Source organism: Dama dama, chromosome 11, assembly GCF_033118175.1.
Source record: "Dama dama isolate Ldn47 chromosome 11, ASM3311817v1, whole genome shotgun sequence".
NCBI lineage: Eukaryota > Metazoa > Chordata > Mammalia > Artiodactyla > Cervidae > Dama > Dama dama.
In genome coordinates, this window is record NC_083691.1 from 74,844,525 (window position 1) to 74,988,703 (window position 144,179).

At 41.7% G+C, this 144,179-nt stretch overlaps 5 protein-coding genes across 7 annotated transcripts in view; 2 read left to right on the forward strand and 3 right to left on the reverse strand.

The window, feature by feature from the left end:
- Positions 1-15,803: 15,803 nt before the first annotated feature.
- On the reverse strand, positions 15,804-28,143 carry CRIPT (CXXC repeat containing interactor of PDZ3 domain). Of its 2 annotated transcripts, XM_061155483.1 has the most exons (6): positions 28,013-28,143; positions 25,732-25,797; positions 21,960-22,014; positions 18,612-18,715; positions 18,230-18,294; positions 15,804-17,910 (listed from the first exon to the last, which is right to left on the reverse strand). In XM_061155483.1, exons 1-5 carry the CDS (start codon positions 28,026-28,028, stop codon positions 18,230-18,232), a joined length of 306 nt encoding a protein of 101 aa, XP_061011466.1. In that variant the 5' UTR covers positions 28,029-28,143; the 3' UTR covers positions 15,804-17,910. The 2 variants fall into 2 exon arrangements, with proteins under 2 accessions (XP_061011466.1, XP_061011465.1); XM_061155482.1 differs by having other exon boundaries at positions 15,804-18,294.
- Positions 28,144-28,269: 126 nt separating this feature from the next.
- On the forward strand, positions 28,270-58,562 carry PIGF (phosphatidylinositol glycan anchor biosynthesis class F). The gene is made up of 6 exons (XM_061155479.1): positions 28,270-28,365; positions 30,504-30,752; positions 31,892-31,983; positions 33,506-33,622; positions 47,283-47,391; positions 58,348-58,562. The coding sequence occupies exons 2-6, from the start codon at positions 30,525-30,527 to the stop codon at positions 58,459-58,461; spliced, it is 660 nt and encodes a 219-aa protein (XP_061011462.1). The 5' UTR covers positions 28,270-28,365; positions 30,504-30,524; the 3' UTR covers positions 58,462-58,562.
- On the reverse strand, positions 55,745-96,046 carry RHOQ (ras homolog family member Q). Of its 2 annotated transcripts, none has more exons than XM_061155481.1 (5): positions 95,845-96,046; positions 95,224-95,282; positions 63,658-63,822; positions 63,255-63,350; positions 55,745-59,010 (listed from the first exon to the last, which is right to left on the reverse strand). In XM_061155481.1, the coding sequence occupies exons 1-5, from the start codon at positions 95,984-95,986 to the stop codon at positions 58,978-58,980; spliced, it is 495 nt and encodes a 164-aa protein (XP_061011464.1). In that variant the 5' UTR covers positions 95,987-96,046; the 3' UTR covers positions 55,745-58,977. The 2 variants fall into 2 exon arrangements, with proteins under 2 accessions (XP_061011464.1, XP_061011463.1); XM_061155480.1 differs by having other exon boundaries at positions 55,745-59,014; positions 95,845-96,037.
- A 484-nt stretch (positions 96,047-96,530) lies between these two features.
- On the forward strand, positions 96,531-120,533 carry ATP6V1E2 (ATPase H+ transporting V1 subunit E2). The gene is made up of 2 exons (XM_061156298.1): positions 96,531-96,624; positions 119,684-120,533. The coding sequence occupies exon 2, from the start codon at positions 119,692-119,694 to the stop codon at positions 120,370-120,372; it is 681 nt and encodes a 226-aa protein (XP_061012281.1). The 5' UTR covers positions 96,531-96,624; positions 119,684-119,691; the 3' UTR covers positions 120,373-120,533.
- A 22,834-nt stretch (positions 120,534-143,367) lies between these two features.
- TMEM247 (transmembrane protein 247) overlaps positions 143,368-144,179 on the reverse strand; it is a 12,263-nt gene continuing 11,451 nt past the window's right edge. The window contains exon 4 of the mRNA XM_061156120.1: positions 143,368-143,389. Coding sequence (XP_061012103.1) covers positions 143,368-143,389 — 22 coding nt within the window. The remainder of the gene's footprint in view (positions 143,390-144,179) is intronic.

A 144,179-nucleotide genomic window follows, 5' to 3' on the forward strand; every position in this document is an offset into this window, starting at 1 on the left:
TATGATAGAACCATAACACTGGATCATCTCCTCAGGTCACACCCTACCTCTCCACACTATGTCTTCCCCTAGTACCTTTGATGACCCAACATATGCCATGAAAGTAGAGCCAATAACTGGGGGAAATGTTCTCTCCTAATAGTAAAGTGTACAACTTCCCTGACCCAATAATATCAAGTCAAATGATCTGATTAAGTGTGAAGCCTACATTTTAACATTAAAAAAAATATTTTTGCTTAAACTTAAGCGTGATATTAACTCTACTCATATCAGCTGGATAAATGAAAATTGTTGGAATATGAAATCTGTGATAACTCTGGAGAAAGTTAAGACCCAGCATATCCATAACATTTGCTTTGACCTCTCAGTAAGAAGTGATGGTGGCCTTAGGTCTAACAGTGGTCCCATTCCTCTTATCCACTCACGGAAGCTGGGTGAGTCCATTCAGAAGGCAGCATGGTAAAAGGAAAAGAGCACTAGAAAACTAATGAGGAAACAAGGGATCAATTCTGAGACATGTTAGCTCTATATCTTCACTTCTCTGAGTGTCAGTTCCTCATCTATCAACCTGGGATGTGAGCTAGATACTTGCTAAGGTCCCTCCCTGGTTTAGCATTGTATAAGCCTAGTTAAGCAGGAGTTAGAGCATGGTGGTCATTCATTGAAACCAGACTATATACTCCCAAATAGAGACGGTCCATATTGTCTTCACTTACAGATAGAAAAGTTGAGAAGTTTGGTTACCATAGCAATTCACCTTTATGGAGTCATTTACTGATTTCATTCTGTGAAGTGACAGTATCATGAACTGGCACCTGCACAACTCCCTAATGTTTCCTTTGCTTCCATTCTCGCCGAGGCAACAGTGCCAAGAGTAGTCCTTATCTGGAGAAGCAATCAGAGTTCTCAAGCTGCCTTTCGGTCTGCTAGAACAGAAGGTGCTGACAGGGGTGGGAGTGAAGGCAGGCTTCCTTTCAGTTTACTAATTCTGTAGCCGCCCTTCACAAACTCCAGCAAATATTTTGCGATGTTGCAAGGTGTTAGGAGAAGTGAAAAGCAAGCTGTGATTCAGCTGGTATGAAGACTTTGCAAACAAAAAAGAGTGATCTGTTTTGCAACAAACTATTATTTCTGCCAGAGTCCACAGACTGGAATACTAAAAGAGGTATTTCTGCAAGACAGCGCCATCACAGATATTGGAGTTGCCAAATAAGACTTAATTTTAAATGAATTGGCCCAGCAGGTTCCCACTTGTGGACCTCAGACCCCTGGGAGCGGAGGAGTTACCTGAGGGGATCTGTAAACCCACATGCATGTTCTGTCTGTAGACTAAGTGAAAAATGTGCACATCCATATGGATTCCTTCTCAAACATGCATAAATGTTTTTATGATGAGTGAAATGATCTTACAATGTTGCCGAATATATCTCAGCTTTTTGTTATGTATTTTCTTAATCAGGTAGATACTAAAAAAAGTAGAGTTAATATCATGCTTGAATTTAAGCAAAAACATTTTTTTCATCGTTGACATGCAGTCTTTATACTTGGATCATTTGACTTTGTTATTGGGTCAGGGAATTTGGACACTTTACCATTAGGAGAGAACCTTTCCCTCCAGTTATTGGCTCCACTTTCATGGCATATGTTGGGTAGTACACTCACCATTTGGTTTCTAGAAACTTAAAACCTAAGAAGACATTTTAATGGCTACTTGAACACAGCTGCTCTGTGGGAAATGTCACCCCTAAATATAAGGTATGAATAGTGGATACATGTCTTAATCCACAAATTTATTTAAGAAGTAGAACCTAAATTTTATTCCAGTCTTCCATTTCTTGGCATTGTCAGTAACTTAATCTCAGTGAATTTGTAGATTTCAGCCTCCCCTTTCCCCTGATTGTGTCTAGTTCCTAGGAGGGGTTTATGAGGTGTCAAGGTATGTGGTGGAGGAGGGGGAGTGGAGGGAGTGCTGAATCTGCTCCCCAAGGTTGTTCTACCACACATGCTGGTATTTACTGAGACATCCAGTACCCTGGTCGTATGACCCCTTCAGGTTCAGAAGCACCCTCCATTTCTCTGGCATCCTCTCAGGCACAAGGAGGAAAGCTTTAGGTCTCACTGGGGTATGAAAAATTCTACTAGCCTACCTAAAGCCCCTTCGTCAGGGAGCCACCAGGCACCTAGTCCTTCTCTGAGGTCTTGAAGCCTCCCTGGGGCTCTCCTGCAGGTGTAAGAAACATTTTCTCTACTCCCAGACCCCATACAACCATCTAGGATTGTGCCTCCTTTCCTGGGTGAGCCTATAGAGTAGTGCACAGGACCTGGAAACGTTTCTGCCCTTGGTCTTTTCCCAGGAATTCACTGCCCCTGCCCCACACCAGGAATAAGGAGCTCTTTTCTATGCTTATTATCTTTTCCTCCAAATATTTTGTCTATGGTGTAAGTTTTCTTCTTCTTTATCCTAAGTGCAACTTTTGAAACCAAAAGCCATTTTCTCTGACACTCATTTCTCTACTTCTAGCTATCACATCCCTCCTCTGGGTAAGAAGCACAAAGTAGGTTAGTTGCCTGAGTGAGGGGAAGAAAGAAGGCAGTTAAACACAGGGAAAGGGATAGGCTGGTACTATTCTGCCACATAGATAAATCAATACAAATTTCATGGGTCCAGGGCCTGCAAGGGAAGAAACCAGCCCCAAATGAAATCAGACACTGAGCAAAGAGTGAACTTTTAAAGAATAATTAAAATAAGACTCCCAGCAGTGGTGCAGTTTTTCTAAGGCTTTTCATGTTTTCTACAGTGTTTGTATCCAAGACTAAATGACTTTTAGACATGATGCTGAATAATAAAAGGATCTTTTCTAGGGATGAGGTGAAGGTTGAAACCTCCCTCTGTGGAATATGAAGGCTCGCCAACCAGTCAGATTGGATGTTGGGAGAGGAAGGGTAAGGATGGGAAGAAAGGGGAGGTGCTGTACACTGCCAGGGTATCACTTGTGGCTCTCTTCTCAGGCTCTCTCTGGAACTTCCTTGCCCCTAGGGCTGTTGGAAAGGCAACTGCCACTAACTCTGATATTCCTGCCCTAGGTAGATCTGAAGTGTGTTTGTTCAGTTCATTCATTCATTCATAACCACTGAATTCCTATCCTATGTTCTAGAGAACAAGCAACCCTGCTTTGGTCTTGGTGAATTTATGTAAGAGTCTTGTTGAACAGAAAAGGCATGGTCACTGGATTTCAAGACCTTACAATTCAGTTGGGGAGGGAGTGGAACCCATGGAAAGGACAGGAGAAGGAGTGATGTCAATATCATGACGGGAAAATGCAGGCTGTAGTGAAACGCTGCGTCAAGCCTGGAGGTGCCAGAGAAGGCTTCTGGGGTAGAAGAAGAAGGAACAGGTAGAACTTGAGAGAAGGAACACCAGGGCTTTGGGGGCAGGGCAAACTCGGGAGGCTCTGAAACAGCCCAAATTTCCAGTAGCCATACCTTTCAAATTTGATGATTATGAACACGCTTTTCTCATTCAAAAGGCTCTTGTTAACTGCAAGCCTAAGTTCCATTTCCATTTCTCAACTTGTGCTAAATCAAGAGCCTAGCAGAGAAGGCCATGGCACCCCACTCCAGTACTCTTGCCTGGAAAATCCCATGGATGGAGGAGCCTGATGGGCTACAGTCCACAGGGTCGCTAAGAGTCAGACACGACTGAACGACTTCACTTTCACTTTTCACTTTCATGCACTGGAGAAGGTAATGGCAACCCACTCCAGTGTTTTTGCCTGGAGAATCCCAGGGACGGGAGCCTGGTGGGCTGCTGTCTATGGGGTCGCACAGAGTTGGACACGACTGACGTGACTTAGCAGCAGCAGCAGCAGGAGAGAAGTGGGTGGGTGTGAGAGTGGGGAGGGTCCTTCATCATGCAACAGCCACAAACTCTCCCCCTGGCCTCTTGGAGACAGAATGGCAGTTGACTTAAAAGATCCTATGTTTCAGGGACTTCCCTGGTGGCCCAGTGCCTAAGACTCCATGCTCCCGATACAGAGGTCCAGGTTCTGCCCCTTGTCAGGGAACTAGATTCCACAAGCTGCAACTAACAGTTAACATGCTGCATCTAAAGATCCCACGTGCTGCAACTAAGATCTGGGGCAGTCAAATAAATAAAAATTAAAAAAAAAATTTTTTTTTAATTTAAAAAAGATCCTATATTTCAAGGGAAGAAGAATCTGTTGGCAAAACCAACAGACACCAGAGAACTTTTGTAAGCAATGTATTTTTATCATTAAAATACATTAAAATACATTGGACAAAGCTCATGTGTTCCAAATGGGCTATCTTAGCTGAGTATGCTCACCTGAGTTTGAGGAGAGAGTTTTGAAAATAGAGGTTTGTTGCAAACGATCCACAAAGAAAGCAAATTAACATCTATTTTATAGATGAAGTATAGTGTGAGAAGGCAGGAGGATCTCTGGCCCACTAAATCATGAAATAGGATGATGTTTCTCCAGCTGTGCAAAACTTAATATCCTGTTTGGGGAACCTCAATGACATCACCTGAAGGCCAACTCGGTGATGTGGAAACAAATCAAAGGACTGCATTTGGCAAGAGACCCCAACGTTCCAGATCACGCAGGAAACGATGTACTATTACTCTTGAGTGCATGTAGCAAGAAAAGAAAATCCTAGGGTAAATAATCGGAACAAACTAAACACATTTGCATTAAACTGTAAACAGTCATCTAGATTGAATTACTTAACAGTTTAATCCATCAGTACAGAATAACATGAGCTTTAGCTTAGGCCAGTAAGATAACCCTGAGAGATGTCTGAAAGACCTCTGGCCAAATGTGGCCCATAAGATGATGAAGGAATTAAGAAACAATAAAAGTAGCAGCATGGGAAAACATTGTGCCACTACTGTGTAGCCACTAACCATTTATATCTACTCCAGATTTTTCCCAAAACGCTGATCATTTCTAGAACTATCTAGAACAAGAGTCAGCAAAATTTTTCTTGTAGGGTCAGGTAGTAAATATTTTAGCTTTGCAACTCTGCTGTTGTACCACAACAGCAACCCCAGACAATCTATTAATGAATAGTCATAACTGTGTTCCAATAAAAATGTATACACAAAAGCAGGCAACTAGTCTGTGGGTCATAGTTTGCTGACTCTTGAACAACTACATAGATGTAGGAAAACTGCAAGCTCATTTGAAAGAATTACAAGTTTCCTGGAGCACCTCAGCAGATCGGTTTCTGTAGGGCTGAGAGGAGGGTGTATTGGTCCATTTGTCAGCAAACTGTGCCCTTTTTCTACAAACATTACATAAGCAAATCTGGATGAGGTGCTGTCATGAGGCTAGTTGGCTTGCAAGCAGCAGATCTGGTGCTGGATTCAGAGAGTTGTTAGTCTGAAGTGCAAACTACTTACACAGAAGGAATAAGTGCACTAAGCCAATCCCATAGTCTTTTCACATTTCCACCACTCCTGGTAGCTTTGTAAGGTAGCTTGGGGATGGTGTAGCTGACACCAACTTCAAAACGTAAAATTGTACACCAAAAAGTTTCATTTCTGTTCTAATTCAGAGTCATTAAAATAACTCTTTTGTCTGGGCAAATCAATGTACCTGCCACATTTGCAGTTGCCATTGAATGGACAGCACAACCCATCCTCTGTCACTACTGGCCACTGAGGCTCAGGCATGTGTAACGTGTACCCTGAATTGAAACGTAGAGCTGGGCCCTAATTCTCTTTCAGTAGTTTGAACTGAAACACTAGAGGGAAGAAATAGCTGGTGGTAGAGATGAAGCCAGAAAGGTCACGTGACCTCGGGAATTAGAATGGCCCTTTGTGGTCCTTGTGCCAGATGTGTTCACGATAAAAGCAGAAGCAAAAAAGAGAAAGTGTTTCTGTTTCCAGTTCCAGAGGACTGGCTGTTCTTCAGGAATCTTGATATTCCAGTGCAACCACTCTGTGAATTTATAATAGCCTCCCTTTCCCTTTTCTTGACTTGTCTTGATTGGGCCTTTTCTCAGTAAAGCATGTGGTGCTCAACCAGGCACATTTCTTGCCACAAATGACATTTTATTTGGTGTTTCAGATCTACCACCCATGAATGTAAGATTCTATACATCCGACTGTGACCTAACTTCTATACCTGCTGGAGGTAACAATCAAATTTTCCCTGTCAGTGACTTTTAGTCTGTCCTTCCCATTCCCATGTTCCCAGTGTGGCCTAGTTTATCACTCTATCTGAATTTCAGCCACAGTCCTGGAAGGCTCCTTTGCCTCTGCTCATTCCCTATTCTCCATCTGTTGTCAGAGCTCTGAGATTAATACTTATAAAATCTACTCTCATCAAATCACTTTCCAGATTAAAAAGTCCATAATGCTTTCTGACTGCCTCCTGGATTCAATATGATATCAACAAACCAGTCTTTTAGGCTTCATAATCTGATCCCACCTTATTTATTGTATTCGTATCTCCCATAACCCTTCAAGATGAGCTTCAATTTCAACCACTTAATCTCCAATAAGCTCTGTTAACATCTTTCTCTTCATTCCTACTTCCCAATTATAATATTATCTATAAGAAAGGATGGGAAGGAAAAAAAGGCTGTATTTGTTCTCTTCCACCTGATAGTCCACATTCCAAAGGGTAAGTGTCTGAATACAATTAGAAACATGACAAGTATTAAAAGTACATGAAATTGAAGCTTCTGGATAAAGACAGTGGAATGAAACACATCTAGTTTTCATCCTTCTCAATCTCCCCACATAAAAATACAATAAAGGGGTGGCATAAATCCTAAGGATAAAGAGAGTGAAAGAGGATACCAAAAGAACCAAATTTTGGAGTAGAAAACAGACAAATAGTAATGGACTTGGCAAACTTTGAGAGACCACAAGTAAGTTAGTAAGCTGACATTAAGTGAAGACAAATTGTATAAGCACCCTCAGTTCAGTTCAGTTGCTCAGTCGTGTCCGACTCTGTGACCCCATGGCCTGCAGCACGCCAGGCTTCTCCGTCCTTCACCAACTCCTGGACCTTGCTCAGACTCATGTCCGTTGAGTCGGTGATGCCGTCCAACCACCTCATCCTCTGTCGTCCTCTTCTCCTTCCACCTTCAATCTTTCCCAGCATCAGGGTCTTTTCTAATGAGTCACTTCTTTGCATCAGGCAGCCAAAGTATTGGAGCTTCAGCATCAGTCCTTCCAATGAATATTCAGGACTGATTTCCTTTAGGATTGACTGGTTTGATCTCCTTGCTGTCCAAGGGACTCTTGAGAGTCTTCTCCAAGACCACAGTTCAAAAGCATCAATTCTTTGGTGCTCAGCTTTCTTTATGGTCCAACTATCATATCCATACATGACTACTGGACTCTAGAATCCTCAAAAAACTCACGGATTAATGGCATCTCCAGAAGAGGGGTTAAATGGGGTGTTGAAACAAGGAAGACTGGTTGAATTAAGGTTGTTTGAGGATCAGGTAGCTTCCTAGATTTCTCCTCTTCCCACTCCACATCACTGGTTGATCACCCCTCCCACACTTTGGCCAAAGTCTAGAGGTTTAGGCTTCAGAGATGGGAAAACAGATGGTTTCTGGTTGGAGGAAAACCAGTCATGGTTGAGGGTGGGTAGTACTTAAAGCAAGAAAAATAAGTGGATGCATGTATATTGAATACTAAGACTTTCTGCTTCTTCTGACACTTTATCTTTCAGCCAAGAGAAACCAGAGGACTAATCTGTGCAGAATATGACCATCTCAAAAAGAAGTATCTAAATATACTGACTTTAGGAGTCCCTTTGCAAATACCTTAGATAGATCACCCCAAATCAGTGATTCTAAACTTAAGACACATATGGCAAAGTCTGGAGACATTTTTTATTTTCACAAAACTTGGTGGGGTGGGGGGTTCTAGCATCTAAAGGGTAGAGGTTAGGGATGCTGCTAAAATATCCTACAATGCACAAGAAAAGCCTCCCACAACAAATGATTACCCAATCTAAAACATCAGTAGTGTTACTGCTGATAACCTCTGCCTTACATGAAACTCATAGTCAACTTCTACCAACAGAGTTTCCAATAGTCTCCCCAAGAAAGAAAAAAAGACCAGACACTTGAGGAAAACAAAACAGAGACCTAAACAAACAGATAAAAGCAACATGGAGGAAACAGAGACTGCGGGAAGAAAAAAACTACAAAACGACACTTGCCTCCCACTTATGACCAGGGACCAAACAATTAGGAATCCAGACAAGTCTAGAAAACTGTTTTCTGACATTGGACAACAGGACTGCCTTTCACATCTAAGTCCTGGATTTGACTTTTGTTTACAAGGATCCAGTTTTAATTTACTGAAGAATTTCCCCACTGATTTATAACGCCACTTGCGTCACATGCCACCTTTCCACACATGTATTCATCTACTCGTTGTTGCTCTGTTTCTGTCTTTGTGCTGGTATAATACTGTCCTAATAATTCAGTTTTATAACAGAATTTGATATTTGGTACATCAAGTCCCTCCAATTTATTAATCATTAAAAGTGTCTTTTGGCCCTTTGCTCTTCCATATAAACTTCATTATCAGCTTGCTGAGTTCTGTCTTGTTCAATAAATTTTATAACTTTCTCCAAAAGGACTTGGACACCTTTTGTTATATTTCTTTTTATATAGTTTCTATTATATATATTTTCAAATTACATTTAGTTTTTGCTGGTATGCTTAAATGCATTCTGCTTTTGTATACTGATCTCCTTAGCAGTAAATTGCATAAATTCTTTATTCAGTGTAATAATTCATTGGGGAATCTTTGGAGAGCCACAACACACTGAAATACTGCAAACAATTAGTTTTGTTTTTCCCTTCTGACCTCTATACTTTTTTCCTCTTTGTCTTGTTTAACTGCACTGGCTAGAATCTCTAGTGCAATGTGAACAGAAATGGTGAGGGACTTCCTCGGTGGCCCAGTGGTAAAGGCTGCACTCACAACGCAGGGGGCCTGGGTTTGATCCTTGGTCAGGGAACTAGATCACATGTGGTGCAACTAAGACCCAGAACAGCCAAATAAATAAAGGCAGATTCTTCACCATCTGAGCCACCAAGGAAGCCCAAATAAAAATACTTTAAAAAAGAAGTGGTAAGAGTAGGCATTCTTGTCTTGTTATTAGTTTTAAAGGTGATACATTTAACACTTGACATGATGTTTGCTGTGGACTTTGATGTTACCTTTTAGGAGGTTAAGAATTTCCATTCTAGTTTTCATTGTTTGTTGGATTTTACCAAAAATGATCATATAGTATTTTTTTTCCCATTTATTTCTTAATGTGGGTAAATAACAGATTTTTAAAAAATATTGGCCAATCTTGCATTTCTGGGATAAACCTGTATTGGTCACAAATATTATCAACTGTTAAGAATTGAGCAATTAGTTTTCTAATATTTTCCATCTTTGCTCATGACTGATAATGCTCTGTAATTTTCTTTTCTTTACAGTACTTGCCTGATTTGGGTAACAAGGTTATACTAGCCTTATAGAGTGAGTTGAGTAGTCCCACTTTTTCTCGTTTGAAAAGGTTTGTGTAAGTCTGGAATCACTTAATAGAATTTTGGTATAATTCACCTGCAAAATTATCTCATTCTTATGTTTGATTCCTGATAAAATTTCTTTAGTGACTATAGGATCTTTCAGGTTTTAAATTTATTCTTGTCAATTTCAATCATTATTTTTATAGGAAAATATCCATTTCACCTATTTTTCAAATATACTGGCATGTCCACAGTATTCTTTTTCTTTGCTGTATCTAGAATTAAGCTCTAATATCTATTAAAATTGTCTATTTCTGATTTTTTAAAAATCAGTCTTGCTATAGGTTTTAGAGTACTGGTCTTTATAAAGAATGAACTTTTTGAGCTCTATTCATTTCCTATTGTACCTTAGTTTTACATGTGATTCATTTATAATCTTATTTTTATTAATTCCTTACCCTTACTTTCTTTGGATTTGTTTTCTAACTTCAATTCTTAGCTCACTGTCAGACTTTCTTTTCTTTCTAGATAAGCATTTAAAGCTATACACAACCCTCTGAATTCCACTTTAGTTGTATCCCACAAGTTTTGATAATTATTATTTGATCTTAAGTAAATTCTAATTCAACAATGACTGTTTGGACTCAGTTATTTAGAAGCATGTTTTATCCAAATACAGTTGTCCCTCCGTATCTGCAGGGGACTGTTTTCAGGACCACCCCCCACAATACACCACAATTTGCAGATGTTCAAGTCCCTTATATCAAATGGTGTAGTATTTCCATATAAACTATGCACAGCTTTCTTACTATATACTTTGAACCATCTCTAGATTACTTATAATGCCTATAATACTATGTAAATAGTTGTAAATACAGTGTAAAGGCTGTCTAAATAGTTGCCAGCACATGGCAAATCCAAGTTTTGCTTTTCAGACCTTTCTGGAAATTTTGGGGGGAATATTTTCAATCCGTGGTTGGTTGAATTTGTGGATGCAGAACCCAAAGGATAGAGGGCTGACTATATACACTCTAAAAAAAATTATCTTTCTGTTGTTGATTTCTAACCTGTGTTATGATTAGACTTTGGTCTTTCTGGTATCAAATCTCTGAAAATTGTTGACATACGTCTTATGGCTTAGTACATGATTTTTTGCTAATGGTTGTATGCTTAACAGTGCATATTATTCCGTTACTGAGATGATCTTTTCTGTGTCCATTAGATCAAGTTATTAATTGTACTGTTCAAATCTTACTGAATTTTTAATATTTCGGCTGTTTGATCAATTAGTGCAAGAAGTATATAAAACCTTTCACTACAACAGTTTCATCAATTCTTCCTTTATATATTTTGAAGATATCAGCAGTATACAACCAAGACTTGTTTTTATCTTCTTGGAAACTTGAACCTTTTATCAGTATGTAATGGTCTTTTTTTCCTCTAGTAATGCTTCTGACCTGAAGACTTTCTTTCTCTATATTACTATAGCCACGTCAATTTTCTTTTAATTAATGTTTGCCTGGTATACTTTCCCATCCTTTTACTATAAATGCACATTCAGCATATGGCTGGAACTTTAAAAGAAATGTGACAATTTGTTTCCTTTAACTGGAAAATTTAGTATATTCACATCATTTGTGTTAGAGATACATTTGAATTTATTTCCTCCATATTACTTTGCTCTGTTTTCTAAATGTCTTTTCCCAGCACTCTCCTTTTTTGACTTCTTTTGGATTGATATATTTTCTCTTACTCCATATACCTCGGTTTGGAAAATATGCTCTTTATTTTATTCTTTGTTAAGAAATTTTAACATGTATTGCTTTAAAATGTATTTTTTTTACTTAACCAAGTTGAAAATCTGTCAATATCTTTTTCTTCTTGAGTACTTAATCTGATCAACTATTTTATTATTTTCCAGTATTTTAGTTATTAACTCCACAAACTACATGTTAACATGTTTCATAATCAATGTTTGTCTATACTTAGCTGCATATTTATCATTTTATGGAACTGACCATTCTCTCTTGTATTTCATTAATTTTTGAGCTCATTTTCTTCTTCCTGAAATATGCCTTTTCGAATGTCCTCTACTGAGGATTTGGTTGGTTTAAACACACCTGCTTGCCTAAAAATGTCTATCTCATCCTTGTTCTTAAGGAGAGATTTTAATTTTCTTCCCCATGTCTTCCCAAGGCTAAGGCTAGGATAAAAACATATTCCCACTGCCTTTTTCTAAGAGGGGTTTTATAGTAAATACACTGAAAACACTGCCTTGTAGGGATCCATGCTTTATGCACCTATGTCTGATCTAACCTTCCCGCCTTGCTCAAGTCCAGGGCTTTGTCGTCTATGCACATGATGCTTTAAGTAGGTTTTAGACACTGACAGGTTGGAAGATAATTCTTTTAAGGCAAGCATGGGCTTTGGTACTAATGTACATTTTGGACTTCTTTTTCTTTGTTTCTGGGCTCTAAGAATCATCATTATTTCCTGCCAGTTGATAGGTACACAGAAATTTTATATACTTATATGAATATGTGTACATGTAAATAAATGGCTTCCAGTATTTTTATTGTATGACTAAGTTTCTCTGGCTATCTTTTCACAATGTTGTTGGAGACTTAAGTCCCTATATTTGTATGTTTAAAACTGCAAATCTTTTATAGCATGATGGAAAATTAAAAACCAAGAAAGAACACCATTGCCCTCTGGTGGAGGAACTTACTATTAGAACATATAAAGGAGACCCACTATAACTCAACTTCTCATTTCCTCATTTAGTCAACAAGGCAGTCAAATCTTTTAACAGGTCATTTGAATCTGTCCCTTCATTTCCATTCTCTGAGTCTCACCTTAGTCGAGTTCCTTTTTTTCTGCTAGAATTCCTGTTTTTGAAACGGTCTCTCTCTTTAGTTACTATTCTTTCAATATATTTTCTTTGTACCTTACTTTTATAATACTATATTAATTGATAGGTTGTTTATCAGTCTTGCTGATGGTTATGAGCAAAAAACTTGGAGCCAATAAAAGTAGTCTGATTAGAGATGAGAACATAGTATAGATCCAATAAACGTTAGGTGAATTGAAACAAGTATTTAGTACCAGTTATTCACTTACCAAATTTATCTGGGAGGCAGCATAAGCACAAAAATTCCCAAGCTTTTATCCTGCACTAACATACTGATGAACGACATTCACATGTATCATTCTGTTGGCTTACTTAGATTTTTAAGAAACTTTTTTTAAGAAATAATTTTTAATTGCAAAATACATGAGAAGTATTAAACAATTCAGAGTTCTGCAATAATGATGCTGGAGACCCAGGTTCTCACTGTGGAAGAAGATACAAATATCAAATGGGTAAAGGCAAGAAAGAAGCCTGTGGGGCTGGCTTGGAATTGAAGGTATTAGAGAAACTGGTGATTTCTAATAAATGTTTCTTAGTTCTTTCTGTTGAAGGGCCCTATAAGCAATGACAAGCCAGCAGGTCTAGATCTTAGTTTCTAAATACCATTGTCCACTAAAAAAAACCTAAGGATCTTTGGAGAAATGGCTGATTCCAAGGATGGGTGAAGGGAAAACAACAAGATAAACTTGGAACATTTTGTGCTGGAGAGTAAGAAATTTCTCAAAGAACGATAAAAACATGTCAAAAAGACTCAGAAGCTAGCCTAAAAGGTCTCCCACTGACCAAATACGGAACAATTTTGACATTAAAACAAATGAGAGTAACAGATGAATAAAATAGGAATTTATGAGTTCATACGAAAAGAAGTGAGAAAAGGAATCTTTTCTTTAGAGTAGAATGCCAACTAATAAATGTGGGGGAATGAGAAAACTGGAAAACTATCATTTGGCAGCTATCAGAGTTAACAATTCAACCAAGAAGCATCACTGGATGCTAAACTTAGTGTATGAAAGTTTGCTAAGAAACAGAATATTTACAGTCTCAAAGTATCTGCCCACAAAATGCTTGCTAAAAGAAAAAAATTAGAAACTTTACAGTGGAAAAATCTAGCAGACACCACCAAAAATAAGCAAAATCAAAACGAACGGCTTGTGATGGAGCCACCAATGCCGTGATTCGATGCACTGAGGACACTGTCACTTCTGTGGTACTCCTGCCAAAAAGACAGAAGCTCACTTTAATCATAAACAAACATCGGAAAATCTCAAATTAAGGGGCACTTCATATACATAAGTAGTCTATATTTTTCACGCCTTTGACATTTCTGAGAGACAGACTGAAGAACTGCTCCAGACTAAAGGAGACTAGAGACTTGACAGCTAAATGGAATGTGTTGTTCGGGATTGAATCCTGGACCAATTCACCCCTGCCCCTCTCCCCGGCCATTACTGGAACAACCAGTGAAATGTGGAAAATATTAGATACTGTATTAATGCTAGTGTTCTGATTTTGATAATTATGCTGTAGTTATATAAGAAAATATCCTTATTCTTAGAGAATACACACTTATTTGGGGTAAAGAGGAATCACTTGTAAGTAATATTCAAGTGGTCAGAAAAAAAGCATTTATTCTACACTTATGATAAATAGATAAAGGGAAACCTCTTCTTTAGAGTAGTATGACAACTAATTAATATAGAAGGAATAATGTAGGTAGAAAAATCACAATTTTGTAAACATCACAGTAAAAGTTTATTCAGACAAGAATTATCAAAAGATGCTAAATCTAGGAGAGGAAGATTTGACAAGAAATAGAACATCAATCAACCTGGGTCTCAAAGTTTCTCCTCACAAATTATCTACTAATTGCAAAAGTTAAAACAGGAACTAACTATACAGTGGAGAAACTGGACAACATCTTACTCAAGCGATAAAATTAACATCACCAATAAGAGGCAAGGGGACATTCTGAGAGCCTGGATATGACACTGAGAGGACACATCATTCACAGTATTTCAGCCCACACTGTATAATCCAATTGTAACCATAAGGAAGAATCAGAAAAACCCAAACTGAAGGATAATCTATACTTTAACTGTCCTGTATTCTCCAAATAAATACTATAAAAGACAAGGAAAGGCTGAAGAACTGGTCCAGATTAGAGTGATGATAATCTAACATATGATCCTGGGTTAGATCCTGTAGTTGTAAAAAAATTTACCAATAGGACAACAAATGGAACTGGAACAAGGACTATAGATTAGATGAAAATATTAATGTTAAATTCCTGAATTTGATAACCATACTTCACATGCTTGCTCTTATGAAGTACATATGTAGTATTAAAGGGTGTGATTTCTGCAATGTATTCATCATGTGGTCAAAAAAATGTGTAAGGAGACAGAAAATGGTAAAGCAAATAGAAACATTAACAAGCTGAAGTACAGAACAATGTATACATTTCTTCTGCCTGAAATTCTCAAAAAATAAATATGTATCTATGCATGTAAATATATATTTCTAGGATACTAAAATTATTAGTACTCTCCTGCTCCCCCAGGTAAAGGAATTAGAAGCTAAAAAGTACTAGGTAGTTGGCATGAGGCTGTAAAGGGTTAAGTCTCTCTTTTCTCAACCCTTAGTTCTATCCCACAGAGAAAACCGTATATTTGTATACATAAACTTCTGCACAAATACACAAATCTTGTATTATTTTGATGGCTGCATATTTTAATGAAAGTACTTAAGAAATTTTCTGTTGGTATTTGTTTCTGACATACATACATTAAATACAATCTGAGATTTTTTTTTAAAAATGTTATTTAACTTGATAAAGGCTATATGTGATCTTAACCTGTCATGTTATATTTTCTATTTTTTAATTTCTTAAAAAAAATTTTTTTTAAAATATTTTATGTTTTATTTTGGGACTTTCTTCCTCTTTTAATAACTTCTATTCAACTTACGGCAGTCACATTGTTATTTCAACAATATGAAGGTTTATAACACTTATACTACTCCGAGGTATAACACTGACAAATATCTTCACAGAACAACCGGAGTCTGGCCACTGGATCATTTACAGTAGAAGGCTAGTCAGGCATGAATAGGAAATATGAGTTGTGGAAATCCATATCCCAGTTGATACTTGAAAAATGTACTTTCCCAAAGTTGACCAATGCAGCTTTTAATGGATCTGGGTCACTCTCTTAATCAGGTCCTATTATGTATCCCTTGTGTTGATTTTAGCTTAAAATCCCAAATTAAAGCATGAGACGATACTTCTTGCCCTCAGAGCTATTGTTATTGTATTTTTCATTATTGCTATGATCTTTCTGGGTAAGAATAAGAATTTTTTTCCGAGGGGGAAAAAACCTTATGGATAAAATTAAACAGTTAAAACTTTAAATACTTTCCACAGTAGTTTTAAAACAAATAAAAATGTGGTATTTATACCATGTGTATCATCATTGTATCTAGTCTACCATTTTATAGTGATACATCTTTATACTGCACTTGGCAATGGGGAATACTTTTTTTGGCCTCCCACAGTAAGCTTGTTTCAAAAGCAGAAGTCCTGTACCTCTAAAGGCAGCAAAAGAAAAGGCTTTGTCTGAAACCTGAAAATGAACAGACAGCCCAGAAATAAACCCACACACGTAAAATATACAATGGAAAAAAGACAATCTCTTCAGCAAGTAGTGTTAAGGGAAAGTTGGACAGCTGCACGTGAATCAATGTAGTCAGAACACACAGAACACACCCTCTCACCACACACAAAAATAAACTCAACATGGCTTAAACACTTAATAAGACGTGATATGATACCATAAAACTCCTAAAAGAGAATGCAGGCAAAACATTCTCTGAAATAAATCGTACCAATGTTTCTTAGGTCAGTCTACCAAAGCAATAGAAACAAAAGCAAAATTAAACCAACTGGACCTAATCAAACTTATAAGCTTTTGTATAACAAAGGAAATCATATACAAAATGAAAAGAACCACCTACAGTCTTGGAGAAAATATTTACAAATGATGTGACTGACAAGTGCTTTATTTCCAAAACACACAAACAGTTCACATAATTCAACACAAAACCCAAACCACCCAACCAAAAAATGGGCAGAAGACCTAGACACGTCTCCAAAGAAGACATACAGATGGCCAACAGACACATGAGAAAGATGTTCAACGTCACTAATTATTAGAGAGAAGCAAATCAAAACTACAGTGAAGTACCACCTCACACAAGTCAGAAAGGCTATCATTATAAAGTCTACCAATAACAAATGCTAGAGAGGGTATAGAGAAGAGGGAACCCCCCTACAGTGTAAGAATATGAGTTGGTACAGTCACTATGGAAAACAGTATGAGTGTTCCTCAAAAAACTAAAAATTGAACTAACATATGATCCAGCAATCCAACTCCTGGGCTTATATTCAAACAAAACTACAATTCAAAAGACTGACACATAAAATGGAATATTACTCAGTCATAAAAAGAATGAAATAATGTCCAATTAACATGATGGCCTTAGAAATTACTGTACTAAGCGAGGTCAGAAAGACAGATACCATATGATTTCACTTAAAGGCAGAATCTAAAATATGACACAAACGAACCTATCTAAGAAACAGAAACAGACTCTCTGACAAAGAGAACAGCCTTGTGACTGCCGAGGGGGCTGTCAGGGTGAGGAGATGGATTGGGAGTTAGGGGTTAGCAGATGCACAGAATGGATAAACAACAGGGTCTTACTGCATAGCACAGGGAACTGGATTCAATATCTTGTGATATACCATAATGGCAAAGAATTTAAAAAACAATGTATATATACGTATAACTGAATCATTCTGTTGTCCACAGCAGAAATTAACACAACACTATAAATCAACTACACTATAGTTAAAAAAAAGAAACCTCAAAGCAGTCTTTTAGCAGTCTATATTAAATATATATTTAAAAAAAGAGTCAAAATGTTTGCTTTGTCTATTTATTTTTGGTGGGGGAGGGAAAAGAAGAGGTTAAAAAAATGTTTGGTGTCTGCTTCAAAGCACTTTCCCAAAGAATGGTGATTCATTCACTATACATCATTATGGATGCACAATGTTCTTCTGGCTTTCATGATGGTCTGAATTCAAGGTGATATGTGTTTTTCTGAAATCCAGTGTATTTTTTGGACATATGTGGGTTGTCCCTTGAGTTCCTGTTCTCATATGAAAGGTACTGGCACGTTGGCTTCACGAATAAAAAATAACATAAAAACAACTTTTGTTTAATTTGGGTCTGGGATAATTTATTTAAGGAACTATTAAACAACAATGGGCTCAGATATTTAAATGCCCTATGATGCTGCAATTAATTAAGGAACGGCTGATTCTAAAGTTACACAACCAACAGGGAATGAGGGAAGGATTACAAGTCCGAATGCCAAATTCAAAGCCATATATCAACAACTTCCTTCTTTTGCAATATCTATAATGTAGAGGGAAAAAGAATAAAAATTATGAGTAATGATAAATTAAAAAGTGCATACAGAACTAGGAAAATACTTTTGTTAGATTTGCTACTTACTCCAGTTAAATAAGATGTTTGTAAAGAAAATAAAAGCTTAAGGCAGAAAACTAGTTACATTGCTGCTGAACTTCTTAACAGCAAAAGAAAGAATACCAGTCTACTTCCCTGGTTTAATTGTCTTAAGACATGTTATTTTGTAACTTGAACATCTAAGTTGTGCCTTGAAAATTCAAAGCAAAAAGGAAAATCGTACAGAAAACCAGAAACTTCAATACACCTAAACAGACGTTTGCTTGTAGTTTTTGGTATCCAAAACCTTTTTTCCACACATAGCGCAGATGCCTAAAACAAACAAACAGAAAACTCATGTAAGCAATCAAATGTTAACAACAGCTAATTATATCAATCAAATATTTAACTAATACCAATGATTTGGTTTATTTAAGTCACTGCTGAAGGTAAAAAAAAAAACAGCATCAGAAAAGAGAAAACATATATATTTTTAACTATGATAAGTTCTATATATTTTGCCTTAGAAAAAAGAGCATTTATCTGACAAATAAGATTTATGAAGGGCTACTTTTTTACTGTGTTATCCAAATCAGTATCAAAAGAAGTACTTTGATATAAATATAAAAGTGGTATTAAGAGAAACTCACCCTTTTTGTAGGCACAGCCCTGGCAATAATGAGAACCCGGTTGGTGTACAGAACTTTTACAAATTCTGCAAGTGGAGAATTTATTCTTTCCATATGGATCAAATCTAGAGATTTTTTTTAAAAAAAGAAAAATGTATAATACAATAGAAATACTCTTAAATAACCTCACTTAAGCAACAAATGTGATTAATCTACGCTTTCTGGTCCCTCTATAAAACTCTACAAAATTGATAGGCATAGCACTCTTCTAACTGGCTACTCTCTTAACATACCTGCACACTTCTGCCCCTTCCATGTAAGCTGTATGCTTATAAAGAGTCATCTGTACTTAATCCCAAACCTGTTTGTAATAGTTGTATTTGTCAATCTATTCACGTGATACAAATTAAATATTACGGAAACTCATGAAATGAAGAGTACAAAAAATGTAACTGATCTATTAAAAACTAAGTGAATACTTTAGGATGACCAGGAAAGAGTGAATCATTAAAACTGCTACAGCATTAGTCATGGGTAAGAAAACTTAAAAATTGAGAAAAAATTCTAAATGGAAGGACTTGGCCCTTGAAAAGTGTCAGTTCTTGAGCTACTTTAAAGATACTGAAAATATATATTCTGGTTATGATTTGTATAAGGCAAATTATAAAGTAGACTCATATTCAAAAAGTCTTGTCTCAATGTAAAATGATTGATGAAATATATGTACAGCTATGTGCTTTGACTTAAAATAAGGTATGTGTATCTCTTCATAATTGCCTAGTTTAACTGATATTTTCAATTAACTGATGTAAACTTCTTTGTATAAAAAAGTTTCTATTAAATGAAAATGTCATCTTACTGTAACTGGAGTGCAAAATAACTTCAGAGGAAATACTTCCCATCAAATTGGCAGTAACTTTTTGTAACTGAACTCATATACCAAATACCAACACTGTCCAGACCTGGTTTCTTCTCTTGGGTACAATACGAGAGCTCATTTTCAAAGGTTAATTTTTCTAAATCCAAAAGAATGTCACTTTACTTCCCACAAGGGAAGTTAAAAGTGAACCTGATGTGAAGTAATTAGCCTCCAACTAATAAAAAAATTAAAAAAAAAAAAAAAAGTGAACCTGATTCTTCCTTTGAATAATAAGCTCAATTTGTTTGGACCTACAAGTCTACAGATTACTTTTTCTTAGAATCATATTTTTTTCTAAAATGTACATTTTAATATATCAGAAATCTTATGTATACTTCCCAAAATGAGACATTTAAAATATCCCAAAGTAATAGCTACTTATTAATGATACTGAAGTCAGTTTGGGAGCATAAAGGAACTAGAAGGACCTAAAACTGTATGTTCTATAAAAGAAACAACTGGGTCAATAATAACTGAATGATCTTAGAAGACATCAATACGTCAGTCAACAATACACAATGAGACAATGTACTGAAGTTTAAGTCTATCATGCTATTTTATACTCATTATTTAATAAACACCTCTATGTGTAAGGCACTTTATGTATTAGAAGCTTTATTATTAAAAGCCAAAGATGAACTTGACAAAGCTTCTGTCCTCATCCAGTTGACATTTGTGAGAGGAGACAGACAGTAAGTAAGGAGACAACCACACTTTTAAGATAGTAATCCCTGTTGTAGAGAAAATTCAAAGAGGATAGTGTGGTGGACAGGAGGGGAAGGAAGGAAGGAAGGAAGGAAGACATTAGTTTAGATGCTGGTTAGGGACTGTCTCTGAAGAAACGACATTTCAGCTGCAACTCAAGTAACCAGAAGGAGCCGGCTATGTGAGCTCTTAGGGATGAGTTCTAGTAAGAGAGCACAGTAAGCAAAACCTCTTCCAATGAGAGTGGGCTTGGTAAATCTGATTCAAGAGCTGGCTCAATGGGAAGTCACAGAGGTAGGAGGGGCCAGACCATAAAGGACCCTGTGAGAATGTGGCACAGGGCCTGGATTTTATTCAATGTAAAAGGAAACTCAACGGACAGTTTTGAGCAAAGGAGTTAAATATCCTTTAAGGAACCACTCTGATTATTATAAGAATGAAGTACAGGGAATCAAAGAGGAAACAGGGAGACAGAAGCTATTACAGTATTCAATAAGAAATAATAATGATGGTTTAGAAGCGGGTAATAGCAGTGAGATGAACAGAAGAAGGTGGATTCAGGTTACTTTTTGGTAGTAGAGCCATAGAACTCACTAATGGCTTTGGGAAGTGAATGAAATGAAGAAATCAACGAGGAATTTTGGTTTGTACAAGTAGGTTGAACCCCAGAGCCATGATGAGAAGACTATGATTAGACTGAAGGAAAAAGAGGATGCTTGTCAAACATCAAATTAGAAAAGTCAAGGAGGCAACTGGATATATGTCTGGAGTTCAGAAAAGTCAGGATGAGATATACATGTGGAAGTCATTAACATACAGTTTGAATTTAAAGGTGTTGGACTAAAGTCACTTGAGGAGAGATAGCAAATTTATAAATGGGGAAAAAAAGTCTAGGATTAAGTCTAGAAGCACTGGACTGAGAAGGAACAGTTAAGAGGAGTTAAGCGGAAAGGAGAATGTGTTATCTCAAAGCCAAGAGAATAAATGGTTGAAAAAAAAAAAAAAGAGAGAGAGAGAGACAGCACACTTTTGAAAGGTTAAGAAAGGTAAGAACTGAGAAGCAGCCAACAGTTTCAAAGGTCATGTGTGATCTTGACAAGAGTAGGTTTATGAGTGTGGTAGAGACGGAGGCCTGACTACAGTGGCTGAAGGCTGAATATAACTTAATGACACTGAGAAAGTACTCTCTAGATATGGCTTTTGAAAACTTCTGCTATAAAAGGAAGCAAGAAAATGGATGCCACCTGGAAGAATTTATGGAGCTTTTAAAACTGAATATAGTAGAGCATGGTGTCAAAAATTGTTTTTATGGTAGGAGACATTTTTATCCCCATTCCTTGGTAAAAAAGCAATGTCCAGGAAAGTTAAGGAACTGTTTTGACTTGCTTAAGGTTATAGAACTAGACAGTAAAAAAGTCTAGATTCAAATTTATGTCTGACTTTAGAGCTCATGATCTGTCCACATTTGTCTGCTGCCTGTGATTCATAGAAAAACTAAGAACTAGGAAAAATAAGTACTATTTTCTGGTCAAATTATAAAAATAATATATATCTTCATATATTGATACAGTGAAAAGAACAGGGTAAAACCAATAGGATGTAACAGATAGCTTGGTTATACACCCTGGGAGGTACCTAAGTCTATGCTTTATTAAAACACAATGAGGCAAAACAAGTTCATTCCAATATACTTAATATTAAAGAATGGAAATTTATGACTGCTTTACAGATGATCTTTTACTTACCTTGCTTTTTTTGAGGTCAAAGCCTTATTTTCGTTCAGCTTTCTTCCACCACTTTCTGCATTGAAATATACACACACTTTAGTGGGTTATTTCTACACATTTCACATAATAACATAGCCATGCAACATTTAACAATTAGAAAGTCATCTTTTGACTTCTAACCAATCAGTTCAGTTCAGTTGCTCAGTCGTGTCCAACTCTTTGCAACCCCAAGAACTGCAGCATGCCAGGCTTCCTTGTCTATCACCAACTCCCAGAGCCTACAGAAACTCATGTACATTGAGTCAGTGATGCCATCCAACCATCTCATCCTCTGTTGTCCCCTTCTCCTCTTGCCTTCAATCTTTCCCAGCAGCAGGATCTTTGCATAACACAGTTTTTCGCATCAGGTGGCCAAAGTAATGGAGTTTCAGCTTTAGCATCAGTCCTTTCAATGAATATTCAGGACTGATTTCCTTTAGGATGGACTGGTTGTATCTCCTTGCAGTCCAAGAGACTCTCAGAAGTCTTCTCTAACACCACAGTTCAAAAGTATCTATTCTTCTGTGCTCAGCTTTCTTTATAGTCCAACTCTCACATCCATACATGACTACTGGAAAAACCATAGCTTTGACTAGACAGACCTTTGTTGGCAAAGTAATGTCTCTGCTTTTTAATATGCTGTTTAGGTTGGTCATAACTTTTCTTCCAAAGAGTAAGCATCTTTTAACTTCATGGCTGCACTCACCATCTGCAGTGATTTTGGAGCCCCTAAAAATAAAGTCTCTCATTGTTTCCATTGTTTCCCCATCTATTTGCCATGAAGTGATGGGACCAGATGCCATGATTTTAGTTTTCTGAACGTTGAGTTTTAAGCCAACTTTTTCACTCTCCTCTTTCACTTTCATCAAGAGGCTCTCTAGTTCTTCTTCAGTTTTCGCCATAAGGGTGGTGTCATCTGCATATCTGAGGTTATTGATATTTCTCCCGCCAATCTTGATTCCACCTTGTGCTTCATCCAGCCCAGTGTTTCTCATGATGTACTCTGCATATGAGTTAAAAAAACAGGGTGACAATATGCAGCCTTGACGTACTCCTTTCCTGATTTGGAACCAGTCTGTTGTTCCACGTCCAGTTCTAACAGTTGCTTCTTGACCTGCATACAGATTTCTCAAGAGACAGGACAGGTGGTCTGGTATTTCCATGTCTTGAAGAACTTTCCAGTTTGTTGTGATCCACACAGTCAAAGGTTTTGGTGTAGTCAATAAAGCAGAAGTAGATGTTTTACTGGAACTCTCTTGCTTTTTCAATGATCCAACAGATGTTGGTAATTTGATCTCTGGTTCCTCTGCCTTTTCTAAAACCAGCTTGAACATCTAGAAGTTCATGGTTCACATACTGTTGAAGCCTGGCTTGGAGGATTTTGGGCATCACTTTGCTAGTGTGTGAGATGAGTGCAATTGTGCAGTAGTTTGAACATTCTTTGGCATTGCCTTTCTTTGGCATTGGAATGAAAACTGATCTTTTCCAGTCCTGTGGCCACTGCTGCGTTTTCCAAATTTGCTGGCATATTGAGTGCAGCACTTTCATAGCATCATCTTTTAGGATTTGAAATAGCTCAACTGGAATTCCATCACCTCCACTAGCTTTGTTCATAGTGATATAGTGATGCTTCCTAAGGCCCACTTGACTTCACATTCCAGGATGTCTGGCTCTAGGTGAGTGATCACACCATCGTGGTTATCTGAAGATCTTTTTTGTACAGTTCTGTGTATTCTTGCCACCTCTTCTTAATATCTTCTGCTTCTGTTAGGTCCATACCATTTCTGTCCTTTATTGTGCTCATCTTCGCATGAAATGTTCCCTTGGTATCTCTAATTTTCTTGAAGAGATTTCTAGTCTTTCCCATTCTATTGTTTGCCTCTATTTCTTTGCACTGATCACTGAGGAGGGCTTTCTTATCTCTCCTGGCTATTCTTTGGAATTCTGCATTCAAATGGGTATATCTCTCCTTTTCTCCTTTGCTTTTCGCTTCTCTTCTCTTCTCAGCTATTGGTAAGGCCTCCTCAGCCGTTTTGCTTTTCTGCGTTTCTTTTTCTTGGGGTGGTCTTTTCCCTGTCTCCTGTGCAATGTCACAGACCTCCGTCCACAGTCCACCAGGCGCTCTGTCTGTCTGTCAGATCTCGTCCCTTAAGTCTCTTTCTCACTTTCACTGCATAATTGTAAGGGATTTGATTTAGGTCATACCTGAATGGTCTAGTGGCTTTCCCTACTTTCTTCAATTTCAGTCTGAATTTGGCAATAAGGAGTTCATGATCTGAGCCACAGTCAGCTCCTGGTCTTGTTTTTGCTGACTGTATAGAGCTTCTCCATCTTTGGCTGCAAAGAATATAATCAATGTGATTTGAGTGTTGATCATCTGGTGATGTCCATGTGTAGAGTCTCTCTTGTGTTGTTGGAAGAGGTTGTTTGCTATGACCAGTGCATTCTCTTGGCAAAACTCTATTAGCCTTTGCCCAGCTTCATTCCGTACTCCAAGGCCAAATTTGCCTGTTACTCCAGGTGTTTCTTGACTTCCTACTTTTGCATTCCAGTCCCCTATAATGAAAAGGACATCTTTTTTGGGTGTTAGTTCTAGAAGGTCTTGTAGGTCTTCATAAAACCATTCAACTTTAGCTTCTTCAGCATTACTGGTTGGGGCACAGACCTGGATTACTGTGATACTGAACGGTTTGCCTTGCAAATGAACAAAGATCATTCTGTTGTTTTTGAGACTGCATCTAAGTACTGCATTTTGGACACTTTTTGTTGACCATGATGGCTATTCCATTTCTTGTAAGGAATTCTTGCCCACAGTAGTAGATATGATAGTCATCTGAGTTAAATTCACCCGTTCCAGTCCATTTTAGTTCACTGATTCATAAAATGTTGATGTTCACTCTTGCCATCTCCTGTTTGACCACTTCCAGTTTGCCTTAATTCATGGACCTAACCTTCCAGGTAGACTAGCCTATATCAACATTGTCAAAAATCTTCATTTAAAAGCCAAGTTTTCAAGACACTACTTAAAAATAAAAGAATTTTTTACTAAGAGAATAAAATTTGGATAAAAGGCAATCATTACAGGAACTCCCTGGCAGTCCACAGTTAAGACTCTGCGCTTTCACTGCCAAGAGGGTGGATCGATCCCTAATCAGGGAACTATGATCCTGCAAACTTCACAGCATGGTTGGGGATGGGGGACAGGGTGTGGTGGTAGAAAAAAAGCAATCATCTTATTCCTCAGACTCAATGTAGGACTTTGGGAATGGGTCTATATTTACTCTATCTAATGTAAAATCTAGACACCACTACTTTAGTGCCAATGACACTGAATAGCGAAAATATTTTTTTGTTTCCTGTGAAAAAATCCTCACTGTAATTAATGATTATAACGGTGAAAACATTTAAATAATTTGTTCAAGAATATAAAAATCAGGTGAAGAAAAGGGACTTTCAATGCTAACCCTAATTAAGCTTAATCAAATCAATTATTAATACTATGATGCACTCGTTGCTTAAAATTCATTTTTTTGCTATATCCTTTCTACCAAATCAGGAACCCTGACGTGTCACTGAAAGAACGAAATAGAAGAATATATTAAACAGTTGGGAGATCTAGTATTCTTTAATGTCTAATAAATGAACTATGCTGTACATATAACAATATTTCATTTTACAAATAATGTGAAAATGGAAACATTACTTACAGGAAGTATCTCATTCAATATCTATGTTCTAAAAAGAAAAATACCTGTGGTATTCCTTGCACCATCTTTCCATGTATCTGGAGTGATAACAGTACCAAGTTTCTTTTCACCTATTATAAAAAGACAGTAAAAACAAGGGGGATTAGTGTTTACTATCTAATAAATACAGTACATTATGCCTAAAGTTCACAATGGTATCACCAGTCACAATGTACAAGCCTGTTAATGCTGGGGTCAGGGCCACTGAACTGAGACTTAAGGTATTAACTGTGGGCAATGGATAACTGACTCTCAAGTAAAATTTGTGGATAACAGGATGGCTTATAATAGGCTTCCTCTGTACATGTATAAACAAATCTGATAAATCTATTCATTCCATAAATATTTACTAAGCATCTCTGATGTATAAGCCATTGTACAAAGCATAGAGAAAAGTAAAATGAATAAGATAAAGGTCTAGATTTCAAGGAGTTTATAGCACACTGATTTCCCTAACAGTAGTCCTTAGTCTGAGTCTCACAGGTAGGCCACAGACAATATATGAGTAAGAAGAAACCGTACAGAAACTTCTTTTATATTCATTTTTAAGTAGGCTATATTAGGTCCATAGCTTTCATCACATTCTCAAAGGGCTCAGAGAACCACCCCCAAAAGTTAAGAACTATTCAACTATAATATAAGCTGGAAAATAAACAGTATAACAATTCAGAACTGTAGTACTAGGAGAAATCTCATGGAAGAAAAAAATAACCTTGATCAGGGAAATCCAGGAAACCTTTGTGGGGAAGGCAACAGAGAGGGTTAGTGGCAATGGGACTGGTAAGAGAGAGGAGAAAAGAGGATGAAGGTAACCTGGATAAAGGACACATCCTGGGGAAAGGCATGGAAAACTCAGGGTATGTACATACAGGCATACAAAACAGTTTGGTTTGGCTGAAGTGAAGAAAATAAGGAAAATAAGGGTTAGTGGAAATGAAGTTTAAAACGTAAGCTAAGGCTTTATTGTGGAGGGTCCTTCCGAATGCCAGGCTCCAAATATAAAAACACCAAATTATTTTCTGTACTCTGAAAATTTAATAAAGAAACCATCCATGGTCATTCTTTCACCTAATACAAAAACTCTGATTCAAACTCACGGGTGTCTGTGTTCAAAGTTTTATATACTATGGGGATATAAACAAAATGGATCATGTTAATTATCAGGCTATGAGGACTTGAATCCTTTTTACAGAAGAGTCAAGACATACCTAACGGTAGGAAAAAGGTATTTGAGGATATGACAGCTCATTTTAAACCTATAAACAGTATGTGAAGTCAAAAAATCATATTTTCTAGAACTCTCAAGGGTTGGCATTAGAGTCACTGAATGGCAACTATAAGGAGGAAAGTGTTAGTTGCTCAGTCCTGTCTGACTCTTTGCAACCTCATGGACTGTAACCTGCCAAGCTGCTCTGTCCATGGAATTCTCCAGCCAAGAATACAGGAGTGGGTTGCCATTCCCTTCTCCAGGTGATCTTCTGGACCCTGGGATGGAACCCGGGTCTACCTGCACTGCAGGAAGATTCTATAGATTCTGAGCCATCAGGGAAGTCCATAAGGAGGAAAGACTTCTCTAAAAGCCAGAGAAAACTACAGAGACTTCTTTGAAGATGTAAGATCCTCCTAGCCCCATGCCTCAGTACTCTAGGCATTCATGCAAAGAGCACTTAAGCCATTGGGTGGGATCCTGATTTAGGCTTGTTAGATAAAGTACAGGACACCCAGTGAGATTTAAATTTCAGATAAACAAAGAATACATTTTCAGTAAAGAATATGGTAAAAGTGCGTGCTTTGGGACAAAGCACTTAATAGTAGTAGGAGCAGCAAACAGGGCCAAGCCTCAAATACAGCATAGGACATATTCACACTAAAAGTTATCCGTTGTTTACCTGAAATTCAAATTTAACTGGGCGTCCGGTACTTTTATTTGCTAAATCCAGCAACTCCAGATGTTGTGGAAGTGGTTTTTAAGATCCATTCCAACCCTGAGGCTCTGTGAAGCGAGGGAGCCTGTCAAGAAGCAGCACAGGATGATAGCCGGGGTCGAGGGGAAGCAACCGAAATAGACAAAACGGAGCAAAACTGGGACCACCCCGAATCCAACAGATACAGGACTATACGGTCATTGGGGAGGGGCCGGGAATGGTAAAATAGCAAGACAGAAGGACAGAGACTTAGAGTCAGAAGCCTGTGGCCGAAGGAAAAACAAAAAAAGGGCAAAGTTCCCAGGGAGTTCGAATTAGGGTCTCCCAGCCTCTTTCTCCCGGAGAAGTCTCCTTAACTCACATTTTTCGCACACCATCCTTTCGCGACGATACCCTCAGCCGCAGTACAAGCAGCAGCTGGAAGATACCAACACTACAGCCAGGAAAGAACTCCTCTTCCGGGTTACTAAAACTCACTTCCGGCCCCACCGCCCTTCGCCCCGCCTATCCTGCACCTGGAAAGCAGCGGGAGGAATAAACGCGAGAGCGAAGGCGGGGCTGCCTTCTTGGTCCGCCCCTCCACTTCTGCGATTGGCTGTGAGGCCTTGGGTCTCCGCCCCACAGGCTGCGCCTGCGCGAGGCTCAGGGCAGTGGGTGGCACCTGATGGTGGGAGGTAGTAACCCTCCCTTCCGTTCCGCGGGTGGGAGAGATAGGTAAGCCCAGCCGAACGCCCCCCGCATGCGAGCCTCCCGAGGCTGCAGGCCACTTTCGCCAACTGGCCGGAAATCTCTGTCCCCGGCCAATTGACGCCTGCCTGCCCCTCGAGCGCCGCCCTTCCGGCGTTACCCAAGGGCTGCCCTGATGGACTGACCTCTTTCGGATACGTCTTTCTGTGTCTGTACCTCCGTTTCTCTTGGTCTCCACGTCTGTGTTCTTTGATTATGCTTCTCAGCTCTTCCCTCGCTGCCCACACTCTGGTCGGCTGAGGCAGGCTTAGGCAGAGTCCGGAGCGATGCAATTTGGGATGAAGCTGCAGGTTAATGTCCCGCCAAGGCTCCTCTAGGAGTCGCTCAGAAGGGCCTTCTCTACCTCTGCAAGGCTTGAGGGCCTGGGTCAGGTCTGACTGCGGATTCCGGGTTCCTGGCCACCTGAGAGGGCACCTGACCAGAGTCGTCCTCGGCTGGCCAGGGCCTGACACAGGGCTGGTTTCTCAGAAGGGCAGCACTGGACCAACTCTTTGTTCATTCACTCATTCCGCAAGCCATCTGAGTTTGGGTGCCGCTCACTGTGTTAGGTCCAGATCTGCTCGGTCAGTTGGGATTCTGAGGGTGGCCCAGAGAAATATCTGAAGGGTTGTCTATTGAGAGAATATATTCTAGATTTCCCTCCCCGCCCCTCAGCTGAGCGTAGCACCTGTGAGAAACATTTCCTTTCTTGCCATTCATTCCCTTCTTGACCCCTTGGTGCGTATATATCAGCGAGGCTAGGTTTTGAAATGGCTTTAGCACTTGAGAGCTTGAGACCTTGGAGTATTTCTTAATCTGTTTTAGCCTGTTTCCTTATCAGTAAAGTATTAATTTGTGCATTTGAAAAGTGTAGTGTGAATTAGAATGTTGGGATAAGGTGTGGATTCGCCCTTTTGCCCTGTGGGCGCCCTGTGTGTGTGTGTGTGTGTGTTTATAAAATATATATATATATATATATATATAGGCTTCCCTGGTGTCTCAGTGGTAGGTAGAGTGCTCAGTCACTCAGTCCTGTTCGACTCTCTGTGACCCTGTGGGCTATAGCCTGTCAGGCTCCTCTATCCATGGGATTTTCTGGGCAAGAATACTGGAGTGGCTTGCCATTTCCTTCTCCACAGTGGTAAAGAATCTGCCTGCAAAGCAAGAAACTCAGGAGACCTGAGTTCGATTTTGGCTGGAACAATCCCTTGGACAGAGAAGCCTGGCAGGCTACACTGTGGAGTCGCAAAGAATCTAACATGACTGTGTGAATGAGCACATTGTCCATATCCAAATGTATGTATATATAATTTTTTCTGGACTGTTCACCACAGTGTAACCTGTGGACTGTTACTTTAATAAACTCCTTACTTAACATCAGTCCATACCATGTATAGGCTCTCTGTTAGATAATTTGTAAATATGTACATACATCAAATATGTGTTTCATAGAAAGAAAGTAAATATTTTTCTTCCTTTCATTCATACCCTGCTTTTGCTTGGAATCTGGCATCTGTAACAGACATTGCCATTTTGGTATTTTTGCAGCACTGGGATTCCTTGGTTTAGCATAATGTTCTTTGAAGGCTCTTGATCACACTGGCCACCACTTGAGTATTCCAGTGTGTACCTGGTGTTACTTGGCACTTGCTAGAAAATGTGAACTACTGTGATGTTAGCCAAAGGTCCATAATGATAAAAAATGCCAACAGTCCAGCCAAAGTGTATTATGGGGTTCCTAGAATGCATAGCTTATAATTCCAAAAGGGCAAGTTATTAACCTATGCCCTTTGTTTTCACCTCTGATTTTGGCAAAGAAAAAAAGGAAAGGAAGAATACAATGGATTGCTTAAATAGTCCTAGCACATGACCATGTTGCAGAAACTAAACACAAATGTTTAAGAAATTAGTTAATGTGTCCTTTTTTAGGCTGTGAGAACAGTTTGTATCCTATTAGTCTACATGTATATTTCCACATATGCACCTCCCTGTGTTCTAGCACTTAGACATTTTTGCCCATAGAAAACTGACTTTGGTTCATGGCTTATTTTTAGACGTCGAAGCATTTAGGACAATGCAAAAAGTCATTATTGTCTATGCTCTTTTCTTAATTTGTTTTTCATTAGATAGCCACTCAAGAAAACACCATGAAAGATACTGACATCAAGAAACTACTGTATACCCATCTTTTATGCATATTTTCAATTATCCTAAGCATCTTCATTCCATCATTCTTCTTGGAGAACTTCTCAATATTGGAGACACACTTGACATGGTTATGCATCTGTTCTATTTCTGTAACTGCCGTCAATTTAGTATTGTATTTAGTACTGAAACCAAATGTGTCTTCTAAAAGAAGTTCATTATCATACAAGGTAAGGCTTATTTCTTGATAAATGATTTTTAGATGTAGGTAATTTTCTTTTACTGGAAGGATAAAGTATTAATCAAGCACTTATTAGGCTATTTACAGTGAATAAAGAAGCTGATATTTTCCCCCCAAATCAGTAGTGTATTGCTTGCTGAAAGATTGTCCATAACGTTTGATAGATTCTTGCCATGAATTCATTGGATATCATAGCATTGTGAACCTATATAGTCATGTTTTACATCATCATAAAACATGATGAAGATAAAAACATGTAGCAATTGCACCTTTAAACCTTATAAGACATTTCAGTGTATTTTCATGTGTCTTTTGCATTTCTGAAAGACACACTGGGTTTTTTAGACATTATAAAATAAACCACCTTGGTAGCTCTTGTTTCAAACATGGCCTTCCTTGACTAAATAGTAGTTGAAGTTTCAGATATTGGAATCTATTTTCTGGAGTATTTATTACAATGTAACACGACTATTATTTGAGAAGTCCTCACTCAACATTATTCAGTACTATATACATATGCTGTTAGGTAATTTAAAACATGTTTACTGCCCTTTGATATAAGAAGCTCAATGTGTGTTTTACCATTAGATCTTCTTGAAGTCAAGTAGGTCCCACGCACTGATTTTCAAACATGCAGGTCTTTTTTATAGTAACATAAATATGATTTGGGGAATTACTTAATATTGTAATTTTTTGTCCAGTTTTTCTAGGAATTTTGTTTTAAAATGAAAAAGATTTATCATAGTTATTTTCTGTAAATATTTCACATGTAACATTATCACACAACAAGAACTGTATTTGTTTTTTTGTGTATCCTAGCACTCTTATCAGTAGATATTTCATAAATACTGCTTAACAGCATAATTCAGTACATAGCAGAGGAGCGAAAATGTTTTCTGATTCTGCTGTTGGTTAGGTGTGTGGAATATGGGGGTGGATTCTTGTCTTTTAGGCTTTTTAAAAGTGTTGTGTAAAGCATGTGTGATCTGACTTCAGGAGCAAATCCAAAGAATAGTCCCCCTGTACCACTCAATGTGGGACCAAGTTGTATTTGTAGATAAAATTCAAAGTATCTGCTGTCCTTCAGGCACTCTCTTGATTCATTATATTGTTCATTTCTTTTTTTAGGTAACCAGATTTTTGAAATGCTGTATCTACTTTCTTACATCTTGTTTCTTCTTTCATGTAATTTTTGTTCTGTATGGCGCACCACTAATAGAGTAAGTCTGAAATGTGTACCTTAAGCCAATTATATTTTATAACAGTCATTGGTAAAACCAAATGCTGATTCTGTTGGTTACTAGAGAAAAAAATGGTGTGTTCAGTTAATGGATCATGGAAGGATACTGACATCATTGCGCTTCCTTGCCAGTGTTATTTTTTTTTTTATTAAAGGCAGTGAAATAACTTAATTCACTAAATGCTCCTATTACCTAGCCTTCTGTTACCCAGTTGCCTGAGGAGGGAGGTACATGAGATATTGTCCTATAGCAGTAAGTGTATGATACTGGTAATCATAATTCCTTAGAACCTCTAAGAAAACTGATTATAATGATACATATAAATTAGTTACAAACAGCATATCAGTTCCTAGTAAATGTGATTCTAAACTGCTCAAAAAGTTTGTTTTCTTAAAAGTCAGTAGATCGCTGTATTGGAGAAGGCAATGGCAACCCACTCCAGTACTCTTGCCTGGAAAATCCCATGGACAGGGAGCCTGGTGGACTGCTGTCCATGGGGTCGCTAAGAGTCACACACGACTGAGTGACTTCACTTTCACTTTCATGTATTGGAGAAGGAAATGGCAACCCACTCCAGTGTTCTTGCCTGGAGAATCCCAGGGACAGGGGAGCCTGGTGGGCTAACATCTATGGGGTCGCACAGAGTCAGACGCAACTGAAGTGACTTAGCAGCAGCAGCAGATTGCTGTATTTAATTACATAATAAGCTAATGTTTATAGTTGAAAGGTAAAACTTGACTGAGTACCTTTTCTAAGCTGAAAAATTTTAAATTAGTGAAAGGCAGATTCATGAATATGTCTTATGCACACAGTAGTTGAAGAAAGTTCAGCTTAGCAGTGATAAATGATCATGGCGAAATGAGTGATGTAATACACACACACACAATAATACACACACACACACAGTTGTGTGTGTATATATTTGTGTGTGTGTGTGTGTGTGTGTATCTGGTTATATGTGCACACAATAAGTTAATAGGCAGTTATTTTCTAGAGCAGGGACAAGACCTTTGTAACAGGAAATGGTAGTGTTCTATCTAATCCATTTAGAGTAGTGGATGTCTGGAGCAGTGGTTCTCCAAGTGTGGTTCTAAAACCAACAGCATCAGCATTTTATCAAAATGCAAATTCTCAGGCCTTAGTCAGAAACTAGTTTACTAGTTCTTCACATGGTTCCAGTATAAGCTAAATCAAACCACTGGTTGCATAGAAAGTTCCAGAGACTATTGAGGAAAAAGTTAATGATCTAGAAGTGGGTTTTCTTGCAATGGACAGTGTCAGTATCACAGGGCATTTAACACTTATGAACTGTATAGTTAGAGCCAGATATCTGCTAGATTGTTTTTTTTATAGTTTGCATTTCATTAGTAACATTTTTTATAGTCATCATTTTGGTAGGACAATAGGTTTATATTATTAAATTTGTTTAAAAATGACACAAAATGTGTACATGCACGTTTAACACTTCTTAAAAAGTTAATGAAGGTTTTCTTTTTTCTAGGTTGGCACTGGAAACATTTTCACTTGCAGTTATTTTGTCCACTTTTACTACTGTACCTTGTTTATGTTTGTTAGGACCAAACTTCAAAGCCTGGCTAAGAATTTTCAGTAGAAATGGGTAAGTTTTAATTTTATATTCTAGAGATGTTTGAAGTATTAAAAGAAACTAGCTAGTTAGTATTAAAAAACTAACAAGGTACTTTTCTATTCAGGGCAACTGTTTCTCAGCCCTGGATGGTTCTCAGAGACGCTTTCCGGGCACACTGCAGCTGGGGACCGGGACCAGGGAAGGATTGTGTGCACTTGAAGGGGACCCAAGCAGGCAGAACTATAGGCCTCTCCCTCCACTTTAGCATGATTAGCTCTGCTTTTTTCCCCCCTGTATGGTAGAATTTCACTTAGTCTTTTGTATGAAAAAGAAAACTGCTACCGAAAGAAAACTTTGGAAACACTCCCTGGGGATACTTTTGTCACTGTGATAAAATTGCTGCAGATAAAATTGCTTCCATACATCTTTTAATGTAGAACTGGTGTTCATTCGCGAAAAATGTTTAGTGTTAACAACCATAGTTTCTTGTTCAGCCTCTTTTGTGGTGAGACATCCAAGTGCAGGTTTTACAGGATTTTATTCCCTTAGTAGCTGTATGTATTTTCAGCATCACTAAGTTAAAATTTTAGCTTCTTAAAAAGTGTTGAAATTACTTGTATCAGAAATGGTTGAGTCATAACTAAGTAAACTAAAAGTTAGTTGGTACCCATGATTTTGTCCTATTTATCATCCAGCAGCAAAAACTTCTTGAGCCTTTAACTCTGTTTAGAGTTTGTACAGAGTTTGTACAAACAGTTTGTGGAGTCTGAATCACCTGATTCTCTCCCTGAGGGGCTTGGATATTCGAGGGGCAGGGATGAGACGAGCGAAAACATAAGACTAAATTTGTGTAAAGTTTTAGGAACTCAGTAGTGGGGGAGATCCCTTAAGAGTGAGCTGGAATGGGGATCTATGAAAGACTTGGATCAGGAGTAAGCGATTTGGTGAGACTAAGGGGAAAAGGGAGACACTGCATGCTAGAGGAATGAATGAAATCATAGAAACTGAAATGAACGTGGTATTTTTGTGTGATTTGGAAGAGAACAGCCCAAGTAGAGCAAATACTTGCCATGTAGCTAGACTCCATACATTACTGACTTTTTCCTTTTGAAATGCATACTGTTTGTTCCCCTTCAGGACCATCTTCTAGTGTTCATTAAGTCTCTAGAAAACAAAAGTGTATCACCATTGAATACCTTTTCCCACATCATTACCATAGTATTCCAAATAGCATTGATTTCTTTTCACATTTTAGTTTGAAAATTTTAAACAGTGAAAATCAGTTGAAATCTTATTGGTTTGGATTGCTGATTTATCCAGCTTTGATTTTGGTTTCTGATGATAGCACTAATGGTGCATTTAGGGTGATATTGTCATCTGATTGTACAGTCAGTTCTGCTATACGATGGCATATGCATATCTAAAAATCCTTGCCTTATACAAAACTAAGCAGGAAGAAACACAGAGCTAGGGAAGAAAATGGATTTGAGGTGCAACACTCAGAAACTTCGTCAGTAACACATCATAAAAGATATTCAGTACTCAGAAGAGCATGTGCACGCATGCTCAGTTATGTCCGACTCTTTGCACCACCGTGGACTGTAGCCCACCAGGCTCCTCTGCCCATGGCGATTCTCCAGGCAAGAATACTGGAGTGGGTTGCCATATCCTCCTCCAGGGGATCCTCCCAGTCCTGGGATTGAACCCCTGTCTCTTGCATCGGCAGGTGGATTCATTAAAAAAGTAGGAACTTAATAAAAATGATAGGGCAGTTTAAGACATGTTAAATATCTAAGAAATACATAAATATTGTAATCAGTTTGTCACTTTTCCTTGGGCTAAACCTGAAATTTGCTTTTGGAAGTAGATGTGGGAGGAGTTGCCTCTTGTAAGGAGAGTTGTTGAAAAGTTAAGGCAGATGGTGGAAGGTGTGGCTCAGATACGTGAGGGGAGCTGAGACGGCTGGGAGACGGGTTTTTTTAAACAGTATGGAGATATAATTCAGACAGCATATATGTCACCTATATAGTGTCCAATTCAGTGATTTTTAATGTATTCACAGATATGTGCAACAGATATGTCAGTTTTGAATATTTTCATTACCTTAAAAAGAAACTGTATCCTTTGGCTATAACTCCCTATTCCTCTCCGCTAGCTGTAAGCACCCTGGAGAAGGAAATGGCAACCCGCTCCAGTATTCTTGCCTGGCAAATTCCGTGGACAGAGGAGCCTGGTGGGATACAGCATGGGTCACAGACACTTAGCAACTGAACAAGCCCTCAGCAACCACTAATCTATTTACTGTCTGTAGATTTGCCTGTTTTGCACATTTCATAACAATGGAATCATATAATATGTGATGTTTTGTGATTGGCTTTTTCATTTATCATGATGTTTTTGAGGTTTATCCACGTTGTGTAGCATGTTGTTAAGTCATGTCTGACTCTTTTGCTACCCCATGGATTCTAGCCTGCCAGGCTGCTCTGTCCAGGGGATTTCCCAGACAAGAATTCTGGAGTGAGATGCCATTTTCTTCTCCAGGGTATCTTCCCTACACAGGGTTCGAACCCTGTCTCCTTCTTGGCTGGCGATTCTTTACCACTGAACCGCCTGGGAAGCCAGTTGTAGCATGTGTTAGTACTGTATTCCTTTCTATTGTTGAATAATAAGGATGGATATGTACCACGTTTTGTTTATCCATTCATCAGCTGATAGACATCTGAGTTTTCACTTTTTGCTGTTCTGAATAAGTTGCTGAAGGAGTCTGTGTGCAGGTTTTTGTGTGGATATATTTTTAAATATGGAACAGTTTTTTATGTTTTTAAACTTTACTGAGGAAAAACTGATGATATAAAATTATACATATTTAAAGTGATTTGATATACATTGCAGAAATGATTCCAAGATCAAGATAAGTAACACATATGGATAAATGTTTTTATTTCACTTGAGTATATGCCGAGGAGTGGTGGTGTTGGGTCATATAGTAACTCCATGTTTAATCATTTGAACAACCGCCAGACTTTTTCAATGTGGCTGTTCCATTTTACACGTCCATAGCAGTGTGTGAGGGTGCCAATCCCCCTACATCCTCACCAACAGTTGTTAGTATTTGACTTTTTAATTATTGCTATCCTTATGGGTGTGAAGTATTATCTCTTTGTGTTTTTCATTTGTATTTCCCTTTTGACTAGTAAGGTCAAGCATCTTTTCCTGCTCCTATTGGCTGTTATATGTTTTCCTTGAAGAAATATCTCTTTAGATCGTTTGCTCATTTTTCAATTGAGTTTTTTATGTTTTTATTACTAAGTTGTTAGAGTTCTTTATGTATTCTGGATACAAGTCCTTTATCAGATGTATGGTTTGCAAATATTATTTACTCTCTTTCTGTCTGTTGTTTTCTCACTTCCATGACAGTGTTCTTTGAGACACAAAGATTTTAATTTTGATGAAATCTAATTTATTTTTTCTTTGGTTGCTTGTACTTTTAGAGTCATATCTAAGAACCCATGGCCAAATCCAAGGTGTTAAAGATTTACTCCTGTGTTTCCTTCTAAGAGCTTTCTAATTTTAATCCTTAAATTTGGGTCTTTGATCCATTTTGTGTTAGTTTTTGTGTGTGGTGTGAAGTAAGGGTCTCCCACTTTATTCCTTTGCATGTGGCTTCCCAGTCGTCCTAGCATCATTTGTTGAAAAGCTGTTTATCCCTCTGAGTGATCTTGGCACCTCTGTTAAAAATCAATTGATCATAAGCACATGATTCCATTTCTGGACTTCCAGCTCTTATCCCATTAGTGTATATCCTGATACCAGTACAACACTGTCTTGATTAGCTGCTAGATATTTGAGGGGTGTGCATGTTTTATGTATTCATATGCTGCTCAGTTCAACTGGGTGCAGTTTTTGTGTTCACTCAGTGTTCCTCACAGACCAAATCACTCCTATTGTTCTTTAATATATCAGTCAAATTGGAATAAATTCAAATTTTCAAAACAAGCATTATAGCAGAACTAAATATATAAATTCCTAATATTTTAAAATAGAAAAAAGTCAAACTTTAAAACTGAAGGGAAACAGTAACCATTCTTAGTTTCTCTTAGGAATTTATCATGAACTTATTATATAGACATTTTCTGAGCCTCTTTCTTTTGATAATTTGTTTGAAGTATAGTTGTATTATATGTTATATGTTACAAGTATATGTACAGTATAGTGATTCACAATTTTTAAAGGTTATATGCCATTTGCAGTTATTATAGAATATTGGTTGTATTCCCTCTGTTGTACAATATATCCTTGTAGCTTATTTTGTACATGATAGTTTGTACCTCTTAATTCCCTGCCCCTGTATTGCCCCTCCCACCCTGAGAGTCAAGTGAGATTATGAAATAGTAAGTGCTCAAGAAATGTTTGTCAACTGGGTTAACAGTTGTCAGGAGACATTTTTATACTTCATACTCCCAATCCTGACTGCCATTTGTCTTAGTACTTTTCTTGGTTTAGGTAACAGACCAAGGAGTGCTAAGCAGAGACAACCACAGGAAGGAGGAATGGTTTTTACAGTATATTTAATGTAAAGTTGATTTGAACTTTGTCGTGGGGAACTTAAGTCGTCATGTCTCTACCATACATTGGTGATATTTCAGTTTCCTCCTATCACTTCCCTATCACTTTTATCATACTTCAAGGATTTAGTATAAATATGTCACATGTCCAATTTTGAATGAGGGAGGAAATAATCTGATACAGTAACTTGTTTAATGTTAGAGTTAGCCTTAAATGTTCACTTTTATGCAAAAAATTTCAAAAATTCAAAGATCTGGTGATTCTGCAGTGGCTTCATATTAGTATGAAATACCTAAGAAAAACAATTACTTGTGTGTTATTTTGAAATTATTTGAATATATTGACTTTATTTATATTGAGTCACAACTTTAATTTAAAATAATGTTATTATAATTTAAGGAGGTTATATAGAACATATGAATAATACTTTTCTTTCTATCCAGAAACCATTTTCAACAGAAATTAAAGTTCTGATTTGAAGTACTTATGCTATAGTTCTAATTCACTGAAAGTGTTTAAAATACCTTAAAGTACTGATTGAAGATTTTAGAACTTTAAATTTTTATCATTCATCCTGTATTTTAGTATAGAAGACATAGTAGAGTAGTTGAGGTTTTTTCCTTTTGTTTTGCTTATTTAAAGTTGGCCCTTGTATTATTTTTGAAATATAACTAGTTCAGGTGTTCAGTACGAATAGCTCAATTTTGAATTGGGCTGCATCTTGTTCAGTATTGAATCAATATTTTGTACTATTTTTAAGTGAAATATCATTATATCCTAATTTTTAGTGTATTTATTTGCATGTTTAACACTGAGTAGATGATAATTAAATAAAGACTGAAGACACCAAAGCTCTGAATTTGAGAACTGTGTAGGAGATGCATCCCAAGAGTAAAGGGCCAGTTCTGACACTATTCAGATTGAATAGTAATTAAATGACTGTTTTAACAAGACTTTTTCTTAAAGTCATGTAAAGTTATTGTAAATTTTTTTATAAGGAATGCTATTTTAAAGAAGCTTGAAGATAGAAAAGTCATTTGGTTTCCTAAAAAATTCTAGCAACTTCTTTTTGGTATACTTTATTACTGAATATACTCAATTTGTACTAGTTTACTTCAATTTGTTGCTTTGGTGTTGTAATTATTGTGGGGCCTTTTTTTTTTTTTTTTTTCCATTTGTTGACTTCCTTATGAAGGAAAATAATAATTTGACTGTCTTCATCCTATATTTGTCATTCAAGTTTGCTTTTTCTTTTATCAGTTTATTTTATGCTTTTATTTGAATGTTTCAGAATCTGATCACTGTTCATGAAATGAAAAAATTTAATTTCTGAATACATTCCTGAATCTGTGATTATCTTGCCAAGCTAAAGACAGCCTATAAGCCCTATTTGTATAGTGAAAACAATAGGCCTCTTTTTGCCATCTTTGTGTTGAAATGGACTTTATATTGAAAAAACCACTGTGGACATTAAAAGTGAAAGGACAGTGAATGACCAGTTTTTATATGTATTAAAATTAGGTAATTTAGTCTTAATGTGGGTACAAAAATTTAGTAGCAAAGAGACATTGGTTTTAATATTTATTCAGTGGGGGAAGGGGAAGTTTATGTAAGACTTCTGTAAGTATCTTTAGCCACTAGGAGGAGTTGTTTAGTGCCTCTTTTTTAGATAGAGATCAACAGTTAAAAAGATCAACTCCATCTAAACAAGCACTGTTTTGATGACAGGCTGTCTGAGCCATAGTATTTATTGTTAACTATTTCAGATAACTGATACAGTGTCTGGAACATAGATAGTAGGTATTTGAAATGGTTTATTTATTTCAATTAAGATTTCATAAAATGAATTTCAGTGGAGTCAAATAATGTGGACATTTACTTAGAACTCACTGTCATAAAGACTGATATGTAATATTTAGTCACTTTTAGGTTTGTTTACAGAATAGTGCACTATGTATTCTGTTCTCATATATATATATAAAACTTAACTATGAAGAAATTAGCCATTAACCACTGAATTCCAATGGCTTTATGTGGAAATTTATAAAATGAAAATAAATCAATGTCAGTGCTGCTATAAATCAGTGAATAGAAAGGAATTTATGCTTTTTGTTTTTTACAAAAGAATATTATAAGACTTCAAATAATAGAAAAATATCAAAAGTTAAAGATCTTAGAATGCTATGTAAGGAACAGCTGTTACTAACAGATTTTATATGTTCCAGATTTTATCTATACAAAAATATATGTAATTTAAAAACAAAACTGGTTATACTAGTCACTGCTTTATAATTTCCTTTGCTTTTCACTTATTGGGCTGGTAGGGAAATGGCAGCAACTTCTCTTCTCTCCTTAAATCTTCCTAAACTAATCGTTGGGAAAGAATGGGATCACCATGATTTAATTAGGCTAATCATCAGAGATGAGATGAATGTTGGCAACTAATCATCATTTTAAGTATTCCATGTACCATGATTTAACTAATTTCCTATTGAGGGTTATTATCAAATTTTCATGATATAAATAATGTTGTTATGAACAATCTTTGTACAATTTTGTATACTTGTACACTGATTTCTGTATACCAGATTTCTGGAGTGGAATTCCTAGGTCAAAAGAAGTTGATAGACATCACCAAATTAAAATTCTAATTTGAAATACACACACACACACACACACACACACACACATATATATACTTTATTATTTTACATATATATAGCTTCCCAGGTGGCACAGTGGTAAAGAATTGCCTGCCAATGCAGGAGACCCAGGTTCAATACCTGGGTTGGAAAGACCCCCTGGAGTAGAAAGTGGCAACCCACTCCAGTATTCTTGCCTGGAAAATTCCATGGACAGAGGAGGCTGGCGGGCTATAGTCCATGAGGTCGCAAAGAGTTGTACAGATCATCTGAGCACATCTGACCCACATCACACAACTAGGCACACACATCATTATCAGAACTCACACACACAAACATACATACACCTCAACAGAGTGCCAGTTTCCCTGAATCCCCATCAGTGCTGTTTATACTCTTTATCAGTCTCCCAGGGCTGCTGCCTACTGGGTTTTACCCAAGAAGCAGACTGTTCTCCTATAGTTTCATCTGATTCCTAATGGGATCCATAAGCCCTGGTCAGAAAATTTTTTTTAATTTATAGAACCACCATTCATTAAATTTCAGCTGAATATTTCTGATTAAATTGCAAAGACACCATTTCCCTTGCCTTGGCTCTCTGCCTCCATTCTTTCCTTCTGCCTCATGTCACCAAAAATTTGATAGAAAAGAACATCCAGTCCTCAAAATGCAACTTCAAGACTTGAAAAATTGATGTTGGTTAAGATGGGAAGGCACCTTCAAGCAACGCATTCATTTTATCCAAGCAAATGGGTAGTTTGGGCAGCCTGACCATATGAAGTATGGGCAAGTTGAAAAGAAATGGTCTGACAACGCCTAGAAACAAGCTGTAGAAGAAGAAAAAGGCATGTAGAAGACAAGGAACTCAGCCTGGAAGAAAATACTACCCAAGGAACACAAACACAAAAGCTCCACACAGTTTACCACAGAAAAAAATGTTATTAAGGATATTAATGCAATAAAATAAGAGTTCAAAGATGAGATAATTAAAATGAGGTGGAGAAGGAAATTGAAAAATTAATGAAATAAATTGAGGATCCAGATCATAGTATTAGATCATAAATTAGAAACATAGATGAATTACAAAATCAAGTTGTAGCAGCAAGAAAGGTTTGAGCTAATCAAAATGAATGAAGGCTAACGGGGGTTGGGAAGAATAAAGCAATTAGAGAAGAAATGATAAATATAGAGAACACACAAAGGAGGTCAACTTAAGACAAGTTAGTACCTCTGAAATACAAAGCCAAAAATACTTCAACGGTATGATAGAAGAGAGTTTCCCCAGATGAAGGAATTACTGAGTGTGTATATAAGGGGGTTACTATATCAAGAAAATAGTTGAATGAATTGGAGTTCAGAACAGAATATAAATACTGCATAAATATCGTAGTAATGGAAGTTATACAGTGGGTGAAGGGAAGATGGAGAAAGATGCACCCACAGCCCCTCTGGCTACCCCCAGATCCTGAGCCTAGTTGCTACAATGTCTTCAGGAACGCTTAAAATTCTACATACTAAGCAATGAGTCTTTACCTTATGCCTAGTCCTTTTTATCTTCTGGGCCCAGAACACTGAGAGCCAGGCTTGTACCATCTAGGCAGAATACTGAAATGACTTCTCTCTGGGAAGAATGGTACCAAACACCTATAGACACTGACATTTGAGATTTCTCTTAACGGGCAGGGTTCCTACACATTTCCTGGAGCAGTGAAGCCCAGCAGTTGAATCATGCTACTCGTGTACAGTGATCATCCAGCCATCTGTTTATAGAGCTTCACTTTTTTGTTGTCTTTTTAAAAAGCACATTATTGAGATATAACTTCAAGCCATAAAACTCACCCATTTAAAGTGTACAGTTCAAGGGGACTTCCCTGGTGGTCCAGTGGTTAAGACTCCACGCTTCCACTGCAGGGGACAGAGGTTCAATTCCTGGTTGGGTAACTAAGATCCCACATAACGGCCAAAAAATAAAGCAATAAAATGTATAACTCGATAGTGTTTTTGTATAGGTACTGTTTTGTAACCATCAGCACAATCGAAGAACATTTCATCACCCCAAAAGAAATACCTGTTAACAGTCGTTCTCCATTCCCACCCTTCTCTCCCACCCACCCCCTTACTCTCCATCCCAGGCAAACACTAAAGTACTTTCTGTCTCTATAAATTTGCCTTTTCTGGACATTTCATATATAGTGTTTTACATTTAAGTAGAATGGTAACTGAAGAATCACTAGACATTTGAAGGACACCTCTAAGCTGAAAACCAGAAATGCAAACAACAAAAAAGAAACTCAGTGGAAATAAAAGCAGTGTAAGAACCAGAAAATAACTTTTAAAATATATATTTTTACATCCATAAACATGAACAGGAGGTAATCAAAAGGAATATTCAGAGAAGAAAGCTTCTTGGGAATTAAAAAATTCAACAGAAGTAGGGACAAAGTTGAAAAGATCCTTTAGTCAAACAAAAAGGCAAAGATATGGGAAATGGGTTAAAAAGTAAGAAGATTAGAGAATTAATTCATAATGATAGTATCCCCAGCAAAAGAGTAAGAAAAACAAAATTCTTAAGGGATCTGGGCATCAAAAGGCAAGTCTTTAAATAAATGAAAATTTCAAGAACTAAAAACTTGAGAGTCTAAATTAAGAAAGCCCATGTGTATTTCTGGCATAATGGATGAAAAGACCCACTCCAAGACATATTAATGTGAAATTTTAGATAACAAGAAATAAAGAGATGCTTCTAAAGGCTCCCAGAGAGGATGGTGGGAGGATGGGGCATAGAGAACATGTTACTTACAGAGAACTGGGAGCCAGATGGCCCTGAACTTTTCAAGCAGGAATCAGAAAACAGTGTAGCAATGCCTTCAACGTTCTGAGACAAAATGATTGCCAACAGTTACAGTAAAGTCACTGTCAGACTTTAAACATCTCTAAACTCTGTTTTCCCCCTACATTTTCTCAGGAATGTATTAAAGGATGTGCTTTTTAAAAGGGGGAAGTAGAAGGAAGAAGTCTTGAAATTCAGAAAAATGGAGACCCAGAAGCAGGGACAGAGGCCAAGGGAATTCACGAGATGGTGTAGGGCGCTCGCAGGAACACAGTTGCTCCTGAGGCTTAGACAGCAAGCAGGGCAGTTTAGAGCAGGTGAGGTGTCCCCCCAAGAGAGTGGGGAGATCAGAGAGGGGAAGTACCAACAAGCATTTACAGGGACATTTGGTTTCCTTGGAATATTTGAGAATGACTTAGTGACAGCTATGTAAACAAATGGAGGGTAAGAAAGAGAGGCATTCTTAATATCCAAAGAAAATGAAAATTTTACTCGAAGAAAGAGTGTAATTATGGTTAGCTGTATGCTTCAGCTGTGATGAATGTTTCCATAATCATCATAATGCAGGTACAGCTGAGAGGAGGAGATATTATCGTCAAAGAGGATGAGGAGTCAGAGAGAAATGTGTATGCGGGGATGGGAGGCTTGTGGGTGAAGAGTTCTAAATCCTCTTCTCCCACTGTAGAGAGCAGAAAGTAAGTAAATCTTGAAAAACTAAACTAAATCTTGAAAAATCTTTAAATATGAGGTACATGGAAAAAACAGTGAAGAGCTGAAACTGTCTGCTATTTAGAAGCTGAAATCAGGAGTGAGAAGGGATCAGAGAGGGGTTATACTAGTCTAATTGTGATCTTTGATTTTAAAGATATTTATATATATTTTTGATAAATATAAATTTTTAATTTTAAAAAGATAGGCTACATATTTCTTCTAATTTTTAAGCTAGGTCTTGGTTCCATTTTTTTCTGCGTTTGTTGTAAGATTGTAAATACTCTTCATACATCAAACAAACAAAATAGAGGACGATCTCTTGGATATTTGCCCTTATTTTAACAAATATAAGATGACCACAAGTGTACTTATAACAATGAAAAACAAAGTGTGAAGACATGGATCTTGCCCCTTGAAATTCAGGAACTTGGAGCTTAGATTAGACATGTACATAAATCTTATTAGACATGTACATAAATCTTATTAGACTTACCTCATATTGCTGACTGGATTTAAAGCCTTCAGAGACTTCTCTTGACTTCTTTTGACTTAAAAAATTTGACTTTAAGGCTTTTATAAAATCCTAACCCTAAATCTACCACAATGAGATACCACTTCACCACTCACTAAGATGGCTATAATCAGTAGTAGCAAGTGTTAGCGAGGATCTGGAAATTGGAACCCACAAACACTGCTGATGGGAATATAAAATAGCTCAGCTGCTTTGGATGATAGTCTGGCATTTCCTCAGAAGGTTAAGCACAGAGTTATCAGCAAGTCTATTTCTTAGTATATTCCCAAGAAAAACATATGTCCACACAAAACTTATATATGAATGTTTATAGTAGCATTAGATGTAATAGCCAAAAAGTCAAAACAACCCAGGTGTCCATCAACTAATGTGTAGAAAAAATAAAATGTGATATATCTGTATAATAAAATGTTATTTGGCAATAAAAGGGAATGACATTTTTACGTGCTACAAAACTGATGAACCTTGGCAACTATGCTAAGTGAAATAATCCACTCACAGAAGACCACACATTGATTTCATTTGCATGAAATGTTCAGAATAGGCAAATCCATAGAGACAGAAAGTGGATTAGTGATCTAGAGGGAAGGGGAAATTGGGAGTGACTGCTAATGTAAAGGGTTTTGTTTTGTGGGTGATGATTGTGCGTTTCTGTTAATATACTAAAAACATTGAGTTGTGCACTTTAAGTGAATCGTATGGCTGGAAAAGGTTTCTCTTTAGCATTTTTTTTTTTTTTACTGTATTCAATAAAGCCATTATTTTTTTAAAAATCCTACTCTAACCTACTTTTCCAGTGTTGTTACCCATTCTTCCACTTGGGCTCAACCAATTTTACTTATGTTCTTTTAACCTATAATATATCTCTTTCTCCATTTCTTCAAGACCAAATACTGCTCATTCTTCCAAATTCAGCTGAACTTCCTCTTTCATAAAAAAAGAAAAAAAGTAAAACTCTGCTTAGCAGAAAGTAAACTCTGCTCTCAACTTTTGTTTCTCTTGGCAAATCACTTTACACATTGCAATACCAAGAGTTGTATGTTTTGGTGAAAGGTAGTCAACGTTTCTCAGCAACATAAAGTAAAAAATTACCTTAGACAAACCTTTTAATTGCCTGAATCGTACAATTCTCTCTTTACATTCAACTCATCAGTTTTTTCACCTCTAAGACTGGAATAGATCCCTGTTCTGTTGAATGTTAGTTGAAGAAATTGACTTTTCTTTTTAAGTGTTACACAAAATAGAAAAGAACAATTAAGCCTAACCAGTAACACAGATGTGGATATATGGGGGTTGCTTCCGATCTTTTTCCCGCTCCAGTTTTCAACAGAAACAGGCTGAAGCTCTTAACTCATTGTAGGTGAGGGAAAGGTAGTAATGAGATGGATAGGTGATGGGACGTTGGTTTATGGACTGACTTGTCATTCTGGATGGTTTTAATTCAGTGTACTTTATGTGTATAGTAATTAACCTGTTTCTAAAGCAGTCATCTAACAAAGCAAATGTTTCCCCCCTTTACCACACTAACGGAAGAAACTGCTTTTCATAAACTTCAGAATAACTAAACACTGCATTTCAAACAGTTGAATATTTGGACTCCAGTTACTGCATTTTGGGGGAGTGGTTTACTCCACTGTAATGAGATTCTTATTCCACCCAGTTAAGTGATCACATTAGGGGCAGACTGAAGCCAAGACTTACTAAGAGACAGGCAGAATTATGTCTTTCCACCTTTACACTGTAAGATGTGCACTTAATAAATAAGAATGGTAGGCCACATCATTGGATCTTTTGTAATATTTTGTTCTCATTCTCTACTCCTTTCCCACCAAATAAGAGTTTATTTTCTTAAATGAAATGTGCCGTAAGGGACTAGTTGAATAAATGATGCTTCCTTGGGACAAAGGAATACTAGTAAAACTGTTAACAGGAAGATACACAGCAAAACCGTGTTTATGACATGGTACATTTGAGTTTTGTTTTGAAGGGTTTATATACATGTGTGCATATAAGCAAATGTGCATATATCATTTCTAAACAAAATTGTGTGGTTTTGTGTGTATAAAATATTTCTGGAAAGCTATGTACTAAGTTGGTAATAGTCATTTCTGGGAAAAGGAACCAAAGTTGATAATAAGGGTGAGAGGAGGATTTAGCATTCATTGCAAATACTCTTTTGTATTGTTTGACTTTCAGTATGTGTATATGTTACTTTTCCAACTGAAAACCACTTATATCTTCTTGCCAATTAATTGTTAATGATTCATGGCAAATATTTATGTGTCAATTTGAGATGCTTATTTGAAATGAAAACACGTACATATGTATGGTGTTAATATATGCTATTCGTTTGATTTCCCAGCAGCTGAGATCTGTTCCACCAATGATATATATATTTGTGTTTTACAGAGTTACGTCCGTTTGGGAGAATAGTCTTCAGATCACTACAATTTCTAGTTTTGTAGGAATATGGCTTGGTGCTTTTCCTATTCCACTGGATTGGGGAAGACCGTGGCAGGTTGGTTTCAACTCCTTAAAGCAGCAAAGTAAACGTTTGTACAGTGAGGGTAAAACTGATGATGCCAACGAGTGTATATATAACTTGTTTCATTGTTCAGTTAAGTAGGGATGTCGGTTCCCTCTGTCACTGTCATCCGGGTGACTTATTGGGGCCTCAGTGCTACAGGTATCCAGATTAGCCTGTTTCTGTCTTCCAGCACTATTTTAGCATATAGCAAAGTTGATTTTGAAATAATTGTTTGTGAATTAGAGGAAACAAACATCAGATTTTTCATTTTCTATCACAATAGGGTATAGCTAATAAGCTAGGTGAAGCACCGTAAGTATTCTTTTTATCCGCATTTTACAGATGAGAAAACTGATACCTAGAGGACATGTGATATTTCCAAGGTCACTGAGCTAGTGATGAATACATCTTTGTCATAATTTTTAATGGCTTTGTAGTAAATCATTGTATAGTTATTCTAAAATTTAACAAATTTGCTATTGATCATTTAAATTATTGCTAATAATTTACCATTTTTACTATTTTACTGTTATAAACAATGTTATGATAAAGATCTTTTAATCTGTATCTTAATGGATGTTTCCAATTATCAAGATAATTTCTCCCAAATCAATTTTAGTATTAAAAAATAAATATACTTTATTTTTTCAAAATGAAAATTTTTCTCTTGATTACAAAGACAGTGTACATTTATTTAGAAAACTTCAGCAGTACTAATAATTATAAAAAGTAAGTAAAAATGATCAAATATCCAGCCACCCAGAGGCAACTCCCATTTGTGTTTTGGTGACAGTTTTTGCAGCTCTCTCTTTGTGTAACTATTCATAGTACACATATTATTTTTAATCTGTTTCTTTCCCCTTCCACAGTATATTATGGAACTCATTCCATGTCAGTGAAAAGTTGCATGGGTGTAATACTGTATTATTTGGGTAAAATCATATATGAATTTCTTATGAATGGATATTTAGATTATTTACAGTTTTCACTATTATTATCATAATTATCATAAAACATACATCCTTGCAGTTTTGTCCAGTTTTCTCCTTAAATTTGTCTTAGTTTGTCCAGTTTTCTCTTTAAAATAAATTCCTAGGTAATGAATCTCTAATATGTGTCTCACTTTCCAAAGGCCATTGAGGGAGCTGGATTGTATGTCTTGCACTTAACTGCCTACTTTTTAAGGCCATTTTTTGTGGTTTCTATTAGATGTTGTGTCTCCCTAACAAATGAGTTGTTGTTTTACATTCCATAAGTCTGGTAGGTTTGCCCTTCCCTGTAATAGTTCTTCACCTACTTATATGTTAGAGAAATCCCTGGAGGTTTGGCATGCATGGTGTCACTGATACCATTCCCAAGGTTATAGTATTAATAAAGGTTTCTTTTATATTCTCTTGGCCATCTCAGTGATTGCTGGGAAATAGAGATTCATCTGTACTCAAGTTACCATCTTATGAAACTTAATTTCATTCTATAGTGTCATAATTTCTAAATTGGAGGACAGTCAAAATCACTGAAAAGTATACATAGGAAATTGTGTCTTAATCCCTTATTTCAGATATATGAAATTAAATCTAATACAAAGTATCAATATATAACGCACCATGGGCCATCAGCTTATGAGTTGGTAAGGTAACATGTAATTAGCTTGTTAGTTTGCATATAGATGGAATATTTTGGAGTGTAAAAGTTTGATATCTTGTTGTTGTTTAGTCACTAAGTCGTGTCCAAGTCTTTGTGATCCCATAGACTAGCACACCAGGCTTCCTTGTCCTTCACTATCTCCTGGCGTTTGCTCAAACTCATGTCCATCAAGTCAGTGATGCCATCCAACCATCTCATCCTCTGTTGCCCCCTTCTCCTCCTGCCCTCAATCTTTCTCAGCATCAGGGTCTTTTCCAATGAGTTGACTCTTTGCATCTTACACCTGTATAAATAAGTCTTAAGACTGTGCAGGGATATCCCTGGTGGTCCAGTGGTTAAAACTTTGCCTTCTGGTGCAGGGGGCGTGGGTTTGATCCCTGATTAGGAAACTAAGATCCCACATACTATGTGGTGCAGCCAAAGATGGGGGGAAAGACAGGCAAAAAAGACTGTGCAGAAGTAGATGTTGAATTATGAGGAGTAGATGCATCTTTCTAAAATCTGGGTTTAGGTTTGTGTAGAAAATATATATTTCAATTATTTACAATTCAATTATCCATTTTTGATTGTTTAGGCTTCTAGCTAGTGACTCTCATTTTTCTATCTCAATTCTTATTTACAGTAAGAGGTGAACTGGATCCAAATTAATGGTATCAGACTTTTAAAATTAATATAAATGTTCTATTTGAATTGTTGACTTAAAAAAAAATTCTAGCTAGCTAATTTAGTATGTAACAAATGTTGGTCTTCATTAGGAATGTTTCATTTGACTGGAATATTACTGGTTATTTAATAATCTTTACTGCTGGCTTGTTTTAAGAGTATTCCAAGTTAATGAGCCACTTATTTACTATCATCTTTCAAAATTATGATAGATATGTATTCACTATCATCTTTTAAAATTATGATAGATATGTTAGAAGTGATATATAATTAATCATCTTTTATTCAAATAATAATTACCTGCCCCTCCCCAGTTTAGCAATTATTTACTAGTTTAACAATTATAAACTAAAGAAATGATGTCTTTTTTTTTTTCACTTTTTATTTTAATCAAAGTTTTCTGTTCTGTTGTGTTTTTTTCTTTGTAAACCTAACCACACAATAAGTACTCAATGTGGCTCACGATGCTGACAGAATCTGCCAGAGAAACAATAAACCAGATAAAAGATTATGGCATTATTTCAGAATGGAGATTTTTCTAAAGTAGAATTTCAGAAGAAGAAAACTTCTGTCTATACTTTATTATTTAAACTTTAATATTAGGAAGAGATTTTAGTTCTGTATTCCTTGTAGCCCAATAAAGATTTGATATGTTTGTGGTAAAGTAAGCTTTTCTGGGTTGTGATCTGATTTTACTTATGTTTAATAAAAATAAGTAAACTTGGAGAAGCAAGAGTATCTGGTTAAGCAATTACACTTTCTTTAAAAACACATACACACAAACCAACTCACAAAAACTTCAACATATTTTAGTTCCATTTTTCTACTTTGTACTCAATCTGTGTATAAAGTGCCCAGAGGCCAAGCATAAGATTATATAGTGATGTGAGTTCTGTATTGAGCAAGTTCAAGAATATTTATAGTTTTTAAGTTGTTTCAGAATTTAGTGACTGGGAAGGCCCACTGAAAATACATAACCTTAATGAAAAGGTTTTTCACTTACTAAAATAGGAATTTTAAAAAATTTTAAGTAATGACAAATGACAAAAGATACCAGGCATCTTTATAATTGGAGGAAGCCTTCCATTTCTAGTAGGCAACAAGAGAATTTGGTGAAAGGGAATATGGTTGATGGCTGCCTGCTATGTTGTTGGTCATCTTATTGTTTTCTTTGAAAGTAATTCAAAGTCATCTTGCTTCTCTTCCCTGCCTTAATTATTACATTATAAACATTGAATTGTCCATAACCCAGACTGCCTTCTTCACCCCCAGAGAAAACTTATAGCTGCAGTAACTGACAAAATTTTTGATTATGGAAAATCTTTTTACATTATAATTTGATGTTTCCATCTGCTGTAAAAATAGCTAATCAATAAGTATTTGTTGAGTTCGTACTGTGTACAAAGTACATATTCTATATAAGTTATAACAGAAATATTACCAGGACTGGAATTTAATTGTTTGGTAATGATAATTTAGATCCAGAGTGTGAGTTAGATTCTGATTCAGATTTAATATGCTCTAAATATTTTCAGAATATATGGTTATCAGCTTTTCATCTGGAAAATGTCTTAATTCTTTACTTATCAAAAATCGGCACTTCACATTATTAAAAAAATTAGTACAAAGTTAAGAATTGATCTTGGTCATTCTAAACAAAGGAAATTTACATGAAGTTTTTAAACCCACATGTTTTATTAATAGGTAGACAGATAACAGGATTTTTAAGAGCTGAGGCATCCAATTACTGGGTTCAAACCCTGGCTCTGACACTTTCTAGTGAGGATTAAATAATATAATTCTAAATTACATAGTTCAGAACCCAACAGTTAACTGCTTAACTGATGTTATAGGCATTTATGACCTATAAAAGGAGTAGGTTAATGACTGTTTTTTCTTAGCATTCCCAAAAAACTGCCAATTCATTATTTGAATTCTCCAGAGAATGTGCATTAGCTCAGCTTGTTTTATTCATTCTGCACAACAGTCCTTAAATTGGTAGAGTGGATTGTTAACTCATCTTTTTGTTTCTCTGGTATTTGGGTATTTAGGGTATTTGGATTTCACGTAATTTTCAATCCTGTCTGACATTTCAGATGGCAGTAGAGGGAAAACACAGTATCTCTTTGTTTATGGACCAGACATGGGGCTTGGCACTGTCACACAAGTAACTTAATCCTGGTAACCATAGTGCAAGGCCGGTTTCATCCTCATTTCTACACATAAGAGAGCCAAGTGTGAGGAGAGGAGTATGCATCTTGTTCAGCATTTCTTGACTGATTAGAGGAAGACTCAGAATCTAGCGCTCCAGGACACCATGATTCTTTTTATCCCTGTTCTTTAACAATGGCCATGGCTTAGATTTTTTTGAAAAAGGTCGAGTAGTTATTATATTGTATTTCTTTCCCCACACGAGAATCTCATTTAAATGCCACAACCCCTCAGTTGGTAGTGTATGTTAGGCCAAAAAATTTAATATATTTGTAGGAGAGTATTTGAAGCTAATACATATGAGGATTTTGTACCTAGAAAACCAACAAATACCTTTAAACTCTGTGGACTTCCAGTGCTACTATCTCCAAAATGGAATTGAACACAAAATCAAATCTCTTCTGAGTGTATTTGTTTCTTATAAAGTTAAAAAGCGAAATGGATAGAGATTGTCTTTAAAACAATTTAAAATTGTTAAATATTTGTACTTATTCCCATCAGATACCAGATAAATGAGGCATTGTTAAATTTAAAAATTATTTTTTGTTTTCTCTGGTTTTATCAGATTTTAAAATTAATATCTGTGAGACATATATTCATTATTAAAAGTCACAGGTGCCACAGATAATACTTTAATAAATTGATGCTGGAGATCATTAGGAAAATTAAATGAATCACAGCAAATAATGGTAGAGAAAAGGATGAAGCCAAGATTATGGATTTAATTATTGAAAGAGTGCATATTTTTAGGTTAATTGGTGTTTCTGTTACTAAAGGTCTTACAGTGTTTTAGACAAACCAAAATAAAATATTAATTTATATGAATGTGAGTTACATACTTCAAGCATGGGAAAAATATTAGTATTTAACTGATAGAAAGTGGTTTGGGATTTAAAAGGTAGGTTCATTGTAGGGCAATGATACTGAAGATGATATGCTAGTAGGACTTTCATGTGATAGAGAAGAGTGCTGGCTAAGGTAAAACTCATTTGCATGGTCCTGGCAGGGACCTTATATCGTCACTTTGACAAGAAGTTCCAGCCTGGAGACTGTGGCCCTCTCCACAAATAGCTCTTCCTAAATCTGTGTTCTTAGTCACGGGAGAGTGGTAGATATACATGGCTCAGGGCAGAGTTACAACCAACTCTGAACCAACCAACTCTGAGCTACAACCAACCAGAGAATCGTACCCAGATGAGTAGATCCATCTGGTCATGTATTCTCACACCAGACAGTAGCATCTACTTGAAGGACATCTGGAAAAACACATCATTTAAAATGAAATTCAGAGGAAAATATAAATGATCATTTTAAACCAGTTGAAGTTTGAAAGTAAGTAGGTTTTGAAAGATCAATTCTATCAGTCATGCAAATGTAAGTCTATGGTAAGCATGATAAACAAAACATATTAAAAGGTAGTTTGTGTGAAATTTAGAATTGCCTGGGTTTTATCTTCATTTTTTATCTGAAAGAGTTGAGTTGTTCTAAGTATTTCTAGGTTTTCTGATCTGCAGATTAGTCAGTTTTCCCTTGAGATCTCTCATATCACATACCTCTCCAAAAATTATATTGCAACACATTTTTTAAAGTTTGTGTTATTAAAATTTATCTAAAAAATAATCTTAGTTTGCCCCTTAATTGCTTGGTTTATAGTAGGGGCTCTCAATACATAATTTTGAATGAATAGAGCCATTCAAATGGAGACTCTTAAAAATGATAGAAACGTCTAGTATATATAGGTAGGTGTAGTTTTTTAGAAATACTTTAAAAAATAGCTTTAGAGATGGTGTATTTGAGGAATGATAGGGTTGCAGATTGTAATTACAGCTTATTTCGTATGTGCCTATTTAAAAATATGAGCTGAAAGATTATCAATTATAACTCATTGATTGGTCACTTGTCCTATGTGCCAGACCTATGTTTTAGGTATGATTGTAAGTACCACATAGGACATTACCTCATTTGGTCATTACAGTAACCCTGTGAGGTGCATTTTACAGTGATCCTCATTTTGCAGATAAGAAACCAAGGCACAGAAAGGTTAGGCGACTTGCCTAGGGTCATAGTTTTGTTAACTTTTTTTTAAAGTATAGTTGATTTACAATGTTGTGTTACTTCCGGGTGTAAGCAAAGTTATTCAGAATATATATATACACACACATACATACACAGAGAATACTATTCTCTACTACTTAGAACATGCTTTCAAACTCTATATTAGTACATTTTCCTTTCCAAAAATGTAAAGCAGAGTTTTATAGCAGTGCCTGATCAGAAGAATGTAGTGTGGCCTTTGGGTAGAAATAAGCTTAATGTAATTTTGAAGTGTCTTTCAAGCAGCAATAATAGTCATTTTTCTAACAGAAAAACACATATCTGTATTATTTTAAAAGTTTTTTTAAAGCTTATTAGGGTGAAATTGTTTTCTTTCTAAGAGAAAAATAACCTATTGCTAGTACCATGTACTAAGATCCTATGTATCAGGCCTTTGTTAATGCTGATTATTTTAATCGAACACTGACTTTTCAAATGCTGAGACACATAAGGAATTATTTGATTTCGAGCAAGGATAATAGTAGTACTCTAAAGCAGGGTACTTTCTTCATATGATGTAGCTACTTATTTTTTTAGTTTTTCTTTTTGACAGTAACTATAGTAATTTTACCCAATTGCACTATATTATCTTTTGTTATGCAATTGAAAGTTTTCTTTTATTTAGTGATTTTTAAAAAAAATTTTATATTTATAAAAAATTGGATAAAAAGATGGTCTTTTGGTGATAAACACTTGTGACTTTTACATGAATGTCTTTGAGTTTTCTACTTTCCTTAAACAAAACAAGATAATTATATAGCTCCATCTCAGATGACCATCATTTGGAGACATGTTTATAGCAACGGAGTTGAATTGTCTGTTCAATAGATACCATGTGTGTGTGTTTTTAATCCTATTTGTAGTATGAGGAACAATAAACAGAAACATCTCCATATGTGAGATGATACTTTTAAATGGAAAACTTCAAAGTCTATTTATGAAAATACGTGACAAATCTAGGCTTGTTTGACAATTCAGTATGATCTGTTGCCACAGGATAGTTTTTAAATTGTTTTAAAGCAGTTTCAAGAAGGTTAGTAGCAAACCGTTTGAGGAAAGGTTGTTTGTTGGCAGCCTCCTGCCCCTCCCTGACCTCAACTCCCTCCAATAGTCTCTGTGCCATCCCTATCTCAGTTTATAAAAATCAGGAAAGTTTGCCCTTATATAAAGAAAATCTGTTGTTAAAAATGACTGTGTTACAGATAAGGATTACTTACTTAAGGACAATCAAGCAGGAGAGTGTGACCTGTCACTAGCAAACAGTGTCCACAGCTAGTCCAACATTCTGATTTGTTGATGGCATGGATTCCTTGAGATGTTGAATAGCAAGTGTTTCAAACTTTAACCCCTCTTTAGGCAAAACTTTTAAACTTTTTAATATTTACTTCATTTCTGGCATTCCACTGGAGGTGAGGTATAGCAGCTATTTGAAGAATGTGTGTGTAAATGTATCTTTGTGTTTGGAAACAAAGAGCCACACTGAAATTACAAAGTGATTAAAATAGAATTTAGTAACCCAAATTGGAATCTGGCTGGATTCATGAGGGATTATGATTTTCCCTACACTTTGACAATGTGCTCTTTACCAAAGTGCAGGTGCTCACAATTGGCCGATGATGCATAAGCTCACAGCAATGAGAAACACAGGAAAATCGAGTGTTAGTTCAAATGTTTACATAGAGTGTTAAATAAAAACTACTAAGGTAAGAAGTTCAATACTTTACATAGGTAGTAAACTATGCATATTATTTTATTTGTAACCCCATGTGTTGAGATGGGACACTGTTAAAGTAACAATCACTTAAAAAGCAACAACCAACAAACGAGTATTCAATTTGGTACGTAAACTGAATAATTAAAATCAAATGGAAGCAATGCCTAAAGTAACTAAGATAGTTCACAATAAAAACCATTAGTTCAGGCTCTACTTATTGGAAATATGATAATTCAACATAGGCTAACCTAAGATGTACCTTTAGAGATTGAATAAGGATATAAGCAAAATATTAAATAAGATGTCAGGAAGTCCCTAAAACTATGTTTAAGGACTTCAAACTGATTACTTACATGCAAAAAAACTTAACTAAGTTTGAGTTCATTCATACATGATCTTATTTGAAGCACTGTATTTTCATTCACTAGCAAAATTCATGTCAGTAAGATATTTTTGAAGTATTTTATTTTCCAGATATTTCACTATGTTGTTCCAGTGATTAGCCTGAATTTCTGTGGAAACCTAAATTTTAAATGAAGACATGCTTCTGAAAATAAGGCAACTTTTCTATCATCTGTTTATAAACAGAAAAAAAGAAATCTTTGGTTTTAGTTAAAGGGCTGAAAGGGTTTGCAAAAAAAAAAAGAGAGAGAGATACTAAAGAATCAAAGCAATGAAAAGGCTCTTCATAAGCAATGGGAAACTCCAAACCCCATCAAGGTCAGTAGAGTACCTAAGGCACCTCAGGTTCAGATGATACAATCATCTTTGCTTAGAGTTCTAGTAATCTATATACAGGATTTTTACCATCTTAAGAACATGAAGCCGAAAATGTAATGTCCAACAGTGATTACTGTAAGAAAGAAGAAAATCATAGCAGTTGATAGGAAGAGATATTAGAATCCATATTTAAAAGATGAGAAAAATGAGGCCCAATCAGGAAACAGATGACACTAGAGTTTGTGTTTCTAGATTCCTAGTCCATTTCTCTTAGGGCAGGGCAAATTCTAGATTTTAACTTTATTGGCTAGGAAACCAAGTGTGAAGAGTTTCAGATATGTGAACTGAGGAAGAAAAAATTCCCATCAAATCCCCAAAGGCAAGCTGGAAATAAATATATAATACTTTACTGTCTTAATTCCTTTATATCATGTGTTGGACAACTTGGCTAATATACTAATTGAGTTATACAATTCTTTCAGTTCTATCTAAAAATAGCAGACCAAAATTAAATGAGAAAGTTACATCAGATTCCATTTGAGCATACATAAGGCCATGATACTTAACACGAACCACTGCTTCTTGGGAAAAAGAAGATATCCACTGTCCAGTTCAGGAAGGAAAGCTCCTGACCAGTTATCCAGTAGATTCTCCACTCTTCAGTGGGGAAGATGATGCTTGTATTTTTAAAAAAACCTCTACAAAGCTCACATACAAGACAATACATCCTAGATTTGTGACTGCTATGAGCATTTAAGGCTGTCATTTTCAAGTATAAAAGTTTAGTGTTCCATTACCCAATCTGTGCAATAGACATAGCTATAAGCTCAAATCATGGAAATTAACAGAAGCTCACCAAAGACATAAATCATAATTTAGGCAACAGCAAGTTTAAATGTAGGAAAGACTGGGGGGGAGGAAATTATGTATTGATTATGCTTCTCTGAACTGCATCAGTTGTTCACACTGAATCTTTGCCTAACACACTGTCCATTGCATGGCATTTGGACTAAGGTAGATCAACAGCAGACCAAACAAGGAAGCTTAATTAGGTAACAGAACTATCATTAAGATGGTTCACCTCTAACACAGTTATACGGCCTGTTTCCCTAGAGAAAAATTAGAAATGGCTCCAGTATACCAAATGAGCTTCACAGATAAACATGAAAAAAATTTTTTTTAAAGCAGGACCTTTCACCTTAGGACCACCATGCACTGCTCACGGATGATCAATAAATCAATGTTATTTACTTCTGGCTAGAGGTAATATTGTGAAATGTAACATGACTGGAGAAAAATGGGTATTTGGAAGCCAGCACGTCATTTAACTTATACTGTAGATGTGTACGTTAAGTTGTAGTTCTGTAACTTCTACTGTGGTTTCAATATCTATGTCTGAAAGGTGACATCAGTTTTATTATGAAAGCAGGTGCTTTGTTATAAATTCCATGTAACATGCTTGAATTCTAGGTCATTTGTCTTTACATGATTTAAAGTTTCTTGCGGTTTGGTCAGCATACACACTTTTTGTCTCATTTGATATACAAGCCAATGTGGAAATTAAAAACCTACCAACTATTTCAGAGAGCTGAGCTGAGTCCAGGATTATGACAAAGTCTGACCCAAAGTTTTTAATCTGTAATCTCAGCATGTATCTCATGCAGTCTGGGGAGCATCAAACTAAATCTACAATTGCCAGAAGCCTTGTTACAGTTGAACGCACATTAACTAAAATGTGTACATTTTTAGTGTTCATGATAAATGCAGTTATGACCTTATTACACTTTTGGCATTCTTTAAGAAAGCACGTTAAGCTTTAATATAGAAATATTTAGGTTACACTTGTGCTCAAGTAATAATAAAACATTTGTTCTTTTTGATCTCATACATTCTTTCCTCAGGAATGGCCCATCTCCTGCACGCTTGGAGCAACCTTTGGCTACGTGGCTGGCCTTGTTATTTCACCACTCTGGATATACTGGAATAGAAAGAAACTCACATACAAGAACAATTAATTGGAGCAAAGGGAGAAGAGATTTCTTTGTGCAGATTCCGTAAAGACTGTGCAGAAATGTATATGGTCTAAGCCAGGCAGTTCCACTTAACAGCACTGTTTTTTACTGTTACATGATGTGATTGTAGCTTTTTAAACTATGAAACCCCTGAGAGATTGTACCTTCTAGTTGAAATAAAGTATTTATAATAGATTGTGGCTTCAGATGCTGTTTGCTGCTTCTTGGACCTTTAAGAAACATTCTTAATGAACTTTTATAGAATTCTGAGGACAGGGTTGGTTTTTTTTTTCCTTTCAAGCTTTAAACTGCTTCATTATAAGAGGTCTGGGTACAGCTGTAGCATTTCATATGCTTTCTGAGAGAAATGTACAGTTTCCTTGGCCACTGAAGATGTTTCTCACGTAATCAAACAACAGTTTATACATCTTGATCCTATTCTTTTTTTTACTGTGTGTTTCTTTGGAGTTAAAATGGCTATGATAGCCTCATCAAAAACAGTCTTCAATCCCTTCTGTGTTAAAGCTGAACATTCCACATAGCAGCACGCACCTATCTGGGAGGGAGAAAAAAAAAAATCACAAATATATAAAATCTTTTTTTTATAACTGGTACCACACAAACATACCATTATAAGGAAAATCATAAAATGCAAAAAGAATGAAATCATATTTATGATTCCCTAGAGATAGCTAACTGTTAAAATATTAGTGTATATCCTTTCAGACTTTCTCTGAAAAATTCTTTCAATCATCAAATGTTTACTGGATACCTATTATATGCCTCTGAGAAGGCAATGGCACCCCACTCCAGTACTCTTGCCTGGAAAATCAAATGGATGGAGGAGCCTGGTAGGCTGCAGTCCATGGGGTCTCTAAGAGTCGGACATGACTGACAACTTCACTTTCATTTTTCACTTTCATGCATTGGAGAAGGAAATGGCAACCCACTCCAGTGTTCTTGCCTGGAGAATCCCAGGGACGGAGGAGCCTGGTAGGCTGCTGTCCATGGGGTCGCACAGAGTCGGACACGACTGAAGTGACTTAGCAGCAGCAGCATTATATGCCTGGCACTGTTTTTAGGTGCTGGGAATCACCTATGAACTGAGCAAAAGAGCAAAACCCCTGCTGTGTGATGCTTACATTTGCTTAAGTTCTACTGGGGTTGGAACACATGAGGAATATAGAGGAGATGGTAGCACATGCTATGGGTTAAAAAAAAAAGGGAGGGAGAGGGTGCAGATGACAGTGGTGGTGATGGTCAGTGAAAGCTGCTCAACAAGGTAAAATCTGAGCAGTGAGGGATACCTGCTGGCAGGGTTTCCAGGCATACAGAGCCACGGATGTAAAGATCCCTGATGGAGGAACATGCTTGGAACATTCAGGGGGCAGGACAGAAGCCAGAGTGGCAGGGGAGAGGGTGAGCAGGGGCAGTGGCAAGAGATGAGGTCAGTGAGGTAGCCTCAAGATAGTGACTTCGAGTAAGGACTTTGGCTTCTACTCTGAGAGGGGCCCCATCCATCCATCCATCGTTTTCACCGAAAACTTAACAGAGCACTGATTTGCCAAATCAGAGGAAGGAATTTGTTCCTTCCTACAACAAGAACAAAATTAAGTCCCTATGCAACTTTCAATGAAATGTATTTTAGAGGAAGAAGATCATGGATTAATAAATACAGAGGTAGAAGTGGTTTGGAGAAAAATGGGGAAGGAGATAGGGAGTGGAGACAGCTCAGGCAAGATCGCATTGAGAGAGTGATATTGGAGCAGATATCTAAAAGGAAGTGCCTTCCTAGTAGCTCAGCTGGTAAAGAATCCGCCTGCGGTGTGGGAGACCTGGGTTTGATCCTTGGGTTGGGAAGATCCCCTGGAGAAGGGAACGGCTACCCACTCCAGTATTGTGGCCTGAAGAATCCCATGGACTGTATAGTCCATGGGGATAGGGAGGGGGACAGGTCAGGCAAGATCTCATTGAGAGAGTGATACTGGATCAGATATCTAAAAGGAAAGGATGAACAATGTCTACATCAAGAAGACTCCCAGGCAGAGGAAGCAGTGAAAGGGCAAAGGCCTGGAGGCCGAAAACGGGAAACAGCATGGAGGCCATGTGTCTGGAGCACAATGAATGAAGCAGAGGTGGCTGGGCCTGGATGCCACAGTGGGGCTTTTATTTATTCAAAGTCAGCTGGGGAGCCACTGGAGGGTTGTGCACAGAGCGGTGAGCTAATGCAGCTTCTATTTTTAAAGACTCAATGGCTGCTGTGTTGAGAACAGGTTGACAGACACAGACAGAAGCAGAAGGGTGAGTGAGAAGCTGTTCCAGTTAATCCAGGCAGAGAGGGAAGGAGCCTGGACCAGGCTGCCAAAGGAGGGGACAGTGAGGAACATAGGTATTCTGGATATATTCGAAAGCAAAAAAAAAAAAAACAAAAACAAAACAGGTTTTGCTGAAGGGTTCACTGTATGGTATGAGAGGAAGAACAAGGTCAAGTGTGACTTCAAGGTTTTTAACCTGAGTAATTGGGAAGACAAGCCTGGAGGATAAAATTGGGAATTCTGTATTGGACGTGTTAATTTTGAGATGCTTACCACCAGGATGGACTTGTTGGAGGAAAAGTTGGACTACCAAGTCTAGAAGTCCAGGCTGCAGATGGGAATTTGGGAAGCTCAGTAGTAGATTGTTCAAACCACAAAACTGATAGAAGCTCAACAGTCCTAAAGGACTGAGTGTGGATATAGAAAGAAAGACATCCAAGAAGCTGAGGGCTGATCCCTGGACTCTCCAACATTCAGAGACAGGGAGACGAGGAGAAGGAGAAGAGGCCAACGAGAGAGCAGAAAGCCCAAGAGAGGGCGTTTAAGGAAGCCAAGTCAAAGCATTTCAGGAAGGGACCAATTGTGCCAAATGCTGCTGACAGGTCTAAAAATGGGGTCATAGTGTTTTGCAACCATTTTTCCCCCTTAAACTATATAATAAGCATGAACATTGTAATAGGTATGTTAGTATAAAATTTTAATAGGTGCAGGATTTTTTGGTTTTTGCTGTTACAAACAATGCAGCAACTTTATGGCCATCTCTTTAAGCACATCCTATATAATTTTTTTAGGATACACTCCTACCTATGGAATTGCTTGATCAAAAGCATTCATGACTTTAAGGCTTTTGCATGTTGCTGGGGCTGCTTTTACTCAATGACCAATAAAACAACAGAGTACCTGCTTCCTTGCCCCATTGTGTGTTAGTCGTTCAGTGGTGTCCGACTCTTTGCGACCCCATGGACTGTAGCCTGCCAGGCTCCTGTTCGTGGAATTCTCTAGGCAAGAATACTGGAGTGGGTTGCCATTTCCTTCTCCAGGCGATCTTCCCAACCCATGAATTCAGCCCAGGTCTCCCTCATTACAGGCAGATTCTTTACCGTCTGAGCCACCAGGGAAGCCCTTGTCCTGCTGGGACAGTGTTTTTGCCAGTTTTATAGATGGAAATTGAACTTACAGTTGACCACTAAGGAGTATGAACGTATTTCTTATCATTGATGGCAATCTGCATTTTTTGAAGAATCTGAGTCCCTTTTCCTATTGGAGTGTATGAATATATATATATTCATACATAATATAAAATGAATATATATATATATTCACACACACACATATATATGTATATATATAATATGAATATATATCATACATATATATGTGTGTATATATATAGAATATGAATATATATATCATACACATACACACATATATATATATATAATTCCCAACATATGTATACTTGTCTTTTTCTGATTAATCCATATGCAATGGGGCTCCTGAACACTAAGGATATTAACCCATTTTTCTGCCATAAATGTCAAGTTTGTTAAATGACTTTTAAATTTTATTTCTGACATTTTGATGTATTAAGTTTTTATGTAGTTAAATCATCAGTGTTTTCATTTACGACTTTTACCTTTATGACATTTAGAAATTCCTTCTCTCCCAAGATGACAGGATTTACTACTTGGAATTTCTAAAGTGACTTGTTAGTGAAACTATTTCTCTTTTGCTTTAGGAAACACTATCCTCCAAAAAGTTTTGTTGCTTTTTTCTGCCTCTTGATAGTGTTTTTAAAAAGACCTTGTTAGATTCCATTTCCACAAAAGTCCTATTAAAGTCATAACATCTAAAAATAGAATCCAATAACGTTATGGCCAAATGGAGAAAAAAGTATGCCTTTCTTTGGGGATAGGAAGACTATAAGTTAGGAGGCATTTTGTGCATCAGAGTTATATTTTTAGAATGATAATATTTTCCACCTTTCATAAAAAGATTGCAACACATTTCCTCTCCTACCTAGCCATAATTTTTTGTTTTTTAACTGTAGATTTAAATTGCCCTCCAATTGCACTCCACTGCCTACTCCATGAGTCTTCACTGAAGACAGGGCCTGATTAAGAAGCCCTCTTTTCTGACACCTCTTTCTAGACATGACTTATTAGGAGAATATTGTTGGCAGTGTAGCACAGGTTTGAAGGCTGGAGTCAGGTCTTTACTGAACTCAACTCTGCCATTTATTACCTGCAGGACCTTACAAGCTACCTGACAAGTTATCTGACATTGCCATGCCTCTGTTTTCTCCTTCAGAGCAACTGGTCAATCGACCTCACCAAGCTGATGCAACAATTAAATGATTGAATGCATGTAAAACACTCAGCACAGTGCCTGGCATATGGTAAACGCACAATAAATATTTGCTTCTATTACTACCTTAGCTTCATTTACATTTATTTTTAAATTCCGTAAAGGTTGCATTACCTCTTTTGCTAGTTTCTGTCCTTGCTCCACACATATAGGTTTTTCCTTCATATCATTCAGTCTTGCTAAAGTTTTGGGGTCATCTCGGAGATCAATCTAGTTAAGAAAAGTTGATAACATCCCATAATAGCGTCAGTCTTTAAAGATAAAACACGTAGTACCATTTAACCCCCACATATAAAAAAAAAATTACAAAGGAACTTGATTTTTAAAATGGACTAATATAGTGATTGTTTTCTTTTGACACTACCTTTCCCAAAAGTGTGACAGAATTTATTATAACTAACAACTGAGATTAAACATGTATCTCATTTGCTAAACCTTGGGGCCATCATCTAAGAGCAACATCACGAGGCAGGCCAGAAAGGTTATTCTTGAACAGGTAAAATCAAAGCATACATACCTGAGTTCCTATTAATAAAAAGGGTACATTTGGTGCGTATTCTTTAAGTTCTGGTACCCACTCCTCTTTCACGTTTTGAAATGAGGCTGGATTCACCACAGAGAAGCATATAAGGAAGACATCAGTCATTGGGTACGATAAAGGCCTCAGACGATCATAGTCTTCCTAAGGAAGAAAGAAAAACCTCATTATTTCCATCACTGTGAATTTACTAATAAATATGTACATTAGATTAGATGGTCAAAAAAGCATGGTTGGTACTATTCCACAAATGAAACGTATGGCATTCTACATCAAACAGCATAATTCCATTCATTTTTGCTGTTCTTCTTTTAGAAGTTCTGAACACCAGGGGGGTAAAAACATGATGACATCATTAACAACTACAGGAAAACTTTGAGAAAATACATTGTTATGACCACAGTTCTCACTGGAAGCATCTTTAACTGAAAAGTTTGCACACAGAATTGATTGTGGCTAAATATCTAGGTACAGTCATGTATAATAAGTAATATTATATACTGAATGTCACTATGTAAACATACCAATATGCTCTCTCCTGTTACTTATTTAATCCTTGTAACTACATGACAACTACAACCACTCTCTCTGTGTTGCATTTGCGTAAACTGAGGCGCCCAAGTTAAATGACTTGTGTAAGGAAGCATAATAAGTAAGTAAAGGAAACGGGATTCAAACATTGGCTGCTTCACTCTAGAATCCATGCCTTAACCACTATACATCTTCACTGAGACCTTAAATCTTTGTTTTCCCTGTTAATATAGTTTTCTTAATTGTGTGTATGTTACATGTGCATGTTTGTGTGAAAAATTAAAGATAGAAACATATGGAATAAATCTACAAAATCCTTCTTACTCCCCAGTTTCCTTTCCTTTCCTGAACTGTAGATTTTTCAGATGTGTCTTTTCTGTTGTTTTTTGTGCATGTATATGCCTACAGCTGTATGTATTTAAACATCTGTACATAGAAGAGACCATGCAATCCATGTTGTTCTGCACCTTTCAGCATGTCTTGGAGCTGGTGCCGGACTAGAACACATTAGACTGCCATATGATTTTAAACTGAAGTGTAGCTGATTTACAATGTTGCGTTAGTTTCAGGTGTATAACAAAGTGATTCATATATATATAATGAGTATATATGTGTGATTATATATATATGTGCATGTGTGTGTGCTAAGTCACTTCAGTGGTGTCTGACTCTCTGTGACCCTATGGACTGTAGCCTGCCAGACTCCTCTGTCCATGGAGTTCCCCAGGCAAGAATACTGGAGTGGGTTGCCATACCCTCCTCCAGGGGATCTTCCTGACACATATATAATCTATTCTTTTGTAGATTCTTCTCCCTCATAGGTTATTACAATATATGTTGTTGCTGTTCAGTGGCTAAGTCACGTCCGACTCTTGGCAACCCCACGGACTGCAGCATGCCCGGCTCCTCTGTCCTCTACTGTCTCCTCGTGTGTGTGTGTGCTAAGTCCCTTCAGTCGCGTCCAGCTCTTTGCGACCCCATGGACTGTAGCCCACCAGGCTCCTCTGTCCATGGGATTCCCCAGGCAAGAATACTGGAGTGGGTTGCCATGCCCTCCTCCAGGGATCTTCCTAACCTAGGGATTGAACCCACATCTCTTATATCTCCTGCATTGCCAGGTGGGTTCTTTACCACTAGCGCCACCTGGGAAGCACTATTTCCTGGGTTTGCTCAAATTTATGTCCATTGAGTCAGTGATACTATCTAACCATCTCAGTCTCTGCTGCTACCTTCTCCTTTTGCCTTCAACCTTTTGACAGACATACAATTTTAAACTGCTGCTTCATATTTTACAGAAGAGCTGCACTATCAATGGCTGTTTTAACATCTCTCCATCACGAAAGGCAGTGAATATCCTGTTTGCTTAGGTTATTTCCTAGGACACAAAATTCTGCTTGCTTACATTCCAGGGAGTGAGCAGAATCAGGATTCCATTTTTGTCACGGCGAGCCTCTCATCTGGTTTCAAGGAAATTTTATTTTTGGCCTAAGCTGCCACCCCTCTTAAGTGACCCTTCACTACTAGAACTGCATGAATGTGGAACTAAAGGCGTATTAAAAATATCTTCCACTCGGAGTTTCAGTGGTAGTATTTCTCTCATGGGACAATTTTCCTTTCATGTCATCTTCTGACATTTTTCTTACTACAGTGTTACACTCAAGCATATTATTATCTCAAACTCTTGACTTTGGAGTTAACCCTTCTAGTTTTTTGCAGTGCTTTCTAAGGGCACATGTGCAGTCTGGGGCCAAGGGTATTGAAAGATTTCTCAGGTGTTGGCTCGGGACAAGACGGGAAATGCCACCCCCAGTCTTCTTGAACATTTGTTTTTAAAAGTGGAGGCTTCTAACTGGTTTCAAAAGCAGAGCTCTAGTGTTAAGAAGTTACTAATGACGAGCTCAAGTAGAATGGGTGTGAAACCTGTTGGCACCCCAAGTCAGTTACAAAAGGATGATTATAAAAAACATGTTTTAAAAATCAGTTTGAGTCCATTCACGTAGAATGGATAGCTAGTGGGAAGGTGCTATATAGGGCAAGGAGCTCAGCTCAGGGCTCTGAGATGACCGAGAGGGTGGGATGGGGGTCCAATACGGAGGGGCTATGTGTACACACACAGCTGATTCACTTTGCTGAACAGCAGAAACACATACCCCAATAAAAAAACTAGGTAAGCAAGAACAAACAAACATCAGTTTGAGTGTTAAATAGTACAATCTGTTGCATTAAGTATACTTTCTATACTCTACTCTAATTTCAAACTGCATGTTAAGAAGGAGAATTAAAGGGACAGCATCTGATCTTAGCATTCTACCTAGCAGCTGTCTGTTCCTGAGCAAACTTGCCCACAGCATGGTCAGGGAAGGAGGGTGGGGTTCTTGCTACAAATTCTTCCTCCACCATATTTTGAGATCTAGTTTTCACAGAATTAGAAATGAGGATACTGTCTCATAGGATTATGAGGAATAAATGAGATAACGCAACTAAAGCACTCAGCAGAGTGCCAGGCACATAAAAAATTCTTTCAATGCTTTAACATAAATTCTTCAATCTCACGGGAAACTGGTTCTCCTATTCTCTGCCATCCACACAGGGTCCCATCAATCCCATATCAGTTCTGGCTCTGCATCTCTCTCTCCAACCACAGGGAAGAAACTCTTCTAGTGAGAAACACAAATTTTCTAGCCTGGCATCAAAACACACAAATGAAACTGAGGTCTCTTGAGGACAGTATAATTTTCAGATTACTATAAGAGAATGGTGTATTATTACTGTACTAATTAGTCATTTGGGGACTCAAGAGCCTTAAGACTATTTATAATGTAACCCCCCAAAAGAATTATATATTTTTCAAGAAAATAAAATTAGATTTTTAAAATGAGAAATGTATCTCATCAGGGAAACAGAACGTGCACTCTTTCTTGAGGAGGGTATTGAAAGTGAAAGTGAAAGTCGCTCAGTCATGTCCGACTCTTTTTGACCCCATGGACTATACAGTCCATGCAATTCTCCAGGATTGGGTAGCCGTTTCCTTCTCCAGAGGATCTTCCCAATCCAGGGGTCGAACCCAGGTCTCCCACACTGCAGGCAGATTCTTTACCAACTGAGCTATGAGGGAAGACAAAAAGTAACTGAATGGAAAGTTCTCTAGAAATGCTAAACATTCATCCAAATATTCTATAGCACATAAGTCTACTGCAAGCATTCTTCTCATAACCTCAATGAGAGACGTGGGCACAAAGGAAGGAACCTAGACTAATCATTTCTAGATTTGCTAAATTCTAGATTTTTGTTACAAAAGTTAAAATATGAAGAACTGAGGTTGAAAAAAAAAAGACTACTGTGTTTAGAACTCCTTGGAAAGAAATGTTACTTAAGTCTGAACTATCTAATATAAACTTCTGCCTATAATCTCCAGCTAAACCATTGGTAGTGATTATCAGAATGAAATCTTTCTGCTTCCATCTAGCCTAAGTAATTAGAAGTCTAATAATAGATAACAAATTAAAAAAAAAATGATTCCCTGTGCATACTGTACCATGCATCATATAAAATTGTTTACATCCACTGTGCAGTATCTTGAGAGAACACAATGTGCAATTTTAGATTTGGGGATAAATAAATTGATGCATGTAACCCTTTCCTCCCCAGCTATATATTTAAAATTTGACAACACAAAGAAAGTTAAATGAGGAACTGCCCTTTCTTTTAAAAGTCCTAATTCCTCAAAGTCCATTCTCGTGTCCTCCTAATTCACAAGTTGATCATATTTTAGTCCAAAAAAAAATTTTTTTTAAGGTAGATATTTAAATATTGCAGCCTGGTAATTGAAATATTCTCAGTGTATTAAAGACAAGTGTCTTACGTCAAAAGCTGAAAAACAATGGTGAACTTGGTCAACAGGATTGCCGAACTGCTTAGTCAAAGCTTTAGTTTCTTAGCAGCTGGCTGAGGACCAGTGGGATCCATTTCCTCACAGTGGGTTCTGGTAGCTCAGTGATTGGTTAGACTCTCCGTGCTCATCAAGAGTGCTTGACCTGTGAGGATGACAGGCTTCACCCTTCAACAGTACCACAGCTGACGATCTGACAAGAGCCCAAGACGGTGAGACCAGTGAAACATGCTCTGAGAGGACACAAAACGCCTTCAGGTGCAACAGAGAACTGGCCACCAGTCAGAAGACGCCTTTACCGCCCAGCTCAGCCAGCAGTGTTCTTCAGGGTGCCCACTTCTGCACCACCTTGGTTCCCTTTGTGGGGACCTGGGTGCCCCCTCCCACTTTAGTGAGTTCTGTTTAAAATACAAGTTTTTAGAATGTGTACACCTACTTAAACTACATATCCAAAATATGTACTTTAAGCAAACCACTCACATCGGGTGGTGTAGCCTCTGCCATGGTTTTTGTGGTATTCTATCATATACTGGTCACTGAAAATTAGCAAAGATGTTCCAAGGACATGTACACACAAATAAAAGAAACAGTCATCCCCTCTGGAGCTCATATTTAGTTGGGACTTCAAGACATGAATACAGAAAAAGATAGATACAGCAATGGGAGAAAGAAAAGTGTAAACTGCAGCAGGTGAACATATAAATGCTTAATCAAAAAGACATTAGTAAGCACCTACATGTGTCCAGAATGTGCAACCATCAGGGAAATGAAGTAAGGACAAGAGTCAGCCATTTCTAACTTATAACACGCTTTATAAACATTTGCAAAATGCTCATAAGATATCCACATGTTGAAAATGTGGCAACGAGCTTGAATGAGCAACAACACCCATGGTGTGCCCGGGTACCTCACTAGAACTTTGCATACCTCAAAGCCATAGCCTAGAACAGAAGAAACTGTGGTGCTGATGAGAGAACATGCTAAGGTTGGCGCTGAGGAGGAAGAATTGATGGAGAAGAGACAAAAACGTTTATAACAGTTTTTGCTCTTAGGGAGTTCACAGCAAGGGAAACAAACCTATGCGGACATTATATTACAAGTCAGAAAGTGGTGAAAACCAAGGGCAGTAATTAGGAGGCGCTAAGAAAAGACTTCTTAGAAGAGGTGGCATTTGAGTTGGCCCTTATGGGTGGGGGGGAGGATTGGAACATATGTGACGTGTTAGCATGTGCCCTTCGTCAAATCATTTATTTCTTAGAGCTTTCATCTATTAGTTTGTAAAATGGGAGATTATCAATGACAAATGCTTTGAAGACTATAAAGTGCTATAAGAATATATTATGCTTCTGAATAATCCAGGATGTTACTTTGATTTAGAAAATAGTTATTTATCAAAACCTGTAAGAGTTTTCCTCTTCAACAACCTATAATGCAAAGTGGGACCACAATTGAATAATTCTTTTAACAGTCAAGTCCAAGACTTCTAAAGTCTAAAACAGCTTCTGACTACTTCAAGATATATAAAATGTAAGGCAACTGAGTAAGAATGTCCCTGACAACTGGTGGCTTGTGGTAAATGAAGGAGTAGTCATCTCCATCTGAAACATCTGTTTCTGGTGAGAAGCCCAAAATAGGTAGCAGGCATGGCTCCTGAACCACTCCAACCCCCAAAGGGTGCCATACTAAAGCCAGGAGGACACATGGACTGAAGCTAGCTTCTGAAGAGGAAAAGTATTTTGTCAGAAATCTTACAAATTATCAACATTTCTATAATTCTTGGTAATAGCAGTCTATGAAACCTCATCTTCTTTGTGTAGTTCTTTTGTCGTTTTCATTTCACTTTTTGAAATATCACTTTTCAGCCCCTTAAAAATAACTTTTTCAAGGAAGCTGGGTTGGGTTCTTTGGAGGAGTATTTTGGTAAGTTTGGTTCAGAATGCATTGACGATGAGTTTATTGGACTAGATAAAATTTAGGGAGAATTTTTTTTAAGTGCTAGAAATTCCTAAAAGGTCATTGTTTTTCAAAAACTTAAAAAAATTTTTTACTTCCTTAACATCGTTTTTCCTTCCTTTCTTCTTTTCTTCCACCCTCCCTACTTCCCTCCTTCCCTTTTTTAAAAACATCTTCTGTTCAGTTGTGAAATGGTGTTTACTTATCATAAGCCTGAGTAGTTCCTGGCGAAAGAGTTCTTGAAATTGAAGGCTCAGCTTCTAACTTTAAGCAACTGTCATCTTCATATATTTTGATTAGAATAAATCCATTTCCCAGTTAATTTACTAATTATCTAGGAGCTAGTGAACTAGATCTTTGGCTTCTTTTCCATTATTATCTTGCTTTTGGCTGCCTGACTGGTTGTAATTCCTGTTTAGGTTAGCTGGAGAGAAAAAGAGAGAAATGTAAATATGTGGTAGCAGAAAGACAACCAGCTGAAGCACGGACTGTGCCGTTATCTAACCACGTCTCATGAACCTGTACTTCCTCATCTCTAGAAGGAGAGGACTGAACTAGATTGCCACATCACATGGTGAGACACGCTCAAACTAACACTTTTTACCCTTGTGAGCAGCCCTAGTAACAGATTTCATGTGGGTGGAGGTTTAAACTACCGAATAAAAATTGAGTTTTAGGGTACTGTTTTTATCTAAGCTGACCCCCCAAGGCAGGGGATCAAGACTTAGCTAAATATGGCCCTTCGGCAAGCTTCATTTCCCCATCTGTGAGGGGAGAATAAATATAGCATACACATGTTAAGATAAATGAGAGAGCTGGTCAAGTGTTTTGAGCTCTTCAACAAGACAAGCCTGACTTTCCAAAAAAAGACAAACCACAACTTCAGAGGCAGTGCAATTTCTTTCGTGCGTGGTGAGATGACTTCCTTCATTGTAAAGGATTTAGAGCTGCAATTCTACATTGTCTGGAGCTATAATTGCAAGTCTCTTTCACTAAAACAGAGGTCAGCTGGCCTAAGGCAGGCAGAAGGATGGTCAATGTCAGGTCACACTTCTGGGCAGTGTGTTCCTTTTCTAACTTCTTTCGGTACAAATTTCACATTGATAGAATAGTCATGCATTCATCTATTCCAACAAATACTACCCACTAGGTGCTAAAACCCTGTGCTCCAACGAGAAACCGTCGTGTACCCGGCCCTCGTGGAGTTCACCGTACAGCAGAGGCAAGTGCTTCCCCACTAGGGCAGGACTCCTGCAGGTTCAGGGGACACTGGGAACATGCAGGAGTTATTTTTGATTGTCCACATGAATGTGGGAACCCTACCAGCATTTAGGGTTTGGGAGCCAGGGTGCTACCTGACCTGTGTAATGAAAACTGGTCCTGGGTCCCGCATGATTGATGAGTGCATCTTGCTAGGCACTGAGTGACTCTGGGACCTATCTCTGCTGCATGTGAGACAAAGGTAGATTTCCTTGGTGTTGTTCAAACATTACAGGAGTTGCTTACCGCTACAGAAAATTGTGCACCACTGGCAATACTACTTCTAGTACCCAAACTGCCACTAAAACACAACCCTGTTAGTGAACTTTTGGCGTTATTGCTACAGTTGTTCACCTGATGACTTCATTATGATTTCTGAAGTACTCAGCCCTGGGAACTTAGGAATTTAGTACTGACATAAATGCTTTTATTATGAATTACTTTCCTTTTATTTCTCCTTCTTACTACTGCCAGGTTGTAACACTGATTTAAAATTATGTATACAGAGAGGTTAGACTTCCCTGGTGGCTCAGACAGTAAAGCGTCTGCCTACAATGCGGGAGACCCGGGTTCGATCCCTGGGTGGGGAAGATCCTCTGGAGAAGGAAATGGCAACCCACTCCAGTATTCATTCTTACCTGGAAAATCCCATGGGAGAAGCCTGGTAGGCTACGGTCCATGGGGTCGCAGAGTCTGACACGACTGAGCGACTTTACTTACTTACAGAGTGGTTATGTTACCTATTCATTTGAAGATAAGTACAGGAGAACTCTATTTTAAAAATTGTTACCAAAAGGGGAGAAAGAGATTTCCCTGGTGGTCCAGTAGCCAAGACTGTTCTCCCAATGCAGGGGGCCCAGGTTTGATCCCTGGTCAGGAAACTATATTCCATATGCCACAACTAAAGATCCTGCATGCTGCAATGAAGATCAAAGATCCTGAGTGCTTCAATTAAGACATGGCACAGCCAAGTAAATAAATAAAAGGGTTGGGGGTGTGGATCCAATGTATCAATACCAAGGACTTCCCTGGTGGTCCAGTGGTTAAGAATCTGCCTTTCAATGCAGTGGATATGGGTTCGATCCCTGGTTGGAGAACTAAAATCCTACATGCCTTGGGGCAACTAAGCTGGCTCCCCACAACTAGAGAAAGACTGTGCACCACCAGGAAGACCCAGTGCAGCCAAAAAATTAATAAATAACCACTGGACTGGTGGTCCAGTGCTTAAGAATCCACCTTGCAATGCAGGGGATGCAGGTCTGATCCCTGGTCAGGGAACTGAGACCCCACACGCAGCCGAGCACTAAGCCCAGCACACTGCAACTAACTGAGTTCGTGCCACAATTAAACAGTCCATTCGCCGCAATGAAAGGTCCTGGATGTTGCAACTAAGACCCAAGGCAGCCAGATTATATATAAATGAGAGGCACTGAGTCAGGTATTTAACAAATTGGGACCAAAATGACTATGAATGCAAACTGGGATATGCTGAGAAGGAAAAGAGCCAGGAGAGCGGGCAAGCAGGATGACCAGCTTCAGCCTGGTTGGTGTGACCTCGTGGAGGGAGTGATGTCTAACCTGGGATCTGAGGGATGTGTTGAGGAGCCAGATACATGGTTGCAGGGGCAGAAGGCCCACGGCAGGAAAGCCCTGACAGATGCTAATGCAGGAAAGGCCAGCAAGACAAGGTGAGATTGGAGAGGGAGCCCGCCTGGATCCATGGAGCTTACTACAACGGAAAGTTATGGACTGAGTGTCTTGTAATTTGTTTTTTTTTAAAAAAGGCAATTCAGTCTGCTTTGTGGTGAATGAATGAGGTGGGCAGGAGTATAAGGAGAGACAGTATAATAGTAATTTAGGTGAGAGAAGATGGTGGTTTAGATTAAGTGGAAGCAGCTGATAGCTAGAGAAATGGTGGATTCTACATAGATTCTGGAATTAGACTCAAGTTTGGGTGATGGATGTGGAGCTAACGGTTGGGGAGGCTTCTGGAATAATCCAGGGTTCAGTGTGTGCAGCTGGATAGGTAATGACTTTTACAAACGATGAGGAAGACTGAGGGTGGAGAAGCACATTAGGGAGAAAATGCATGAGACCAATTTTGGGCCCACTAAGTTCGAGATGTTGAGTAGACAATGGAAAAGTGTATCTGGAGAAGCTCTCTGCCTCTGACTCAGCTCTGGAAGTCTCCTTTTGGCTGAACCAGATGCATCTGAAATTTCACATTTCTAAAATGAAGTCATTTCTTCTTCCTCAAATTTTCAAGTCCTCCTAGGTTCACCATCTCATGAAAAGACATCACAACTCAATCAGGATCAAACCAGAACTCTGGAAGGCCTCAGTATCAACATCAAACACAAAATAAGTCAACCACTTGCCCAGTCAGCCTGTTGTCCCCTCTCCACATCCCTCACCTGGGTACCTCACACTCACCTTTCAAACCTTGGTCTAAAAATCTCTTGGTCCAACAAACTTTCTTCAAACCCGCAATTCAGATTAAGGTCCCTCTGTAACACAATGTCATCCCATTGTCATCCCTGTTCTGTCATCCCATTTCTTACATGTAATAGATTGCCTCTTTTCTTTTTATTTTAAATCTGTATCCTTCGCAGGACTCCCTGAGGGCAGAGGACAACTCTTCAAAGTCTGGCTTATAGTAGCTGCTTTTAAAGTCTCGCTGAATGAATGAGGAAAGAATGTGGGAGGTGAAGTCAGAAGAGCCAATTGCAGCCAGATCACAGAGGCCTGCCCCTCCTTCACCAGCTACAAAGCTGGAGACAGTGGGTAAAGCATTTGAATTCTCCACTAACAGGTGAATTTTTCAAGTTGCTGTTACCACTTTCTGCCCAGAATCCAACTGCCTGTCCAACCCATCTTCCTAAACAATAAGGTGAGCTCTAAGGAGCAAAGCCTCAGACTGAGTGATTCTTCCAGTATTTTAGTTCCTGCTATTGTTTTTCACTGCCACCTTTTTTCCATTGTCTTGACACTTATTCTACTTATTCTACACTATTCTATCTATGGAGGATATCATTGACTGTCTACCCAACATCCTTTTCCTGCTTGTTCCCTCTTTCCAAAACTGGTTTAGTTCAGCACCTACTTCTCCTCTATCCAGATACACGACCCATACTTAGCTTAAAGTAAGTCCTGGTTGGATTTAAGCCAATCATGGAGTTTCACTCCTTACCCCCTGGCCAAAGTAAGTACTGAAGGATTTACCACTCATTGGCCCCATCTCCAATACTTTGGCCACCTGACGTGAAGAACTGACTCATTGGAAAAGACCCTGATGCTAGGAAAGACTGAAGGCAGGAGAAGGGGATGACAGAGGATGAGATGGCTGGATGGCATCACTGACTGGATAGACATGAGTTTGAGCAAACTCCAGGAGTCGGTGATGGACAGGGAAGCCTGGCGTGCTGCAGTCCATGAGGTCGTAGAGTCAGACATGACTGTGCGATTGAACTGAACTGAACTGGTCCCATCTCTGCAGCCCTGAAGACTGTTCAGGGACTCTGCCCAATGCTGTGGTCCCTCTATCACAGGGGACTAGTTTTTGCCCAGGGCTAACTATTTCAGTGCAGGCATGAATAATTTCAATGCAGGCCTGACACTTCCAGGGGAGCAGCCCTCCTACCCTTCCAACACCTGAGCTGCAGAGGACCCTTGGGCACTGTGGATGCAGGTCACCTGGGCTTCCTGTGGGTGAGGGTGCCAACGTAGAACTAGGGGTTATGGATGGGCTAAATCCAGAGGAAACACCATTTTCCTTGGCTGTGGACTAAGACCTACATTCTTTGCCTTTGAGGCTGAGAAAGAGGCTGCTGCTGCTGCTGCTGCTAAGTCACTTCAGTCATGTCTGACTCTGTGTGACCCCATAGATGGCAGCCCACCAGGCTCCCCCGTCCCTAGGATTCTCGAGGCAAGAATACTGGAGTGGGTTGCCATTTCCTTCTCTAATGCCTGAAAGTGAAAAGTGAAAGTGAAGTAACTCAGTCGTGTCCAACTCTTAGGGTCCCCATGGACTGCAGCCCACCAGGCTTCTCTGTCCATGGGATTTTCCAGGCAAGAGTACTGGAGTGGGGTGCCATTGCCTTCTCCGGAGGAAGAGGCTGATGATGACTAAAGTCTCTCATTGGCAGACACCTTTACATACAGACTTCTAACATACTAGGGACAAACAGCAAGAGAAGACTCAGGAACTACCCTCTAATTAAGCCTGAAACGCTGGTTTTCTCCATGCCCACCTGAGGCAGCCACATTACACAGAGGAGTTAAATCATAACTAGCAAACATATTTAGAATCTGAATACTTGAACTACACTCCCTGGCCAAACACGCAATACAGGCAGATGGGGGAAGGAGGCTTCCGGGCAGGTAGGCAAAATCAGGATGACCTAAGGCCATTCACAAATACTGTCACAGAACAGACCCTTTAGGAAGTACACACAATATCTGTTGGAACTTGACGGAGGCGGTGGTTGTGCAACATTGTAAATGTACTGAAAAGAAGTGAAGTGTAAGTGTTAGTAATGTCTGACTCTGTGCGACCCCATGGACTGTAGCCAGCCAGGCTCCTCCATCCATGGAATTCTACAGGCAAGAATACTGGAGTGGATGGCCATTCCCTTCTGCAGAGGATCTTCCCAACCTAGAGACTGAATGGGAGTCTCCTGCATTGCAGGCAAATTCTTTACCATCTGAGCCACCAGGGAAGCCCATAAAGGTACTACGTGCCACTAAATTGTACACTTAAAAATGATTAATGTTACATTGTGTGAATTTCACCTTAATTTAAGGAAAATACATGGGTTAACAAGTGTGCAAAGCCAGGTCCTTGTGGGCACCCCCACACATGTGTACACACACACACAGATTTCTATGAAATTCAGAGGGTTGCTTGCACATGGCAGAAATACTCTTCCCCGGCAGAGAGTCCCTGGCAGAAACTCCCAAGACATCCACTCCTTAGGAGGTGCGTTCATTATGTGCTCTTGTGGAGCACGACTTACCCTCCTTCGGGCACGTCTCAACCCCCTACTCTGCCTGTTCTGCATAACCTGCTTCATCTTCTCCCTCCATTTCTGGCCCTCTTGTTCTACAGGAGGCTCCCAGCAGAGCTCTTTGCCAGGCTTATTATGGAGTGACTGCACCACGCTACTTCAGCCTTATTTCACTTCACAGCAAGCACGACTTGCTTCTGCTACCACACTAGTCCAACCAGCCCACCAAACCTTTGGCTCCCAATATAGTGATGAGGAAACTGTGGCTCAGAGAAACTCATTATTTGTCCAAAGTCACAGTTGAGTTGGGCAGAAGTGAGGCAGGAAGGCAGTTTCTCCTATCAACTAGTTTAGGACCCTCATGGCCTCTTTGTTCTAAGCAAGCAGTAGATTTTAGACACAGACCTTTTAAATCTCTGAATCACAGTCTTACTGGCTATGTGGCCTCAGGCAAGTTACTTACTGTTTCCATTTCCTTCTTCTATAAAATGGACTCAACTGTTGGAAGATCAAATGACAGACACAGCCTGTGTGGCGGCTGCAAACTTATCACCCCACCCGATGGCACAACTTCTCTGCTCAGTTTCAGGAGAGTTGACGCAAAGGAATAAATTGGAGGAAATGGAGGATGGAGGGGAACATCGACTTTGTGAAAAACACACTGAGAAATTTGGCTGCTTACGAAGTGCATGTTTACCACAGCAGGCAAGAACTGAAATTGGAGGTTTTACTAAAATAACTGAAGATAGCTAAATCAATAGACCCCAAAAGTATTGTTTTAAAACAATGGTTAACGAGACCTGAGAAATGAAAAAGAGTCAAGATGCGTGTGGACTTTGATGTGGCCGCCCGGCCCTGCACACAGCACAGGCAGTTCTCAGCTGCTGCCTGTAAAAGGTTCATTGGACCCACATTTGCACCAGCATCTTTGTGCTCCCAGAAACTCAGCCAATCCAGGAGCTGGATTGCCCACTACGGAGAGCCTGTCTAGAAGAAAATGTGACACTAGCCAAAACACGCCAAGAGCCAGAGCAACGAGATCAAAAAGCAGCATTTGACGAAACAACATTTTCAAGAAAAACCTGTCACTTCTAGCGGTTTCGAATGTCCATTCTCTTTCATAGATCCTCTAAAACACTTGAAGGCAGCACTGGGACAGGAGCTGTCCCCCAGATAGGGCAGAGAGCAGCAGCCAAGCCCAGAGCAGTGGGTGAAGTGCTGGTGAGGCCGTGGCTGGAGCAGTTGGGCCAGTTAGCATGGGGGTGGAGGCGGTTTTCAACTGCAGAGGTGTGGACCCTAGAGTCTGGTCAAATCGCCAGGAACCTGTGAGGTTCCAGCTCTCAGCACCACCCTAAGTCACCCAGTAAGCTGAGTCCTGTCCAAGCTGACATGTCAACCCTTTTATGGAGTCTGTGTTATGTGCTTCCTGGAAAATCAAACAGCCTACATCTCCCTTCAGAGAGTCACTAGTTCAGTTAAGCAATCTAGTAAGTCCTTGGCAGCAGGGGAAGTCACTAATTAGAATAATGACTTACAGATCTGGAGCCTGTGGGCCTGGTCTGAGGTCCAGCATTGCTCTCCTGGGCTGTGCGTGTAACTCATACAAGTCATTTCAATGTGTCTGTTAATAGCAAAGGCAGGAGGAGGGGTAGATAATATCACCTACTTCAGAGATTGTCGTTATGATCAAATGGGATACACAGGCCCAAAGACGGCCCCCTGATGTAGGAATGAAGAGACATATATGCTAAGTGCCATGGGAATTCATATGCTATGTCTACCGCCTGAGGACTAGAGAAGGCTGCATGGAATACCTTGTCCTACCCATATTCCCTCTGAACCTCAAACACACATGCTCCTGTCACCTCCTCACCTAAGAAAACTGTCCTGACCCTCCCTGTCCCCACCCTCAAAGTGGAATTGCTCCTTCCAGCTTCCCAATGTCAGCATCTGGGGATGCAGTTAATAAATATAGGGGAACTATAGTAGGACACCCTAATAATTTGACATAACGCTACACGTTGAGAACTAAAGTCATGAAAATGAAACCATAATCGTCATTAGTCATCTGCAATATGGGTCATTACTAAGAGATCACATTACTAAGAAATCACTGACATGCTTGAAAACACCCCAATCTAATCAAGGTGAATAAAATGTAACTAAAGGAAGCTGTAACCTAATAGAATATGTTTTAGCCTGTCTGAAAAATGTTGGCTTAAAAGTCATTATCTATAGAGACTCTAAGTAGACTCTTGTTGTTGTTTATTTGCTAAGTCATATCCGCCTCTTTTGCAACCCCATGGACTGTAGCCAGCCAGGCTCCTCTGTCCATGGGATTTCCCAGGCAAGAATACTTAAGTGGGTTGCCATTTCCTTCTTCAGGGGATCTTCCCAACCCTAAGAAGAGTCTAGCAAAGGAGAAATTGCATAATCAGAAATATTCATGCCCATTCAGCTTTGCCCAACAGTAAGATGCTGGACCTGGTGGACAAACAGATCCTGGACACTAGAAAGCCAAGCTCTCACATGGAAGGGACAGTTAACCATATGGTTCCAGGATCCAGATGAAATTCATATAGCCTCTACCACCTTTTGTTCCAAACCCCGAATCCCAAGAAAGCTTCTAATGGATCCATTTCCCCTGGTACCTAAGGCTAAGGGAAGATACACTGGATAACAGGCACTGAAAAGGTATCTATCACTATAGCTTTGCTCTTCGTATGTATGTTTTCTGACTACTAAAACAAATTCGAGAAGAATTCAGTTAAATCTTACCCAACTGAACACATGCATCTACCTTTGATCTTTCCCAAATCCTCTGACATATATAGTAATTAAAAAAAAAAAAAAAGGAATAAAGCCACAGGACAAATTAAACAGTCACATAATTTTAGAACGTAGAAAGCCAAAGAACAAGTAAGAACTGATATGCAGACCCTGGGAGCCAAATCCTGGATCCTGGGCCAGCAACAAGGGGAAGTTATAAAGCACCGTGTCCTGCTCAACAGAACCCCTTAAAGGTGTGGGAGCTCGCACAGTGTGTTCTGAAAGTGGGTTGAAAGCGGAGCCACGAACAAGGGGTGGGTTGATAGTCTGCTTGTAAAGCAGTTACACCCCAGATACCGTTCTCTATCATGATAAATGCTCTCCCCAACCCTGACAAAAGGCAGAGATATTTATTCCCAGGAAAGTGTAGAACAGAGGGTTCCCTGGGTGGGAAGACAACAGGGCCCAGTTGCACATACCTAACACACAAGGCCAGAACAGCGGAGCCTAGCAGGACCATCTCAGGCAGCAGAGTGGAAGATTCTTTTCTGGGGAACATGACCAGTGCAAGAGGAAGGACCAGGTTCCCCAGGGAAAAGGCCCAGACAGCTCACCCTCCAGCAGTGGTTCTCAAATGGGGAAACGGGAAGTAAGGGGTGGTGTTGCCCCAAGGGAACACTTGGCAATGTCTGGGACATTCTTGATCATCGTGACTGGGGTGGGAAAGGCAATAGGGATGCGCTAAACATCCTACAATTCACATGACAGCATCACAGCAAGCTGACCAGCTCAAAATACGATGGTGCTAGGGTGGGAAACCCTGACCTTCAGGAAGGACCGGAGTCGTCCAGCTCCTCGTATACACACAGCATTCCACATACTCTAGTGTCACTCCCATAAATATTATTAGACACTTGAGAAACTGCCACAAAAGGCAGAGACCACAACAAAAGACTGTGGGAAAACAAAAAGTTCAAAAACCTATCATTAATACCCTCAGAGACTTCTGATGTTTGCTTTATGTAAATGTATCTTTGTTGTTAAAGTGTCTAATGGCTTATGATGTCTATCTTCTTTGGGAATTGTACCTTTTATCATTAAAAATATTCATCTTTATTTAAAATAAATAAATTTTTTAAAAAGAAAAAAAAAAAAAAAAACCTACCCTCAGAGAAATTAGAGAAGATACTCAAACCAAAAGCAAGCCAAGCCAAACTTAGAAGAAGCTAAAGAAAAAAAGAAAGGAACATCCAAAGAACAGGAAAAGGTTCTGCTAGAATGACATTAAACAAACAAACAATAGTAAGGGTAGATGATACAATTGAGGAATTCTCCCAAAATAGAGCAAAAAGACACTGAAAGGGCAAATATAAGACAATTGTGGTAAAGACTCCACTTGCAGTACAGGAGACTTGGGTTTGATCCCTGGGTTGGGAAGATCCCCTGGAGAAGGGAAAGGCTACTCACTCCAGTATTCTGGCCTAGAGAATTCCATGGACTGTATACAGCCCATGGGGTCGCAAAGAGTCAGACATGACTGAGCGACTTTCACTTTCAGAGAACCACCCCAAAGCTCCAATATCTAAAACCTGGAAGTTCTAGTGTAACAGAAGAGATTAACTGGAAGTGAAGAAATCAAAGAAATAAACCAGGAAAATTTCTCAGAAGGACACGAATCTCTCGAGTGAAAGGGCGCACAACAGTTGGCTGGACCCTAACCCAAAGACCATGAGTGTGAAATTCCAGAGAGGAAAACCAGGTTCTTGACAATGAATCCAGGTCCAGATTGGGATCAGACTTTCCGAAAGCAGAAACTGAAAGTGGAAGACAATGGAGCCATGCCTTTAAAGTTCTGAAGAAAAAATGATTTCTAATCTATTTTCAAAGCGTCAATCAGGTATGATGGAAATTAAAACACATTCAAACATACAGGCATCAAAAAATTTGCCTACGACGCACCTTTTCTCAGGAAAATAGATGCTTTACCAAAATGAGGAACTAGACTATGGAGACATAAAAATAAGGATGTAATACATAAGATAGAGTCAAAGGGAATCCCAATGATGATGAAGGAAAATCCCAGGATGACGGCTGTGCAGCCATCTAGAGGCAACTAGCCCAGTCTGAAGCAGAACAGTAGGCTCACGGCAAAAGTCTCCAAGAAGACATGGACAGAAGACTGGATACACTGGAATGCCTGGAAAGGCAAGTCCAGGATGAAACAGACATACAATGAAAACTAAGCAAGGGAAAAAGCAAAATAATTAGTAACTCCAGGGAAACAAAAAGTGGCAAGAGGAAGGAAAAGTAATTATAGTACATTACATGGCTCAGCGGCGCTAACACAGCGTGTGCGTGCGTGCTTGGTCATTTCAATCGTGTCCGACTCTCGGTGACCCCATGGACCATGGCCCACCAGACTCCTGTGTCCATGGGATTCTCCAGGCAAGAATACTGGAGTGGGTTGCCATTTCCTTCTCCAGTGATAAAGTATGAAGTGAGTGAAGTGAGAGAAGTGAGAGAAGTGAAGTCACTCAGTTGTGTCCGACTCTTTGTGACCCCATGGACTATAGCCTACCAGGCTCCTCCATCCATGGGATTTTCTAGGCAAGAGTACTGGAGTGGGTTGGTGCTAACACAGTAGTAAAGATATAACCATGGATCAATAATCAAACAAAAATTACCATATTGCTCCTGGGGATGGGTGGATGGGAAGTGGAAGATACTCTGATAAAGAGCTAAAGCCTCACCATTCACAGCGTGAAGGCAACAGGGGATTTCTTTTACCAAAATAAACTGCTAAGAATTGAAAGTGCTTGCCTTGGGGGAGTGGAAGGACTTTTCTGCAGAGAAGTCGAGAGGAATCTTTTGTTTTTTTCATAACAGGATCTTACAGAACTGTTGACTCTTTAAAACTTAAGCTATTTGCATATATAACTTCAATAAAATAAAGCAAACTTTTTTATAAATTGAAGGAAAACAGAATAAAGTATAAAGAAGTAAATTTCTAAAAATATTCACCATCACTACCTAGAGCCAACAGATTAACATTTTGACAATTCTGTACCAATTTTTTTTCTTACACATTATACATATGCATATTTTTCAAAGTTGTAATCATGCTACAGTTTTGATTCCTGCTTTTTCACACTTAACATACCACCAGCCTTTTCATATCTCTTTAAATATCTGTTGAAAGCAGTTTTTAATGGCTGTGATTACTCTAATACACCTCATGCTATCGTTTAACAAATCCCTTTTTACTATGCATTAATGTGTTTATATTTATCACTAATATAAGTATCACTATGAATAACATTTTATGTAAATCTTTGTGTACACTGAATGGCATAAATTCATAGAAATGGATCATTGAAAATGTAACCATCTTTGCCAAATTAACTTCCAAATGGACTGTATCAGTTTTTACTGAACTGTACATAAAGCATCCTCTTCCCTGACTTCTGAATATCAATTTTTCTCATGTTCAATTTGATAAGTGAAAAAAAGGTTTTATTTTCATATCTCTGCATATTGTGTGTTCATTGGCTACTGGCTTTTCTTCCTTGTGAGCTACTGGTTTATGGCTTGTGTCCATTTTTTCAGATGAGACTACATGGTAAGTAAATCCCTCCACAGTCTTGTTTATATCTGGATGTCTATGAATTAACACAAATCAGACCCATGGACCGGATGATGTGTGAATGCCTCAGTGAAATCAGGTTTCTAAGTCTCAGTGGCCCCACTGAGGGTTGAGCTCTCTGGGAGGCTTCAGGCAAGCAGCATGGCAGTCAGGCACCTCTGTGACACTCCTCACACTCCTACCCTTTCTTGGCACATTCCATTTTCTGCTTTCATTTTGATCATATGGACTTCCCTGGTGGCTCAGGTGGTAAAGAATCCGTCTGCAATGTGGGAGACCTGGGTTCCATCCCTGGGTTGGGAAGGTCCCCTGGAGAAGGGAACGGCTACCCACTCCAGTATTCTGGCCTGGAGAATGCCATGGACTGTATAGTCCGTGGGGTCACAAAGAGTGGGACATGACTGAGCAACTTTCACTTTCATAGTACACATCTTCTCTTTGCAATAGACTCTAAGCTCCTACAGAGGAAGAATCCTATCTGACGGATCTTTATGTTCCTCACGTCACCTATATTTAACAGATACTCACGTACTTGAAGGATAAAGACAGAAGGGTGTGGATGATGGGAGGTGGGGGAGGTTCATGAACACAGGCAGCAGCAGAACTGGAACACTGAAAGAATGAGGGAGACCCGGCCCCAATCCCTTCTGGAGGCTGGGGTGAAGACTGCACCAGAAATACATGACCAGCAGAACTTCAGAAAGTGGTTTCCAGGGTTCAGGCAGAATATTCATGTAATGAAGACTGACAAAAAGGGATAAAAACGACAGGCAAGGATTATTCGGCCACAAAAAGAAATGAAGTACTGGTATACTCTACAACATGAGTGAACTTTAAGAACATCATGCTAAGTGAAAGAAACCAGACACAGGGCCACATATTGTATGATTCCACTTGTATGAATGGCCAGAATAGGCAAATCCACAGGGACAAAAAGTAGATTAGTGGTTGCTAAAAGCTAGGGGGAGAGAATGGAGTGTATTAGTAGGTACAGGGTTTCTTTGGGGAATGATGAGAATGTGTTCTGGAATTAAACAGTGGTGAGGGTTATACAACTTTGTGAATATATAAAACCTGCTGAATATGAATAATACCTCAACTTTTAAAAAGGAAAGAGGAGTAAACTTATACATCAAGCAGTCTGACCCATGAAAAACTTCTGAGGAATCACTTTGCTCATAATACCAGCTTGCCTAGAGTGATGCTTCCACAATGCCTGACCCAGCAGCAGGGTGTCCGGGCTCCCCACTAACCCCCTGCTTTTAACAGAGGGATACCTAACATAAAACACACTGAAAGGATCCCAGAGATCCAGACTTGCTGGAGAACAGCACACATCCTATCCAGTATGTTATCCAAACAGACCTGGAAGCCTTTCTGCTAATGGCATCCATGAGTTAAGAAATGAGTTTTACTGTGCTTCAGTGGACAACACATTGCAACGACCACCTATAATCTGATTTTAAAGAACTTCAATAACATCCAGACAGACCAGAATCCCCTTTAAAATGAGCTGATGGAGGAGATGTAAAGCCAAGGGAAAAGTACTTTCCATGCTTATCTTTCTGACAGAGTCCCTAAATCCAACACACATCTGGCTGTGAGCTGTGCTCAGTGTATGTGCCCCCTGCAGCCCACCCCTCCCCCATTCCCAGGGCTTACAATCTGGGGGCTGAGCAAAGATTTACACAGAATAAAATGAAATGCTAGACGAGCGCCTATAGATGATTTTTTTCAGCTGAAATTCAAAGGAGTTCAATCCTTAAGAGGGCTGGAGCCTCAGAGGAGGAGCTCGTGGGATGCCTGGGCCTCAGAAGGACCTTCCCACTTTCTGCAGGCTGGATAAAGACCACAAACTCCCTGCTGCCAGACAAGGCCCCTGTCTGAAGACTGCAAGAAACCCTCTCACCTCCAGCCCTTCCCCATTCCTCCAGGGCCAGGGAGGCCACGAGAAACACCTTAATTACAAACCCTTAATCAGCTAACTAGGAAGGACAGCTCTTTGAAAATTAAGCTGGGGTAAATGGAATTTTAATCAAGCTGGACAAAAAGAATTAAATGCTTCCCCTCAGTGGCAGCTCTTACAGGGGGCATACTTGAGCCAACTCATTTATAATCCCAACCATTAGCTCATTTGAAAGAGGATGGTCTTTCTACACTGGAACAAGTTTTGAAAAAAAGAAAGAGCAAGAGAGAAAAAAAGAAGGAAGAAAGAGCGGAATGAAGGAGGAATTCAAAAGTGGGGGAAGGGAAGGGGAACACTTACACAGACAGCCATGGTCAGCCCGAAAAGTAATCACAGCTGAGAAGAGTGAGTAATGGCCTGTCCCAGTGACCTGCCTGGGGAGTTTCAATACAAAAGGATGTCATGCCCACCTGTGGCTTTGTAACTAATTTAGCACAAACCGAACCAGCCTTGTCCTCAGGGGCGGGCCTGTCACCTCCCAGAGTGCTAACCTCAGCTATGGTGAACACAGCAGGGCCTGAGCCTCAAATCTATCTGACTGCTTACAGTACAGGGGAGAACATGGCTTGACACTTGGCTTTCATCAAAGTATACTCATGGAGCCTACTGTGTGCACACCCTGCGTCAGACAGCATACCACTGGAGCCAAGGGCAGCTTAAGGAGTTCTGCTTCCGTTTTCTGCTGCTGATACTGCCTTGGCCCCATCTCTACCAGACAAGTGAGGAAGGCAGCACCACTGGCTGAATGATTCAATTCATTCCAACATATACAGAGTGTCCCAACCGCATGTAAAGAACTAGAGATGAGGGTGTGTGTAGGCGTGTTTGGATGGATAGGGGTTAAAAGATGAAGAAGTTATGTACTGCACTCTGGAGACAATGTGTAAGTATACCTGCGTAATACTTACATATACATATACACATACATATACGTGCGTGTATGTGTGTGTGTATACACACGTGTTGGGGGAAGGGAGGTGGCTTGCTGTGAGGAGATACGTGAGGTTCACAGTTATTCATTAATGGTGGCTCTGATATTTCAGTTGTATCAGAATCCCCTGGAGGGCCTGTTATACCAGAGTTGTCCCAGATTTTCTGATTCAGGAGGCCTGGGGTGAAGCCTGAAGAGTCTGGATGGCTATCAAATTCCCAGGAGACACATGTTGGCTGCAGGACCACATTTGAGAATCAGTGTAGTTTAATTCAAGGGCTTGCCAAGTGGGGCTAGTGATAAAGAACCCACCTGCCAAAGCAGGAGACATAAGAGATTCGGGTTCGATCCCTGGGTCAGAAAGATCCCCTGGAGGAGGGCATGGCAACCCACTCCAGTATTCTTGCCTGGAGAACCCCATGGGCAGAGGAGCCTAGTGGCTATAATCCCTAGGGTTGCAAAGAGTCGGACACGACCGAAGCAACTTGGCATGCACGCATGTAGCAATTCAAACCCTTGCTGAGCATCGAGTACATGTATGAATCCAACCTGGCACTTTTCTTCACCTAAAATCGACCTGGAGAATCCTAGGCAGCTTAGCTCTTGGGGCAGTTCATTGCTTGGGAAGGACAGAACCCAGCCCCCTCTGTGCCCCCTGATGAACAGGCACCTACTCCCGTGGCCCTTCTGCTGAACTGTGAGCTTCTGGCGGCAGGGCCTGACCTGTCTTGTAAGCCCCACCCCTGGCAGAGGGACTGGTGGACCAGACTGGTGCTCAAGGAATGTTTGCTGACTGAGTGAATGAATGTTTTCATCCCGTCCTGGCAGCCTCAGTGGCGGGATGCAGCCCAGGTGGTGGGCTGTGGGAGCAGACGTGGTGTCAATGGGATACTCAGGAAGGCAGGCAAAATGAGGCGCGGGTGGTGGAGGGAGCCTCTGGGTGTACATCCAGGGCATACCCGATGGACGAGGGACAAACAGGTTGAAAACAGCAATTTTTACCTAAATAAGAAAACTGCTAAAGGGAGAAAAAGAAAAGCCTGGGGCAGCCCCTATGGGATGGAACAGACACCGGCCATGTGCTGGCTGTCACGGCCCTGCCCAGTAGCCGCCGCACACACACTCCAGGCAAGTCGGGGTGGCAGGCGAGCGGGGTGACAAGACGCAGGGGCGCCGCGCACAGCCTGGTCCTCCTTCCTGGGAAGGGGCAATACAGGCCCCAGCCTCACTGGCCGTGCAGCCGCCAGTGCCACTCCGGGGACGGCGTATTTTTCAGCAAGAGTGGAAGTTAATGAACACATGGACAAAACGCCCTTAACCTCCCAGGGTGGGGGTGCGGTGGGGGTCTCTTTAAGGGCCGTTTCAGCAGCAGCGCCTGGTGTCCCAACTATAGATACCATCCCACCCACTCTTCCATCCAGAAAAGCAACAGGCCTGGAATACACTGTTAAATGAAATAGCAAGGGAGTGATGTAAAGGAGACACATAACACCATCAAGCTGATTCGTGTGAGCGATTTAACATAAAGAACCCAGGCCTTGGAGTTGGGCAGTCCGCCCTGCAACCTTCATTTTGCCTTTTATCAGCTGTTGTGGTAGGAGCAAGTTACTTAACTTCCCTGAACCTGCACAGGAGACAATGGCAACCGGTTTTCTTTACTCACAGAGCAGGGGAGAGGCCTCATGGAGGCAGGACATGAAACATGCTTTGTACCCTGTAAGAACACCATTCCATGACGAGGGTGTCATTATTGAAGCCCAGAGTCCACCCTCAGTCTGGAAAGGGCTGGCTTGTGTGGGGATGGGGATGAGAGGTGGCCAGGCCTCTACTCAGGCACTTGAAATGAAACAGTAGCCCCTTTCCCCCATGTTCTGCTCTTTCTATTAAAATCAACAAGCAAAAAAATAAATAAAAAAATAAAATAAAATCAACAAGCAACGCAGCACCAGATTAATATCTAATTACTAAGCTGTCACCTACCAGGTAAAAAACTCCATAATTTAGGACTCATCCCTACTCCACATGTTGACACTGATAGCAGGGATCTGGGGTAGCATAAAAAGACACATTTGGGACACCCCATGCCTGCACACCCCACGCTCTTCCTCTCTACCCAGAATACCAGTTCTCCATGCCCCTCTGCCTCTGTGACCTCATTTAGTCCCTTGCTTCTCAAGCTTTCACTCCTTGGGAGAGAAAAGAGATATGTGTTTAGCACACAGTGGGTCAGGTAGAGGGGCCCTGAGGTAAGTGACTGAGGTCAGGCTGATTGAGCTGGAAGGGACAACCTGAGCCCAGGGCTGTCCATCCTAGGCCCCACCCAGCTGCCTTGAGGCTGAGAAAAATCCCTTACTTGGGAGCTGGAAAGCTCTGATTTGATTTTATAATCCCCATTTTACAGATAAGGAAAATGAGGTTTTGAGAGGTCAAGACCCTTGTTGAGAAGTGGATCCTGGCAGTCCCATGTGGGGGCCCACCATAGTAACCAGCCTACTGTGCTGCCTTCTGTCTCTCCCTGCAAGCCAACAACTTCCAAAAGCTCGTCTGGACCACCTCCTCCCAGTTGGACCATGTGGCACGCGTTTCACACGCAGAGTGTTCCCTATTGCATAGGTGGACCTTTATGCCATCTGATCCCCCTTCTCTCCTCCCCCAGGAGACTGACACACAGAGTCAGCCCTGAACCAACACCAGCTGAACTGAACCGGGGTGAAACCCCCAAAGCCGGCCTGGACCATCGTCACAGACTGAGTGTCGGGCCATCTGGACCATCTCTAACCCTGATGGAACCCTGCAAGGTGCCCATTATCTCCCCACTTTATAGGGAGGGAAGAATCCGGGCTGCCTGATGCTCTCACAGAGAGAGGAGGAGCGCGATTCAAAGATGTTCCAGACAATCCAATACCCATACATTTACTGCCAAGCTGCCTTCTCCTCAGGGGATTTGAGACAGAAACCTCAGGAAAGATGCTTGAGACAGCATTGGGGGACGGACCCACAGATGATACTAAAGGCCCCCAGGGTCCAAAAGAGGGGATAACACTGTTGGCCTGATGCTTATCTACATGCCTGTCACTCCTTTGAAACTTAAGACACTCTTACTAAATTTACAAAGCTTTTTTTTTCCCCCCCAAGAAAGGGGGTGTGCCAGAAGCTCTTATTTAAGAGCAATAACCCTAGTCTTTGGTTAACCTTTTAGCAGAAATGGGTTGGCAGCCAAATGGGAATCAACTCAATTTAAGAAATATTCACTGTAGGCTTACCACGCACCAGACACTGGGCTACCAGCTGGAAACACCGTAGAGAAAAAGAAACACAGTTGCCTGTCCTCACGGAGCTTACAGCAGAATGGAGCCAGATCTGCAGGCAGTGGATCCGGAAGGACTGAACTCAGGGCTGGGAGACCCAGGAGAGGGCTTGGACGGCTCGCCACGGCCAGCCTGCCATGGCCCGCGTGCCACCGTGTGCAGCCTCCCTGGCTGGGTCTCCCCTCGCTTCCTCGTGCAAAGCATCTGTCTGCCAGAAACTAAAAGAGGAACGGCAAACTGCTGAGGGCAAGGAAAGCTGCTCCTTGACCCAAGCATGCCAAATTAGGGCAAAACCAAGCCCTCTGACTGAAAAGAAATTCAGCTGAGGCACACAAATTTTAAAGACATGTGTGGTCTCGGGCTTAGTTTCTTTGTAACAGCCTCTCTTTCCTCCTCCTTGTATATTGCTATTCTGCGTCTGAGGCCTCTCAGTAGTACCAGCTGCTGCCAACACATGTGTCAGCCCCGTGGAGAGTGGCTCCGTCTTGTGTTGTTTAATACCATTAGGGCTCGTCTCTTGAAACCCCCAATTCCACAACAAAACTGCAAACGCCCAGCTCCCCTTAAGGCCTCTGACCCATGAGCTTTAAAGCAGTGCTTCCCACCTTTTTCACATCCTGGCACACATAGAAAGGACCGCATCTGCTCCGCTCCCTGGAGGTTGCACACTCCCCCCCACCCCCGCCCAGAGCCGAGCGGATGGTATCTGGGCACACCTGTAACACCGTTCCTGATACACCCGCTGCGAAGCTTTGGTTTCCAGAGCGTAAATGTCACCAAACGTCAAGAGAATCATGACAGAAGTGAAGCCAGATGGATCAGAGGATCACATCCCAAACCTGTATCAGAGTCCCAAGACGGGGGACACAGGACCTTTGGCCACCACAAAGGCTTTGGAGCCAAAAAAGGCCATCCACCTTCCCCAGGCGGAGGAGGAAAGCAGCATTCCCTATGATGCAGTGCGGGCTAGAGATATAAATAGCTTCTAAAAAGGTTAGCAAAATGCAGAGATGACAAATCTACAGTAGGTTACTAAGGGAAACCAGGGTGCTCAGTGCCCGGATCTCACCTGTTGCGGCTGATGTCTGAAAGGAACACTGCAGCTCCTCTCAAACTCTGCTCCCCGGGTCCTTCAGGGTGAGTGAGGGGGTACAGGGACCTGGAGGCCTGGTGACGTGAGCAGGCACTTCCTGAGTCTCACTGATGTTCCCCGCAGACCCCTCCAAACTAAGGAAAACCTTTCTCTGGGTCTGGTTTTCACAAGCCCACTCCCTCAACTCCCTCAGCAGGGAAGAGTCCACCTTGGGAGGTTTCGTGAGGATGCTGGCCCGAAGGCAGGAGGTGTTCCATGAGTGGCAATTCCCTGGGCTTTCCCCTCCCCCTTCCCATGACCCTGGGCCCTTGGGTGCTGCCCAAGGAAACACAGAAGGCGGGGCATTCCAGAAGGCGGGGCATTCCCAGGCTACTGGCCCTGGAGATTCCCTTCTCGAAGGGAAGTGCTTTCCTGGGTACCCAGAGAGTTTGCAAGGGAGCCACAGCTGCTGGGCTACGACAAGTAAGAAACAGACCTTGCCAGTCCCTGAACCAACCCCCGGGGACACCTAAGCTAAGGTATTCATAGCTCTCCTGTATGCATCCTTGAACTTGTGTGTGTTCAAGTTAACATATATAGCAACAGTACACCCCAAAGCACGCATATGGATGTGTACACACTGAGGCAGTGACTAAATCTGGAACTCCTGGGAACCCAAACTCAGCCCCAACACACACCCTCTTGAGTGTGGGTATTCCGGGACCTGGGATAAACTGGGCGTCTGTCCTTCCCTCTTCAAGGTATCAAGTTCTGCCTTCCTGCCAAGGATTAAGAGATCAGCCGGGTGCTGGAGAGCAGCTTGCCAGGCAGCTCCCACCGGCTCATCTGCCAGAGCCCTTTCCACTTCCCCCAGGCTCCCTGCACAAAGGCAGGAGGGGAAAATCTCACCCTCTAGCCCCTCTGTGGGCAGACAGAGGGTCTGCAGAGCCCATCTCAGAGCCCTGAAAGCTGGGCAAGAAAGGAGAAGCACTGCAGAGGCCCAGGCCGGAAGCCAGACCCTCCAGCAGGCCCCAGGGAGCAGGAGGGAGTGTCCACAACTTCCACTCTGAAAAGCTTGGCAGTAAAATATTGGGCCTGCTTCTGGGCCACCCAGGGTCTTGGCCAAGACAGGGGGGCTTCCCTTTGGCCTAATGCTGGTGGTGGTGCGGGATGTGCCCAGGCAGACCACGTGACTGGACTAACACTGCCCATCACACTCATGTTTTCTCTCTCTCTGCCAGCAGCAGAGGTGAAGAGGGAAACTGCCTGCTCTGGAAGGCAAGAGGTCATCTGCTACAGCCACCTCTTGAATTGTTCCAATATGTTCTTTAATATATAAATTGGGCCATTGTTACATGGCTTTGAACTCGACTGGGGTCAAAGAGGGGACCCAATGGGACTTCCCTGGTGGTCCAGTGGTTAGAACTCCATGCTGCCAATGCAGGGGGCTCAGGTTCGACCCCTGGTTGGAGAATCAAGATCCCAAATGCCAAACAGGGCAGCTAAAAAATAAAAATTAATAAGTTTTTTTAAGAGGGAACCCAAGAGTAGGTGCCCAGACTAGAAGTCCCAACCAACCTGAGGAGGGTGTTGTTGCTATGAATCAAATACAGAGAGCACCCAAGTACACAAGGGAACATTGTACTTTATTTTTTAAAACTTTTTATAGTTTTTTCTGGCCTCAGGTAGGATCTTAGTTCCCCAACCAGGGATCAAACCTATGCCCCCTGCATTGGAAGTGCAGAATCCAAACCACTGAACCATCAGGGAAGTACCCACAAGTGAATATCTGAAAGTGCTATGAGTTCCTTCCCCATCCCAACCTACCTCCCAAAGTAGCATCAACTGAAACCTACATAGCCCACTTGGTTCTCAAATTCTACACTGAACTCTTCATTTTGCTAAGAGTTCTATCATTGGGGATGTAGGTTCTGATCGAGAAAGGAAAACCATCTGATACAACAGGGCATTTAGAGAAGGGAGCATTCAACTGTGTCCATGGGTAGTGATGGAGACTGTGGGAATTCTGAAGTACAAAGTTGGCACCATGACTCCACTCAAAAGGCTCTAGGATCTGGCATCCTAGTGGAATTTCTATCAACTCCAAGTATAACACACTGCCCTCTTCCACCTGCGACCCCTTCACCCCACAAAACTGCCTACAGTGGAGCACAGTAATTTCTCCAAATATTTATTACACATCTACTACTATGAATGAAGAATAGTGTCAGCTGCTTTTCCACACATTAAACAATTTAAGTTGGCCTACAACACTGCAGTGCAGATTTTAATTATCTACATTTTTTACTAGATCACAAAGAAGGTTAATAATGTGGTAAGAATCACAAGAACAATTCAGCCAAGTAGAGATCCGGGCCCAAGCTAATTTGGTTCCAAAGCCCACGGGCTTTTTTCTGTTGCCCTTTAGACTTTAACATTTCTCTACATATGTATATGTGTTTCTTGATCACTATTATTATTATAAGGTTAATCTGATATCGATTCATAAAGGCATGAGACCTTAATGCCCAAGTACAACACAAGTACCTCCTAGATAACACTCACGGCATCTAATTCAAACACTTCCACCTATGCTGTCATTGGCCATCGCAGATCCCTATCTTAAATTTATTCTTTGTAGCCCCCAGGTGCTTAGTGTAGGGCTAGGTACCACAGAGTTGCAAAGAGTCGGATATGACTGAAGCGACTTGAGCACAGACACACACAGGTACAAAGTGGGCACTCATTTAATCTCATTGAGGATTATGTTGCTAAGATTGCTTATTAGTAATAAACACTTGGATGCTGAAAGATGAATTATTGCTAAGAAAAGTCTTAGACACTGAGAGAAACACCAAGGGGGCCTAGTCCACCTCGTGGTCAACAGAATAACTGATCCACCACTGGGTAAAAAGAGTAAACTTTAATCACTAATAGATTGATCCCACTAGGTATACAGCTTACAATCGCCACTGGAAAGAGCAGTTGACTCTTTGGACCTGGGTTCTTTTCTCTGCAGGACTGGCATATAACCCCCACTCAGAATAGCTGTGAAGATTCCAGGGACCATGTCTACAGACATACAAGCAACCCAATCAACCCAGGTGTTACCTCAGCACCTCCCATGGCTTCCTGTGTATATAACCACCTCTATATTCAGACCCATGTCCTAACCCCAGCAACACCCTTCAGTAGCTGCGTGACCTTAGATCAGCGACCTAGCTTCTTTGAGCTCCTTTTCTCATCTGCAAAGATAGTGGATCACCTATCTCATGGGGTTGTTTAGTGAAGAAGATGATACAATATTTGCATGTGAATGACCCTAGCTTGATATGTACAATAGAAGAAAGTCAGCAAATATTAGTCAGATACGAATGTGCACAGAACAGCTCTGACATACACACGTCCTGTTGAATAGGGCTCGTGGTCAAAACACAGTCATGGTGACAAGTAACAAAGAAAAGGGAAGAGGCACTAGTGAGAGAAGTTAAAATTAGAGACGATTCTTAAAAACCTCTCCTTTCAACCAATAATTTCAAACTGTTGTTTACCAGCTATACTGCTTAAACATTGGTCTTATTTGATTGAATGGGTTCTGCCTCTTGCCGTCCATGACAGAAGGAGTAGCTACAAGGCAGGTAATGAAAAGTGGCCTTGGAAAGCTAAGAACTGGTTATACTGGGACTTCCCCAGTGGTCCAGAGGTTAAGATTTTGCCTTCCAATGCAGGGAGTGCAGGTTCTATCTCTGACCAGGAGCTAAGACCCCATATGCCTCCGGGCAAAAAACCAAAATATAAAACAGAGCAATATTGTAACAAATTCAATAAAGACTTTAAAAATCGTCCACATCCAAAAAAAAAAAAAAAAAAAATCTAAAAAGAACCAGTTATACTGACCTGGGTCAGTTTGGTGAGAGGGGGTGGCCTTAGTCACCTCTCTCTGACAACAGTCTCCCTTTTGAGGCTACTCTATAGAGTCTGTTCTAACAGTCTCTCTCAGAGGCTCCTCTAACTTCACAGCACAGAAACCAGAGGTCACACTGAGGCCCCCAGAAGACATTTCCCAGAATCTAACCTGATACTACAATTCTGAAACCCAGAACTAGATGAGTTACAAAGAAAACCTCCTCTTTATTGACCTACCAAGTATGTGCCAGACTCAACGCTAAGCATCTAGCATATAATACATGCCCAGGGGAATGGTCTGAAATTTTTACACCCCATCTTACACATAAGGAAACTGCACTGTTGGCCATTCCCTACAGACACTCTCTAAGGCCCTCAACTGCCCACATGTCCTCAAGAACTCGTCAGGATGACACGTAGAAACTTCCGTCTGAATTTTCAGGTCTAATCACAGGGCTGGATTTTGCAAAACTTCATCACACATCTTAGGCCCACAGCAAAAGTGGGTTTGGGAAAAGGGTGGAGCTGGTACAGAGTCAGAAAGGAGACTTCAATCCTTCAGAAGCCACCTCTAATTTGCCAATAATGCTTAGAGGCTGACAGGAGGAGGGTGCATTTTCTTTCTGCACAGTGATCTCTACTAAAGAAAACCCAGACAAAGTCACCTGGCCTTCCTAGGGAACAACAACAGAAGCTCTTCCTCCAAGGTTCAGGCTGAACTCCTACCCTTCCTTCCTCTCCCTGCCCCAGGGAGTGGCTGGATGGTTGTTGTTTCTTTTCTTTTTTTCCCTGTGGTCCTCGGTAACACCACAAATTACGTTTTCAGGGACTTGAGTCCCAGAGTGCAATGATGTTGTAATAAACATAACCAGGACCAAATGCCTTCCCATCATATTAGATGATGCCATTTCCCACCAATCAGGCTCCTCGGGCAGGCAGACCACTCACCAATGAGGGACCAGACAAAGGCTGTGAGGGGAGACCTGGTCATCTGCAACTAAAAATAAGGGCGCTTCAGGATTGGCTGCTGCCACTTTGCAACAGGAGTTGGGACCCACACACCAGGCACCACACAGAAGGCACACACAGGCAAAAACTTTCAGCCCAGGGGTTCCCGTGGGGTGGGCTGGTCTGCCTTTGTTGCTGAGGTTTTATCTTTTTCCCAATGTGCTGACTCCAAGAAATACTTGATCCAGAGGGACCCTCGCAGACACACCCTCGCTCCTAGACACCTCAGTTTCTAAAGGCTCTTCGCGATCACCGTAAATTGGGGAAAGGGAGGGGGGTGTTGGCCGGGGCCAAGACACTCACCTGTCCCGCAGTATCATAGAGTCCCAGGAGGTACTGCTTGCCCCCTACGGTGACGCTGACTGCAAGGGCAGAAGTGGGGGCGGGGAAAAAAGCTCAATTACCTAGACTCTGGGGCCAATCTGTTCCCCACCAGAACCCTCCCCTCCCAAACCAGCGCTCGCAGGCGGGAGCTCCCAGGGAGATGCCACCCCTTTTCCCAGGCTCACGGTGAAGCGGGCGTGAGGCTGGGATGAAGTGGCCCCCGGCTGCCCACTCCCTTCTCCCAAGTCCCGTAGCCACGCTTCCCCTTCGGGGTTTGAGACGGTTGGGAAGGCGACTGTAGGAAGGTCAAGGAGGTCGGCCCGGAGTACCGAGGGGGTTGGGAAGTGCCGGGCGCCGGGACGCGGGACGCGGGACTGAGCAAGGGTATTGGGGGGGGCGGGGTGGGAAGAGGGGTGGGTCCAGTTGGCAAGGGGGCTGCCCGAGGGATAGCCTGGGGGTGGGGCCCGGCGCCCCGTGGAGGGCGCGGCGGGGGAGGGGGGAGGAGCGCACGCAGGGGAGGCGGCGAGGGGGCTCATCCAAAGTTGCTCCAAAGTTCCCGGCCTGGGGAGATGCCCCTTAGTCATCACTTCCGAAGCTTACCTGCGTAGTGGTCGAAGACGGTGGGCACGTACTCCTCCGGGAAGGCGTCGTTGGCATAGCTCATGAGTAGGCACGTCTTGCCCACCGCCCCGTCACCGACCACCACGCACTTGAGCATCAGCGCGCCGGGCCCGTGAGCCATGCTGCGGCCGGCCGGCCTCCGGGCATGGTCCCCCCGGAGCCCCCGCCCCGGCCCCGGGCTTAGCCCCAGCCCGCCTGGGGGGTCCGCCGCCGCCGCCGCCGCCGCTCAGCGCAGCAGGGCCGATCCCCCGGCCCCATGCAGCGGTTCCCCCCGCCCGAGGGGAGGGGGCGACGGGCCCGGGGCGCTGCCGCCGCCTCAGTCGCTGCCCGGATCCCCGCCCGGGCCCCGGTCGCCGCGCCCGCCCGCTGCCCCCGCCGTTCGGCGCCCGCGCCCTCTCCCCGGCCCGGCCTCCCCAGGAGGATCCACTGGATCATAAGACTGGCCGGCCCCGGGGGAGACGGCAACTTTGGGGAGGGCAGTGGAGGGGCGGGGCCAGGCGGCTCACCCCGCCCCGCGCCGGGCCGGGGCCCCCTCCCCGCTGGGCCCCGGAGGAGGGCGGGCCCAGGCGCCTCCCCCGATTGCGGGCAGCCAGCCTCGCGCCCCCGCCCGCCCGCCCGCCCGCCGGCTAGCTCCAGAGCCCCGCGCCCCGCCCGCAGCCGCCGCTCTGCCCTGCCGGCTCACCCTAGCTTGGCTCCGCGCGAGGGCTGCGGGGAGGGGGCGTGGAGGAGGAGCCGAGGAGCAGCGTAGCGGGGAGGAAGGTGAGACTGGGGGAGGGGGGCCGAGAGACCCGCGCTGGGGCGGAGCCGAGGGCTCCTCGCGAAAGTGTCTGCAGCGCCCAGAAGCGTCCCAAGGCCCCGAAGCTGGGAGAAGACGTGGAGCCCTCTTGGGGGACCACGACGACTTTTATGATGACGCAATAGTCGTGCAAAATTATTCATATATATTTAAACTCCACCCGGAAGGCAGGATCCATTCTATTACCCTCTAAATGCACAATAGAACTAGAAATCGGGAAGGAAGAAGGGCCATGAGAGTTTGAAAAAAAAAAAAAATTTTTTTTTTTCAGGCGCACGGGGGGTGACGGTGAGCTGTAAAGTAGGAACTCCTACATTGAGACTTGGTTTCCACTCCTTCCCCTCCACCAACCCAACCCATGCTGTCCACATCAGAGCTTGAATCATTTGCTCTGAAACTGGTGACTAAGGGAGTTACAGCATCTTGAACCACTGACGCACTCTCCACCTCCCCCAACTAGCCAGAAAAGGTAGACTGGGAGACTCCGGATGCTGCGGGTGTACCTGTGCTCCCCCTAGAGGCGACATCTCTGAGGCCCCTTTACAGTCCCAGTATCCCTCGAAGGTGTTAGGTTGGGATCCCTGAGGAGTGATACACCCCAGAGCTCAAAGACGTGGCCAGTGAGCCAGGCGACAACCCCTGCCCTCCCGCCTGGACGAAGCTTGGAAACACCCATCTGTTCACTGGCCAAAAGTGCTACTTCTAAGTTTAGGCCTTGGAGGAGAGGGGAGGGGGGGATGATACACTCCACGTTGACACCACACCCTCCCTCCCCTTGCTGACGCGAGATAAATCGCTTCCTGTCATCAGTTCACAGGATCAGAAAACGCTGTGTTGAGAGGCACAGCAGAGGTCAAACACACGGTCTCCCTGAGATCTCTCTCAGATTGTGGGTAAGCAAATTGAGATGCAGACAGGTGAAGTGGTTATCCCAAAGGTCTCCACCTCTTTCCAGCATTCAGGTTCTGGGAACACACCGCGGGAAATGCTCAGTTAGTTATGTCCTCACACCATGCTTCCGAGGCCTCAACTCTCACATCCCAAATCTGATTTCCACTGTCCTGAAAGACATACTGGCTTTTCAGAAGTTCCCTGTGGAGTCACACCGGATGTCTCACCAGACCCCTGCGTCGTGTTTGAGTGTGCCCGCTGCTTTAGATTATGCAGGCAATCTGAAAGACACTTTGTATGTACTGAATGATGGGTTAAAGAAAGCAGTTTGGTGTCTGGAAGTCAGATCTCAGCTCTGCCACTTCTTTCTAGAGGGGAAGAAAGGAGGACTTACCTCCTTTGCCTGCAGGACCACTTCTTCAGGCAGCACTTGCTGGGACGAGAATTCTGAAAGGAGTCTATTGAGAGAGGTTAAGGAGCTACTGCATACTGTCAGCCGAGAGAGGTCGTTTGGTTCCAACTCTGACAGTAGTCAATCCTAAAGGAAATCAACCTGAATATTCACTGGAATGACTGATGCTGAAGCTGAAACTCCAATGCTTTGGCCACCCGATGTGAAGAGCTGACTCACTGGAAAAGACCCTGATGCTGAGAAAGACTGAAGGCAAGAGGAGAAGGGGACAGCAGAGGATGAGATGATTGGACTCAATGGACAGGAGTTTGAGTAAGCTCCGGGAGTTGGTGATGAACAGCGAAGCCTGGCAGGCTGCAGTCCGTGGGGTCGCAATAAGTCAGACATGACTGAGCAACTGACTGACTGACAGTGGTTAGCAGTGTGACCTTGAGCATGCCTCCCCTCTTCTCGGGACCTCAGGTTTCTCATCTATAAATGTGAGCTCATCCATAGGGTGTGATCAAGGCTCACCTTTGACAGCTCTAGAGCTCTTCACAACATGCTCTGAAAGATCCTGGTAGAGGCTTTGGGCCAGTTGCTAGAGACATGGGGAAGGCTTTTATGAGGAACAACGAGGTCTGTCCCAGGACTGGGAGGATGGACGCTTCCTCCATTCAAGACTCCAGCCTCTCAGTCCTTTTGCTGCTTTTCACAAGGGCAGATACTTACTGGCGAGCCGGGGAGCTGGATGATTAGCTCTAGAACCTTGACAGATGGAAGAGTCTCCAGGTTCTGGATCCTTTGGGAGAAGTTCTGGGAATATTTGGACATTCCAAGTGGGGAACTGAAGTCAGATGAATCATGCAATGGTGACTTCACTGATGATGGTGACCTCATCCCTTTGGCCCATAGAAAAGCCAAAACAGACTGCCAGGAGTACTTCAACCAAAGGGTTGATTCCACCAGTTGTATATGGAGTAGGAGGCAGAGGGGAGTATTATCCCAGATGCCCAGGTCAGCCCACTGATAGGTTAGCTAGAAGAACCAAACAGATCTCAACAGATAAGTACTATATAATGTGTTCAGTGCTGTGGTAGGGAATGAAGAACAGTCTTTGGGAAGTGCTGGGAGGCTGTTAGTACCTAGCTCTGGGTGTGCAGAAGGGTGTCATTGGCCTGGGGTTTAATAGGCTAATAGGAGTAAGATAAGATAAGAATGCCTGGGAAAAGCAGCAAGAAGGAACAGCACACAACTTCTTGGGAATGGTGAGCCATGTAGGGTGGACAGAATGCAGGATTAGTGGTGTGAAAGAACTGGTTTGTGTTCAATTGAGAACTGTGTGATACTACCAGGCCATGGGCCTCTGGATACCATGTTAAGGGCATGCAGGGCCAACCTGGGCTGGGCAGTCTGTGCACTGCACAAGGCAAAGAGAAATATGATACCCAGAAAGGCCCACATGATACCCGCAAAGCCATGACCCTGGCCTAAGACTGTGTACATGGGAAGAAGGGGTACTTTTTTCTTATCACAGAGGCAACTTCTGCTTATCGAACCTGTGCCTGTGGGGTGGCATCCACCCACAGAGGGACATCTTTTTCTATTTGTTATTGTTGTTTATTCACTAAGTCGTGTCAGACTCTTTGAGACCCTGTGGACTGCAGCACGCCTGGCTTCCCTGTCCTTCATTATCTCCCAGAGTTTGCTCAAACTCACGTTCATCAAGTTGGTGATGCCATCCAACCATCTCATCCCCTGTCATCCCCTTCTCCTCCTGTCTTCAGTGAGTCGGCTCAGGGTCTTTTTCCAATGAGTCATTTCTTTGCATCAGGTGGCCAAAGTATTGGAGCTTCAGCTTCAGCATCAGTCCTTCTAATGAATATTCAGGGTTGATTTCTTTTAGGATCGACTGGTTTGATCTCCTTGCTATCCAGACAAAGGAACTAGCTAGGTAAACAGTGGCTCTGGGAGTAAGGATGTGATGAAGGGAGGAAAGGAGGATTTGCTGTGAGCTGTCACTGTGTACTGTGCCCAGGCACTGTCCTGGGTGTTTGCTGCTCATTTCATAGGTCATCCTATTACACCCCCAAAATAACCATACAAGATAAAATTCATAGAGAATATCTATTGGCTTCTCTATCCAAAACAACACCCTTTGCTTGTGTTACATGCTCTTTCTATGAGCATGTGGTTTGTTTTCTTTTTCTTTTAGAAAACATTTACCTATTGATTTATTTGGCTGCTTCAGGTCTTAGTTGCGGCATGCAGGATCTTTTAGTTGTGGCATGCAATCAAACAAACCCAGGCTCCCTGCATTGGGAGCATGGAGCCTTAACCCCTGGACCACCAGGGACGTTCCAATCATATGGTTAAATGGTAGATGCCCTCTTCTTACACATCCTGTCCTTGATTAGCCCTGGGCACCTGACACAAGATGGGATGACCAGAACCCTTCTTGAGAAGTTTGAATTTGGGATTCAAAACTGGTACTAACTAAACTGGAAGATAAGAGCCTAAAGGTAGTGGGTCATTCCTGCTTCATGTTTCAGACATTTGCAAAATAGTCAACCCAAGGAAATGAAGCAACAACACACAGAGAGACAAATGGAGAGAGATGCTCTCCACCTGTCCCCCTGAAAAGTGGCAGGGATGACACAGGATATTTGTGAGTTCCTGATTCTGGGTATCCCTGAAACTCTGTTGTATACTCCTGGGCTTCAGTTGGTCACTTAATAAGTCCTCCCTTCTTTTTTGCCTAGACGGTGTAGATTGGTTTTCTGTCACTGGTAACTAAAGGAATCTTGTCTATGATAGTATTCTCACTACAGTCAAGATAGATGATGTGCAGAGAAATTAAGACATTTACTCAAAGTCATGTAGCTGCTAAGTGGCAGAGCTAGCTTTCAAAAGGATTGGTCTGAGCTCATGTTATTTCCCGTGTTCCCCAGGAAGGAGGCATTAAAAGTTTTCAGTTGGAAATGACAAGTTTAGAGCTATCTTTTGAGATGATCACTCTGGGAGTGGTGTAGAACATGGATTTAGAGGGGACCCAAGTGAAGGCAGAGAAAGTGAGGAGGAGAGAGGTCATGAAGGTCTGGATCAGGCTTGGCTGTGAAAATGAAGAGGAAGCAGGATGTTTAGATGACCAAGTTCACAGGGCTTGGTAACACAGAGAAGGGCTGGGATACTCTGAGGTGTCTATCTTATGATTCCATTGACATATCCCTTCTCTCTCTTCCTTTTAAATCTTCTCTGTTTTATCCTCTTTACTTCTTTAGGTTTCTTCCTAACTTTTCAAAATTTACCAGTCTCCTCTTGGTGACTAAACATGTGACCCACTGCCTAAATCAAGCTGAGAGGAGAACTCCAAAAGGACACCAAATTTCTAAAATGTATTCACTTTCTGTCATTTTGCTTGTGTCCCTTCACATTTACTCAGAAATGGACAACTGGATTCTAGTAGATCATTTGGTGTCATGACACTTTGGGTTTCAAGTAATAGGAAAGTCAGCCCCAAATGGTTTCAACAGCACAGGGAGTGTATGGACTTCTTTGATTGAAACAACTAGAAGTAGCTCAGGCTTCAAGTATGGCTTGATCAAGACCCTGAAACTATTTTTTTCCTGCACTTCTCTCAGTTTTTCTCTTCTCTCTGGGTCAGCATCCTACTTAGGTTGCTTTCACTCTTGAAGACAAAATGGTTATACCAGGTCCAGGCATTACCTCCCATATACCACACTGCCCAGCAGGAGAGAGAGCTTCTCTTGACTCACTTAATACACAAAACTCTTGGACTTCCTCTCATCAGATTAGCTGAGTTCATCACGGTGGCCAGCAGAATGTCAGATGCTCATTGCCTTAGGCCTGGGCTACTGGCTGTCCCGGAAACCACTGCTGGGACGGGGGCTTGGAACTATCCTTATTAGGCCTGTCAGGGCCCACCCCAAGGCCAGAGTTTTATTCCCCCTCAATTGTTTCTTGCACAGTGGACAGCAGACATAGGGATAATATATGCTGAGGAGGCAACCAATAATACCTATTACCTCCGGATTGTTGACAACAGTCAAAGTTTCAAGGTCTCCCCAAGCTATACTAGAAATAAAGAAAAAGTAAATTTCAAGGGAAGAGGGAGGTGAGAAGGATCCAAGTCATATCTATGATTTGTTTTAAATTTCAGTCAGTTGATTTGTCAGTACATGAATCCAGGCTTGGTGTGAGTCCCTAATTCTTGGCTGATAGTAGGTACTCCTTTCCCCCTTCAAACTTTCTTCTTAGAGTTATTGGCAAGGAGGTAAAATGGTAATCATTCTTTTATCTGGTCCCTTCTGCTCTTTTATTTATTTGGCTGCAGTTGGTCTTAGTTGTAGCACACTGGATCTTTGATCTTTATCACAGCCCTCAGGATCTTTAGTTGGCAGTATGTGGGATCTAGTTCCCTGACCAGGGATTGAACCTGGGCCCCCTGCATTGGAAGCCCAGAGTCTTAGCCACTGAACCACCAAGAAAGCCCCTCCTCTGCTCTTCAATTATGCTTCTTTCCTCCATACTTGCCCAGTCTCTTCAGACTGCCGCCTCTTCACTCCCCAGGGCTCTCCTGCTTCCCAGACTCTACCTGCCCACCTTTTTAGCATCACACTGTGTGCCATACCTATTCCTCTTTTTCTTCCTACCACTAAGACCTCCCATCTGCATCCTTTTCTCTTAGGGCTCAGATGTAATGTATTATACAATTTTTTTTAGCTGAGATGTTAATGACTTAAACACTGCAGCAATTTCTTAAAGGTCACTGGTTCCTGATGATCAGGATGACTTAAAAAATCCAATACATCTGGCTCACTTGGTTTCATTAGTTATGTTTCTAGAATACATCTAGATCTCTTTTTTTTTTTCCAGCTCGTTACATGCCAGAAACTCAGGAGTAAATCCCAGCCTCTGAGAATTTTAGCTCAAGCACCCTTAATAATGTTTTTCCATCTTTATTTCTAACCATCTTTTGCTGCAGCCTAGGTCAGGAGACCAGTCATTATAACAGATGGAATTGCCACCATTGTTGAATCATAGAAAAGGACACTCCTTAGAGGCTGCTGGTACGGAATACCTCTATGATCTGGGAGTGGCCACCTCCTGTAAGATCCAAAGGAGGCTGGATCATAGATCCATCTTCCAGAAATGAAATTAATGATTTTATTCTAGGCTTCAGTTCTAACAGTGCCAGAAAAAGATCCAAGGTTTGTTGATGATTGTTTTTCCATAGTGGATCCTGTGGTCACTGAGTGTTATAAGCACATTTTGAATTTTGGGAATCTTCCACTTTGTAAGTCTTGGTGGGAAGGAAAAGATCACCCTTGTGGAAGCTGTTACAGACTCTTGCTTTCCCTGTCAGACTCAAGAGATGGAGTGACTACAGTTAAATACAGAACGCACTCTTGCAGCTTTGGTGCTGGGTCCACAACTCGGTGCTGAATACAGGAAGTGGCACATAGGGTGGGTGGTGGTGTTGGTTGTGGTGTAATTGAGTTCCTAGTGCAGAAGTGACTACTGTATACACTATCTAGAATTTGTCGGCAGCAACAATACCAGAAGTGGTTTTCTCATCGGAGCAGGTCCAGAGGCATATGTTGGGTGTGGTTCCTGTAAAGATAGTCCTGAGCAGCTTTTCTAAGTTAAGTCAAGTCACTCAGTCGTGTCCGACTCTTTGCGACCCCTTGGACTGTAGCCCACCAGGCTCCTCCGTCCATGGGATTCTCCAGGCAAGAATACTGGAGTGGGTTGCCATTTCACTATCCTGTGAGCCATTCATGATCCTTAAAATTTCCTTTTCTGTTTTGTTAACCACGTCCAGCTTCTTTTCCTCACAACCACAGCCTCCTGAGAAGACATTGGAGGACTGGATTGCTGTATTCAATGTGCTTCATGCAGTGTGAGCAGAGATTCCAACTTCTACCATACCCAAATCCCTGTTTTCAGATATTGAATGTAACACAGGACTGTGATTTTTGAAAGAAAGGAACAAATGAGGGAAACTCTACTATTACCCTTTCTGCTGGAAATATTTTCTGAATCGCAGTGCACAGTTGAAACAAAGCTGACCTTAGTGGTCTTGCTGAGTTGAGGAGACTTTTCAAGACTGAGTACCAGAGAGGAGGAAGTATTCTCTTGAGTCTGTTGCTTATGCTAAGTTGCTCGTTGTTCAGTTGCTAAGTGGTGTCCGACTCTGTGAACCCATGAACTGCAGCATGCCAGGCTTCCCTGTCCTTCACTGTCTCCCAGAGTTTGCCCAAACTCTTATCCACTGAGTCGGTGATACCATCCAACGATCGCATCATCTGTTGCTCCCTTCTCCTCCCGTCCTCAATATTTCCCAGCATCAGGGTCTTTTTCCAACAAGGCAGCTCTTCGAATCAGATGGCCAAAGTATCGGACCTTCAGTTTCAGCATCAATCCTTCCAATGAATATTCAGTGTTGATTTCCTTTAGGATTGACTGGTTTGATCTCCTTGTTGTCCAGAGGACTCTCAAGAGTCTTCTCCGCACCACAGTTTGAAAGCATCACTTCTTCAGCACTCAGCCTTCTTTATGGTCCAACTCTCACATGACTACTGGAAATAGTATAGCTTTGACTATATGGGCCTTTTTCGGCCGAGTGATATCTCTGCTTTTTAGTATGCTATCTAGGTTCATCACTTTTCTTCCAAGGTGCAAGTGTCTTTTAATTTTATGGCTGCAGTCACGTGTCTCCAGTGACTTTGGACCCCAAGAAAAAAACATCTGTCACTGTTGCCACTCATGTGCAGACACAGAGTGAAACGCCACAGGGAGTTAAATTCTTATTGAGCTCTATGTTCCAAGTACGTGGGTGAAACAGGAGAAGGTCTCTCCCTGGGGCAACCACTGCAGCATCTCTTCACATTCCTCTCTCCTCCATCTGAAAAAGAGCTGCAGATCCCTAGGATTGTGACAGTCTATACAGAAGACTCTTTCCTCACTATCCATCCATTTGTCTGTGAGTCCAACAGATAATGCTTAAATGTTATGTACTGGACTCTGTTGTTGTTCAGTCACTAAGTTGTGTCCGATTCTTTGCGACCACATGAACTGCAGCACACCAGGCTTTCCTGTCCTTCACTGTCTCCTAGAGTTTGGTTAAACTCATGTTCATTGAGTCGGTGATGCCATCCAACCGTCTCTTCCTCTGTCGCCTCCTTCTCCTCCTGCCCTCAATCTTTCCTAGCATCAGAGTCTTTTCCAGTGAGTCAGCTCTTTGCATCAGGTGGCTTGGAGCTTCAGCTTCAGCATCAGCATCAATCCTTCCAGAGAATATGCAGGGTTGATTCCCGAGCACAGAGGGTGTCAGAAAGAGCATTTTTCCCAACTATGTCATATGGAAGTCCCTGTGAACGTGAGGGACACAGTTGAGTGGATACACTCTCTTCCTTGCAAGCCAGTAGCTTCCCTGCTTCTGGGCTTGAGCTGTGTCTCTTAGCAGAGGTGAAGCCTGTCAGGACCTATAGCAGCAAGCGTTAAGTCAATACTAGAAGAGCATTTGGCATCTGAATGCATCCCCTGAACTGGGGACTGGTAGCAAACATTGCTCCTAATGTTCCTAAACAAGCAAAGCATCTGCTCTTTCTAGGCTGTCCCTGACTGTGGCCCACCAGCTGGAGACTTGGCCAGCCGGCTCCCCAGGAAAAACTTGTGTCCTGGGGCTCCTGGATGACCTCAAGACCACCCTCCACTTGCCTGGAGGCTTTCTAGAGTTCTGACTGCTGACCTGTACCTACCTCAAGGCAGCTTGAGGTTCTGGGAAGGGCAGGATGATTGGGGTGGTGTTTTATGAATGAGGACACCTGTGGTTCACCTAGCATTTAACACAGCTTCGTAACTCCTCACCGCATTTGGCTTTCACAGAATTCCTCATTAACATCTTTTCTGTAAACAGATGAGGCTTTGTGTCTTTATCCAGAGGGAATTCAAACAGATTGTGAGCCTTTATTCAGATCACCCAGCCTATGAGTGGCATCAGGATTGAATCTTTTACCTCTGATACTCCATCCATAGCACTTATGACACCAGTTATGGCCCATGGGGGCATCCAGGGCAGAGAGAGGCCTCTTCAGGGGCAGCCTGGTTCCTACCCTCAGTTACCATCCCATGATGTCCTGTGACCGCCCAGCCCCTGGGGGCATGCTCAGTAGATATTAGCCATGTAAATTGCTCATGCTTCCCAGGTGGCTCAGTGATAGACTCTGCCTGCCAATGCAGGAAGACACAGGAGACGCAGGTTCAACCCCTGAGTCAGAAAGACTCCCTGGAGGAAGAAATGGCAACCCACTCCAGCATTCTTGCCTGGAAAATTCAATGGACAGAGGAGCCTGGCAGGCTACAGTACGTGGGCTCACAAAAAAATTGGATACGACCGAGTGACCATGCTCCTCATACATCATGTAGCCAGAATCTCAGACCACTTCCACCCACCCCCATCCCCACCTACAAGAGACGTGTTTTGGGGATGAATACTTTCATAAATCGATTGAGGGAGAATTTCTAGGGTCTGCTTGAGTGACACTGGTTGCTTTCTAAGGAGGTTGGATTCAATTAACTTGAGGTCAGAGTTTTTTGTTGTTGTTTTGTTTTTGAAACTAGTATTTATTTTGCTGCACCAGGTCTTAGTTGTAGTATGTGGGATCTAGTTCCCTGACCAGGAATCAAACCCAGGTCCCCTGCGTTGGGAGCACAGAGTTTAGCCACTAGACCATTAGGAAAGCCTGGAGGTCACTGTTGTTCAAATGTTTTGTATGTTAAATCACAGTTAACAAATACATTTTCATCATGCACCAGAATACGTATGTACGTATGCATCATATATATGACAAAAATTTGACAAACACACTTAAGCTCACTACCTGTAATGAATTTTGGATTTTCTATTCCTTTCGGTTTCACAGCCCACACTTTGAAAAACCCTATCTAGGAGCTTTGTTTGCTGGCTGGCTGGCTACCTGGCTGGCAGCTGGAGTGCTCAGGACCACAAAGTGATAAGAACTCCTACAACTAAACAACAAAAACAACCTGACTTTTAAAATGGGCCTGAATAGACATTAATCCAAAGAAAATACACAAATGCCCAATAAGCACATGAAAAGATGTTCAGCATCACTAATCATTAGGAAAATGCAAATCAAAACTATAATGAGTACCACCTCACAACCATTAGAAAGGCTTTTGTCAAAAACACAGAAAATAACAAATACTGGTGAAGATGTGGGGAAATTGAAACCCTTGTTGCATTGCTGGTGGGAATATAAAATGGTGGAGCCATTGTAGAAAATGGCACAGTTTCCTCTAAAGAGTAGAGCATTGCCATGTGATCTAGCAACTCCCTTTCTAGGTAAATACCTATAATAATTGAAGGCAACGACTGGAACAGATATTTGTACACCCACACTCAGAGGAATGTTATTCATAATAGCAGAAAGGTAGATGAAACCCAAATGCCACTGACGACTGAGCAAAATGTGATAGGTACATAGAATGAAATGTTATTCAGCCTTACAAAGGAAGGAAATTCTGACAAGTGCTACAACATGGATAAACCTTGAATACATTTTGCTAAGTGAAATAAGTCAGTCACAAAGGACAAATGATTCCACTTACAAGAGGTTTCAAGAGTGGTCAACTCTAGAAAAATGAGCGTCAAAGAACTGATGCTTTTGAACTGTGATGTTGAAAACTCTTGAGAGTCCCTTTGACTGCAAGGAGATCAAACCAGTCATTCTTAAAGGAAATCAGTCCTGAATATTCATTGGAATGACTGATGCTGAAGCTGAAACTCCAATACTTTGGCCACCTGATGTGAAGAACTGACTCCTTGGAAGAGATCCTGGTGCTGGGAAAGACTGAAGGCAGGAGGAGAAGGGGATGACAGAGGATGAGGTGGTTGGGTGGCATCACCGACTTGATGGACTTGAGTTTGAGCATGCTCCGGGAGTTGGTGTTGGACAGGGAAGCCTGGTGTGCTGCAGTCCACGGGGTTGCAAAGAGTCAGACATGCCTAAGCAACTGAACTGAACTGAACTGAGGGTGGCCAAATGCATAGAAACTCAAAGTAGCGTGGTCGTTGCCAGGAAATGTGGGAGGAAGGAATGAAGAGTTAGTGTTTGATGGGTACAGCATTCTGGAGATGATTGGTGATGTCTGTCACCCAACAATGTGAATGTATTTAATGCCACTGAACATTACTTAGTGGTTAAAATGACAAAGATTTGTTACGTATATTTTACCATAATAAGACAAAGAAAAAAGATAAAAGGATTTTACTTTTCAAATGGGATTTCCAGCTTCTCTAAAATATGAGAACTTGTGCCCCCAAGTCCCCATTTCCAAAAGACTCAGAAGCCTGGGCCCTTTAGGCAGGGATGAAATGGAGGGGTTTTGTTTTGGAGGTGGGGGGAGCCACCACTGAAAACCTTCAGCCATGCAACTTTGTAGCACATTGCTCTTGGGGAGAACTTGACTCCTTTGAAGTAACCTTCCTGCAGATGTGTGAAAAGGAGACACTAAGTTGTGAATTCTTAAGGTACATTATTTGGGGAAGAAATATCTCTGACCCTCCCTGGGTCTCTCCTTTATATTACCTGCCTGCCTCTTGTGGGCACTAGCTTTCTCCAGTCCCAGCCACAGCCTGCTTTGCCCCTGGGATGGAGTTCTTGGATGAAAACTGTATGTGTCCCCTTAGTTATCAGCAACTGAGGCAGAGATAAAGCTTTGTGGACACTTCTGATTTCCTCTCTGGGGGGACAGGTCTTTTAATTCCTCTCCTTTAATTCCAAACCAGATGAACTCCCTGGCTGTTGCTTTCTCTACCCCCAGCTGGCTCTGGAAGGAGCAGGGTGCTTCACACCTGCTTTTCCACATCTTCACACTGAGTTGAGCAGCTCAGCCCTGTGGGTGGAGCTTCGGCAGGTGCTGCCGGGGCCAGACCGAGTCTTCAAACCTGCCAGCTCTTGTACCACATCTCCTTCCACCCCAAGCCTCTGTTCTCATGTTCTTGTCCAAGCCCTCATCCATGCAGTCTCGACCTGGCGTTTACCTAAAGCCAGACTCTCCAGCTTTCACCACCACCAGGCTAATCTTTCTAAACCCGGGTTTGGCCAAGTTACATCCCTACTCAAAACCTTTAATGGGTCTCCTTAGCCTCATATCCCAGCCCTCAGTCTGACATTTCAAATCTTCCCCAATTGAGCTCCGACTTTCTAGACATTGCTCACTCCCACTGCCACTGGAGGCCTGTCTGCTGCTGCTGATCCAATCTGTTCTCTGCGCTCAGACCTCCTACACATTCCCAGCACAGTGCCTCTGCCCACAGCGTTCTCCCTGTCTAAGCACTCTCACTTTCTCTTCCTGCTTCTCAAAAGTATCTGTCCTTCAATGCCCATCTGTGCTTCTCCCTCCTAGGTTGACCCTTTGCCCAGAGGGCCACTCCTTCTACTGAAGTCTGCAGTCACTCAGCTTGTGTCTTCTTTCTCTTATTCCTTCCTATGTTGGGTCCAGGTACCTTTCCATGTTTCTGAGCCAGAGTCCTTCTGGAAACCCCAAGGCATTGCTTCGAGTCAGGTATCCCTAACAACTTGATTGATTCTTATCTATTTGGAAAACCCTCCTTCATGAATACTACCAACTTGCTACCTTTTCCAAGTGGTGGTGATGGTTTAGTCACTAAGTTGTGTGTGACTCTTGTGACCGCATGGACTGTAGCCTGCCATGTTCCTCTGTCCATGGGGTTCTCAAGGCAAGAATACTGGAATGGCTTCTCCAGAGCATCTTCCCGACCCAGAGATAGAACCTGGGTCTCTTACATTGCAAGTGGATTCTTTACCGATTGAGCTACCAGGGAAGTGACCTTCATCTAAAGCATTTGTTGTCACTAATGATGTGTCTCAAACCATAGTTTAATGGTTGCAGAGCAATTTATTATAAAAGAGCCCATGGTGAACTTGGGAGGGGGGCGTTTAGGCATTGGATCCCTTCATTTGCTTTGCCCTTTTTTTTTTTTTAATTTTTACTGTATATTTATTTGGCCATGTCAGGCCTTAGTTGTGGCATGTGGGATCTTTAACTGCAGTGTATGGGATCTAGTTCCCTGATCTGGGATAGAACCCTGGCCCCCTGCATTGGGAGCTTGGAGTCTTAGCCAGTGGACCACCAGCGAAGTCCTCACCTAGCTGTCTTGGAGCTGCTGATTGCTCACAGGCCACCCTGTAGTGTGACTTCTTGTTGATCTGTTGGTCCCCCCCGATGACATCATGGGCTTGGGAGGCAGGGCTGGTGTTTGCTTGTTCTCTGTCTCTAGTGCCTACGTAGTGCCTGGCATGTAGTAGATGTTCAGCAAATATTTGTCCAAAGACAGAAAAAGGGACACCCCCTTTCCACATATTAAGTATTTTAACCATCCCCCCCCCCAAGAAGTCCTTATTTTTCTAAATTTCCTCACCCACTTCCTGGGCCCTGCAAGTTGCCCCATGCACCCTCCGGTTGCTCACTCTGTCATCTCTAAGTGTCTGGAGGCCCTGATTTGATGCTGCTTGTCTTTAAACCAGGGAGCCCAGACCTGGACACATGACCCCTCAGACTTACAAATCCCAGCTGGAATGAGGAACAGTGGCATCAGGGTCTGGACAGGGCTGCAGGTTGACAGACACATTTGGCCCCCCAAGCATGCCTACCTCCCCTCCTCCCTCTCGTGATGACGAGGATTCTCCAAGGTGCACACCGGCTCCTGTAGGTGAGGACTGGCAAAGAGAGGTTTCCAAGCCCACACGTCCTCTAAGAACACCTCCCATGCCTATGAATACAAAATCATCAGTTTTGAAATGTCTTCTTGCCCAAGATCATAAGGAGGGGTTTCTGGGGTGCTGGTAATGTCCTTGTGCTTGACCTGGGTGCTGGTTACTGCATATTTGCCTCATAATAATTCATTAAGCTATATACTTTTCTGAATGTGTGTTATAATTCACGATTAAAAAAAAAGCACTCCCCCCACCCCAGCCTCAAGTCTTTAATCCAATCAATTCATGTTTAACGAGTGCCTGTCTGCATCCAACCCCTGCTAGAGAAGGAGATTTTTGTCCTCAAGGAATTTCCTGGAGGAAGCAAGGTAACTGGAGCATCAGAAGACTGTGAATTATATCTGGAAAATAGGCCATGCTGTCATTTTGAGGAGTCCAGAGGTCAAGGAGGTAGTGGGACTCACACTGGGCCGAAGATGTAGATGTGATTTAGTTAAGTTGAGAGAAGCAGAGGAAGGCTCTTTAGCGGAGGGAACTGTGTGGTCACAAGCTACATGAGTTAGGTAGGGCTGAGCCTGCTGTGTCTTGGGGGGCAGTGAAGAAACCTCGGTATTGAATAGTTTATGGGAGTAAGACTTTCTTGAGAGCTCTAGGTGATGTCCCCTACCAAGCATGGGCAGGACAGATGCCACTTACAGTGCAAGCCTGCCTCGTGGGACGGGAGAGTCCTGTGCCCTTGTGCAAGAGCAGACATGTATGTTTCATATTTCTTAGCTCCTTTTCATTGTTTTGTTTGAGCCACAGACTCATGTGAGTTCATAATCCCCATCCCAGACAGACTGGGAGTTACATCAGCCAGATGCATTATATGGGCAGCTGTGTTCCTGTGGAGACACTTGCTCAATCCCTGACTTCTAGCCTTGCCCCACCCTGCAGCTGCTTTCAAGTCCCAGCACCGAGAGACTGATTAGAAGTGGGAGTCCCAGAGGAGGTAGGAGAACTCAGGACTGCAGTTTCAGGGACTGTTACAGGCTGTGAGGTGACTCCACCTCACCCCCAGCCCAAGAGCCCTGAAATTCCGGGACTTCGCCTCCCATCATCAAGGATATGGCTGGCCACCTGAGACGAATTTTATGCTGTGAAGTGCTGGGAGGTTCTCAAGCTTCTTGCAGGGCTACTAAGTTTAATACAATGAAGCAAGACTAGGATGTGTTTCTACTTACTTTTGAGAATGGAAATCAAAGCAGTCATAAGTACTCTGTACATACACAGAGTGACGATGATGAGGCTTAAAGCAGAGGAGAATAGCTAGTTATAAAGTGGTAGCAGTAGTAAGAGTGATGCTGATGACGACGGTCACTGCCAAGCATGACGATTAACTGTGTGCTTAGCATTATGCTAAACACTCACTTCTTTCATTTAAGCCTCACAGTAATCCTATGATGTGCATGCTATTATTATTTCCATTATACAGATGAGGAAACTGAGCCTTCAAGGCAAGAGCTGTTTCCCCGAAGTCATACAAATGTTAAGTGTAGAACTAGGATCTCAATTCCAGCAATCTTACTCCAGAGCTCATACTCGGAAGCCAGTGATGCCCCCTTTAAGCCCTGTCTGGACTTGGAGAGGATGTCTTCGCTTGTGGACTGGAGCATGCCAGCGCCTGTGGCCACTGTGCCCCTCTTAGAGACGATCTGGCACATTTTGTTTGCCCTGGTTTCTCACTAGACAACTTTTGCATTTGGCTTCCCATGTGACTCACATACAGAAAAGAGGGCCATGACCTGCCAGCTTGACGGCTGTATTTTTCATTAGTAAATTAGTAAACTGGCTGCCTGGGTTCACACACGTATCTGTTTCTGATGGTTTGGTTAAGGTGAGTGCCCCCCCACCCCCCAGAGTTGAAGCCCACCGTGTGCTAACTTAATTGAGATTCTGGGCGTGCAAGCATAGCCCCCAGCCCAGGCCTGTGTGCCAGGGAAATTCCTCTTGGCCTCCTTTTGGCTGGCTTGGCTCGCCTTCTCCAGTGACAGCCTGGCTCTTCCGATCCGAGCTGCCAGGTCAGACTGAGAGGGTCGTCTGCAGAAAGAGGGAAGCAACAGTGCCAGGTTCCAGTGGGTGTTCCAAGTTCCACATTCCGCCTGCAGACGCTCGGCGCCAGAGAAAGGCTGGCCCTTGGCAGGGGGGCTGGTAAGGATTTGTCTGGTACATTTTTTCCTCTACACACTTAGCCTGCGACTTCCTGTGTCTCCCGCTCTCTGTCTTTCATTCACAGTGGCTCTCAAAGCTGGTGATCAGCAGGGTTACCCAGAGAACCTTAAAAAAAATTTAATGGACTTGTCTTATTTAGGAACAGAGAATGTTTTTCTCTGTTTACAAAAGCGCAGTTTAAGGAAAATTACATCCTAAAATAATGGAGAATGGATGGGCTAAATTATTTTCGTTTTAACTTCCGATGACAGTTTGCAAAGTTGAACCCAAAGTCTTGGTCTTTGTCACGAACATGGGTGTGTTTTTCCAACAAGCTTGGTGAGTGGTACATCTTTCTGGGACAGCATTCTTTTATTTTTTTCTTTCAATTAAAAAAAAAAAAAAACAGGTAACATAAAGTCTACCCTCTTAACAAAAAACGTAAGTGTACAGTACAGTACTAGCTATATACGCATTGTTTAGCCGATTTCTAGGACTTTTTCATCTTGCATGATTGAAACTCTATACCCATTAAACAGTAACTTCCTAATTCCCCTCCACTTAGCCCCTGGAAACCATCATTATACTTTCTGCTTCTGTGAATTCGATTACTTAAGATACCTCATTTAAGTGTAATCATGTAGTCTTTTTCCTGTGACTGACTTTTCACATTGCATATTAATGTCCTCAAGGTTCATCTATGATATAGCATAACAGAATTTCCTTGTCATATTAAGGCAAAATAATATTTCATTGAATGTATATACAACATTTCCTTTATCCATCCAATCATCAATAGACATTTAAGTTGCTTCTACCTCTTGGTTATTGTGAGTAAAGCTCCAGTGAACATGGGGATGCAAATATCTCTTTTGAGATCCTATTTTCAATTCTTTTGGGTAAATATCCAGAGGTGAAATTGTTGGATTATATGGGATTCTTTAATCCATTTTGAGTTGATTTCTGTGTAAGATAAGGGTCCAATTTAATTCTTTTGCCTGAGGATATTTAGTTTTCCTAGTACCATTTGTTAAAGAGATTGTCCTTTCCCCATTGTGTAGTCATGGCACCCTTGTTGAAGATCATTTTATTGTGCTTGTGTGGGTTTATTTCTAGGATCTGTATCCTGTTATATTGGTCTCTCTATCAGTACTATACTGTTTTGATTACTATAGGTTTGTAATATATTTTGAAGTTAGGGGTGTGAAGCCTCCAGCTTTGTTCTCTTTCAAGACTGTTTTTGCTATGAAGGATTCCTTGTGGTTTCATATTAATTTTAGGGTTGTTTTTTCTATTTCTTAAAAAAATGCCATTGGGCATTTGATAGAGATCACATTGAATCTGTAGATCAATTTGAGTAGTATGAACAGTATGAAGTCTTCTAATGAACATAGGTTATCTTTCCATTTATTTGTGTTATTAAATTCTTCCAACAGTAATTTGTAGTTTTTAGTGTTCAAGTGTTTAGCTTCTTTGGTATAATTTAGTAACGGTATTTTGTTCTTTTTGATGACATTGTAATTGGAATTGTTTTCTTAATTTTCTTTTTGGATTATTCATTTTAATATTATAGAAACAATTGATTTTTGTATGTTGATCTTATATGTTTCCAATTTTGATGTCTTTCTCTTGTCTAATTGCTGTAACTAGGACTTCCAATTCTATGTGGAATAAAAGGGGCAAGAGTGGGCATCCTTGCCTTATTCCTGATGTTAGAAAAATAGCTTTCAGTTTTTTACTGTTGAGTATGAATGATGTTGTATGTTAAGTCGATTCAGTCGTGTCCGGCTCTTTGCGACCCCATGAACCATAGCCCCCCAGGCTTCTCTGTCCATGGGATTCTGTAGGCAAGAATATTGGAATGGGTTGCCATTTCCTTCTCTAGGGGATTTTCCCGACCCAGGGATTGAACTCATGTCCGTTATGTCCCCTACATTACAGGCAGGTTCTTTACCACTAGCACCACCTGGGAAGCCAAGTGAATGATGTTAGTTGTGCACTTTTCATATATGACCTGCATTATATTGAGGTAATTTGATTCTATTCCTACTTTGCTGGTTGTTTTTTTATCATGAAAGGGTGTCTAACTTTCTCAAATGCCTTTTCTGCATCTATTGAAATGATCATATGATTTTATCTTTCATTCTATTAATGTGGTATATTGCACTGATTGATTTTTGCATGTTGAATGATCATTTGTATCATCATTGATTTTTATATGTTGAACCATCCTTGCATTCTAGGGATAAATCCCACTTGGTCATAGTGTATAATTCTTCTAACGTGCTCTTGAATTTAGTTTGCTAATATTTTGTTGAGGATTTTTACATCTGTGTTCATCAAGAATATTGGGCTTCAGTTTTCTTTTCTTGTAGTGTCTTTGGCTTTGTTATCAGGGTAATTATTGTTGTTCAGTTGCTCAGTCATGTCCAACACTTTGTGACCCCATGGACTGCAGCACACCAGGCTTCTCTGTCCTTCACCATCTCCCCAAGCTTGCTCAAACTCATGTCCCTTGAGTCAGTGATGCGATCCAACCATCTCATCCTCTGTCATCCCCTTCTCCTCCTGCCTTCAATCTTTCCCACCTTCAGGGTCTTTTCCAGTGAGTCAGTTCTTCTCATCAGGTGGCCAGAATATTGGAGCTTCAGCTTCAGTCCCTCCAATGAATATTCAGGGTTGATTTCCTTTAGGATTGACTGGTTGGATCTCCTTGCAGTCCAAGGGACTCTCAAGAGTCTTCTCTAACACCACAGTTCAAAAGCACCAATTGTTTGGTGCTCAGCTTTCTTTATGATGGTCTAGCTCTCACATCCATACATGACTACTGGAAAAGCCATAGCTTTGACTATATGGACCTTTGTTGGCAAAGTGCTTTTTAATATGCTGTCTAGGTTTGTCATAGCTTTTCTTCCTAGGAGCAACCATCTTTTAATTTCATGGTTGCAGTCACTGTCTGCAGTGATTTTTGGAGTCCAAGAAAAAATGCTGACCTCTTAAAGTGAATTTGGAGGTGCTCCCTCCTCTTCCATTTTTTGGAAGAGTTTGCAAGGAGTTGACATTAATTTTTAAATTTTTTTTGGTAGGGTTCTCCTTTGAAGTTATCTGGTCCTGGGGTTTTTTCATTGGGAGATTTTGATTACTGATTCAGTCTCCTTACTTGTTATAGCTATGTTCAGATTTTCTATTTATATTTAGTCTTGGTAGGTTGTATGTATCTCGGAATTTATCCATGTCTTTTAGATTTTCCAATTTGTTGGTATATGGTTGTTCATAGTAATCTCTTATAATCCTTTTTATTTCTGTGGCACCACTAGTAATGTTTCCTCTTTCATTTTTTATTTTACTTGAGTCTTCTCTTTTTTTCTTAGTCTAACTAAAAGTTGTCAGTTTTATCATTTCAAAAGCTCTTAGTTTTATTGATTCCACCCCCTCCCCCCATTTTTCTATTTCATTTATTTTTGCCCTAATTTTTATTATTTCCTTCTGCTAACTTTGGGCTTAGTTTTTGTTTTCCTAGTTCCTTAAATGTATAAAATTAGGCTGCTTATTTGAAATTTTTCTTCTTTTTTAAAAAAATATTCATTTTCTTTTTGGCTGTGCTGGGTCTTTGTTGCTGTGAGCAGGCTTTCTCTAGTTGCAGTGTGCAGGCTTCTCATTGTGTTGGCTTCTCTGGTTGTGGAGCACAGTCTCCAGAGAGTGCAGACTTCAGTAGTTGTGGTGCACCGGCTTAAGTCGTCATGAGGCATGTGGAATCTTCCTGAACCAGGGATTAAACCTGTGTCTCCTGCATTGACAGGCAGTTTCTTAACCATTGGACCACTAGGGCAGTCCTTTCTTCTTTTTAATTGTAGGCTTGTAACACTATAAACTTCTTTCTCAACACTTTGCTACACTTCTTTGCTACATCCCAAGTTTTGGTATGTTGTATTTCATTTTCGTTTGTCTCAATATTTTCTAATTTCCCTTTTGATGTCTTCTTTGAGCTATTGGTTGTTCAAGGGCATTTTAATTTCCACGTATTTGTGAAATGTCCATTTTTCCTTCTGCTACTGATTTCTAGTTTCATTCCATTGTGGTCAGAAAAGATGCTTGGTATGATTTCAGTCTTTTTCAGTTTGTTGAGACTTGGTTTGTGACCTAACATGTAATCTGTGCTGGAGAATGTTAAAATTGTGCTTGAGAAAAATGTGTATTTTGCTGCTGTTCGTGGAATATTTTGCTATGTCTGTTAGGTCTGTTTGATCTATATCATTGTTAAAGTCCTCTGTTTCCTTGTTGATCTTCTCTCTGGATATTTTATTCATTATTGAAAATGGGATATTGAACTCTCTTACTATTATTGTGTTTCTGTCTGTTACTCTTCAGTCCTGTCAATGTTTACTTCGTGTATTTGGGTAGTCTGATGTTGGGTACATATCTATTTATAGCTATTATATCTTCTTGTTGAATTGACCTTTATTATTATAAAATGTCTTTCTTTTACTCTTATGACAGTTTTTTACATGAAGTATATTTTATGTAACTTAAGTACGGCCATTCCTGCTCTCTTTTGGTTACCATTTGCACAGACTATCTTTCTCTGTCTTTTCACTTGAAAGTAAAAGGATATGTGTTTCACAGCCTATGTGTGTTCTTAAAGTGAGTCTCTTGTAGATAGCATATGATTGGATCCTGTTTTGTTTTTAATTTCATTTAGCCACTCTATAGCTTTTGATTATGGAGTTTAATCTATTTACATTTAAAATAATGCTTATAAAAGAAAGATGTGCTATTTCCAGTTTGTTCATTGTTTTCTGTCTGTCTTCTAGCATTTTTTGTCCCTCTCTTGCTGTCTCCGTGTTTCACTGATTTGTTTTAGGGACATGATATGGTTACTTTGTCAGTTTTGTTTGTGAGTCTGGATGTCCATTGCCTTCCTTAGACTTGGGGAGTTTGGAGTCATTCTTTCTTCAAATAATCTTTCTGCTCCTTTCTTTCTTTATCCTCACCTTCTGGGACTTCCACAGTGCGTATATTAATCCATTTGATGGTGTTCCATATGTCCCTAGACTTTCTTCACTGAAAAAAAATTTGCTTCTCCAACCATAATGGATAATTTCAAATGGCCTATCTTTGAATTTGCTGATTATTTCTTCTCCATAATCAAGTCTGTTGTTGAACACCTCTAGTGAATTTTACAATTCAGCTATTATATTCTTTAGCTTCAAATTTTCTGTTAGGTTCTTTTTAATATTTTCTGTCTCTTTATTGCTAGTCTTATTTTTTCATATGTCATTTTAAAATTTTCATGTATCATTTGCCTGGGCTCATTAAGCATCCCAGAGAGTCTTTATTTTTCTTTTCCATTATGGTTTATTACAGAATATTGAAAATAGTTGCCTATGCTATACAATAGGACCTTGTTGTTTAACCATGTTATATATAATAGTTTGCATCTGCTAGTCCCAAACTCCCAATCCAGCCCTCCCCTGCATCCCATCCACCTTAGCAGCCACAAGTTTGTTCTCTGTGTCTGTGAGTTTGTTTCTTTTTTGTAGATAAGTTCATTTGTGTCATATTTTAGAATCCACAGATAAATTATATATATGATATTTGTCTTTCTCTTTCTGACTTACTTTGTTTAGCATGATAATTTCTAAGTCCATCCATATAGCTGCAAATGGCATTATTTCATTCTTTATTATGACTAATATTCCATTGTATATATGTGTGTGTGAATATATATATATACCACATCTTTTTTCCATGCATCTGTTCATGGACATTTAGATTGTTTCCATGTCTTGGCTTTTGTGAATAATGCTGAAATGAACATAGAGTTGCAGGTATCTTTTCACATTACAGTTTTGTTTGGATGTATGCCCAGGAGTGGGATTGCTGGATCATCTGGCAACTCTAGTTTTTTTAAGAACCTCCATACTGTTCTTCACGGTGACTGCACTGCTTTACAGTCCCACCAACAGTGTAGGAGGGCCCAGAGAGACTTAAAGATATAGATTCCCACCCAGACCCTACTGGCAGAGATTCTAATTCAGTATTCTGGAGTGGGGCCTGGAAAGCTGAATTCCTGAAAGGTCCACAGGTGATTTATATGTACATCTAGGTTTGGAAACCACTTCCAGTTAAAGGATTACCATCAAGCTCTCCCACCTCCACTTCTCTCCAGGATGCCACCATCTGCCCACAAGTATTGTGTCTCTTCGTATCATTTGAGGCACTAAAGATATTTCTTTTTCTAGGGAACCTTCCTGGATTGAATCCTGTTTAACCACAAGTTTCTTATGACTGCCCCAGCCCTCACCAACCTGAAATGGGCCTACACTTTCCATTTTTGTATTAATTTGACCTTTCCATTCTCTCCACTTGTTATCTGTGATTGAGCCATTGCTGGCTAGAAATCTTTTGTCTCGATCATCTCATATTATTTGATGGCAAAAAGGTGGTGAGTGTAGTAGAAATGGACTCTGGGAACCCAAGTTTGAGTCTGATTCTACTAGGGTATGACCTTGGACAAGTTGCTTTCCCTGTCTGAACTTCAGTTTCCTCATCTGTGAAATGAGTTGTGAATAAATGGTCTCCGTGATCCTTCCCTTTGGACCCTACATCTATCCTTCCTCCCCTCGGATCCTAACTCTATCCTTCCTCCCCTCATACACTCCACAGCTCAGAAAGTGGAGCTCCGGAAACACACCTGAAATTCTGCCCAAAGTCAGAGAAACCAGTGGGTCCACCAGTTCTCCCTCTTACCTCCCTTTCCAGGAGCAGCCATGGCCCTGAGTGATTTCGATGTGCAAAAGCAGATTAAGCACATGATGGCTTTCATTGAGCAGGAAGCCAATGAGAAGGCAGAAGAAATAGATGCCAAGGCTGAGGAAGAGTTCAACATTGAGAAAGGACGCCTTGTGCAAACCCAACGACTGACGATTATAGAGTATTATGAGAAGAAAGAGAAGCAGATAGAGCAGCAGAAGAAAATCCAGATGTCTGCCTTGAGGAATCAGGCAAGGCTGAAAGTCCTGCGAGCCCGAAATGACCTCATCTCAGAGTTGCTGAATGATGCAAAGCTGAGGCTCAGCCGAATGGTGACAGACCAAAAATTTTACCAGGGGCTCCTGGATAAACTAGTGCTCCAGGGTCTGCTCCGACTGCTGGAGCCTGTGATGATTGTACGCTGCAAGCCACAGGACCACCTCCTGGTGGAGGCTGCAGTGCAGAGAGCCGTCCCCCAGTACACCACAGTCTCCCACAGATGTGTGGAAGTGCAAGTCGACAGAGAGGTGCAACTGGCTACAGACACAATTGGAGGTGTGGAGGTCTACAGTAGCGATCAGAGAATAATGGTTTCTAATACTCTGGAAAGCCGACTGGATCTCTTAGCCCAGCAAAAGATGCCAGAAATACGAAAGGCCTTGTTTGGAGCCAATGACAGCAGGAAGTTTTTTGTATAAGCCTCTGGAAAGTGAAGCTCCTGTTGAACTCCTAAGCCATAAAAGCATAACTCATTAGGGCAAAGCAAACTGGTAATATCTCCTCCTCTGTTTTGCTCTGGAATTAGTCTGTTTTTATGAAATACTCTCTGACTAGCTAAAGGCATTATACTTTGGAATAAAGCCTGACTTAATGCTTATAAATCTGATTCCATTTTATCTATACATTCTAGAGCTCCTGGTCAATTCTACAGTCTGGGCTGAAAGAAGTAGAGACATCTACATGGTCGCAAAGAGGGGGACATGACTGAAGCGACTTAGCATGCATGCCCACACAAAACTCTTTTTCTTGTGTAGAGGGTCAACTTCATGGGTGTATAATGAGTGCAGTCACACAGAGCTCCATGCTCAGAATTGCCCAGCAGTTGGGGTCTACGACAGAAGATGAGATGGTTGGATGGTGTCACCGACTCAATGGACATGAGTCTGAGTAAGCTCCAGGGGTTGGTGATGGACAGGGAGGCCTGGTGTGCTGCAGACCATGGTGTCACAAAGGGTCGGACACAACTGAGTGACCGAACTGAACTGAAGTGGGGTCTAATGCTCTGTAGCTAACCGTATTGAAGTTCTTAATTTTATCTTTGTATGTGTGATTTATAAGTGAAGTCCAGTAGGACTTCAGTGCATGTGCCAGGGGCTTGGGCCCTGGCTCATGTGTGCAAGTACTAACTCTTGAAGTCTACGCATCTCTCTGGGATGGGTTCTTGACCACCCACTTCTCAGCTCCCTGGTACTCCAAGATCCTGCCTTCCTCTCCCTCAACCAGTGAACACTAGTGCCCTCTGCCCCTGGTTAGGGCCCAGTGTATGCAGGGAAGGTCTGTATCCTTCATAGAAGCTTACGGCTGGATGTAACGGTGGCCATCTCTGCCCCAGGTTGGCAGCTCCATGGCACATCCAGCAGGCAACTTGGTGAGCATGGGTTTCTTACCCACCAGATACCGAGCACATCTCAGTGTGGAGGTAATGACCCTGGGATTCACCTGCCTACTGTGAATTGGATCAGCCAGCTTATTGGAATGGGAGATTCGTGGCCTGACTTCCCTGACACTTGGCACAACACATAGATCTGGAGACTGGTGGGAAGGAGGGCATAACATTTGTTAGGGTTGCTGGACCTGAGTCTCAGGGTGGGACTTTCAGAAGCTTATGAGGGTCTGTACTTGCCTTGTAAAGTGTCCTGTGCCTGGTGGAGTCCTCCATTAGACAACTCAGTGCACGGGGGAACTTGGGCTCATCTCATCTCTTATTGCCAGTTGGATGCATCTTCTGGGAGAAGCCAAGAAATACAGTCATTTTGGTGATTCTCCATATGGGCATTGAACAATATAAAGGTAAATTATAAGATTCATGCTAAGTATTTTGTACTGTAATTTTTATTTACCAAGACATTAAATAGCAAATAAACACCATGACAAGCTGAAAGAGAGACTGGAGAAATAAGTAAAAAGCTTTATAAGTATTTCTGTGCCTTTAACTGTACTTTGGGCTTCTCTGATAGCTCAGTTGGTAAAGAATCCGCCTGCAATGCAGGAGACCCTGGTTAAATTTCTGCATCAGGAAGATCCACTGGAGAATGAATAGGCTACCCACTCCAGTATTCTTGGGCTTCCCGTGTGGCTCAGCTGGTAAAGAATCTGCCAGCAATGCAGGAGACCTAGGTTCGATCCCTGGATTGGGAAGATTCTCTGGAGAAGGGAAAGGCTACCCACTCCAGTAGCATGGCCTGGAGAATTCCATGGACTACAGTCCATGGAGTTGCAAAGAGTCAGACACAACTGAGCGACTTTCACTCACTCAACTGTAATTTAAAATAAAAAAAAGTTTTTAACTTATTTTTTGTCTGTGGTATATCTTCATTGCTGCATTTGAGGGCTGCTTTCTAGTTGCAGTACGCAGGCTTCAGTAGTTGAAGAGCACAGGCTCAAGTGCACAGGCTCAGTAGTTGCAGCATGTGGGCTTAGTTGCCCCGTGGCATGTGAGATCTTCCCAGACCATGGATTGAACCCATGTCTCCTGCATTGCAAGGTGGATTCTTAACCACAGGACCACCAGGGAAGCCCTAATATACTTTTGAACAAAGGATCCCACAGTTTCATTTTACATTAGGCACCATAAATTATGCAGCTGGTTCTGCCTCTGTATGGTGATTTAAAGTCTAATTTATGCCTGAGTATGATTTTTGTATTAAAATAGAAGCTTTTTGAAGAAAAGAACCCTCGAGATATTCTACCAAGGGCAAAACTTGGCTTGTGTGGTCAGGAATTTGTAAGTAACAGAAATCCCATGAAGCTCAAAAACAGAATAGGAGGCAGGCTATCCATAAACAGGGTCACCTCACAGAAGCTTGGGACAGGCATCCGTCATAGTCTCAGGGGACAGCAAAACCGAGTATCAGAAAGCTTTATGAAGTCCTCTAGATGGTTACTTCATTCTCCTTTTTAAAAGAATGACATTTTACCGTCCATTTTAGGTGGTAGAGTTTGCATTCCCCATACACTTTATATCCCAGACTCTACATGATGTAGGCTTCCCTGGTGGCTCAGTGATAAAGAATCTGCCTGCAATGCAGGAGATGCAAGTTTGATCTCTGGTTCAGGAAGATCCCTGCAGAAGGGCATGGCAACCCGCTCCAGTATTCTTGCCTGGAGCACCTCCATGGACAGAGAAGCCTGGAGGGATCCACCGGGTCGCAAAAAGTCAGACACGACTCAGCAACTAAGCATGCATGCACTACATGTTGTAGTTTCAGAAACAAATTTGCTTTTCTTAGAGTCACTTCCTCTTTTCTGAGAAGGAGTCCGTTTGGCCCAGCTCAGATCAGATGTCCGTCTCCAGTCCAGTTGATGTCTGGGGTCAGTTCTATGAAAAAAGGGTGTCTTTGTTAGCTGGACAGACTCCTTAAAAGATGTCATCTTTGTGGGCCCTTTTGAATTGCAAACTCAGTCATTCATTGAAAATTTTCTGAATGCCAGGAATGAGCCAGGCACTGCGCTGGCTGCTCGGCTGCAAAGAATACCATCTGGCCCTGTTCTTTCACTAGTTACAGACACGTTCACAGATGATAACTTGGTGATGAAACAATGCAGAAGTGCCGTATACAGCATGCTGTGGAAATACGGTAGTAGGTGGAAGGAGAGGGTCACAGAAGGCTCTGGGGTGTTGGCAGTTGAACTGGGAAAAAGAACTTCAGGTAAAGGTGGGAGTGATGGGTGGGGAGAGCATTTGGAAAGTCCCTGACATGTGTAAAAGCAAATTATATTTGAGAACCTGTGTGTAGTTCAGTGTGATGGAGTGTGGGAGTGACAGGAAGTGACATGGATGAGGCTGAAAAGATGGACGGAGCCTGATTACATGGTGCTGTGTGCCCTGCTCAGGAATTAGATGAAATCAGGTAGGTGAGGCAGGGTGTAGGTGATGAGGGGTCATTGAAGGACTTTATTTATTTTAAATATTTGACAGAGCTGCGTGGCATGCGAGATCTTAGTTCCCTCACCAGGCATTGAACCCACGCCCTCTGCACTGGAAGGGTCTTAACCACTGGTCCGCCAGGGAAATCCCAGAGAGCTGGACTTCCAAAAGATTCTTCTAGTGCCACAGTATGTGGAGGACACACTGGAGAAAGGGAGAGACTGCAGGCAGGGGCCCCGTTGGAAACTGTTCATCAGCCCAGGTGAGAGATGACAAATAATCTCCGCATCTTTTTGGTGAAGTAGCTTAAATTCTTTGATACACAGGCTGGAAGAGGTCAGAGTCAGTGACCTGTGTCCTACCCATTCTCACCCCCCTTCCTTCCATCCCAAGAAATCCTTTCACTTGTCCAGGGCTTGAGACTTTCCATCAGTTTCACACCATCTGACAAGTCCCACTGGACACACCCCCCCAGCCCACCCCCTTCTCTCCCAGCCATCATTCCAGGCCCAGCAAAGAAAGCATTCCCTTCCCAGCTGCCTGAGCCCCCAGCCGCCTCCCCTTCTGGGGACTCTAACTCCACTTCAAGCTCTATAACCCAGGAGTGTCTGATCCCCTGGCCAACCCCAGTTCTGACCTTCTGAGTTGGCCTCAATCCATTATTGGGGCCCCAGCGATCATCCATGTCCCCCAGATTGACATGAATTCATCTCCTCTGCAAACTTGTTTTAATGAAAGGTTTTGGGGAAAGTCGAGAGCTTTACAAAATTTCTCCCTGTCCCACTTCAATGTCTCTCTGTTTTCCAAAATGTCTCTTCCAGAGCTGCCTGATTCTCTCTCTCCCCCCAGCCTCCTTCTCAGCCTCTCAACCTGTGTGTTCCAGTCTACACCATCATAATGTTCCCCTCCACAAAACAAAAACTGGAGGTGGACCAAGCCTGCCCTCCCAGCCCCTGGTTGCCAGGAACTACAGCCCCGCTTGATGAGATCTTTCCCCTCATTGCCTTTATTTCCGGTCAGCAGCTTTGTCTGCTTGGCCCACCATCTTTTTCAACACGGCTCTTTGTGGGCAGGACTGTGTCTTCATCCTTCTCTGTGGTCCTTGCTGCCCTGTTGTTTTATTGCCGACACTGGGGGTGCACGTTGTAGGGTCTGAACAGACATTTATGCTTGTCACAGTCTTCTGCCCTGGCCTGGCGCTGGTCTCTGGATGGAGGCTTCCAGCATCTGTCTCTTCTTCAACTATGGATTGTGTCATAGAAAGGGGTGCTTAGTTGAGGTGTGGGCCGGGCAAGGATGCCCACCCTGTAACACAGAGATGGTGTTTGATAAGAGAATCCTTCTCTCCTGCTCCTGGTGGGGAAGGCTGTAGATGCGTGGAGACTGAACTCAATCAGGACTCACTTCAGTCAGGGTTGGTTCCTTCTGGACGAATCTGGGTTTTATTGCGTCCCTTCCCTCCCTGGGAAACAAACAGGGGGAGGGGCTTGCTTTGGACCTGGGTGCGAAGGTAGGGGGCTGTGGATGAGCTAGGTCCTCCGCCATGAAAGGGCACCTTTCTGTAGCCCCCAAGCCTGCCCTCGACCTGCGGGGGTGGGTTGCTGGTCAACATCCTGTCCTTTCAGGCAGCTGCACTAATGTCCAGATCTTTGCTTTAGAAATGTTTGCACTGGGCACTTTGTTCGATACCTGCTACAAACTGACACACATTATTAGCGTTAACCATCTTACCCTCAAGAAGGCTGTTCCATGTATAAGTTCCTCAGTGCCTGTGAGCCAGAAGAAGCAAACTGTTACAACCGCAGCAAGCGGGCACAGCCCTTCCTCACTGCTCTCCTCATTAACACTTCCTGCCGATGTGCGAGGGAAGCTGTTTGCTGCTGACGCAGTCCCAGACTGTGCTCCAGCCGAGGCTGTTCTGCAGGCTCACTCCCTGCTCTGGGAGAACTGGGGGGAGCTGAACACTGGGTGGCCAGGCCCCGCCCCTCACTTCCTGCTGCCCCAGGAAGGCAAGGATAACTTGGTGGATGGAGAGTGTGGATTTCATTCTGAGCCTGAGCTGCCTGGAGAGCCGGAAATGGAGAAGGAGCTTTGCACACTTGCTAGCATTTTGGAAAATTCTGCAGGGCTTCCTCTCTGTCTCTAGGGTTCCAGGAACCCCTGAAGGGATCAGCAGACCTACACTGGGCCAACCCCAACCCCCACACCTCCCGGGAGCCAGTGCAGCTCCTCACTGGACTCGCCAGGGAGATGCTTAAGTCTTTGTCGCTTCCTCTCTTCTCTGCATCCTTTCCGTACCCTCCCAGCCCATTACTCTGACATTACGCCTGTTCATTGGCAACACTGCGTACTCAGTCACTTTATTCGTGCCCGACTCTTTGCGACCCCGTGGACTATAGCCTGTCAGGCTCCTCTGTCCATGGGATTCTCTAAGCAAGAATACTGGAGTGGGTTGCTATGCCTTTCTCCAGGGGATCTACCGGATCCAGGGACCAAACCCTCCTCTCTTATGTCTCCTGCGTTGGCAGGCGGGTTCTTTACCACTAATGCCACCTGAGAAGCCTGTTGACAACACTAGGAAGGACTGAATCTCTCCTGCCACCCCCACCTTCCTAAGCTCTGTTCTTTTTTTCCTCCCCTTAAGCTCTGTTCTAAAGCATGATAAACCCTCACTTTGTCACAGCACCCCAGCTTTCCTGCACAACTTCACAGCTCACCTTGTGGTCTTTTCCTGCAGTATGGGACCCCTTTCACTATAAGGCAAGCTACTGCATTCTCTTTGCAGATGCAGCAAAATGGATCCCCAGTTCAGAAAGAGTCTTGGCAGACCTTGTCCCAGCTCACCACCCACTCCTGTACACCCTTGGAGTGATGGAATTGAGCACTTTTTTTTTGTCATTGGGAAATGAGCCCATAGAGAGTGATGTTTGACTCATCCTGGCTGCTACCAAGCCTGAGTGAATTTGTGTGCCAAAGATGACACAAGATCTAGAACTTGAAGGGATCTCAAAAGCCAAGTGTTCATTTGAATCTGAGGCTCAAAGGAAGCAAGAAAGTAGTCCTGGGTCATAGCTAATAAGACTCCTGGGGCTACAAGCAAAAAACCTGATAAGACCAGGTTGTTGTCATTCATTTTTATGAAAAACTTAGTGTATAGGAACTCTAAAACTTTGACTCCCAAGAGGATAAATATATTAGCGAATACATGCCTGGAGTTAGCTGGTTCCTTGGGGAATCCTTTATTTTTCTTTCCCAGGGTGTCTGTCCTCAGAGCACAGAGGTCCAATGAAGGTCCAGGGAGAAGAGGTACCAAGGGTGGGGGTGCGTGTATAAGGGATGTGGCTTGAGGGGGCCTAGGGTTAGCTGGGGCCCTGGGTGAGGTCAGGGCACTGGGCACATGTTGGGGAGCACAGTGGGTGGGAAGCTGGGCTTATCACACAGAACCTAGCCAGAATAGGTGCTCTTGAACTCTGTAAAAGAAAGAAGCAACGGAGGGAGGGAGGAGAGGAGAAAGTGGAAGCAAGCTGCCTGGGGCTCAGTTGAAAGGAGGGAAGCAATAGGGAATGTGTGAAGATTCTCATCTTTTCTCCTTTGGAATTTGAGCTCTGAGCGTTCACTCAGTTACATTCTGAGCAGCAGATCTCTTTTTCGTTCATTCATTCCATAAATATGTATTGGCTGGTTCCCAATGTCAGGCGCTCTGCCAGGCACCACATCCTTTTTAGTGAGCAGGGCAGTTAAACCCCAGGTTTTATAGAGGAACCTACGGAGGTGGAGGGAGGGGCACAAGTGTGAGGAGTCAGGGCTGGGGGTGGTGGTGGAGATACTGGCCTTGATGAGCAGGTAGACAACTGGTGACTGGGGTCTGATCTAAGTACTATGGAGAAGTAAAAGTTTATGCTCAGGTAGGGAGCAGAGGGAAGCAGGAGGCAGCCTAGCAAGGTGAGGGGAAGGGGGCAGAAAGGATGGATGTTCTGAGCAGAGGGACCCACAGTGTAAGGCACCAGGCAGAGACAGCTCTGTTCGGTTGAGGAGCCGAGAGGAGGTCAGTGGGGCTTCGCTGAGTGAGTGAAGGTGAGAAAGGGGCAGGGCCAGATCCCATGTGACACTTATGGGATCTGAGTTTATTCTAGAGAAACTGGGAAGCCACTGAAGGTTTGCAAGCATGGAATGGACATGATTTCATTTTACCATCTCCCTGCTTCTCTGTTAGATCCCCAGCACAGCACTTGCACCTCTTCTTTAAAGAAATCCCACAGACCCCATGGAAATAGGAAAGCAAACACTGAGTTATCATCAGCTCAGACCAATGGACAGGTCTCTTTATAGGCAAGATCAAGATTCCCCCCCCCCCCCCCCCACCAAAGCCTCTTTGTAAATAGCACTTGGGGCCACTTGCTTCCCCTTTCTTTACAGAAAGTATCATTACCATCACCTTTGTCTTCAGTACTGCTCACATTCAGGTGTTCCATACTTTCCGTTCCAGTTTGGGGACAAACACTTAAATGTACTGTTTACAGAAATCACCCTATCCAAGCACTTCCGCCTCCCATTCTCCTGACTAGGGACCCTCCCCTGACGTCAGGATTGGTAAATCTAGGCTTTCCTCCCGCTCTTAACTTTTTGTGCCATGACCTTGCCCATGGAAACCCTTTGGTTTTCTTTTAGCTCTTTAGAGCACGTACATCCTCCTGGACCACTCGAGTCATGTCTGTCTGACTCCTCCCGCCTTCAGAAGCTTTCTCCACTGAGCCCTGGACTTCTCATGCCCCTGGACTTAGCCCATTGGTTTGTTTTCTGTGCTGTGGAGTTTGAATTTGTTTCTCTGGAGGAGTAATTGCCCCCTTGTCTGCGACATCCACATTTCCCTCACCTTGAGTCATAGGGGTCACCTGATCCCCAGAGGAGAGGGGACAGGGGACAGGGTGCTGGCTCTGGACCCACGACAACAGGAAGATCTGATCAGCAGGAATGGCACTGGGTATATCTTGAATGAATTAATGAAGCCTGGCTCTGTGGAGTTGTGGCCTGGTCTCTGACTAATTCCCTTGTGCTTTGGATTGGGCTTACTCTTGCTCAGCCTGACTGTGACCTTGGCAAGTCACATCTCCTTCTGTTACATGAGGGACCAGGACCTGCTTCCCTGGGGTTCTTCAGCCCCTCCGGTTCCCCACTGCTGGCTTGGCCCACTGTCGCTGAGACTTGAACTCTTCTGATCTTTCTCTCTCTTTTTTTTGATTCAAGTATAGTTGATTTACAATGTTGTTAGTTTCAGATATATAGTAAAGTGATTATATATATTTATTTATATATAAAAAGAAAAAATATGTTTGTATATCTATTTTTCTTTTTCAGGTTCTTTTCCATTATAGGCTAGTTATAAGATATTGAATATAATTCCCTGTGCTATACAGTAGGTTCTTGTTGTTTATCTATTTTATGTATAGTTTTGTGTATCTGCTAATCCCAAACTCATAATTTGTCCCCTCCTTCCCCACCTGTTTCCTGTTTGGTAACATAAGTTTGTTTTCTATGTCTGTGAGTCTATTTCTGTTTTGTAAATAAGTTCATTTGTATCTTTTTTTCTTTTTAGGTTCCACATATAAATGATATCATATGATATTTGTCTTTGTCTGACTTTACCTCAGTATGATAATCTCTAGATTCATCCATGTTGCTGCAAGTGGAATTATTTCATTCTTTTTTATGGCTGAGTAATATTCAATTGTATCTGTTATATATATATATATATGATTGTATGTATATATATGCCACATCTTCTTTATCCATTCTTCTGTTGATGGACATTTAGGTTACTTTCATGTCTTGGCTAATGTGAATAGTGTTGCTCTGAACACTGGGTATATGTATCTTTTTGAATTAGAGTTTTTGGTCTTCCACATACATGCCCAGGAGTGGGATTGCTAGATTGTATAGTAGCTCTGTTTTTAGCTTGAAGGAACCTCCATACTGTTTTCCATAGTGGCAGTTCCAATTTACATTCCCACCAACAGTATAGGAGGGTTCTCCTTTCTCCACACCTGCTCCAGCATTTGTTATTTGCAGACTTTTTAATGATGGCCATTTTGACCAGTGTGAGGGGGTACCTCATTATAGTTTTGATTTGCCATTCTCTAATAATTAGCGATGTTGAGCATCCTTTACTGTGCCTGTGGGCAACCTGCATGTCCCGATGCTCTTCCCAGGCCTGTTTGTCTAGTGCCTATCTAGTTTGCAACTGACCTTTGACACATGCTGGTCTGTGGGGCCCCTGATCCTCCTCCTCTGGGGACTCTTGGTGAGACTGTACACCAGACGGTGTGGGGGAGGATAAACTACACATCTATTGGCCTCTCTCTCCATCCGAGACCAAGGCATGTTCCCAGGGAGCCTGTTTTGGGGGACCTGGCTGGCTGTGTGTGTTGGGGGTGGAGTTTGGAGTTTGGGGGGAAAGCCTTAGGCCTTAGACATTCCCACTCGGAAGCAGAGAGGAGCGACAGGGCATGCTCCCTGCCCCCCGGCTCTGGCTCACTGGAGAGAATCTACACTCAGATCTCAGAGGTGGCGGTCTTAATCATTGTTTTTATTCTCCAGGCAGCACCATCAGCCTTGGCATCAGGAAATTGGTGTGGTTTATAGGCCCGAGTTATGGGGTTGTAGGCTCTGGTCCCAGGGTTGCCATGCATTTAGTAGTTTACTCCAAGTAACTCATTTGCCATCTTAATGCCTTAACTTTTCTATAGGTAAAGTGAGAAAGAGCCTAGTCTCATTGGGATGTTTTGGCAATGAAGTGAGATAAAACAGAAAGCATTCTGGAAAGGTAAAAAAGATTCCTGTGTGCTCTGTGCTAATTTTGATATGGAACCTTAACACAAAATATTATTTATAAAATAATAAGATAAAATATTAAAATAATAAAAATATTTTTATTAGTATAGAAGAAACAGAAGATATTATAGAAGTTCAAAAAACTTTTAAAAATCACACATAATTTTACCATCCTGATAGTTATCTTTTGATATTGTTTTTTCTTTCAGATTTTACAACAATATTTTCAAATAATTGTGTGTAGAATGCCTACCATTTTGTACCTTGATTTTTCACACAGTGGTATCATTTGATCTCTGTACCTTTCATTTTCAGTGCCTGCAATTTATTGCACCTAATATGTTTTAAAATTCATTTAACTATTCAAAGAGTAATTGTCATGAACTACTTTGAAGTTTTCATTATATTAATAATAAACGATACCATAATTAAAACATGACTTTTTAGTGAAATCAATCTGTGTATAACATTTTGTCTACTTGTTAAATTAATACATACACACTGCATTAATTTATAATACATACACACTGCATTAAAACATTTGGAATAGTATAAAGAGAACTTAAATTGCTGGTAATTGTGCCACTGGGGGATACCACTGTGAGAATGTGGGTGTCTGTCCTTCCATTCTTTTGCTATTCATATACTGTGTGTGTGTACACACTCCTGACCTGATGGTGTGTGTGCCGTATTCATACTGATTTCTTGCCATTTATTACTGTGACAGGCAGTTAAGAGCATGGCAGTTAAAAGGCTGGACTCTAGCCTCAGATTTTGTGGGTTCAAATCCTGCCTCTGTCATTTATCTAGGTAAGCCCTTTGGATAACTGCTAAGCCTCAGTTTTCCCACTTTATTAGCTAGTCAGCCTTAGGCAGGTTCCTTCTCTAGGCCACAGTTTTTAGAAGAGGGGTAATAATGGTATCTGTCTCCTAAGGGTGTAAGTATCAATCCATAGAAAGCATTTAGCAGAACATCTGGCACATAGGAAGTGCTCAGCAAATACTCCCTGTGGTCATTGCTTCATACATTTTTCTGTGTCATGAAAGATTCTTGGAAATCATTTTAAACAACTGAACAATATTATATTGTTTTTTTATACTCTCATCTATTCACTTTCCTTATATGGTTGGTTAATTTCAATAACAAAGTGACTTTCATGTACCTAAACCTTTGCCCCAGTTTGAATTACTTCCCGTACAGGCACGCTAGAAATGGAATTAATAGGCCATATGAAGATTTTTAAAAGACCGTTTAACACATATGCCAAATTGCTTTGACAGAAAAGATTTTAAGGAGCCTTAAGCATAATTTTCAAACTGCAGCAGCAGTAAGTGCTATCTTGGACTTTTTTTTCTCTCTCCCCTCCTTTCTTTCTAGCCCAGCCCTTTAAATTGTAACAGACGGAGCCAAATCCTTCAGGGTCCTACACTTTTGAGACGGTCCCTTGTTGTGAAAGGGACCGGAGCCTGCGAGAGCGGGAGAGAGAGAGAACTGGTTTGAATGTCGCACGCCCAGACCGGCTTAGTAATTGTATCACAGTTGACAGATGCGGGAGCGGTCACGTGACCCGTGCATGACCTCATAGCTCCCGGCTCCCCTCCACCCACTCTTCAAGTCCCTGGTTCGGCCTCCGGCACCCAGAGCGGACTCGGGGGCGGCAGCGGTGGCGGGAGCGGGAGGGCCTTTCCATCACTCTTACTTGGCAAGCTGTCGAAAGGAGACCTGGGGTTTGGAAACTCTCTTTGGTTCCCTGGGCGTACAAGGAGGACGCTAGGAAGCCCAGACTTCTGTAATCACTGGCCAGAGGGAAAATTCTACTGCGCGATTAGCAAGTATTTGCTGAACGCAGCTGGGTACCCAGTTCTGGCTGCAGGCCAGGCTCCGTGCCGGTCCGAATTTCATCTCGCTGAATTCTTTATATCCGCCTCTTCTTGCTGAGAAAAGAGTCTTGCAGACACAGACGAGAAAACGAATGGCTTAGCTGGGGAGTGAGGACACTAGCCCAAAGCAAGAGAAAACTGGAGGAAGCATTGGGTGCAGCACGTTTCCAAGAGGTGTTAGCCTGCGGTCAGCGAGTCTGGGGAGGGCAGGTGGGGGCACTGCCCACCTGAAAGCTTCTGGAAGAAAGGAACTGTGAGGCGGGATACAGACAAGCCGAAGAGATCTCACACTGACCGGACAGGGCATCTGTAGTGGAGAGAAAGGGATTTGGGAGGAAAGCTGAAAATAAAACAAGCGAGAGAATAAAGAAGACGGAGGAAAGTGTTGATAGGATGAAGGGGGAGCGCCTGGGCCCAGTTTTGCATCAGTGAGAGGCCCCTACCCCCAGCCCAGCACTTTAAGGGTGCCCCCAGGTCCCTGGAGACAGGAAATCCTTAAAGGTGCTGATTTTGCATTCACTGAAGGCCATCCCCTTGCAGGCAAGAGCCAAGCTCTGTCACCCTGGTGCTCTAAACGTTTTTCTTGTGGACTCCCATTTTTTTTTTCCCGGAAAATCTGTGTACCCCTTTGCACATTTTTAGGAGCAAACGTTCAAAAATTTTCCATAGTTTAAATAGTTACATAGGGTGTACTTTCTGGTGTATGCAAATATTGACATTTAAAGATAAAACTGTTACAGTACTCTGAAAAATGTTTCTAAATGAAATAGTATAGTGATTGAATACCCAGCATAATCCTTTTAAAAAATACATGAAGTTCTCCCTTAACAGTTGGAAAAATTTCATCTCTTTTTTTCTCCTTGAATTTATGTTTCCTTTTTCTTCCCCAACAGAATTTTATCCTAATACATTTTTATGATTGAATATCTTTTATTCACCGAATCATACTTCTCTCCAATAAAGCTATGTATATAAAAACGAATTTATTTTAAAATGTTCTTGTTACCATAGATTCTAGATATTAGAAAATATTTTGTCTGGACTTGTACCATGACAACTAATCACAATTAATCAAAACAAATGCTATTAGAAAATTTAACAGCTACTTAAGGAAGCATAAAAAATAAAGCTTAATTGAAGATGTTATCTCTTAATGAGGATGAAGTGCTTTTTTTCCCACCCCAATTAGATCATATATCCATAGATGAATATTACTCATTGCTAGGAGGAGTCAAGTTTCAGTATTTTTCTATTTTAAAAAATAGATGCAATAGCTGAGCTCAGAAAAGTTTTCATGTACGTAAATACTAAAGAATGTAAGGAGTTTTGTTATAGCAGTGTCACTCAGTTTTATAAACTCTTTTTGAGTTATATGTCAAAAATCGTATGGGTAATCATTAAAAACCTATCAGTTGACAGACAACTAGAATAGATTCTCCTTCACTTTGAATGAAAGCAGAGAACCAGAAGCTAATTGATTTGCCCAGTCATTTAGCCACCATTCTTCTCCACATGGATACAGGAATTTAGACTCTCACTTCGTTGTGCCATACATTTTCCCTCAAGCCAGTGCACCATGGGAAGATTCAGGATGGGTAAGAAGTATGCTGCTCTTTGGGAAAGTGGGAGAAGGGTGATGGTGTAAGGGAAGCAGGAGGGAGAACCAGCAGCCTCCCTCAGGTAAGGGAGTACTCAGATGAGTACTCAGGTGTACTCAGATGAGACACTGTTTAACACAGTCCTTGTGAAAGGCGAGGACTTGTCACGTGAGGCTCTTAAAATGGCCCATGCCAAAATACCCTTTGGGAGGTTCTTCGTGTATGCCCAGGAGCACCGGTACCTTAGTTTTTGCCGGTCCATTGCTGGATGGATGAGCAAAGAAAGGGAAGGTGATGGGATGAGGGGTCACTGCAGGGTCTTAAGGTCTATTTGTAGGAGGAAAGATGCTCTGGGCATAGGAGACATCCCTGAGGGGTGACCACCTCTCTGTAAGGCCTTTCTGAGGAAGAGACAGAAGCAACAATAATCTGAGTCCAGGCGCACTGACTCTGTGTGTCTCAGATCCAGACTCTTTTCTTACAGCTTTCCTTCTCCTTTTGGTTCTACCTACCTTGAGCTTTTGAAAGAACTTCCTTCTCATTCTTCCATGAAGGGCCTCTGCAGGAGGAGCGAGGGTGTCCCACAGACCAGTCAGAGCAGAGAGGAGCTTAGCGGGGCCAACAAGAGGCCCGAGATGCTACAGTCCCCGTCAGACCCTGACGGAAGGCTGGCTGCTATGCTGGCTCTCTCCTCTCCATCCCAGGGCACGCTCATTCCTGGCTGGCCCCTGGTACCTTTGTCACTAGGAAATGGTCTTCTTTGGGCAGATACAGCACCATGGGCATATGAGGTGGGGAGCACAAGACACCTTTGTACGAACAGCAGTCTCTCCTCCAGACTGATGCAGCCCAGTGCCAAGGGGCATGTCTTGGCCAGGAGAGGGGAGCTGTGTGTGAGTCCCTGCCTGTCCCCTCGGCTGGGCACCTTTTGACATTGCACAACCTCATAACCACGTGGGTCATGCTGCTTGTTCTGAGCACACCCTCCCCCATCTTGGAGGGCTGTCCTAGCCAGATTCACCAGTTCCTACTCAGCCTTTGAGGCCCAGTTTGGGTGCCACTTTCTTCAAGAACTAGCTCTTCCCACCCACAATCATCTACCCCGCCATCTGTTGTTGTTCAGTCACTCAGTTGTGTCTGACTATGACCCCTTGGACAGCAGCATGCCAGGCTTTCCTGTCCTTCAGATCTCCCAGAGTTTGCTCAAACTCATGTCCGTTGAATCAGTGATGCCATCCAACCATCTCATCCTCTGTCATCCCTTTTTCCTCCTCCCTTCAATCTTTCCCAGCATCAAGTTCTTTTCCAGTGAGTCAGCTCTTCTCATCGGGTGGCCAAAGTATTGGAGCTTCAGCTTCAGCATCAGTCCTTCCAATGATTATTCAAGGTTGATTTCATTTAGGATTGATTGGTTTGGTCTCCTTGCTGTCCAAGGGACTCTCAAGAGTCTTCTCTAGCACCAGTTCAAAAGCATCAATTCTTTAGCTCTCAGCCTTCTTTATGGTCCAACTCTCACATCCATACATGACTACTGGAAAAGCCATAGCTTTGACTAGATGGACCTTTGCCGGCAAAGTGATGTCTCTGCTTTTTAGTACGCTATCTAGGTTTGTTATAGCTTTTCTTCCAAGCAGCAGGCGTCTTTTTATTTCATGGCTGCAGTCACCATCCACAGTGATTTTGAGCACAAGAAAATAAAATCTGTCACTGTTTCCATTGTTTCCCCATCTATTTGCCATGAAGTGATGAGATCAGATGCCATGATCTTAGTTTTTTAAATGTTGAGTTTTAAGCCAGTTTTTTCACTCTCTACTTTCACCTTCATCAAGAGGCTCTTTAGTTCCTCTTCACTTTCTGCCATTAGGGTGGTGTCATCTGCATATCTGAGGTTATTGATATTTCTCCTGGCAATTTGATTCCAGCTTGAGCTTCATCCAGTCTGGCATTTCCCATGATGTACTCTACATATAAGTTAAATAAGCAAGGTGACAATATACAGTCTTGACATATTCCTTTCCCAATTTGGAACCAGTCCGTTGTTCCATGTCCAGTTCTAACTGTTGCTTCTTGACCTGCATACAGGTTTCTCAGAAGGCAGGTAAGGTGGTCTGGTATTCCCTTCTCTTTAAGAGTTTTCCACAGTTTGTTGTGATCCACACAGTCAAAGGCTTTGGTGTAGTCAATGAAACAGAAGTAGATGTTTTTCTGGAATTCCCTTGCTTTTTCTATGATCCAGTGGATGTTGGCAATTTGATCTCTGGTTCCTCTGCCTTTACTAAAGTCAGCTTGTTCTTGGTTCATGCACTGTTGAAGCCTGCCTTGGAGGATTTTGAGCATTACCTTGCCAGCATGTGAAATGAGTGCAATTGTGTGGTAGTTTGAACATTCTTCCCTGGTGGCTCAGCTGGTAAAGAATCTGTCTGCAATGTGGGAGACCTGGGTTTGATCCCTGGGTTGGGAAGATCCCCTGGAGAAGGGAAAGTCTACCCACTCCAGTATTCTGGCCTGGAGAATTCCATGGACTGTATAGTCCATGAGGTCGCAAAGAGCAACTTTCACTTTCACTTTGAATATTCTTTGGCATTGCCTTTTCATTGGGATCGGAATGAAAACTGATCCCCTCATCTGGCTTCCTGTAATTATCTGTTTATAAACATTAATTATACCGGAAATGATGGGGGGCTGTGTTTATACTAGAGCAACAGTTCTCAACTGGGGCAGTTTTGGCCCCTATGGGACATTTGGCAGTGTCTGGAGATACTTTTTGTTCTTACAACTGGGGCAGGGAGCCTGTTACTGGCATCTAGTGGGTTAGAGGGCAGGGATGCTGTTAACATCCTGCAAAGCAGAGGACAGCTCCCCGTCTTTCCAAGCAAAGGGTGGTGGTGGTGAGAGTCACTCAGTCCTGTCCACCTCTTTGCAACCCCATGGACTATACAATCCACAGAATTCTCCAGGCCAGAACACTGAAGTGGGTAGCCTTTCCCTTTTCCAGGGGATCTTCCCAACCCAGGGATCGAACCCAGGTCTCCTGCATTGCAGGTGGATTCTTTTTTTTTTTTTTTTCAGGTGGATTCTTTACCAACTGAGCCACAAGGGAAGCCCAAGAATACTGGAGTGGGTAGCCTGTCCCTTCTCCAGGGGCTCTTCCTGACCCAGGAATTGAACTGGGGTCTCCTGCATTGCAGGCGGATTCTTTACCAACTGAGCTATCAGGGAAGCCCAAGCAAAGGGTAATGTAGTCCAAAGGGTCAGCGTGCCTAAGAGAAACTCTGAATGAGATGATCTCTAGTCTTGAGAAATGCTTTATGTCACACCCTGTTATATCATGGAGATTTTATATTGTGTGTGTGTGTGTTTTTAATGTTGAGCATCTTTTCTTTCTTTTTTTGATATTTATTTTTATTTATTTGTTTGGCTGTGTTGGATGTGCAGGCTTCTCTTTAGTTGTAGCACATGGGCTCTAGAGCAAACAGGCTCTCTAGTTGAGGCTTGGACTTAGTTGCCCCATCATGTGAGATCTTAGTTCCCTGGCCAGGGATGGAATCAGGGTCCCCTACAGTGGAAGGTGATTCTTAACCACTGGACCACCAGGGATCATTGTGTGTTAATGATCCACATCAGTGTTACTTTGTAGCCAGATGATACATTCTTGGAGGACAGAGACCAAGTGTGTCTTGAAGGTCTCTCCTGCAAGGGCACTAGCACACGATTCCTCAGAGTTTTTGGCCAACAGGAAGATGTAGGGGAAGGATGTATGGATACTCCCTGGCCAGCCTCAGTCCTGCTCTCAGACGTTTCCCATGAGTTTCTGCTGGGATTCTTTGCCAGTCAGACTCTTACTACATTGTATCTTAAAAGCAACAACAACAAAACTGAAAGACAAGAGAGCCTCTGAGAACCACTGAGTCTCCAGCCTGCACCTCACTATGTGCCTAAGCTGTGGGCTCAGCTGAGAAGACGTTGAGAGACATCATTAAACTTCAGGTTGTGGGCAGCTATGTATCAGCTTTCTCTGTAGCCTGGAGCAAAGAATCCATGAAGTTTCCTAAATCCGTAAATGCAGCCTGGGAAATCCCTTAGCAGGATTCTGTAGAAAGAAGAGCTCTGATAGATTTCTCTCAAGTGAAGCATCTCTCAGCGTCAGATCTCTGTGTCTGCGGGAATCCAAAGCATGAAGACAAATGGAGGTTCACAAGCCTGTGTTTACGTATCTTACACCTATAAAGCGTCACAAATTGTTAAATGTTCCAGCTTTCTGTCTTGAAAAATACATCTTCATGATGACCTGGAAGGTCAAGTTTGAATTGAGAATGCTCCTATTTCTCTGATCACTTGCTGGAATACTTGGTGCTTGTGGGGAGAGCGGGCCCCAGGCCCCCCCTGACCCTGCACTCACGGCCCGTGGCCTGTCCCTTTATCCTTCACCCCCCAGCTCTGCCTCATTCTTCGAGGGGCCTGGTGTGGGCAACCAGCCTGTATATCCAAGTTCCAGTCACACCTCTTGTATGTGCCACACACCCCCCCCAATTCAGTCTACCCTGTGGAGGATGAACCTGGGGAAGAGGACTGCAGGCTCGAGAAACAGGTCTGGGACCTTTTGGGCAAAGAGTTCCTGGGTGCTGTGTGCCTATAGTATATTCTCAGGAGGTGGGGTGTGGTGGGCACATCCACGTGTCCCTACAGCCTTTCTGCCCTGTGGGGAGGGGTGAGGCTAGATAAGAGTCAGAGGGGAGCCCTCTTACAGTGCTGGCCCAGAGCGAGGTCTCTCTTGATCTAAGGGCAAACTCCCTCCCAAAGTCGCAGCAGCTTCATCAAGTGCCCTGGGTCACCTAGAGTCTTCTGGAGGCTAACCTTTCACCTTTATCCCCACCCCATGCAGACTCAGCAGAAACCTCAAGAGCCATTTTGGAGGGTAAGAACTTTATTGAGATATAATTCATATACTGTACAATTTCCCATTTAAAGTGTGCAATTAGATGACTTTTAGCATTTCAGGTTTTGCAACCATCACCACAGTTAATTTTAGAACATTTCATCACCCTAAAGGAAGCTGTGCACCCCTAGCTCTCATCTCCCAGTGCCTCTGCTCCCCTGGTCCTAAGCAACTACTAATCTACTTTGTTTCTCTAGAGATTTGCACATTCTGGACATTTTATGTAAATGGAATTACAACATTTGTAGTCTTTTATGTTTGGCTTCTTTCACTTAGCATGATGTTTTCAAGGTTCAACCATGTGGTAGCATGGATCAATGCTTTATTCTTTTTTACTGCCAAATAATATTCCACGGTATGGCTGGCCCACATGGTGATTATCTACCCATCAGTTGATGGACGCTTGGGTTGCTTCCAGACTGTTCATGGTCTTATCATGGAGCCTTTGTGATTGTACAGACTATGCTTGTCTATGGTTTTCCACTGGGCATCCCCTCTCAGCGATGCCCTGCCACCATTTCCATTGGCAGAGACATCAATACCTCAGCCCCTCATGGTGCCAGAGCAGGACTGTTTTCCCTCCAGAAGTGGAGTAATGACTCCCTTCCCACATGTGAGTTCTCATGTGTACCCCCCTAATAGCACCACTTCTCCCCGTGTCTCTCAAACTCCCTTGTTTAGGTTTATCTGCTTAGCTTTCTCTATAGGACAGGCTAGAAACAGATGCCAAGTTTCCTCCATTAGCTATTGCTGAGCTCATGTTCCAACTCATATAATTCTCTTCTCCTTAGCCAAATGGGAAAGCCCTTGCATGCTTCAGAACTTTTGGTTCCAAGTGACAGAAACCCAATTTAAATCAAAGTTAATAGCAACTGAAAAGCTTAGGGATGTCTCTTATTTCAGGTGGATCCAGGAGCTCAAATCATGCCAACCAGGTCTCACTCTCTCTCCTTCTCCTCCCTCCCTCTCTTTCTCTGAGTCTTCTTATCCCTTCTTGGCTCTGCTTTTCTCCATGTAAGCTGTATTCTCAGGCCAGGCTTTCCCAAGTGGAACAAGACAGCCACCAATCGCTCTGGACATTTATTCTGCCTAATTAGTACCCAAAGGAGAGTTTATCTTTCCCAGGAATTCCAGCAAAAGTCCTAAGTCTGAGACTCATTGGTCAGACTTGGGTCATGTGTCCACACCAGAACCTATCATTTGGCCAAAAAGATGGAATACTGTGATTGGCCAGGTCTGGGTCTGGGGCCCACCCTCAATTGGAAGTCAGTCCACTGGAAATTTACAAAGATTGATGAACAGGGAGTTCCCCAAAAGAAAATCAATGGGGAATGAACACTGGGTACACATAGCAGATGTCACTGGAATCATGCTATAAACTGACCTGTCTGGGCTCTATCCTTGTAACTTATCATACATGTTTAGATATGCCTGAATCCTAGTGGTAGACAAACCTAGGCTGAAGCCAAGACCCCTGCTACATGTGATAAATTAAATTATGAGATTCTAGAAGTTAATATCCAAGACATTACTCTTCCTAAGGAGGGTTTGTAATTGAACATGAACAAATCCTTAGTCCAAGAATTTTTGCCCTGATAGTTGAATTACAGGCTTTCATAGCAGGAATAGTGGAGAAAATATTTTTTAATTCAAGAGGCCTTTTGGAGGGACTTCCCTGTTGGCCCATTGGCTCAGACCCCATGCTCCCAATGTAGGGGGCCTGGGTTCGGTCCCTGGTAAGGGAATTAGATCCCACATGTTGCAATTAAGAGTTCTCATGTCATAATTAAAGATCCCATATGTTGCAACTAAGACCTAGTGCAGCCAAATAAACATTTTTTTAAAAAAATTTTAAAAAGAGGTCTTCTAGAGACTGATGCGAAGTAAGTAGTTACACATATAGGATCTGAATGCCTTTGACATCAGTTCATAGTATTTTATCCATGCCAAGGTTGAGTGGAGTCAGGTGGGGGAGGTGGTAGAGGGCCCTGGAGTTATTGACAAGGTGCCTGGATGGAGGGGAGAGACCTGGCTGCAGCAGCACAATATAGCTCTTCTCTGAGATTCCCCTTCTCCCTCCTTTTCTCCCCTCCCCTTTCCTTATTCCTTTGTTGCCATGGCAACTGATGATGTGCCCTCATCCTCTTCCCCTCTCTGGCTGGATCCAGTCCCCAGGCTCCATGTCGCTGTCTCACCAATCTCACAGGGCTGTTGCCAGCCTCTCTCCACATCCCTCAGTGAGGGCACCCAGCTTTGCCCTCTGCCTGCAATGCACTCTCTTGTCTCATTTCTCCACCCCAGGCCCCTGCCTTGCTCCTTCTTTAATCCTGATCCAGGCTTGAGTCAAATCCTCATTTTCCTTCAAGTTGTATGAAAATTAGATTTTTCCCATTCTAACTTGATTTGAAATGCATAAAGAGATCTGTCTCTTGAAACACCTCAAGGTGAGGTAATTTGTGAAGGGAAGAAACATCCTTTACTGCTGCTTCTCTGCTTAATGCAGGGCTAGAGTGAATCACATTCTATTTTTGTAACTAGGAGTATTTTTTGTTTAAAGAATTCCCCCAGCATGTCTCTCAGTGAAACAGAAGACTGTATCATAAAGGAAATCACATCTCAAGTTCAAAGGTTGTGAGTTGGTGGGCCTGCAGACTTTTGTTAGGTCCATAGAGTGCCTAAAAAGATAGAGTCAACAGTTAAAAATCAGCAGGTATCACTTAAAAAGACTGGATTCCTGGCTGCCCTTGAACTAGACACAGGGTGAAAATGGGCAGGAGGTGGGGGGTGGGGGGATGCTGCCTCTTTTACACTGATTCTTCCTTTCTTGTTAGCTCCACCTGGCCAGCTCCCCTCTTTCACCTGCCTCACCTAAGCCAGTGAGTGAGGCCTGACATACTTGTCCCCTTTCAGAGATATTTCCCTCCACAACCTTTAGTGGGAGGAAGGGAGAGGATGGGTGGAATAAAAGGGCAGATTTTTCAGTCGAGTACCTTTGAAGCCGCTATCCCTAGGTGTGCACAATATAGAGAGATACAGCGGCCCTCATAATAGCATTTGAAATACAGTAACACCACTCTTCACATTTATTATCAAAGCAGCTCTGAATCTCATTGACATCCAAAAAGACGAGATAGATTTCTCCGCATTCTTTTTGTTTTTTTTTTTTCTCCACATTCTTTAAAGCAACTTTCAGCTCCATGCTATACTTGGTCCCTGCCAGGCTTCCAGCTCAGGAAGCTCAGGCAACTGCTGAACCTGTCTGAGTCTCATTCTCATTGGCAGAGTGAGGATGGTTATAGTACTATCTCACGGGGTGGCCATGGGATGAGATGAGTTGACACGAAGTGTGTTGGACGGGGCAGAATATACAGTAGCTACTGGGTTAAGTGCGTGAGCCCTTCCCTCCTCTCCGGGACATCTTCACAGAAGGCTTGAGCTCAGAGTCCTCTCTCAGGCTGTTGACTGCATCCTTTTGTTCATCGACTTGTTCACTCATTTGCTCCTCAAGCATCGACTGAAGCCCTTGCAGTGGGGTGGTCCCTGCAGCACACAATTAGCTGGTCCAGCTGGGAGGAGAGTGGCTCCATAGTAGAGAATGTCTGGCATACGTCCTACCTAGGGGTGGGGGAAGCTCCCAAGGTCACCCCCACCTCCCTCCCGCTGACCCCCACCTTCTCAACCAAGGGTTGCCTTGCTCAGCACTTTCTGCATGGCTTTCCGGTGGCTCTCTTCCAAGACCTGCTTTCTGCCCCAGGACCTTACAAAGCCTCCTTTGATGCAAAGTTTGAGGCAAAGTGACTGTGTCATTTGATACAAATGAGGCTCATGAGGGTAAAAAGTGTAGCTTTATTCTCTTATTTGGGGATTTTCTAGCCCAGAGAAAAGCTAGTTGCTGAATGGGGCCGGGGAGGAAGCCAGGAGGGAGAGGAAACGCCAAGAATTGGGGAACTCAGTGCTTTGTGTTAGCCCTCAGATTAGCAGCTGCAAGCCCAAGGCGTGACCTGCACACCAAGAGGTGTCTCCCACTCAGCCAGACTCTGCTTCCAGAGCTGGTGGGCATATAAGCTGCCCCCTCCCCACCCCGGACATTGCCTGTGTGGGGACCTTTCCTCCCCCTAGACCACCAGACTCAGCATCCTCGGCAGTTGGGTCTGCTCCCGTGGTCCCTACCCCCTTTCAAAATGCATAGCACCTGTTCCTCTTCCTCTGGCTGATGGGGTGTCACGGATCAGAAGGGGATTTCAGAGGATCCACAAAAGCTCCCTACCCCAGAAGGTCTCCCACACTCACTCGAGGGCTAGGCTCATGGGTGGACCACCACAGCACTGGGGAAGAGGGGGGGGGGATAGCCTGCACTTAGCCAGACCCCACAGTTGGTTCCAGGATCCTCTGTCCCCACCTTGAAATCCTCAGTGGTTCTTGAACAAGGGACCCTCATTGTCCTTCTGCACTGGGCCCCGAAGATCCTGGAGCTGAGTTCTGATTGCTCCACATCTCTCATTTCTTAAAGTCAGGTCTCTGACCCCTACATTCTCTGCCCTTCTCTTACTAACACCTCTCATTTGTAGAGCTGAGCCTGCACCCTCTTATCACATTGTCACCTTGAGTCCCTAAATCACTGACTCTTGGCAGAGGCATTTGGGGGATTTGTCTCCTGACTCCAGGCCACACCTTTGATGCCACCCCTTTGTTCTTGAGGAACCAAAATGCTTGCCTCCTAACCCTCTCCATGATCCCCTCTTTCTTAAAGTATAGGAAATTTGCAAGTCCAAAGCTCTTAAAGAGCAGCAGACCTAGCCCTCTGAGGGTGCTTAATAAATACCAACTAATGAACCTGCAGCTGCTGCTCCTTTGGCTAATTAAATCTAAATGAGTCACAGACTTTAAATTATGCAACAAGGCTTGGCCAAAACAGCTTAAAATTGCGGGAGTCCCAGCTTTTCTGCTGTGCCCTGTGGAAAAAAAATCCCGTCTTTTAATCATGCTTAACCTTCCTGAAAGAACAGTGGCAACCTTTAAATAATGAATGAATGTATATTAGCAAGATTTTTCCCCAAGCTACAACAGAGCCAGATCATAAAAGGGACAGAGGCAGAGACAGGCCTGGGGGGATGC

Coding starts and splice junctions, on each gene's coding strand:
- CRIPT (XM_061155483.1), bottom strand. Junction 18,716..21,959: donor TTGACCTCAAAAAAAGCAAG/GTAAGTAAAAGA, acceptor AAAAATCTCTAG/ATTTGATCCATATGGAAAGA. Junction 18,295..18,611: donor GGGCTGTGCCTACAAAAAGG/GTGAGTTTCTCT, acceptor TGTTTGTTTTAG/GCATCTGCGCTATGTGTGGA.
- PIGF (XM_061155479.1), top strand. CDS start 30,525: ATGAAAGATACTGACATCAAGAAACTACTGTATACCCATCTTTTATGC. Junction 30,753..31,891: donor GAAGTTCATTATCATACAAG/GTAAGGCTTATT, acceptor TTCTTTTTTTAG/GTAACCAGATTTTTGAAATG. Junction 47,392..58,347: donor ATTGGGGAAGACCGTGGCAG/GTTGGTTTCAAC, acceptor TTCTTTCCTCAG/GAATGGCCCATCTCCTGCAC.
- ATP6V1E2 (XM_061156298.1), top strand. CDS start 119,692: ATGGCCCTGAGTGATTTCGATGTGCAAAAGCAGATTAAGCACATGATG.
- RHOQ (XM_061155480.1), bottom strand. CDS start 95,986: ATGGCTCACGGGCCCGGCGCGCTGATGCTCAAGTGCGTGGTGGTCGGT. Junction 95,283..95,844: donor CGTCTTCGACCACTACGCAG/GTAAGCTTCGGA, acceptor CTGCCCTTGCAG/TCAGCGTCACCGTAGGGGGC. Junction 63,351..63,657: donor TTTTATTAATAGGAACTCAG/GTATGTATGCTT, acceptor TTTCTTAACTAG/ATTGATCTCCGAGATGACCC.